Here is a 144,179-nt window from a genome sequence, read left to right on the forward strand (position 1 = left end):
TTGAATATAATGACCCCTATAATAGCGTTATTTGTATATTCAAACAAACTTATTGTACAATAGACAACACACGCGTTGTTGGTTTTACTCGTTTTTAATTTCATTTACTATTTATGTGTATCTAATTTTGTCAATATAATGTCCCATATTGAAGTACGGAGCATAAGTGTAGTTATTAATGTAATACTATTCATGTTTTTATCCTCTATTCAATGATTACACCTTAACCAATCTATATTGTTATGGGACATAGATTTCATATCGCACAACTATGAGATTCTATACCAATGCATTACAGCTTAGTTAATCCAATGACCCCTATATTAGCGCTATTTCTATATTCAAACGAACTTATTATACAATAGACAACACACGCGTTGTTAGTTTTACTCTTTTTTTCATTGCCTTTATATATTTTTATCTAATTTATTCAATATAATGTCACATATTGAAGAAGTATGGAGCATAAGTTTAGTTACTAATCAGGTTAGTCCCGTGTCATGCACGGTTTTTTACTCTTTGTGGGGTAGGTCGTTAATTTAGACAAGATTTTAAATTAAATGAGGTGATAAGTGTCATTTCACAATAATTAATGATTAACCTAATTGAAAAAGCTCCTACAATGAGCTTTTCCAAAAATAGCTTATTTAGTGGAATAGGCTCTTTTAATAAGCTTACTACCAAACACTTGTATTAGCTAGTTTGACTAGTCAATCAGCTAAAGTTAGTCAAAGAAGCTAATATACTCGCAATAAGCTTACTACCAAATAGGGCCTATATCAGTGCATGAAAGATTACTGAATCCAACGACCCCTAGATTATTAGCGCTATTTGTATATACTCAGAGACTTTGGTAAACATTAATAGACAAAACACGGGTCTTTGATTCTACTCCTATTTAATTTCAACTAGTGAGTAGCCCAGGCGTTGCCGCAAGATACTCCTATTGTAGTTGTGCAAGTGTTATTTTTTAAGAGCATTTAATAGTGTATTATTGTGAATGTAATATGTATATTCAGTACTTTTATTGTATAATACTATTTAGTGTGGAACATTAAAGCATAACCAACAATTTGCCTATATGGTTAGAGAATAACATTTCTTCAAAAAGGTTAAGGGTTCTAACCTTTTCATCCATATATGTTTTTTTTTTTAAACAGTTGAGGCAACATGAAATATTGTTGGTAGTGCAGATGATGTGACACATTGAGGAATTGAGTGGATGACGTGGCGTAATAAGGAGTTGAGTGAATGACATGGCGTAGTGAGGGGGTCTACGTGGCGTAGAGACGTTTTTAGGAGCGCCTTATCATATATTAGTACACATGTTAATTACCTTTTACATTTAATTTAATTAATGCCTTAACCTATCTTTTTGACAAATTTATTTCTTAAGCAAATTAGCTTAGGTAAGATATTTTTCTTAACCAAGCTAAGTTAATTTTGTAGATCCAATGTTTAAGCTAATCGCTTGGGAATTTTATATATTGTCCTTAGTTAATTTGAATAATACCTACCTAAATAATAATAACCTACAAATAATAATAATAATAATATATAATATATACAAAATTGTATTATCATTATTATTTGTATTTAAATAATAAAATACTATTATTAAAAAAATAATAATAATAATAAAATACTATGTTAAGCCATATGTTCTTAGCTCCTTGCAATAACTCTAATGGCCTTTCTTTAATGGAGAGGGGGCGTCAAGTATTTTTAAATATTTTACCACTTGTGGTGGAGCTATTGGATTGGTTGCTTACTAATTGTGGTACAGAAAGAATGGAGATCGATGCATACCCAAGAGAAGAAGCAAAGGGCCATCTTAAGTAATAAAAATCATATAAACAAAACATAAATATGTTATCGTTACTTATATTTAATTAACGCATATATAATCGTTAATTATATAAAATAAACACAATTAAAGCTAAATCTTATAAAAAAAAAGGATAATTATGGTACCGTTAATTATTTAAGATAAACACAATGTAAGTAATGATTACAAATTGCTTATACATGGATTTCAAAAAGTAAGCTAAGACCTAAAACTGACACAAAATTTGCTTGATGTGGTTTTGTACTGAAACGAATTTTTGTTGGTGTTGTATGACGTGTCAAATTTAATGGTAGCTAGGTATCACAATTGTTTTTTTGTTTTTTGTTGGTTTTGTTTTGTTGTGTTTTATTATGAAACAATTTTAATTCTTAAATTTTTTTTTTAGGAAAATCCTATATATCAAATTTTATAAAATCAACAAATATTTTAACTAAATCTCAATTTTTTTTATTTTAAAAAATAATTTAATCCTAATTTATAAAGATATTTTTAAGTTCATAAAAATAGATAATTTTTAGTGTTCTTAAATATATAAGAATCTTGGTAGTAGGCCTAACAAAACATTATAATCTTGGTTGTGCGCATATTTTAAATCTTCGTAGGATGTAGTTTAGATAGGATTGAGTAGGCCTAACAAAACATTAGAATCTTGCTTGCAAATTATAAAATTCCCTACCTATTAGCTTAAACATTGGATGTACAAAATTAACTTAGCTTGGTCAAGCAAAATAGCTTACCTAAGCTAAATTGCAAGCAAGTCTCTAACTACAACCATTGAAGTTCCTCAAATATACACCGTTTATCACGTTTATGATGTTTATCGATGTGGAGATGTTAATATTTATTAATCTTATTTAGTCAGCATAATGTCACTACTTAAAGTACGACGCATAATATAAGTGTATACCTTTCGAGTTTGAGCTGTGCCGATTGATTAAACCTTAATGAATGTATATGTGCTAGTATTTATAGATTCCACATTATTATTTTTTAATGTATTAGTTTAAATGTTGTGCAATTTTAAATTTTTTATTTTTTTTTACCCAAAATATTGTGCAATTATACGTAAGAAAGCTTAGCAATGGGCTTTATCTCAATAAGATCAAACACATTATAACAATGGGCTTCAGTGAAAATAGGCATATTGGGCTTCATTGCATACTTAACGTGTGGGCTTCATGTGTAGCACTGATAGTTGCTGCTATTGTTCACGTGTGGGCTTCAGTGATATTTGAACTATTGAACTGACGGGAGAGCAACGTCTGTTTACAGACGAATAGCAACGGCCGTTACTTCGTCATGCCATATCACCAAGTTCAATACATTCACGTGTAAAGCGGAGTCAGCACCGAATTGCCAGGTTGTACACATTTGCCGCCTGTTTGGACGATATTGTCCCCGTTTTTAATGAGGGAATTGTCAGAAACACCCTTAGATTGACAAAGTTTGTCAATCAAAGAGATAAACTGGAAATTGGCGAATATAAAGTGATCATTCTAAATTGTCTAATATTGTATTCAATTTGAATCAATTCTGTTCAAATCAGTCCCATCTAAAGAGGGAGTCAGGTTCAATTTCGACTCTTCCATTGTCGATCTTCTTATAATTAAACATCAGTTCAGTTCATACTAGCCAAAACTTTTTAGCTCGGGTTGGGCAATTCAATTCAATAGTGTTAATAATTCACTCCAATATCATACCAGCACAGCAAATGCAATTTTAATCTCCAGTACCCAAAATATAATCGAACGGAATTACAAAGGTATAAATATGGACCAAATCAGCAAATTCATGGAACAAATAACACAATACAAAAATCTCATGAATTTCTCAGTAGGAAGGACAAATATAAGACTTAAAAAAACACCCATTAGATATTGAATGTTTCCCAATCGGTTGAAGTAGGAAACCAAGCTAATGAACAACCAACAAACTCACATCACAGTAATGAACACACTACCCTACTATGCAACAACCGTTAAATTTGAAAATCAATACAAATTGTCTAAATAGCTAGTATAAAACAAAGGGGTAAAGGAAACCCTTTTTCATTCACTTCGGTCTTCCTAGTGACCGGGAGCGTAATCTAGCTTTATTAAACCCCGAGTGCAACAGAATCAAGTTTAATAAAGCACACTAGGAAAAGATATAGTAGTATCTTCACAAAATCTTATTGTTAGGCATGATATATTTGTTAGCTATATTTTCTAGCTTATCTTAGGAAAGGATAATTAGTTTCCTAATATAATTATATATGCTAAATCTCTTCGCTCAAGGAGAGTAATTGAATAAATATTTGAGATCTTGGAATAATACGATGAAGTGATTGAGTTTCAATCTTATCATGGTATCACAGCTAAGGTTGCTTCAATAAATTTTTATTTATTTCTTTTTTTAAACCTTCTACCGCCATGCCTGGCGATGACAACACACCCCCACCACCCCATCGTGTGAATGGTAGGTGGATCATCGACACCGGTTGCTCCCATCATGTAACCGGCGATATTTCTTGTTTATTGGAGGTCCATGATGTTCCTTCGTGCAATGCAGGACTTCCGGATGGCCAAAGTGTAGTTGCCATGAAAGAAGGGTCGTAAAATTAACGGACAAAATTACTCTTTATAATGTCCTTTTTGTTCCAAAATTAAACTGTAACTTGATTTCGGTTTCACAATTGTGCTCTACTACTAATTATGAAGTCATAACTAACTCTGCAATTTGTACTATATAGGACCAACACACAAGGGAGGTGATTGGAATGGGTGATCTAAAGGATGGACTATATTATCTTCGGGAGGAAGCATCAATAACGGCTATATCCGTTGAATACACTTTGAAGCTATGGCATAAGAGTTTGGGTCATCCTTCCGATAAAGTTGTAAATCTCCTTCCTTTTCTTATTAGTTCTAGTGGACATTTAGATAAAGATTATGAAGTGTGTCATCATTCTAAACACACTAAAGACAAATTTCTTTAAGTGAAAATAAAGCTTCCCATATTTTTGAGGTAGTACATTGTGATTTATGGGGACCATATGCCGAACCCTATTCTTGTGGTGATCATTATTTTTTAACTTTGGTAGATGATTACTCTAGTGCAGTTTGGATTTATTTATTGATTGATAAAATGGTTAAAGTATTCATGTCGTTTATTGCTATGATTGATTGGCAATTCTCATAGAAAATAAAAATTGTACGGAGTGATAATGGTACCGAGTTTTTTTGTTTGAAAAATTATTTCCTTGCCCAGGGTATTTTATTTCAAAACTCTTATGTAAGAACCCCACGAAAAAATGGGAGGGTAGAGAGAAAACATCAACACATTGTTAATGTTGCTCGTGCCCTTCGTTTTCAGGGGGGTTACCAATTTATTTTTGGGGGGAGTGTGCTTTAGCTGCGGCCCATGTTATTAATCGTACCCCTTCGGTCCTTCTAAACAATAAAACACCCTATGAAATGTTGATGGGCTCCCCACCTCTTTTTAGTGAACTACGTGTGTTTGGGTCGTTGTGCTTTGCTCATAATCAATGGGCAAAGGGCGATAAATTTGCAAGTCGTAGTGATGAGTGACATTTATGGCACTCATTTGGTCCCTTTTTGGATAAATTTCATTTCATTTTATTACTCTTTTCTTTAGTTTTCCTTAGTTTTATTCTAGTTTTCTTCATTTTATGCTTTTTGTAATTAGTTTCTCTATTTTATGCACTTTCTAGTTTACTTGCTATTTTTCCCTTTTACTTGCTTTTTATCCTTTGTTTGTAGGTTGTGATTGATTGTCCAAGGATTCCTGAGCTTCCTCTCCATGGTCTTTCATTGATTTTCATGCCTAAAGCTTGTGCAAGAAAAAAAAAGTGAAAAAATGAAAAATTCAAAAAATATTTTGATGTGAGTTTTCTCCCTTTTTGAGCATTGAGGACAATGCTCCATTTAAGCTTGGGGGGAAGCGTTCTCACGCTTTTTGTGTATATGTTTGTGGTTTATAGCTTTGAATAAGCTTGGGGGTGTGAGTATTTTTGTTTGGATTGGTGATTACTTGATTGTGTTTCTAAAGAAAGGCGCCCTCTTTGCTTCACTTTTAGGAAAACCACCAAATTTCAAATTTTTAGCCTACCTTCACCCTTATTGCCTTACGTTACAACCTTGGGGAAAGACCTTTTGACCTAAATGGTTGAGTCATTCTTCGGTGGAGAGGAATGTGAGTTTTTGGAATAGGGAGAGGGGATGCAAAAGTCAAGATGTCAAGTAGCCTAAAAATTCTCTTTTTCCGGTTCCTTCGTGGAATCATTGGGATGCTCACTTGAGGTCGATTTGAAGCTATTAGGAAGAACGCGGTAAGATCGTTTGGGATGAAAGTGGATTGTGAAAGCTAGTTCCTATGCTTAGCATATTTATGTTTCAATCAACCTTGGGTATCTTGGAACGTGCACTCCCTTACTTGTTTAGAAAGATTTGCATCCACTTGTACTTGTACATTTGCAAAAGTCCTTTCATGAACATTTGTTTGCTTTTCTTGTATTTTGTTTTCTTGTTCATGCTTTTCCTTGTTTGTATTATTATGAGAGTTATGGGTCAAACTCTTAGGATACCCTTACGAGACCTCACTCGTCCTCATAGGCGACTTTGGGGTTTAAAGGGCTTGTTGTAGCTAAAAACAACCGTGATTCCTACGACAGTGAGTCTTAGTGTATATTCTTATCTTGAGTCTTTCTTTTTCATTTTCAATAAATCTTTCATCCTTGATCTTTCTTGCTTTGTTTTGCTCGAGGACGAGCAAAAGTTTAGCTTGGGGGAATTTGATGAGTGACATTTATGGCACTCATTTGGTCCCTTTTTGGATGAATTTCATTTCATTTTATTACTCTTTTCTTTAGTTTTCCTTAGTTTTATTCTAGTTTTCTTCATTTTATGCTTTTTGTAATTAGTTTCTCTATTTTATGCATTTTCTAGTTTACTTGCTATTTTTCCCTTTTACTTGCTTTTTATCCTTTGTTTGTAGGTTGTGATTGATTGTCCAAGGATTCCTGAGCTTCCTCTCCATGGTCTTTCATTGATTTTCATGCCTAAAGCTTGTGCAAGAAGTTTCAAGTCAAAGGGGGATCCAAGGAGCATGCTTCAAGGTCTTGTATATGCCTTTCTCATGGCTTATATCCTTCAAGAAATTCAAGAAAGTTACTGCCTACCTTGTCCTCCATCACCATCATCTAAGATGTGTGCACCACATGAGCTAGGACGGAGAAGAAGAAAGGAGGCTGCAGTTTTGTGCGGGCGCACACGGGGAGTGTGCGGCCGCACATATGTCGTGTGTGCGGGCGCACCTTTCTGGGTGTGTCCCGTGCGCACTTCTCTCTCTCCTCCAAGCGCCCGCACCTGCGTGGGTCTCTTCTTGGGCGTCAAAACCGAACTTCTCCTTTGTATATATAGTTATTTCCTTCTATTTTTGTAGGAAGAAGTTTCATAATAGAATTAGATCATATTCTTAGCTTAGTTGAGAGCTTCTCTCTCTAGATTTAGGGGTTAGTTTTAGGAGTAGATTTTAGAGAGAGAAAGTGAAGAATTTCAATGGTGATTGAGAGATTGAAGATCCAATGGTGACAATTGTATTGGAGATCTACTCTATTATCAATGAGCATTTCTAAACTCTATCTCATTTATTGTTTTGTTTAGTATTCATGTTTAGATTGTTTGATTTTGATTAGATTTTGATGATTTGATGATTGATGTTTGATTAGAGTAATTGTTCTTCTTTAATTGTAGATTCTTTGATTGTTGATTGTTGATTTCTTTAGTTGTTGATTGAATTGATAATGTTGCTAGAGTAGTTGTTTGGTTAGGGATTTGGTGAAGCTTATATTATGTAATGGATTGATGTAGATTGGGGATTTTGATGGAGTTGATGATGTGATTAAATTGGTTAATTGATTATGTGCATGTGTGTGTTTGATTTAGGCTTGATCACCCTAGTTATTCACACTAGATTGCATTGTAAGTTCACATTGATACGGACCATTGATTTGTGGCTTGCATTTACACGATTGAGGTGTCTTGTGATGTTTCCTAGCTAGAGTTTATCGTAGTTGACGCTAGTTAGACCTCTAGGAGAATAGCTTGATATGCTCTTTTGGTTGCATAATTGATCTTCCCTCACATTGCTTGACTTAGTCAACTTCCTAAACCAATTTGCATTGTTCATTGCTATTATAAGTGAATCCTAATCCCTAGCACTTTATTTGTTTGGTTTCTTTGTCTTAGTAGTTGTAGGTGTCCTCTTTTACCCTTCGTCTTCGACCTAGCTTAGGCACATAATTGGAAGCACTTAGACATTATCGTTCCTTTGGGTTCGACCCTTGACTTACCTCTATACTTGTATTTAGGTTTGTTGAGTGTTTATAAATTTTGTTTGGCTTAGGAGGATTAGTCCAACGACCTAATTTTCCCACGTCACGTAGTCGTAAATGCATCTTTGTTGGGTACCCCTTTGGGAAGAAGGGATGGTATTTATTTGATCTTGATAAAAAGGAATTTTTTGTGTCTAGAGATGTTCGTTTTTTTGAGGATGTTTACGCTTATTTGGATGCCGAAAGCACAAATATAGATGTTACTACTGATGGTATGAATGCAACTATTAATTTGGGTGATAATCCGGATTATTTTTATCCGATTGATGAGGGTGACGATGGGCAGCCACTGCTGCCGCCACCGCCAAACCCTACTACGGAAGCAGTTAGGGAGGAGGAGCTTGGGGATGCCACGGCACCCGATCTAATGGGGCGTGGGCATCGTATTAAAATTCCTTCGACAAGATTCAAGGGGTTTGTTACTCAAACTAATGTGGCTTGAAATAGTCCATAAAAAGATCCTCCTAATCCAATCGTTCCACCTCCCTCAAGTATGCCGTATCCTATAGCACATTATGTTACTTGTGATAAGTTTTATGCAAAACACCGAAATTTTGTTGCGGCAATAACAGGTGGAAAGGAGCCGCGATCCTTTAAAGAGGCAATGCAAGACAGTGGTTGGAAGCAAGCAATGAAGGAAGAAATGTGTGCCCTTGAAGATAATGGCACATGGACCTTGGAGAAATTACCTCCCGGGAAGAAGGCACTTGAAAGTCAATGGTTGTACAAAATTAAATACAACTCTGATGGGAGCATTGAAAGATTAAAGGCGAGATTAGTTGTCTTTGGTAATCATTAAATCGAAGGCATAGATTATGATGAGACGTTTGCTCCAGTTGTCAAGATGACCACAGTTCGTGCATTCCTTGCCATTGCCGCTGCAAAGAACTGGGAATTACATCAAATGGATGTACATAATGCGTTTCTCCATGGTGACTTGAATGAGGAAGTATACATGAAACTTACCCCGGGCTTTACCACTGATGAACCGGGTCTTGTTTGTCGTCTTCGAAAGTCTTTATATGGTCTCAAACAAGCTCCTCGATGTTGGTTTGCTAAGCTTACTACGGCTTTGAAGAAGTATGGTTTTGTTCAATCTTACCCGGACTACTCACTATTCACTTATTCACAGGGCTCAATTCAACTTAATGTCCTTGTTTATGTGGACGATCTAATTGTTGTAGGGAACAATTCTACAGCTTTAAAATTGTTCAAAAATTATTCGAGTTTGTGTTTTCATATGAAGGACTTGGGTGTTCTCAAGTACTTTCTTGGCATCGAGGTAGCAAGGAGTAGTACCGGTTTGTTCCTATGTCAACGTATATATGCACTTGATATAATTTCAGAGAAGGGGCTTCTAGGATACAAACTGGCTTTAACACCCATGGAGCAAAATCATCGCTTGGGTCGTGATAATAGCCCCCTTCTTGATGACCCAGAACCGTATAGAAGGCTAGTTGGGCGCCTAGTTTACTTGGTCGTTACTCGGCCAGATTTGACATACTCCGTACATATGCTCTCCCAATTCATGAAGGCTCCACAACAAGCTCATTAAGAGGCTGCTATACGAGTGGTGCGTTACTTGAAAAGCACCCCTGGTCAAGACATCTTGCTGGGTACAGATAACGATCTCACCCTTAATGGGTGGTGCGACTCGGACTGGGCAGCATGCCCCCTCACTCGTCGCTCCTTATCAGGATGGCTAGTTTTTTTGGGCCGTTCTCCCATTGCTTGGAAGTCCAAAAAGCAGCCCACCGTTGCTGCTTCCTCCGGTGAAGCTGAATACCGATCCATGTGTGCTATTACCATGGAAATGAAATGGTTAAAAGGCCTACTATTGAGCCTAGGGGTCCAATATCCTCGTGCTATTCCTATATTTTGTGATAGTCGAGCGGCACTTCATATAGATAAAAACCCGGTGTTTCATGAACGAACAAAACACATTGAAGTTGATTGTCATTTTGTTCGAGATGCAATTCAAGAAGGTTTAATTACTCCAATTCATGTTCATACAAATGAGAAACTTGCGGAAATTTTTGCCAAGGCATTGGGTAAACCACAATTTGATTATCTCCTAAGCAAGTTGGGCATCTTTGATTCAAGTGCTCCAACTTGAGGGGGGGTATTAGGAAAAGATATAATAGTATCTTTATAAAATCTTATTGTTAGGCAAGATATATTTGTTAGCTATATTTTCTAGCTTATCTTAGGAAAGGATAATTAGTTTCCTAATATGATTATATTTGCTAAATCTCTTCCTTGTCGCTTAAGGAGAGTAATTGTATAAATATTTGAGGTCTTCGAATAATACGATCAAGTGATTGAGTTTCAATCTTATCACACACAAACAAATTAAAAGATATAATAGTATCTTTATAAAATCAAATTAAAAGGTCTAACATTAAAGGGTTGTGCAATACATTAGCAACCAAATTTGATTCAATTATCAAACAATGCCCCAAAAATCACATAATTTTAGGTTCAAAATTTTCTTTTCTAACAACATAATTTTGAACCAATAATTCAGAATTTCGAACCAATAATTCAGAATTTCGAATCCTACAATTACTGCACTGACGATTAAATTAAATCGTGAAATTCATATGATGATTACTGAAAGAAACAACAACTTACCACAAAAGCTGTTGAGAACAAATATTTCGTAGTTTGCAACGGAGAACAGAGTTGTAGATATGTATTTTATTATTTGATCTTTTTATTTCCGGCTGTAATTTACATTTAACATTATTTTACTTCCTTTGACTTTGTTAGTCCCATATACTATTTTTGAGCATTTGAAAAATAATATATCCATATGGAGAGATATTGTTATATACACCCGAGTGCACAGTGCGCTCAAGAGTATTTATTTGCTCATTTGATGATAAAATGAACAATAATCATCGAAATGAGCAAACATTACCCTTAGATTAATAATTTAGACAATTTGCATAGGATACAGGATTTTTTTTTTTGAAAGAACAATTTGAATAGATTTGTTTAAATATAATGAGAAAATTGTTTAAATTATTCACCCAAGAGTATTTGATTGCTCATATGATTTAAAATATATTGTTAACATTATTATAGGGTGAGTAATTTTCATAACTAGCTTAGGTCCCGTGCAACGCACGGATTTAACAAAATAATTTTACTATATTTAAATTAAAATAAAAATAAAATGAGTCACCAAAGAATATGCAAATGATAATATCATTTTTATTTTTGTGTTCCACCCGATTAACCCTTTGGGCCAATCCTGATCCGAGGAATAGTTCTGTGTGGTTAGGTTCCAAGTCCCCTCTCAATTGTTGTTGCGGGAGATCAAACACGATCCTCCCTACCAAGTGTAGTCTCAATCACCACTACACCAACAGTCAATTGATTGCAAATGATAATATCATAGGCATCTTAGTAATAACATGTTTTAATATGTAATCATTTTTGAAAAATTCAAATTACCTAATATAAATGGTATAATATAGAAAGGGAATAAATTAAACGGAAGATATATGTTAATTAAACATGGAAAAAAAATTTTAGGTGATTGAATATTGTTTAAGAAGATTTGACCAAAAAAAATAAATAAAAAACATTTTGAAGGGAAAAATTTTAACCAGGAAATGACATATGTCATTTATGGTGTCTGTTTTAGTATTATGTTATTGATTAATTTGTGAATAATTAACCTAATTGGGTGTTTAAAGAGTCAAATAATTCTGATTGATTTATATAAGTGGGTGCTTAAATATATAAAAGCTGATGAGAATGGTCCATTGACTAAAATTAAGATTTGTGATGTGAGATGGGCGTTATTAGCAAATGAACCCCATAACCTAATACTTAAGTGCAAATCAACTCCTTTTGAATTAATCGAAGCAAATCAGCCATGCACCTTTAGAGAACGTGTTTCTTCATCTTGAATTTTCAAATTTTCTTCCATAGTTCCATCCTAAGAAATCTTTGTGAACCGTTACTTTGGTGCTTGCGATGAGCCAATGTTTAGGCGCTTTAAGCTAAGTGAGACGATCTTTTGTCAGGTCGACCACTTATTGCGATTGTAATCGAGCCGATTACTTAATCATATCAAATTGCTTATAGGGGCTAACTGGCGTACCAAGGAACCCAAAATTTCTGTAAGAGGTCCGCATTATTTAATATGGGGCCACGCACTTGTCGCTGCACTGGCGTATGCCAGAACCTTCTGTCGCCGCGATATCGTTCTGTCGCTAGGGGACAACCTTGTCGTTTGGCGACAGATTTTATTCCATTTCTGCTGCTGATGCTGTTCATCGCCCGGTTTCACTCTGAACTTTTAACTTGGCCGTTTCCTTTCAACCAAATCCGCTCAAATCTTTTGCAAATTAAAGCTCTTCATCTCTAATTTACTAATCCATGTCATTTTTGCTCAAACTCCTCTCATCTTGGAAGAATCTTATGCGATTTTTCGAAAAAATCAAAAAATCCGGGAATGTTCTTGCTCGATTGCTCTTTGGAATGTACCTTCATGTATATTTTTTACTATAGGACTTTGCTCATCTCTTTAATTATCTTAGCGTTGACTTAAGACATAGTGTTGCTTGACTCATTGGCTTGACATGACTCGACTCAAAGCGTTTGACACATGTGTTAGACTCTTGATTTAATGATGACTCACTATGTGTGACCCATGTGTGCACAGTGCTGACTCATGACTCAATGTGCATATGACTCAAAAACAAAAATTTCTGTCATTTTTTTGGAGGGTACCGACTTTCTCCCGAAAAAGAAAGACGTGAAAAAGAATCAACGTATTTCAGGGTACATGTTGAATGAGCTTAATCAAGTATATGCGTTCGATGGTATCTGTAATACCCGAATATTTTATGATTTTATATATTATATTTTATAAAAAAAAATAGTTTATTTTTATTTATTAAATAACTTTCCTAATCTCATATTTTTATTTTAGAGTTCGGAAAGGTTTAAAACCCTATTTTAATTTTATTAGGACTCTTATTTAATTTATATTAACTATTATAAACCCTAACTATTATACATGTTATGTTTCTTCATTATTTTTTTTCAAAGCTTTTGTCGTTTTGTTCCTCTACATTGGAACAAGCAAACCTTAAGTCTATTATCAAGTAAGTAATATAATTCTCTTAATAAGTCTTTTAAGCCTTTTACTAATATCATGATTCTCCTCTCCATCAAACTTTTATTATGTAAGTCTTCGTATCTATTTTTTTTTATGCCGCCATGATGTTCGGTCAATGATCTGTCAATGATCAAAATCAATTAGCTAGTTTTGTGCGTGAGTTTTAGTCGGGAATTGGTGGAATAATTTTCATTGCCTTGGTCAACGCTGTCTTATTACTTGATCAACGATGCCTTATTACTCTTGAAAGGTAATCACGCTCGGCCCTTTGGAGTTGTTTGATCATATTAATTATTATATGTAATCACACGATCTTTATATTGGAGTTGTTATATTTCGTATAGTTATGTGTGAATTGTATGATTTATTATTTGTAATTGTGCACGTATAAAGATTAATTATTGCACATGATACTATGTGATTTGGTTGGATTTGAGTATCGTATTATTTTTGTTGTATATATAATTGATCGTACAATTATGTTTAGGGTTTTAATGTTGTTTCTATAGGGAGTATTGTTTTATCAAGGTTTAAGGTTATTAATACATAGTACTATTTTTGGGTTGTGAATTAATTAATTTTGGGTGCTAGTATTATTGCACTAAGAGTTGAGATATTTATGAATCGAATTGTTATATTATTTGGGAACATGTGCCATTGTTTAGATATTGTCTATTAGTTTGTGTTATGATTATTGATCGATGTATGAGATCAAAAGGTTGAGAATTATATATTGTTCTTGGTTTGAGCCTCGGCGTTATATACCTTAGTCCTTGGCATGTTGGTTAGAGGATGATAATCATGAGTTAAGAATGAGGTACAATCTTTATTATTTATTTTTCTATGGTCCCCTATAGTGGGAATTGGCTCGTATGTGGTCTGGTTCAAGGTGTTTTCTGGTTATTGGGAGTATTCAAGTTTTCATACTTGTTGGTTTGTTATTCGAATTACCCATGTCCAAGGCTAGGTTTAGAACAGCGAGCATGACACACTTATGGGTTATATGAGTTGATTGAGTAAAGTTCGTATTAATATTCGAGGTTGAGTTGACAAAGGTTATTTTCTATAGTACAGTGTGTAATGTAGTTTTGAACTACATTGTTTAAGTGAGCTAGTAATGTTAATTAATCTATTATTCTCTGTACTCTGATATATGATGATTACTCAGCTTTTTGCTTACGTGTGTGTTGTTTGTTAAGCTACTTGTGTTTGCGGCCATGTCTTTTTCTTATGGTGGCCTTGCGACGATCTATTTTGGAATTTGTCCTTAATGGTGAGCAGTCAAGGTTGTGACAGGTTAAGCAAGTGGTCGTAGCTTAAGGAGCTCAAGTGTTTCAATTAGTTTGTTATCACGAGTTTGTAAGTTGTACAAATAGCTCACCTAGATTATTGGGTTGTAATTATTGGGATTTTGTAAGCCTTAACACTTGACAGGTTGTCAAGTGTGGCGGTAATACCTCTGATTTAGGTGTATGCTTCCGCAATTTTATTTAAAGGCTGTTTATTTTTCCTTTAATTCTTATTTATTATTGGTTAGTAAATCGGGGTGTTACAATATCTCTCAATATGCACGGATCGATTTACCCTAAATTATCTTAGTTGACTCAATGATGAAAGTATTTAGGTAACTTAGACACGGAGGCTAAGTACTTCATACTTCGTGATGTAATGATGATTATGAGTGATGAGTGATGTTGATATGACAAAGCACGCTTCAACGTTATGTTAAAAACTTCATGACAAAGGGTTCCTAAGGGAATTACTATGGTCATGTATCTGTGCTGTGTGTGAAAGTGTCACTAAGGTTAAGCTGCAAAGGCTAAGTGTATGGAAAATATATTTTGAAAAGAGTCAAATAATGATGACTCTTAGGCTAGGTAGGCTAATGATGTAAGGATCAAGCCCCCAAGTCTAGCTCTAAGTAAATAGGGATGAGCATCAGAGATCCCTTGATATGAATGCATTTTTATTACGGCCACACCCCATTGTGAGGTTGCCTACGTATCCGTTAGGAATCAGGCCGAACGTAGCTCTAGCCGAACCTCGCACAAGTGTGTGTATACCTCAAAAAGGTCTTTTTGGGGTTGTAACGTGGTTAAGCTAAAGGTTAGAGAAGAAGGGGATAAAGGCTCAAGACCCTAGATAAGCCCCCAAGGTGTGCAACCTTGCTATTGAATCTTTATATTTTTATGCTTGAGTTTTCTTCACTTTTTTGCTCTCTCTTGTTTTTTTGTTTGTTTGTTTGTTTGTTTGTTTGCTCTCTCTTTTGCTTTTGCATTTATTTTATTTTTATAAGTGTGGGCAATCCCGATCATGCGGTCTATCACTCACTTGGAATTCATGTTTCTCAGGCACGGTGCCGAGCACTCGATAAGAAACGCAATCCGAGACATGTTCATATCAAAGACATTTTCATGTCAAAGACATTGGAACACTTGCCCTTTTGTACACTTTTATTGTTTTTATTTTTATTTTATTCTTTTTTCTTTCATTCACTCAAGCTTTTGTTCTTTGAAAATTGCAAAAGTTGCACACCATCCCATCCCAGGGTTAGGTAGATGTGGGTTAAAGAAAGAAAGGTCTATCGTTAGACGAGGCTCAAAGTGGTTTATCAAGGAAGGAATTATTTATTTGAAGGGTGAGAGGTAAAATGATATGGCTACAAGGAGTGCCTCTAATCATGGGTATACCTTATGCTTAATTCAGCGATTTTTTTTTTTTGATGCAACGCGATGATCATATGCAAGGAAATAAATGCTCATTTTATTAAAGGGAAGAAAAAACCTATGGAATAAATCTAAGGTAGACAAAGGGTGCCTATGCTAGACTTATTGGGAAAAGGTTTGAAAAAAGAAGAAAAAAACATGAAATCTTAGTGAGAAGTTTGCTTTGTGTTTTATCTTATCATTACTTTCTTTCTTGTCAATCATATGGCTCAAACTCGATTCAACATTATGGAATATGAGGGGAATGATATGTATGGAGATATAGGGAAGAAATAGGAATCAAATGACCCCCAACTCAAATGACGGAAAAACGACTCATGCATGAACCTAAAACATGGTCATGGTGACATATACAAAGTATGTGCTAAGACTAGTGAGTGTAGGTGACATGTTAAGAATTGTGTCATGACAATGTGGCTAGACTATGTGACTAGACTCAAGCAAAGACTAAGTTAAGACCTCACGTGTAACACCCCCTTAATTCGAGTCTTTTAAAAACAATTAGAGTAACCTTTAACTTTCAAACCGAACCATCGAACCCTGGGAGTGTTACTGCTACACTTATTTTCCGTAGAAAATCAATGCAAAACAAAATGAAATAATATATAAATAAACTAAGTGGTCTAAGTTGTGGCAAAATAAAATAGTCATTACATCAAAACTGCAATTATTTTGAAACCAATAATTGAGAGGAAATAATTAAATTCGGGAATAAACTAAGTTGTCTTAGCTACGTGATTATTCTAACGTCTCCTCAAACATAACCGAGTACCCCTTTCACCAACCTTCAAAATAAATCAGAAACAAGAAAAGAGAGAAAACTCCCAAAAATCAGAAAAAACTGAGTAATTCCAACTCCATCCCGTAAAATAAATAATGTTAGTTCGAAAACGTTTTATACATAATATAGCCTCATAGACATAATAATACTCAACCAAGTTCAAATTATAACATAGCATATTATTACTTTATTTAAGAAAGGGAAAGAGAACGCCAGTAAGCCGGGACTAGTCCCTGTCACCACTTACTTTACAGAGGGTCGCGCGTAACCCCAAATGGCCATAAAATAAAACAGAATGTCCGTAGTGTGCACACCCCTCACTAATACCCAGTGATTAGGAGGAAGACTAACAGTAACATACAATAATTTAAACCAACTAGTAGCAACCAGAACTACTAGTGGGCAACCTGTTCTTCACCCTTTCGGGTTTCATTTACCTTCTTAAATCAAAATTCACTGTACATTTTATTAGTTTATATTGTCCGATCACATTGCACACAAGCATTGCACAAATCAATTTAATCCCAAGTATCAATATTTAAATTCCAATATTATTAGAACATAGTCATTCCACATGACATACTAATTATAACTCGATTCTCACAAGCCTTAGAGACCGTCAATTATATATAATCAATCATCTAATTTCCAAGATTATATTTATTAAAAAAAAAACTCATACGATAACAAATACTCATATTTTTCGAAAATACATATACTAGTACACAAAATAGAAAACTCATATATAATATATATGATTCCATAATAACATACGATAGCACACTCATCACATATAATTACATAAGCACGTATTTGACACATAATATTTCAAAACAATTTCCTAATGGGATTCTAAAGATGATGGACATTGAAAATTACCTTGATCGTGCGTAAAATCTCAAGGTAATTAACCTCCGAAATGTTCACCTAGTAGCCTCCGTCTACAAATAAATAGATGATAGAACTAAATTAGTATGACTCGTATAGTTAATAATCTAATACGAAGTTAGTATTAGTACGAGGGAAAAAAATAGACAAATTCTTATAAGTATATGTTTGGTGAGAAAATTAGAGTTAAAGAGTAATAAGTAGTAGTGTTCCACTATCACATCTTCCTCCTACTCTGCAAATCCTACGCATGCACCAACTCCAAACTCTCTAAAAAAAATCAATGGTGTCTACTTTTGGTAGAAAGAAAAAATCACCTCTACTCTTTGATGAAATCTTAGTTCGATAATTATAGAAAATTTACAAAAAAAAATTTGAGTGGGTAAGACTTGAAATCATGAAAAAGGCTTAGTGATTAGAGTATCAATTAGGGGATCCATCGGTTACCGACGAGAGATTGATATATATTAAAAGCTTAGGTTGAACTTCTTTAGAATATTCATAAGATTAGACTCAATTAAGATTGAGTTTGTTGCAAATTCCTTAAGATAAACTTCAATCTTAATTATTTTATCAAATTTCAAAATCGGTTTCCGTAAGGATCAAAAATCAGTTTTTTTTTAACCAAAAATAGAAGAAAATTATTAATATATATATATTTGAAAAATAAATTATAAATTTATAATTCATACTTACTAGAAATTTTTGGGGTATTACATCACGTATATGCATTAAACTGGACATGTTGTAGTATTCTAGTCATAACTTTTGATCCGTGACTCTGATTGGGACGAAAACAACGCCTAATGAAATATAAAACTCGGGGCTACAGATCCATAGGTTACGATTCGTAGCTCTTCCTAGAACTCCGGCTATGACCAAAACAAGTTGATGCTTGTGCAGTATAAGGGAATAAAAAATCGGGTTGACTCAAAGGAACTATGACTCGATTTAACGCTTAATTATTAACTCAAATTAATAAATCAATTAATTAAGCAAAGTCCTTTAGTCATTGGTTAATTTATTTAAGCTCAATCACAAGTCAAACAAACGGTTAGTGTAAACACATAGGTTATGCACAAGCAAGGAATGCACAAGTAGTCAAGTAGTCACATTATGATGCAATGAGTTTGCAACCTAACCATGGCTCTAGTTCTCTAAAGTATAAGGATATAGGTTAGTCAAAGAGGGTCCATGGTTATGAGTCCGGATGCATCGCGTGGAAGCCTTACCTTTGGAAGGGTTGGCGCGTATGGATGGGACCCCGCAAGTTAAACTTGTTTCCACGGTTTGGTGGATTCACAAACTCGGATGTACCCGTCGTTGCCAGGAGCGTTCGATTGACTAGATGGAGCGTGAACCTCCAGAGGGTTATGGCCATATGTGGAACACATATGGGTTTCAAAAAAGAGAGAAAAACTCAATCAGGAAGTAGAATCGAGCCAACAGTGCTAGAACCAGTCAAAACAAGAAGGCAGAGTTCTGGCTCGGTATTGGAAAAACTTGGCGCCAGACTATAGGGACTGTCGCCGCAAAAGTACCCATGTCGCCAAACGACAAAACTGTCGTCAAGCGACAGAAGCAGTCTACAGGCGAAAATCCCTGTTTTCTAGACACTAGTTCCTACATGCCTTAGAAGGTATCTACGTTCTTAGAATTTTCCAGATTTCGCAGTATTTTTTCGATTCTAGTTGTGAAAGATATTTCTCAAATTTCCTACCTGTAAAAATCCTATGTTTTTTACTCATTTCGGATGGTCTATCATATCAGGACCTTTCATATGCATACGACAATAATGTTAATCAAAATTACGCACATGAAAACTTAGAACTTTTCGAGTCTCATCCGCTCATTCTAAATCATTGCCAAAATAAATTTCAGGAATTAAAATAGAAATCTTTCCCAGTGGAGTCACCAAAAACTGTAGGGAATATTTCAAGCATCGATCATAACCCCTAGCTTGAACCCCATTGTGATCATACACTTAAGTATGGTGGCGTCCAAAGGGAAAGAAAAGAGAGCAAAAGAGTCGCCAACAAGTTTTAGGAACTTGTAAACCATTCACGAGGTGAAGGTTACACCCCTTAACGATCCATGAGATCGTCAACTCCAAAAGGTCTTGAACCAAATAGGGTTCGGGGATGAGGGTACGAATCCAATCTAAAAGAGAAAGGACCCGCCCTATAAAATAGGCCTCTACTTTATTCTACTCGTATTCATGTGCGCTTTCTGACTAACATGCAATTAATAGGTTAATCCTAAACCTGTTTATCTATGTTGGTTGAATACTAATGCACAAATAAAACTATTATTGGCGATCACTTAAATTAAAATCATATTAACCTAAACTAAATTGTTAATTATCTTATTAAGCGTTATTTCAAATACGAATTCCCTTTAAACATGCATAAAAGGTGTGATCAAGCAATAACAACCATATATATCAAGCAACATAATAACAACGATAATTATAATCATAATAATCACAATAATAATCATGATAATAAGGCATATTAACGCTTAATAATAATATCAAGATCCTAGGCATGATACTAACAAGATTAAAAGGCGTAACATGCTATTAGAAAAAGTAAATGGCACCCTAAACATGAAGCAATAATAACATCCTATCATGGTACTAGGAATTAAACAAATCTAAACATGCTTTCTACATTGAAATAAAAAGGGAGTAAGCTAATTACTTACTTCAAAGCCTCTTACCTCTTTCTAATAACAAAATACACGAGTTAGTAAACTTCAATGAAAATAATAAAATTAAAGAATTAAATTAAATAATTGAAAGAAAAGAGTTAAAAAGTTTAGACTGGATTTGGGACCAAACCCTCAGAAAAGTATAAACCTTTCACGTCTAGGGTGAAGGCAACTTCGAACTTGGCTAGGTGTTTGTAGATCTTGTGAGTGCGGAATTGTGTTTGCAAAAGGTTTGTTTAGAAAGAGAGAGAGAATCAAGGAATCCTTGATGAGAGTTGAAGAATGAAAACGGAGGTCCAGGGACCCTATTTATACGAAAATAGTCCGGAAATAGGTAGAATTTGAAAAGTAATAAAACTCCATGTTGTCGCCAACAAACCGACTATGTCGCGAGCTGTCGCCACGCGACGAGCCTTGTCGCGTGGCGACAAGACTGTCATTTGGCGACAAAGACAGATTTTGCGATTTTGTTTTTATCATATCTTTTGATCCAGAAGTCCAAATAAGTCATATAATATGTCGTTAGAAAGCTCTTGAAGTCTACTTTCAAACCCAATTAGGATAAAATTAAAATCTTTTGTAGATAAAAATATATGGCCAAAATAGTGAAAGGGTGTCAATTTTGGATAGAGTTTCGCATTCCTTTCATATCTTTTTCGTTATAGCTCGGAATTAATATTATAATATATCATTGGAAAGATAATTTCAAGATCTATCCAATCATATAAAATTTGGATAAAAAATATGAGGTACAAAATTAATATCTGACTGTCTTTGAACATCTTTTAATTCGAATAGAATTAGGACGTAAAAAAGGAAAGTTTTTATAAAAAGGAAAGTTTTATTCAAATTCAAACTCTTTGAAACATAATTATCAACCCTATTTCCATTAGGATATAAGAGAACCTTCTAGAGTATTCTAGAAGACTATAATCAATCCTAATAGCTTTAGGAATGATAATTAATAATAGACCGTTCTCTAGATCATTGGGCCGCATGTAAGGATCAAACCGGGCCCAGTTTAGTATTTTGGCCATAACTTCCTCAATATTCATCGGAATTAGGCTTATAATATATCGTTGGAAAGCTCTTTGCGAGCCCCATCCAACTACATTATTATTGGACCATTATCATGGACAAACTAAACTAAATTAGATATTTTCGTAAATAGAGTTGGTTTTTGAAAACAGAAAGAAGGTTTTTAATAAAACTAACCGCAACACTAGACTTTTCATACTTTCAGTTCATTCGATTATGGTTCGACGCGAAAGGTATTCATCACTGGGTTTGATTTTGGGGAGACACAAATGGGTGTCTACATAGTCATAGCAATGATTAGGGGGATCCTGAAGCTCTACAGAAATGTGCTTGGCCTCTATATGATCCTAATACTCCATTTGGGTATGTTCAAATAGAGCTAGGGAAATTATTCCAAAATGTAGACATATTAAAAAAAGCACTCATCCTATATAGTTGCCAAACCCACAGGGCATGGAACTATTACCATAATGAACCGCAAAGACTACTTGTGAAATGCAAGTTTTATGAGAGTGGGTGTCGTTGGAAGCTAAGTGCGAGGTATACAAAAGAGTTAGGGTGTTTACAAATTCCGATTTTTAAAAGATCTTCATAATTGCACACCCACTATGAAGAATAAAAGGGTACATGCTAACTTTTTTTGCCGAGGAATACCAAGAAAAGCTTCTAAAACATCCTACATGGAAGCTAAAATTGTTTGTTCAGGGTGTACAAGATGCATATGGTGTGAAAATTAACAGGTGGCATGCTGCAAGAGCAAAGAAATATGCCTTGTCTGCATGTGCAAAGGATGTTGAAAACCAATATGAATTTCTTAGAAGTTATATGCATTAATTGAAGACTTCTAATGTAGGTACTAGCGTGTTCTTATCTTTAAAACCACACATTTCACGTTCAGAACCTCAATTTCATATGTTCTACATCAATTTTGCTGCTTTGAGACAAGGATTCCTACATGGGTGTAAAAAGGTTCTCGGCCTTGATGGAGTATTTCTTAAAGGATATTGTAAGGGTGAGCTTCTTAGTGCCACAGCAAGGGATGCAAATAATCAAATGTTTCCGGTCGCTTGGGCAATTGTAGATACTGAATCCAAAGAAAGCTGGTCTTGGTTTCTTAAACATCTTATAGACACTAGTACAAAAAAGTGTTATTGCGGCGCATGATATATTGTTTCCGCGGTGCAAAAAAGCGTCGCTACACCCTATACCGACGCTACCAAAAGCGCCGTTTAAGTAGTTGCCGCTAGACCCTATAGTGGCGCTTATGTAATACGTCGGTATAACATTTAAAATGCGTCGGGACCTTGACGCGCTTTTTTATAGCTTATAGATGCACTTTAAAGCGTCGCAATAGTATGGTAAAAATGCCGCAATATGTAAGATGGCATTAAATTAATCTGTAAAGGCACTTCTAAGCGACAGGCCAGGCCACTTGCTTTTCATATCAATTAACAAATACAATATTTTATAAGTATATTTTCAACAAGATAACTAAATGCCAATATCATTATAATAAATCAAATACTTTTAAGTACATAAGTTCATCCCTTAAAAAAAAAAGTACATAAGATCATCCTATAACCTAAATTATATCATCTTACTTTGTACATTAAAAAAAAATGCTATTTCAAAGTAAGAAGTATCTATAACTCCGAGCGAAAAAAACTATACATATATGTAGTATACATTAGAACAATACTATCTTCCAAGACATCAACATGCACTTGATTTGCCCTCTCATTCCAACTTTCTAGTTGCTTCATGATTAACCTGCATAATATTGTTTCAAAAATCAGCAAAAATTACACACATGACACAAGAACATCGACTAAGCAACCATATTATACACACAAAGCTGCCTCAAAAGCACCCATACATAACTGAACAGAGTAACAATTTTCTATATATAATACTACAACTTTTAAGAACAATGTAAATAAAGGTTTAACAACAACCTCCTAGCTGACACTAGAACAAACAGTCACTATACTAGCTGCAACCAAAACAACTTTGGAAAAGATCTAACCAACAGACCAAAATAGCACCGAAATGAGTACTAAAACAGCCATAATTGAGCCCAACTTAGTACCTAAATAGCCCCCAAAATAGGTCTACTTAGACAGTAGCAAATTGACTACAAAGCATACCAAAGAAGCTTGATTATCATAATATCTAACAATATTGCAAAGCATAAAAGTAATATACACATACATATTTAACAAAAAATCAGGAACTAAGCAACTATATACACACAAAACATCTTAAAATAACCTGTTATGATAAAGATAATAGATCAACCACTTTATATACACAATACAACTTTCACAAATAGCACAAACAAAGCAATTGTCTCATACATATTATTGGCCACTAATTCATATTGTACCATTAACCCAACCATCTAATTCAATATTATTTAAACTTGCTGTTAATTAAAATACATCCAAATACTAAACTAAAAGTTAAGAGTAAAAATAATTTCACTCATTCGACCACGCACTCCATTTTTTCTCCTTTTGAATCTATTGGACAAGGCTTTTCTCAATGCAAGGGAAACTCATAAAACATGAAATTCAGTTGCAGGGATGATACTAACAATCATAATATTCGAATGATGATATAAAAAGGTAAGCAAAGTATGTATTCTATAAACAAGGGGCAAAAATTACATCATAAAGCTCGAACTTTGTCTTTAATATGAAAATAGACCCCTCAATTGTAACTAAGAACAAATAAATTGAAAATTCACAAGAAAAATTCGATTGAAATAACGATATCAGCATCTTACCGATTCAGAGTAAACTCAATTAAATCCTGAATTAGTTTACAAAAGGTTTATTTCTGCAAGGGACCAAAATAAAAATAAATAAATAAAACTTGAAGGACAAAAACAAATGAATTACAACATCTTACCTTACAAGGATAATTGAGGAATCTGCAATTATTTGTTGACAAAGATAAAATCTTGCAAAGACAATCGATAATTAGAGAACAACAGAACACGAAAAAATATTAACCAAATCAAGTATAATCGAAATCAAGGATTTACAAAAAAATATAAGAAAATTAAAGTGACTTAAAAAGGAAAATCAACAAAGGAACAAGATTAATTAGAGAAGATCTACCTGAGAAGTGAGAAGTGAGAATGAAGAGTATTACTTGGGATTTGAAAGTAATTGAGAAGTGGAGGTGTAAGAATTTTGAGAGGTTGAGGAGTAAGATAAGGAGGCGGAGATGACGATGTGAGTAAGGGGTTAAGGATTTTTCATTTAGGTGGGAGTTTGAGTTGAAATAATTCATATTAAAATATTTGAACTACCGCCTAATTTTTGGTTCCAGCGGCTTTAATTGAAGGCGCTATCTGAATAGTGCCCCTATATTACACGGATGCTTAATTATCTCGCACTTTTCCGTATTGCGCATCTAGGAAAGCGTCTCAATAGATTGATTTTGTAGTAGTGAGAAGATCTCGAAATGCAAGATGGCAAGGGATGGACTTTGTTATCAGATCAACAAAAGGTATGTTTAAATTTAAGTTTAACTCTTCATAAGTTAATCTAAATTTCCTTGGCAAAATGTTTATTTTTTGGAGCTTCCATAGTTCATGGTTAAGTTCATTTTTGTACATCTAATATTGTCTATCATAGGGATTATTGTCTGTCATACCACAACTTCTCCCTAAAGTTGAGCACAGGTTATGTGTTAGGCACATATTCACAAATTGGACCAAGATTATCAAAGGGGCACCTTTACACAAACTATACTGGAGGGCTGTGAAATCATATACTCAAATTGACTTTGAAAATGCTATGAAGGAACTGCAAAAGCTAAGTTCAAAAGCTTATGAGGAGATGTGTGCAAGAAATGTGAAGAATTTTTGCAGATGCTTTTTTAAGACTTGGGCATGTACTGATGTAACTTGTAACAATATGGCGGAAACATTTAACTCATGGATCCTTGAAGCTAGGGAAAAAACCAATATTAACAATGCTAGAAGAAATAAGAAGACAAGTTATGTCTAGAATGGTGGATAAGAAAGAGCAAGCAGCTAAATGTGTTAGCATTGTTACTCTAGAGTTCGATTGAAGTTAAATGATTTCAGACAAGCTATCAGAAATTGGAGGCCTATCGAGGCCAAAAAAGATGCATACGAGGTGCAACATACTCATAACATCAACATATCATATGCAGTTCAATTAGATAAAAAGAGTTGTGCACGTAGATGTTGGGATTTGAATAGGATCCTATGTGAGCATGCAACAGCTGCATTATGTACTAAAAATGAAACCCCCAAGAATTATGTAGCTTGTTGGTACAATAAGGACACATACGAAACTGCATATTCATTTTCTTTGGAACCCATTAATAGACAAGCACTATGGAAGAAAATTGATGAAGGTCCCATCTTACCAAGTGACCCCCGAGTCAAACATGGGAGACCCGCAAATAAGAGAAAGAAGGCATATGGAAAAGGTAAATGGAAAACACATTTGTGTAGGGTTGTTAAAAGTGGTAAAGAATTGTGCTCTAATTGCAAAGAATAACCTGGCCATAAAATTACAACATGCCCACAAAGAGTTAACGGTGCTACATAAAAGTGACATGTATGCTGATGCCACATCTTAGTTAGTACGAGTATGGGTAATTGGTACGCTTCTATATGAGACACAATTTTTGTCTTAGTTACTCTATTGTGTTAAATTGTAATTTTTTTTATTTAATTTTTTTTTTTTTTTTGTAATAAAGTGTTTTTAGTGTAATTGATTTAATATTTATTGGTTATAGACTAAACTAATTTAATTTAGTGACTATTTTAGAAACTATCTTACAACAAGATGCAAAATAAAATGGGAAGTTTTCTATACGTACCCAAAAAAATTGCTGATAATTATCATCCATATTCTAATCTAATGCTTCAATCAAGTTTTAGACATAAAATTGTATAAATCAATTACCAAATAAACTTACAACATTCATAATAAGATCTATGAACTTGATTAACAACTTTGTAATTGACAAATGAGTATTACCTTTGTAATTGTAGTCCCTAGCTGCGCTATATGTTGGTTGGAGCTCCGATGGACAATGGATATGGCGATACGATAGTGCTAGAAGTTCTACAGAAGTTCTTTGAAAGTTGTAGAAGGTGGTAGTGAATATTGACTAATAATACGATAGCATAAATATACGTGTACTATTTATTTGGGGAAAAAAATACGAAGTAGTTGTTTTCCGGGTTGTTTTCCGGTTTGTATTATGTATTTAGATTAAATGTCGTTGGAAAATATCTAATGGCGTTCAATTGCACGATTTAAAAAGTAGTGGGGTTAATTTGCTGTTATTAGTACTTAGGGGGCTATTTTGCACTTTAGTCTTAGGTTATGGGGATCATTTGCCACATATTCTGAGGTGAGATGGTTGTGTCAAAAAATACCTTTTGTCCCTTGATTTCTAAAGTACTTTAAATTTGTCCTAGATTATGCTGGTTCACAATATGCAGACCCAACCCTTAGGGTGTGTTTGGGGCATTTTTCACCCTTGACAAGTGGACCAATGAGGAGGTGCCACGTGTCAGAGACTGGCAGGTCATCTTTGACCGATCTCCAGTTGACACGTGGCCTCTCCAGATACTCTCACAGAATTGCGGCCTTCAAGGGCCCAATTCCCAAAAATCCGCTATTTGGTGGCGCAGCCCATCAATCCTAGGTTAAAATAACCTAGGAAAGGGCACTTTTCCCAAGGACCCTATAAATAGGGAGATATTCCCCCAAAATGGGGGACATTCAGAAATTCACCCAACATTTATTACACCCTATTTTCTCTCTCATCAGAGAACTCCTGAGCTTGGAATCCAAGCAGATCCCCACCTTAAATTCCGCACTTTTTACTCTCCTTCAAGTTACTAACTTGAGCGTTGGAGGCGGAGCACCACCCAAACGGTGTCTTCGTTGATTTTGCAGGTACAGAAGCCCTCCGGACCAGTCTTCGAGTTGTAACTCTCCCAAGGGACAAAAACACCCAAAACATTTGGCGCCGTCTGTGGGGAGAGTACCTCAAGATGGTTCAAAGTTCTGTACCAATTCTCAATTCTACCTCTCTACCTCCGGGCACTCAGACGGGTACCCCGGACGACATGCAACCGGTTATTCAGCCGGTAGGATTTGAAATCCCCCAGCCTCCACCTCAGCCTCAACCAGAGGTATTCACTGAGGAGGAGGATGAAGAAGAAGACAATGATGTTGAGACTTACATCTCTAGGGATGGTTCTCTCATCTCTAAATCCATCCGTTCCAGAGATCAGCTGGAACGCAATCTGGATCAGGCAGGCCCTAGCAGCCGGCCCACTGGGAGGTTAGATGGGGAAACCCGGAAGACCAGAGGAGAAGCTCCAGTCACCCGGAACGAGCTCATGAAATTCATGAACTCCTTCAAGGGTGAGATCAAGGAAATGATCAACAACAAGGCAGGCTCTTCCAAGAGTCAGCCGGCTAAAAAGACTCCCAATGATGGGAAGAAGAAGAAGCCGGTCAAGGACAGGCAGCCAACTCCTCACCCAAAGGAGAAGGCAGCTGCAAAACTTGACTGGTCTAAGATTCTGATGCCCCGGCGACCCCAGCCGGAGGCCAAAAAAGCCTCTACCTTTGATGCTAGAGAAGTCATCAATCGAAGGAGGCAGCAGCAGTCTGAGTCAGCTTCTACCTCAAGCTTTCCAGACAGCTTCAAGCAAGCTTCTGCAAGGAACTCTATGTCCTTGCATGAGAGTCGGACAGGCGGTAAATCCGTCAACACCGAACCTCAGCTGATGATAGGGTCTATGCCATACGCACCCCAGGCGCAGTATGGGCAATATGGCCTCCAGTTCATGCAGCCACCCCCATTCGGAGGTCAGGCGGCATATACTAATGCCCAGCCACTGGACTGGCAGCTCCGGCTGATGAGGCTAGGCGAACAGCCGTCTGCCTTTGCAGCTAATATAACCGAGGCGGCTCAGCCGGCCAAGGTTAAAAACATTTTGGTTGGTGCTTATGATGGCACCACCAACCCTGAAGATCACCTGATGGCATACACCAACCTAATGTGTTTACAAGGTTGGGATGATGCCACCTGGTGCCGTTGCTTTCCGGCTACATTGAAGGGCATTGCCCAGCAATGGTTTGGCAACTTGCCAGCCGGATCTATTGACTGCTTCAAGAAGCTAGCCTTCTTGTTTGCCACCAACTTCTCAATGAACATCCCTGCTAAGAAGACAAGTTTAGACTTGAGCACCATTAAGCAGGGAGAGAGAGAAGGGCTACGCTCATATGTCAGGCGGTTCAACCTGGTCAGAATTCAAATCCAGGGGCTGTCTGACGAGGTAGCATTTACAGACTTTTTCAAGGGTCTGAGAGACGGGTCGACTTTTAAGTTCGACCTTGTCAGAAAAGGGGCATTTACGTTACAGGCGGCCCTGAGGGAGGCGGAAAGCTATATACAAGCAACCGACCTCTGTACGCCTGGTAACCAGTCAGACTCCAAGAAGTCTGGCAAACAAAAAGAGAGCCGGTCTGCTCAGCCGGCGAAGAAAAAAGAAGAGAGCAAGAAAAGAAAAGAAGTCTGGGCGGTAAATGATTCTGAGCAGCCGTCCCAGAAAAAGAAAAAAGAGTTTAAACCGTACGTTCCCCGGTACGAGTTTAACAAGGATTGTAACTCCATCCTCATGGAGGTAAAGGACCGGCTGTCAATTGAGAAGCCGAATCCAATGAAGAGTTCCGTCCAATCCCGGAACAAGAACAAATATTGTCAATTCCATGAGGAGGTTGGCCATGACACCAACGACTGCTTCAGTTTACAGCGGACGTTGGACCGTCTGGCTGACAAAGGACATTTGAAGTCCTATATTACTAAGTCCCCAGCCGGGGCTAAAAAGAAGAACAAGGGTCAGTCCTCTAAGGCTGCCTCCCAGCCTGCAAGTAGTTCGGAAACCGACAGGGATCCGGTCTACACCATAGCAGGCGGATTTTCTTGTGGTGGCCCTACCATCCGGGGCACCAAAAGCCATCTTCGAAAGATGGATAAAGATGATGAGGAGCAGGCGTCTGCCAGCTCCACTTTTCCGGATGTCCTCATTACTGAGAAGGACAGGGGCAGCGTCCGCCGCCCGCATGACGATCCGGTTGTCATTGAATGCAAGGTCGCCAACCAGTTAGTTGGGCGCATCCTTATTGACACCGGCAGCTCGTCAGACATCATCAATCTCCGGTGCTTGCAGAAGCTGAAATACAACTCCAGCAGCATGCATCCGGTTACCCACCCCTTGGTTGGTTTTGGGGGTGGGATGTTCTATCCAGCCGGAAGAATTGACCTACCCATCCGGCTGGGTGAGAAGGGCCAAGGACGACATATAGTCGTCAGATTCTTGGTTGTTGAGGAATTGACCGCCTACAACATCATTCTTGGCAGGCCAACCCTCAACGAAGCCAAGGCTGTAATCATCCCTTCTCTCATGCTCATTAAGTATGAGAGGGATAATGGTTCTGTTGGTTCCCTGAACGGGGATCAGAAGACGGCCAGGGAGTGTTACCTCTCAGCCGTCAAGGATACTGTGGCCGCAGACGACCAAGGGAAGGAACCAATAGACCTTGACAATGTCAAGGATGCTCCCTCACCTCCACCAGCAGCCGGAAAAAAGAGAAAAGCTGCAGAGCTGGTGGTGGTGAAGAAAGAAAAGAAATAGCAATCACTGACCGGTGAACGGTGACCGGTGAACGGTCAGAGGAGCTCCGTCCCCAACCGGCTGGTGAAAGTATTGATCTTGTTCTGGACGACAGCCGTCCAGAGCGAACTGTTAAGGTTGGGACGGTTGCTAATGCTGTTCTAGGTGCAGACTTGCACCTCCTGCTGAAAGAATTCAAAGATGTGTTTGCCTTTGAAGTGGAAGAGATGCCAGGCATCAGCCCGGATCTTGCTGTCCACAAACTCGCCGTGGATCCAAAAATGAAGCCCATCCGGCAAAAGAAGAGAAACCACGGTGAGGAAAGAAGTCAGGCGGCAGCTGCCGAAGTACAAAAGCTGTTGGATGCCAGGTTCATTCGGCCTTGTAATTTCTCCGACTGGGTGGAAAACGTTGTGCTTGTAAAGAAGCCGAATGGTACCTGGCGGATGTGTGTAGATTACACATATCTCAACAAGGCATGCCCAAAGGATAGTTATCCACTTCCAAAAATTGACAGCTTGGTCGATTCAACAGCCGGTCATGCCTTGATGAGTTTTATGGATGCCTATTCCGGCTTCCATCAGATACCTCTGTGGAAAAAAGATCAAGAAAAGACGGCCTTCGTCACTGATCAGGGGTTATTCTGCTATACTGTGATGCCGTTTGGCTTGAAGAATGCGCCGGCTACGTTCCAACGGATGATTAATACAGTCTTCATTAATCAAATTGGGAGGAATGTAGAGGCGTATATTGATGACATGATAGTCAAATCCAAGCAGCAGGCGGATCATCTTGCTGATCTCCGAGAAACCTTCACCACACTCAGGCGGCATAAGGTTATGTTAAATCCTAAGAAGTGCATCTTTGGTGTTGAGTCTGGGAAGTTTCTCGGATTCCTGATTGATCAAAGGGGGATAGAGGCTAACCCTGAGAAGATACAGGCGGTAATTGACATGAAGTCACCCCGTACTGTCAAAGAAGTTCAGAGACTCACCGGTTGCTTGGCCGCCTTGGGGAGGTTCCTCAGCCGGTCAGGTGACAAATGTCTTTACTTCTTCCAAGTAATCAGGAAGAAGACTAGATTTGAATGGGGGGATGATGCTGAGGCGGCATTTCAGAAGTTGAAAGAACACTTGCACTCTTTGCCAAGGCTTGTTAGTCCTTTGCCAAGAGAAAAGTTGTACATGTACCTAGCCGTCTCAGACCATGCTCTCAGTGCTGTTCTCCTTGCTGAACGAGACGGTACACAGCTCCCAGTATATTTCATTAGCCATGTGTTAAAAAATGCTGAACTCCGGTACCCCATGGTGGAAAAATTTGGTCTTGCTCTATATATGGCCTTCAAAAAGTTGAAGCCATACTTTCTGGCACATCCGGTGGTAATCTAAACCGACCAGCCCCTCAAGCGGCCAATGTCCACTCTGGAGTCATCCGGCAGAATGCTGAAATGGGCTATTGAAATGCAAAGTCTTAAAATCTCCTACGAACCAAGGAAAGCAGTGAAAGGTCAGGCGTTTGCCGACTTCATTGTTGAAATGACTCGTCCGGTTCTCCCGGATAATGTTGATCAGGTTTGGAAGGTGTATGTAGACGGGAGCTCTACAAAGAACGGCTGTGGGGCAGGCATAGTTTGTGAATCTCCAGAAGGAGATAGATATGAGTATGCACTACGGTTCAAGTTTTAGGCCTCGAATAATGAGGCAGAGTATGAAGCCTTGCTAGCCGGAATCCGCATGTGTAAGGCAGCAGGGGCAACAAAGATTGACGCCCACTCTGATTCTCAGTTGGTTGTTAGCCAGTATGAGGGCACTTATGAAGCGACCCATCCGGTAATGATCAAATATCTTCAGGCTGTCAAAGATGAGGCTGGGACACTTGAGGAATTCAGATTGAATCAAGTGCCCCGGTCAGATAACCACCCGGCGGATGCACTATCAAAATTGGCATCATCCGCCTGCCATGATACGCCTCGGTCAGTCTTTTGGGAAGTTCTTGAAAAACGAAGTATTTATGAAGAGCCCATTGGAATTCTGGATCGTAGTTCTACTTGGATGGATCTGGCAGACGGCACGCTCCCTGATTCACCTCAGGAAGCAGCCGTCATGAAAAAGAGAGCAGCAAACTTCGAGTTAAGAAACGGAGAACTCTTCAAGGCTGGTTTTCTTAAGCCCTTGTTGAAATGTGTTACCCCAGAAAAAGGGAAGGAGGTACTCGAAGAGCTGCATGCGGGATTTTGCACCTCCCATATAGGCGGCAAGTCCCTAGCCGTCAGAGCCAGGCGGCATTATTTTTGGCCTACCCTTGAGGCAGATGCCAAGGAGTTTGTGAAGAAATGTGATAAATGCCAGAGGTTTGGCAAGCTAATACATCGCCCGGCTACTGATCTGACGGCAATCCACAGCCCAGTCCCATTTGCTAAATGGGGTATGGACATATTGGGTCCCTATACGCCTGCTCTAGGCGGAAAGCGCTATATTTTGGTGGCTGTGGATTATTTCACCAAATGGGTGGAGGCGGAGGCAGTTAAGAATATCAAGACAAAGGATGTCATCTCTTTCATATGGAAGAATATTATCACCCGGTTTGGGGTACCTATGTCTATGGTGTTTGATAATGGCCCTCAGTTTGAAACGCCTCAGCTCAAGACTTGGTTAAGAGATCAGGGCATCTCAAGTTACTTTGCCTCAGTCGGCCGTCCTCAAGCAAATGGTCAGGTTGAGGCATTCAACAAAATCATCTCAGACGGCATCAAAAAGAAAATTGAAAGAGCCGGTGGCCTATGGGCTGAAGAGTTAATTCATGTGTTATGGGCCATCCGGACAACTGCTAAGGGGTCAACCGGAGAAACCCCGTTTCTCATGGTATACGGGGCTGAAGCTGTTTTACCCATTGAACACTATGAGCCTACGCTCAGAGTGATGCTCTATGATGAAGAGGCAAATTGGGAGGCCATACGGCTGGCATTGGACTCCCTCCCGGAACGCAGGGGCAATGCTGCCCTGCGACATGAGATATACCGTCTGAGAATGACGCGGGCCTACAACAAAAGAGTGCACAAACGCCCTTTGAAAGTGGACGATTTTGTGTTACGGAAAATGGAGGCAACCGGTAGGGCCAATGAGCTTGGGAAGCTAACTCCTAATTGGGAAGGCCCCTACCGGATCTATGAAGAAGTTAGGGATGGCACATACCGCCTGGAAACCCCAGACGGTAGACACCTGCCTAGAACTTGGAATGTAGACAACTTAAAAAAGTACTACTTCTGAGTATTGTAAAGTTTTTTGTAACAAGAAGTATTAATGAGAAATGCTTTTGTTTCCTTTATTGTCTTTTTATTTCCGTCTGGGTTTACCCATACTAATGTTGAAAAGTTCAGTAGTAAATTTGATGTGTGAATAACTTGAGGCCAATGGCCAGATAAAAACTAAGTTTGATACTTAGTATATGAAATTAAAAGTCCATAGTGACAAGAGGCTAATAGCCGGATCCTAAAGCTAAGCACAAAACCGTTTAGCAGCTATCAGCCGGTCTAAACAGCTGGACCTGAGGCCAAGGGCCAGATGGTTGTCCATTTTCTCAGAATTCGTCTATGCCAATGTGGCTATAGGCGTCCGGCGACACCCCTCCGGGTGCAATCGTCGCAGAGAACGGCCACCATGCTTGTTCTATAAGCCCATGCAGGCGGCAACAATTGGGTGGCTAAAGCAGTCAACTCATAGCTGTCTGTTCATATTATTTCTCTTAAGTAATTTTTGGTTGAGAATTTTCCGGCTGTCTACAAGTATCAGCCGGAGTAACATCGAAAGTCTTTTACTTAGAGAAATTTTCCTCAAGTTGCGTACTTTTGGGGCAAACCCCCTTTTTGCGTAATGGCTATAAAGCATACTCAGACGGTTTGATACCAACTGGGGCAGAGGTTGCATGCCTATTATTTGGCCGGCTGTGTACTTGGTTTGGGGCAATCACCATTGTGATTGATTGCCTTACACACATCCCATACTCTTTTAAGTATGAGAAGTTTCCAAGGCAATCAATCTTCTTTTTGTTTGGATTAAACCAACCACACAGCCGTCCAGGGGCAAGGACAGCCGGATATGCGCCTGCCGCATGCTTTTTATAAGTTAGGCAAATTCACAAGTATATATTAAGCATATATGCAGAAGTGAAAATTGAAAAAATTGAAAATTTATGCAAGTATAAGAAAACCGACTGGGTCGGTGTACTTCATAAAATAAACTGGCTCAAGGCCAGGAATAATTGTTAGCCGGATCCACATCCGGAATACAGAGACAAAAGAAAAAGTAAAGTTACATAATTACTCGGCGCGCAGGCCGGAAAAGCAAAGTTGGCATACTGCCGCAGAAAAAGAGAGGAGCTACGCTGCTGGTTGTTCCGGCTGGGCTGGAGTTGTTGAAGGAACATCATCCGGAATCTCAACCTCTTCAGGCTGGGTTTCCTTGTTCACTTCCTTTATAATCTCGTCAAGGTCCGGCTCCTCTGTGTCCGAAACCTCAGCACCATTCTCCAAGGCCCATTCCTTGAAGCGAGCCGGAGCAGGATCCTGGAGCGCCTTGGCATCATACACCTCAGTGGCGTAGTTATACCTCAGCTTGTAGACCTCAAAGTCTACCTCAGGATAGAGAAGCCCCCAAGCGTATCGGAGGCGAATCTCATTGTCCCCCTCATTCTCTTTGATGAGCCGGTCCTGCTCAGCCTTGAGCTCCTCAGCATGCTTGCCCTTCAGAGTGGCAAGATCCGCAATCAGCCGGGACTTGTCTGCTCTGAGGGCAACGTTCTCTTGTTTAGCTCCCTCCAAGGCTTTGAGGTTGGAGCCGGCAGTTTACAGCTGAAGCTCCAGGTCTTTGATTTTGTTGTTGGCCTCATCATTAGCAGCCGTCAAAGTCTTGACCAGCTCCTCCTGTTTCAACTCGAGGGCTTTAATCTCAACATCAAAATTTATATAGGCATATTCAGCAGAGTTGAGATTAGCTTGAGCCCTTCTTTTGGCATCAGTTACCTCTTCTTGCTTCTTCTAGAAAGGCAACCGCAGTCCATCTACCCGGACCATAACCTGAGCAAGGTCATCCGGGAAACTAAACACTTAGCATTTGAAAAACAAATTGAAATGTAAAGAAATGTAAAAGATAAGGGGCAAGTTTCACTTACCTCCGCCAGCTGCCCCAGAATCTATTCGAAGTCGACCTCGTGGCGGTTGGGTATGGAGTTCTTCTCCGTCTGGGTGAGAGTTCTCACCATCCGTTTTCCAAACCCCGCCAGGTCCGGGGCAGAAGTAGCATCTGCAGCATAAGAAGGACTTGGTGAGAGACTAGCAGCATATTTGGCACTCATTCTTTGCCAGCTACTCACAGAACCCCGGAAGGGTCAGTCATAGTCTTGACGCGCATAAAGTCAAGCGGCCAAGGAATTTCAATCTTACCTTTCGAGTCGGCCCTCGCCGGCTCCTCCCCTGCGGCTGCAGCACCACCTGCAGCCTTGGATGGATCGCCATCCTTCGATGCTTCCTGAGCATCCGGCTTTTTCCGTGACTTCTCTGAGTTTTCACTCAGAGTTGCCATGGCTTTGGGGCCCTTACCCCCGGTTGTAGGAAAACCTCTGGCATTAACGCCAGAGGATGTTGAGGTGGCCTTCCTCCCGGTCTTAGCAGCCGGTTTTTGAAGGTTCTCATCCCCAGGTCTTTTCAAGACCTTTGTCATTGAGCGGGGAAGAATGCCGGTTGAAGCCTGCAAAAGTACAAAGAAAACATCAGTCATCCGGAATAAGAACTTGGAAAATTTCAAGTAAAGTTGAATTATCTTACCCCTCCTTTTTTGGCCTCCTTGGCCTCAATATTGGCCTTCTTGGCCAAGATGTTTTCCTTGCGGAGCTGAGCCGCAGATTTTTGAGGGGTCTTAGCCGGATCGACCATTTTCCTTGCTTCCTCTGCAGAAGAACATAAAAGTGTTAGAACAAGATCAAGTTCAAAACAATAAATTTAAAATGCAGACGGAAGACCGCCGGGTGGGTGAGTGTATCTACCCTTTGGAAACATAGGGCTCAACCCGCAGGCGGACAAGAATCTCTCATCCGCAAAGAAATCCGGGTGCGGGATCCAATTCCTTGGAACAACTATGTGAGTCCCATCCCCCAAGGGCTCAGTTGTTGTTTTGAAAAACTCCGGCTCTATTATTTGCTCCCGGGCATTGGCAGTTAGGGCTGGGCGAACGCACTTTTGACCCACCAAAGCCGGCTCCTTGTTGTAGCGCCGGAGAATTCTGTTTATTCTTATTTATGGGGAGGAAACCAAGTACCACTTGTCTTTCCAGCCTCCCCACTTGGACACTTTGTCCAAAGTCATCAAGTACTCCGGGAGCGTGGAGATAGTGTACCACGCTCCATATCCACCTGGGGCACTTTTGAGATAGTGCATGTGGGCGAAGGCAGTGAAGCTGGGCTCAATATCCTGGAGCTCGCAGGCGGCGATGTAGCTCAAGATGTTGACCCAAGAATTAGGCGTAAGTTGCCATACTCCCAGGTCATATCCCTTCAGGATCTTCCGGATGCCTCTGTGAAGGGGAAAGCGGAGGCCGTCTTCTATCACCGCCTCATAGCAGACGAAATAGTTGTCTGCATTTTCAATATCATCCCCCCAGGCAAGAACAGCATTAGCCGGAGGGACGATGATGTCCCAGTCTTCCCCAAAGGGGTGTTGTTGTTTGAAAGCCTCGAAGCCGCTTTCAAGAAGGGCTCTATCCCCAGGTTTCATCCGGGTCTTGGTAGGATCCGGGTTTGCTTCTTGCTTTGCTGTTTGGCGATAAGCCTCAGCAAGGTTCTCTTTCTCATCCCCGGATTCTTCTTGCTCGTTAGCTGCTCCTTCAGCTGAGTTATTTTGGTCTGGGGAGGAGGCGGTCTCCTCACCGTCTCCCCCGGAGTCGCTGTTGCTTGAGGTAGACGGGGTGTCCTCAGCTGAGTTGCTTTGCTCAGCCGCCTCGTAGTCCTCCTCCCTCACTACTTCACTTGCGGGCACTTCCCTAGTGCGCCGCCTTCTGGGCTTGGTAGCCGTTTGTTTAGTTCTAGCCATTGTGTCCTGCACAGACACAGAGAGGGAAGAAGCCGGAGATGAGCAAAGCACTCCAGAAACTCCAGACAAGGCACCCCCGGTTCTAGACTCAGCCGTCCCCGGTGACCGGCTGAGCGTCCTAGGCAGTGCCGTGTGTGCAAATGGAGAGTTCATTTTATTTTTGAAAAAATCAATGTATACAGCCGGAATTCGATGTATACAGGCTCAAGAAAAAGAAAAGAAAAAGAAGAAAACTTAAAGAAGGAAACGGATGGTTACCTTACTTTGAGTTCTGAAAAATCTGAAAACGGCAAAGCAACCGGTGACCGGGTGACTTCGAAAGAGCACGCGGAAATCTTGAACTTGCTTAAACGCAACCGGGATCAGAGCACCTCTCTCTAAAAAGCTCTCTTTCTCTCTCTAGAAAAGTCAAGTGTGTAAAAAGTAAAGAGGAGAGAGGGGGGGTAAATCCCTATTTATAGGGGGTGAAACAGCGTGAAACCCAGTCATCACTGTCAAAATAGCCGTTTTTTACTGTTCACCCTTCATGGGGTGACGCGTGTCACAGGCACCACGTGGCCTGCCACGTGGCACCTGTGAGGGCCAAATGTTTGGGGCATTTTTCACCCTTGACAAGTGGACCAATGAGGAGGTGCCACGTGTCAGAGACTGGCAGGTCATCTTTGACCGATTCTCCAGTTGACACGTGGCCTCTCCAGATACTCTCTCAGAATTGCGGCCTTCAAGGGTCCTTGGGAAAAGTATGGTGATATTTGGTCATGTAGGAACAAGGTTCGAGCCCTGCTTATGTATTTTTTTCAACTTTTATTTATTTATTTTTTCATCTTTTCTTTATTTCAATTTTAATTTTATAATTCAAAGGTTTGGATATTCTTTCGATTTTCAAATACTCCGTCTATGCTTTACTTTTCGTTTTAGCTTTTTAATTTAATTCCATTCCTATATTTTTGAAGATTGTAACAATACTTTTTATACTTTTATTTCCAGTAATGGTCCCATGACTCAATTTCATTTTTAGAAAATATTACCATTCTCTATCCTCTTTATAATAACCCGTAAATACTTTTATAACTTTTTTTTTTTTGCTTTTCAATATATTTCGAACTCTTCAATAATATTACAAAAATTACATTTATTTCTTTATTCTAAACCTTTGCAACAAATCATAGCAGAGCATTTATTATTAAAAAAATGCAATATTATTATACGTTTCTTAAAAAAAAAAAGGGGGGGGGCCCAAATGTATCTCAATTGCACAGGGCCTCCATAATAGTTGGGACGACCCTGACAATATGTCAATACATAACCCAGATATGTGACAATAGTAAATCATCGTGCCTTGATTTTAACCAGTTGTTTTTAGCATAGCTCTAAAGGGAAGTGCAAGTGTTTTGTTTATCTTAGGAATTTGACTTTAAGCTTAGGGTAAGTTTATCCCCAGACCCAGACTAAGACTCCAGACTCTGCCACATCAACTTTCCACTAACTTTTAATTACTTTTTTTATTATTCAGACTTACACAAGACTCTCTCCACTTTCACACATAATCCCAAGACTCACTTCAGACTCACTTACCTTCCCAAATACTAACATTAATTTTATAAATCTATTTCTTTTATAAAATTATTTTTAATACTAATAATATAATGTCTATTTGTATATATTATAATTTGAAAAAAAATACTTCGTGTATTATAATAATTAGGAAAAAATTAAATTAGAATAAAACCTGTAATGGACATTGGTAATTTAATGGCGAGCTGAACTTCAAAATACATAAAATATAAAACAACGATAATTTTGGATATAATACAATAACAATAACTCTAAAGCACGTGAAATTTAAAGGCAAATGAAACTTAAAAATACATGAAACTTTAAACAACCCTATTTAGCTAGCACCTCCTCCAAAACTTGGCCATATATGCTCCATCAAGTCATGTTGCAACTGATGACATTGAGTTCGGTTATGAATTCGAATATGATTTTCAAAGTATCGATCCCGATTTGCATAATAATTTCGAAGAAGACCATGATGAAGTTCGGGTGCTTCTGTTTGATTCACAATTATAGAATATTGGACATCTCGTGGTGGATTCATTTCGTCGTTATCGTCTCCTTCATCTTCAATAATCATATTATGCAATATGATGCATGCTTTCTTGACATCTCCTACTTCAGTTTTTTTTCCACAAACGTGCCGGGTTACATACAATTGCGAATCTCGTTTGGAGCACTTCAAATGCTCGTTTATATCCTTTCTCGCGCCTTCTTTGTATTGAGCAAATCGTTTCCTTTTCTCTGAGAGCACGTTTGCTCGATGAATGGATTTGATAAAACCGGCCACTCAGGATAAATATCATCTGCTAGATAGTATCCTAAATTGTACATTGTTCCATTTATTATGTATTGAATGTCAGGACCTCGGCCTTCAAGAAGCTCATCAAATATTGGAGATCGATCCAATACATTGATATCATTGTTAGAACCTGCAACACCAAAATAGGCATGCCAAATCCATAAATCTTTGGAAGCAACAATTTCCAATATCATGGTAGAGACCCCTTGATCACCTAAAGTGTACATGCCTTGCCATGCAACTGGACAATCGATGCTTCCTAGCATACCAGGAAATCCACGGGCCTCATTCACTCGGAGAAGACGCCGGACATCATTTGCAGTGGGCCTACATAAATATTGAGCTTCATAAATCTCGATTACCCCTCTACAGAAATTCTTCAAACATCGAAGGGCTGTATTTCCAGCAATACGCACGTAGTCATCTACGCCATCACCGGCCACTCCGTAAGCCAGCACTCGAATGGCAACAGTGCATTTTTGTAGGGGTGACAGTGAGTTTCTACCGATGGCATCAATTTTTTGTTGAAAATATGGATATTTATTTTCAAGATCCTTCACAATGCGAATGAATAGCTCCTTTCTCATTCGAAACCTCCGGTGAAATTGGTGTTCATTATACACCGGGTTATTTGAGAAATAATCATTCCATATACGCTCGTGATCGACCTTCCTCACAGTATCTCTTTGTGTATTCTCCCTTCTTTCTCGTTTTTCTAACATTTGAGGAAGAAGTTGCTTCTACGAGATCATTTATGATATTATCTACAGAACTCATGGAAGTGTTTCCTCCATATATGAATTAAACAATTCATTGTAAATTCATCAAATGTGTTTGGGGGGTTGTAATCTGACATAGTGGTAATTGGAGTGTTTGAAGTGGGGAGAAAGAGTTGATTGTTTGGTGGGTGAAGTTGAGTACACAAAAGTAACTACAATTTATAGACTCTACGATACATACAATAATACAATGATACAATGAATGGTTCAAGAAAACTTGAGGTGACAATACACAATTAAAAAGTCAGATACAATATTCTGAAATTTCTTGCAATAATGCAATGAACAACAACACTATCTTTTACTGAAAAGATATCAGTTATTAGACTACACACTGTCACTACAACATACAAAAAATTTTTATATGCTAAAATAACGTTGAATTTGACAACTCAATGAAAATGCAATTATTATTATTATTATTATTATTATTATTATTATTATTATTATTATTATTATTATTATTATTATTATTATTATTATTATTATTACTATTATTATTAGGATAGTGCTATACATAACCCTTAGGGCTCTATATAAACATTAAATTTATTCTTGAAAAATGTATAATGTTAGGAATTCATGACAAAAACACGCGCAAATCGGTGTAATTAGTGTGTTTTTGTCATGATTTTCTAAATTAAAACAATTTTCTAAAGTAAATTAAATGCTTATATGTAGCCCTAAGGGCTATGTATAGCATTTTTCTTAAATAAATAGACATTGTCATAAAAAAAGGAATTAATTAAGGTGTTGTGGAATTCTAGTATCATTCTAAATTAATTAGTTTATGTATGTCCATTAAAGGTGATCATAAATAGCATGCCTCGATAGCACGATCCTAGTATTCTACCCATGTATGAAGCAAAAAAAAATAAAAGTTTGAATAACCTCAAATCATCGTCAATATTTCAACAAAACTCAAAAAGCTCACTATGGACCAAAAAGCATGGTCCAATTTGTTGGTATGTGTATGAATATGTATTTTATGGTAGGTTAAAGAATATTGCCATATTTTGATATATGTTTAAGAAGTGTTGTAGTTGTTTTTCCTTTTGCTTATTGAAAGAATATTTTAGTTAAGATTATATAAAAAGAACTACAAATAAGATTGATTAAAATAAACTGATTACAATTGTTTATTCAAAAAATAAAATAAAATAAAAAGTAAAAAAAATCACTTTGTGAAAGTTAGCTAAGAAAACACATGCACCCACAAAAATGTTACCTAGGAAAATGAATGAAATAAGTAAGATTACCAATATAGTGTTGACCAAATTTATTGAAATTTGGAAAAAAAATGAATAAATTCAAATCTTAAATCATAGGTAAGAATAGGATATAGTGAAAATGTTACATCAGGAATTTACACGTGTTATTTATGATGTCTATTTTAATATTATTTTATTGGTTGAGTACAAGTGTATACTTATTTTGTTTTTTTAGGAAAATTTGTCAAAAAAAACCTTTTAAAAGCATCATTTTGCAAAAAAAAAAAAAATCTTATAAAAGTTTTTTAGTTAAAAAAACCACAGCTTTCATTATTTTTGCGAGATGAGACCCATTTCCTTAATTATCTTCTAATTAACTTAATTAGACTCTATTTTCCTCTAGTTAACCTCTAACACACCTAATTACTTAATAATTAGATTTAATTTATACATTAAAAAAAGAAAAAAAAAACCCACCACCCCAACCACCAAGCGACCCCCTCACCCACCCGACCTACCACCCAAATCCCCGCACCTTCGGCAACCTCCATCCATTGCCGGTTGACCCTCCCTTTCCCCCTAATCCCCGTTGGCGACCACCACCCCCTTTGTATTTTTGGCTCTTATTTACTCCAACATGCTCAAATCAAATCCAAATCAATTGCAATTTGCTTCTAAATCACATTAGCATCACATAAATACATAATCAAAGCCAAAACAAGCATCAATTGCAAGCAAAATACACAAAATTAATAACCCCCAAATCAATTTTCTAGGGTTTTCAAAATTAAGGAGGTGGTTATCGGGAGGTGATTAGGAGAAAAGAAGGGTTGTCTGGCGGTGGAGAAGGTCGCCGAAGGTGGGGGATCTGGACAGCGAGTCCGGTGGGGAAGGGGGTTGATGCCATAAGAGGAGGAAGGAGGAAGAAGGGGAGAAGGGGATGGGGTGGTGGTTTATACACACACACACACACACACACACACACACACACACACACACACACACACACACACACACACACATATATATATATAGACACACACATATATATACACACACACATATATATATATATTGGGTTAGAGGTTAATTAGAAGAAAAAAAAAAGAAATTAGAGTCTAATTAAGTTAATTAGAGGGTAATTAGGGAAACAGGTTTCCTCTCGTAAAAAAAATGAACGTGGTGGTTTTTTTTATCCAAAAAACTTTTTAAAGGTTTTTATTCGCAAAATGGTGTTTTTTTTTTTTTACAATTTTTCCTTTTTTTAAAGCCTAATTTGTAAAAACACGGATTTCTAGGCATTTTTGTAGAGATAGAAAGAAAGAAGAAAAAAAAAGAACTCATGTAAGCATCTAGGTTTTATTACCCAGACACCTAGTGACTTATTTAACGCAGTGGCGGACCTACATTGTAACCTGGGGGAGACATGTGCTACCCCCAGTTTTTTACAAAAAAAAAATAATTTGTTGTGTAAAAAACCTCCAGTTTGATATTGCATATATTTTAACAATTACCTTTCGTATAAGATATATAGTGTCATCCAGCTTCAATGGTAACAAAGGTGTAGAATACTAGACACATTTCTTTTGTGCAGCGAAGTTAGTGGTTCAAATCCCCTCCCGTTTGTTTTTTTTTTTTTTCATTCCTAAGTACTCGGATCGGCAGTGACCTAGTTTGTACCGCATTTTTCTTTTTCTTTTTTTTTGGCTTTTAATCCAAATTATTGTATTGGTTTTTTCTTTCATAGATTCCATTTCTTTAGACTAGGTAAACATAAGTTCCATTAAAAATCGACCGATTAACAATAATAATATGATATCCGTGAAGAAAATTAGTACTATACACTATATAATTTTTATTTGATTGTATTATTTTGATATGTAGTATACATTATGCAGTATATAATTTATACGTGAAATAAATTCATTGCAAAATTTAGGCAAAGTAGATATTTAAATTAAATGGTAACTTTTTTTTTTTAATAAAGGTTACTTTTTATACAATAACACAATGCATTATTTGAAAAATGAATCTGTTTTATCATTTAACTAAATATGTTAAAATTATCATAAATTTTAAATTTAGTTTGAGTTTCAAGTTATTAAGTATGTTGGGTTTTTTTTCTCTCTCTAGTGCTTGGTGTGGTACCCCTAACTTGGATTCTGGATCCACCACTGATTCAACGAACATTTTCGAAGCACCATTATATGTAAATGCTCGACAAAATGAATCAAGTGATCGACAAATTGATTCAATTTGTCCTAAATCATCTACTATAACCCTAGAAAATTTAGGCATTTTTTATAGGAAAATGATAAACATAGCTCTAAGGGTTGTATATAAGAAGAAAAAAAAGGAAATATTAAGAATAAATTAACATTTATTACACTGATCAGCGCGTGATATTGTCATGATATCTCAACTTAATTCCATTTTAGGAAGTATATTAATTGCTTATATAAAATATAGCCCTAAAGGCTACATATATCATTACCTTTATTTACATTACTTTTTACTTAATCTTTTTTCATGAAAATGTTGATAAATCTGAATTGATTTGTAAGGAAAATTTTTATTTTACCACCCATAAATAACCCATTTTTCGAAATTACCACAAAAAAAAAAAATTAAAATACCACCCAAAAAAAGATTTTACTAGAATTACCACCATTAACACTTTCCGTTAATTAAGTCAAATGCTTTTTAAAAAAAAAAAAAAAAATTGTTCAATTAATTTTCTAGCCAAAAACGTGTTCTATAAATATTTTGGGCGTCATTTTTCCCTTTTGATCCGATTTGAAGTCAACATTTATTAAAAAATGATTGTCTCGTTTCGTGCACTAAAAATACCTAGGTTTGTGTGACACACTCAAAATGAGACAGTATTGATAATTATTTGCCAAATTTTGACCTCAAATCTGATTTTTGGGCAAAATGACCTCCAAAACCTTTATGGGGTGTTTGGGTCGCAAACTGGTATAGGGTTGGAATCAGGAATGAAACCATAGTGGTATGAGTTTGGAACTTGATTCTTAAGACCATATGTTTGGTGTGCTTATGGAATGCAATTTTTTTTCTTTTATTTGATACCTAAAACGACTAAAAGTATGGGAATGAGCAAAACCCACCTCTCCCTCAAGGTTTCTAAATCCCATACCTTGGGGGTTTGAGGTATGGGTTTGAAACTCTTAAAATCATAAAACAAACATAAGGTTTGAGTTTAAACCATTCTAAACCCATACTTTATACCTTAATTAAGTGAACCAAACACCCCCTAAAGAGCATATTAAGGCACGAAAATCAAAGAAATTGTTTTAGACGTTAGATTTAGGGCCTGTTCTTATACGATTATTTTCAATTTAGTTCAGTTTAGTTTAGCTCTAACAAGTTCAATTCAGTTCAGCTCCTAATTTCCTTCTCTTATAAAACATTCATTTCAGTTTAGTTCAGTTCTATTCTAATAAGTTCAGTTCAGTTCAGCTCAGCTCATTTCAGTCTGTGAGAACAGGCCCTTAACGGTTTTGGTGGTGAAATTTATTTACTTATTTTTATTAGGTGTTATTTTAAAATAAAATTTTTTTGGGTGGTAATTTCAAAAAGTGGGTTATTTGTAGGTGGTAAATTATAAAATTTCCGATATATCATGCCCAAAAAATAAAATAATTTAAACACCAAAAATAAGTGTATAAGCAATCACAAATGAAATAGTATAGCTGTGAAAAATATAGGATATCATCAATCACATATTACATGAGGTACTAGACGTCTTTTATTTGTTGGTCTTATGTTAGGAGAGATGGGAATTCTGTTGCCATCACCTTGCTAGTTTAGTACCTTATGGTGTAGAACAAGTTTGGGAGAACTTTTGCCCCCTGTTATCTCTTCTTATGTTCTAATGGACAAGTTGTCCATTGATCAATAAAATGAGGTACTAAACGTCTTTCAAAAAAAAAAAATAAAAAAAAAATCACATATTACATATCATCAATCCATATAGTATAAAAATAATTAATACTTGTATAATTTTAAATGCAATGGATGATGTGGATGAAAAGGGATTTGGAAAGCATCCAACACAATAGATCTATTGCCCTTTTTTAACGCTAAAATAAAATTAAGTCGAATTCAAGTTTGATTGGAGGATTAAAACATAGATGTTTGAGTCTTGATATTGCCATTTTTTAACTCTTTTTTTTTAAATAAAAAAAAAATCGTTAGAAATCTTACATATAATTGTCCAAGATTTAGTGCGTGGGAATGATATTTGAGAAAATAAAGGGTATAAGGGAAATTGATACTTTCTCCGCATTTTATTATTTGCTCTATATGTCTATGCGCGGAGTATAGGAAAAATAGTAAAAAGTAATAACATATGAAGAAAGTAGGGTTAGCGGAAGAATAAAGTATGATAATTGGGAGGAGAGAGATTTGGAAATATTAAAGTAAGATAGTTGAAGGTCCAAAGATATTAGTACTCCCTCTATTTCACTTTGTTAACCCCTTTTAGAATTACTTAAAATAAGATTGGAATAATCCTAATAATTTGGAATTTGATTCCAACTTTGTAATTTGAAATTTGATTCCAGCATTGTAATTAAATTGCCTATAATAAATCTTGATTTGAGGAATTTGCCATGTCAGCAATCAGAAGACCATTGTAAAGGTGAGTTTATCGCAAGTAACAACCAGAGTCTCAACAAGAGTCTCTTGAAAGACTTTTGCAATAATGCCATAAAAGACTATGGTGAGTCTTGCAAGGGGTTTGGTAAATTAAAACTCATCTAAAGACTATGCATGTGGGGCAATGAGCTGACAAAATATTTGCATGGCCCAATAATACCATGCCACCTCATCATCATCAATGTTGTTTATGAGTAATATCCAATGGCAACATGCTCCAATTCTCCCAACATTGTTTTGCTACAAATTTTCCAACGGTTATTTAATTAATGCAAATAATTTTACCTATTAAATAATTTGGGATCAATATTCTCCCATAATTTGCTTTCCAAAAAAAAAAAAAGAACAAAAAAAATAATAATTCATGGATCCAAATCAAAATTTTGATTTGAATTCTTTTTTGCATTTGTTGGAGGAAATTCTTGTTCATCAGGCTGATTTACAACTTGTGTAAATCAGGGGTTAATTTTGTCTTTTCATACATAATAGTAAGGGTACTCTAGCAATCTCGTCAATGCACACATAACTTGGAAAACGTTGGGATAACGCTCGTTAACTCATTCCCATCCTTCACGCCAGAAACCAAAACCAGAAAGTAAGAAACCCAAATCTTCCTCCACGCCAGAAACCAAAACCCAAAAACCCACTTCTTCCTCCACGCCACCACCGCCTATGGTAGTTCAAAATGCTGCTGCGAATGAAAGGTTTTCCCTAAGGGATTGATATGGCCCTAATTTACACTCTTTTCTAGTAGGGTGTCTTTTTGATTCGCCGCGAAGCAGCCATTGTTGAGGAAGAAGAGGAGGACGACGGGAAGAAGATGAGGATGTGGAAGGCCTTTGCGGGTTTGATCGGCGGAAAGAGGAGAGATGGTGGTGCGTGATGTGTTTCAGATGGTAGTCGATGTGATGGTGGTGGCTGTGATGGGGTTCCGATGGTAGTCGATGTGATGGTGGTGGACCAGATGGTGGCTATGGTGGTGCTCGCTGTCGGTGGAAGGTTGGAGAAGATGGGTTAAAAAACAAAAAAATAAAATTGTAAAAAAAAAAAATCAGACTTAAATCAAATGCACCGTCTTGAATCTCCGTCAATTTGTCTGGCAAGTGGGGCCCACAAATGCAGCTGATTAACAAGAATTGGTTAATCAGGCTGATCAACCGGGTCGGCCTCCATTTGTTGCAAAATAATCCTCAATTACATTCCCTTATATATCAAACTCAACAAAATCAATTCCAAACTTCCTCAAACTCAAATAATGTGCAAGTGGAAAATTTAACCCAATTTCTCCAATCTCAAAATTATCAATCTACTCCTACTAGTTAAAATATTGAGCAACTTTCCATTTCACCCTTGAGTGGTGAATCAACATCCGACATCCCATTTCCGTCGGATAATAATATTGATGTAACTACTACTACTCGTCGACCCACACGCCGCAATTTAACTCAAAGAGGAGATTAAAAAATGTTTATCTACGTCAACACAAGATGAAACACTTCTTGCCATTGCTTGGTTAAATACTAGCACAGACAAAATAAATGGCAATGCACAAAAATCAGATGTATATTGGGGGGAAATTTGCAGATTTTTACAACGAAAAAAAAGATCAACTTATGAGGGAGACAAATGCTTGCAAACAACATTGGTGGGCAAAAAATACTGCCCTCGGTAAATTTGCAGGTTATTATGCCAAGTTCAAAAATAAAAGTGGGTATAATGAATCATTGAAGCTGTCGGATGTACGAGCACTATACCATAATTTATACACTTCCTAGTTTCAATATGATGATGTGTGGAGTATTGTGGGCAATTCTCCAAAGTTTCAATCTGAAGTAGCAAGTAGCGTAATAAATCTAATGTTAACGAATCTTCAAAGACGAGTAAGTTGTCCGAGGCAGGGGATTACACCTCAAATGGAGGGGACTTTCATTGAGGATGAAGACGGCAGACCAATGGGTCAACAAGCTGCAAAGAGGTTAGATCAGCTGCCCAAAGGAAAGGAAAAATTATTCAAAGTGATCATAATAGTGAAGCCCTTTCGGTAGCTGTTAGTATTGAAGAAACACATGCACAATCAGCTAGCCGGTTGACAGATTTGAAAGAGCAAGAACTTGAAAATCAACTCTTATGTGCCGACGTCACCAAAATGGGTCCTTTGCAAAGAAAGATACATGAGAAATAATTGCAAGCACTGGCCGAAAAATATGGATGTACTTTCGATAATTAGGGAGATTTGAGCTAGTAATGTCGGTTGATTTCAATTACTTTGTAATACTAGTTATAATAATGGTCGAAGAAGTAGTAATAGTAGTACGTAGTACTAGTCGAATTAGTAGTGGTAGTCAAAATAGACTATAACTAGTGTATTAGTAGGTTTAATTAGTAGTAGTAGTAGTAAAACGTAGAAGATGATATGATGTAATAATATGTTTCATTTAAAGTCTTATGAATATATGTTTAATTCAAAGTCATATTAGTAAATATAATTATAACTTTATTTATTAAATAATTTAATGCCACATACATTAGTTAATAATAATAATAATAATAATAATATAGAAATTTAATGTCACGTGTTTTTGTCATGAATTCCTAACTTTATACATTTTTCAAGAATAAATTTAATGTTTATATATAGCCCTAAGGGCTATGTACAACACTACCCTTTATTTAATACTCCCTCCGTCCCTAAATTACATTGTTCTTTGGAAATTTACATGGGAATTAAGGAGGGAAAAATAAGACAAATAACAATAATTAGATAATGCAATGAGAAATACAAAGATAGATTAGTTATTAATCATGACAAGTCATCAATCCTTTGCAAAAAAAATGGGCCAATCACATGCTCCTAATTAAAAACTTTTAACCAATTATATTCATTGTAATTTGACACAAGGATTATGAGTGAGATTAGGTAAGGATGAGTGAAAAAACATTAAATATAAAACAGAAAAAGAGAGTTGATTTACTAAAAAAAACTTACCAAAAATAGAAAGGAGGAATGTAATTTTGGAATACCAAAAATAGAAAGGAGGAATGTAATTTAGGGACGGAGGGAGTAACTTTTTTTTTTTCCATTGTTATTAGGTTGTGTGCCAAATTGTGATTACATAAAGACATGAAGTTGATCATGAGACATGAGCTATATCGCCTGTATGAAAATTTGATTAAGGTATTGATTTCTTTACAAAAAATACTTTATAAAGATTAAAGAGTGGTTAAACCACAAAATCTTTTTAATTCTAAAAAAAGTTAAATATAAACATGTGTTGCACAAAGTGGCGAATCTTGGACCAAAAAGTTAAAGAGATCAAGGTTCTATCCCTCAACCTTTTGCACAAAAATAACAATAGTTAACCACTATGTCACAATATTTTATTTGTAATTATTAGACATTATACTACCTCCATTACATTTTATTTGCAACGATTTGACATAAAGTAGAGAGAGGAAATGTCTAATCGTTGCAAATAATATATAGCGGAGCACTTATAATCAATAACCCAAATATGCTTAAGTGGGTCGAGCCCTTACCCGCCCTAACCAAGATCCGCCCCTAATTGCACACTTGCACAGAACTTAAACTAGCTAAAAAGCTAAATCTAAACACAAAGTCTTATATGTGGCTGGCCACACCGTGTGACCAACCATTATAAGGGTTACTTTGCTAGTGTAATGGGGGTTACTTGGTCAGTTTTAAAGGAGTTACTTCATTAGTGTTACAAGGGTTACTTGGTCAGTGTTATTGGGGTTACTTGGTCGGTATTATAGGGGTTACTAAATCAATGTTATAGGGGTTACTTTAAATGGTCACACGGTGTGGCCGGTCGCACACAAGACGAGCTGTAATCTAAATCATTATATAAATAGTACAGTACTCCGTGAAAAAAATTAAAGTCAAACAAAATATATAATCATTCCGAACGGAAAAAAAAAAAATCAAAGAGAGCCTTAATTTTTTTTATAGAAAACAGAGCCTTAGGGCCTGTTATCATACGTTGAAATTCGGTTCATTTTAGTTCAGTTCAGCTCCTAATTTCCTTCTCTTATAAAATATTCATTTCAATTCACTTCAGCTCAATTTAGTCAATGAGAACAGAGCCTTAATTTAAAGTTCGATTTTGACCCTTTTATGTGTTGTTAGTACGATACAGTATAAGGCTAAAAATGGCGTGTTGTCCAAGTATAAGTCATACATTAGTGTTCCCTCCTAATCCTATCATTCTCAATCCCACTCACTCACTCTCTATTACTGTACACTGTTTTTTGTAGAATTCAACTACCATCCTTTTGATTGTGACTAAACTCTTTTTCCCTTCTTTTAATTTTGGGTCTTCTTTATTAACTCAAAATTACAATAACTCCATTTTCTCAATTTCGATTTTCCAGATTTTCTCTCTCCTCCTTTTCTCTTCCACTCTAATTTTCGTTTCTTATTCTACGAACAAATAACAAGCTAAGCTAATAAAGTCAAGGACCTCTTGTAAGTTTTTCTCTTTTTAATATTATGCACATTTCTAATTTATTTTATTCTATTTTATTTAATGAATTAAGTATAACTTCACTGCTATTGTTTTACTTAAAATACTCCACTTGTGATTCCGTTCGGATTTTTGATATTTCGTAGTACAAATTACAAAGGTGACTATTTTAAAATCAGGCAAAAGAACTACAGAGAAAATTACTTTATTTCTTTACTAGTAGTACAAGTATAAACTTGAGTTTATTAATTTCATATAACCAAAAACTTCACACTCGTGTTATATAGGCTGAGATGTTCTTAACTTTGCAATATCTAATAGTCATGTTGATGGTGTAATTTGCTTGTAGTTGAATATGACATTTTCTTTATTATTACTCCCTCCGTCTTTTAATAAAAAGTCTCTTTGTAGCATTTATTACTCACATATTAAACAGAAAGAGGCTTTTAATTTAGGGACGGAGAGTATTAATTTTAAGGAAAATGCTATATATAGCCCTTAGGGCTACATATAAGCATTAAATTTACGCTAGAAAACCGTAAAAAGTTAGGAAATCATGAAAATATAAACACTAATTACACTGATTTACGCGTGTTTTTGTCATGAATTTCTAATTTTATACAATTTTCTAGAGTGTATTTAATGCTTATATATAGCCCTTAGGGCTACATATAACATTACCCTAATTTTAATTAAGAATAACGACAAAACTATAAGAAAATTAGTGCTACAAATCACCTTATTAATTGTGTTTTGGAAGGAAATGGGGATTTGAGCATGACTAATAGTACTACTATTGAGTTGATAAGAAAAGTAAAATGTACTTTCGAATATGTTTCCTCGAGATCTGTTGTTTAATATCTTGTTCTTTCTCTTACCTACACGTCATTAATTTATCCCTTACTACAGTCAGTATATTTAATGTTTTATTTTAATTTATTGATTTTTTTTGTTTAATTTTTTTTATTGCTTGCTTTGATTTTTCAACGAAAGATTTTGTGGTCTTCTGGTTGGTTCTTACTCTTATCGTACGGTAATATGTTTATATGATATGATGTTGTACAATTTACTGGGAAATGAAAAAAAGTTATGTTAGAGGTAACAAATGTCAAACGTGGGCGAGTAGTATTTTTGAAGATAGAATCAAATAATTACTTGTATTTTGAACACAAAATGTTTGAGCCATAGATATGTAAGTAATGATATATTGACCAGTTAGTCTTTTAAATTACTAGCAATTTTTGTGGTGATGGAAGTCGGAGTTACGAAGAAGACGATGATGAAGCGGTGGAAAACAATTGATGGAAGTGGAGGTTCAACAATTCAGATGGAGTTACGACGGCCATCGTGTTGTACAAGGCCGGCGTGGCTACTGACCACCCTTGCTGGTAAGGCATGGCATGGCACTCTTAAATTATTGTATTTTACATGTGTTAGTATTTGTTACTATATTTGCTAGTGTAGTTGGAAGGTTTTTTAAATTAGACAATGGTCAGTGGGTTAAGACAGTATCATATGGCCCATGTTGATATATTTCCATTGAATTACTATTACTCCATAATTGCTCATCTAACTGTTATCAAATTTGGCTTCAATTTTGTGGATGTACTTGCGTTGTGTTGTACTCTTAAGTTTTCAAATTATATCAAATAAAAGTTGTCTACCTTAATTAGTACTCGTATAGTCCTATTGCATTTCCCTTCAAATTTCAATTTTGGTTTTGACTTGTCATATTCGATACTAGAACTTTAATACGGAGTATAAATCTATTTGCTATGGAGTACTCTCTTTGTACCACTATAATTACCCCATAATTGTTACTCTGTACTTGCCTATTAGAGTTTTGATTGGGTAAATTTGATTAGAAAAAATTTAATGGAACTATAGTAGTGTATGCGAGAGTAAAATAGGTATGTTGTTACGAGTACTTAACGCAATATTAGTGGGACGGAGGGAGTTTCTTCTTTCTTGTACTGTACCTTAGTAATCCCACTTGATTCTGAGCTATGATTAAACCCAATTTTTGTTGTCATTATATTTAGGCAGTTAGCAAATTGTGTATGGAATAAGAGGTTCTATTCTTTCGGCTTCTTGTATTTTTGCCCATTAGAAGGATTCCTTTGTCAGACATACTTTTCTATTTTCTATTTTCAATTTTAATTTTAAACCTGTTTTACTTGCAGTGTGACTTCCAATGGCAGGAAAAGTTACCTGCAAGATCAACCCCCTTTTTTTTTTTGTTTTTTGCTTTTTGTTTTTTTTTTTTTTTTTTTTTTTTTTTTTTTTTGTTTTTTGTTTTTTGTTTTTTGTTTTTTTTTTCCTTTTTGGGAGTTCAAAGAGTTTCAAACAGAAGACATCATTTTCAAACCTCTACTTTATTTATTTAAGATCAATTTTTTGGGTATACTTTCTACATTTATCAGAATTTATTTTTATTGCTTTTACAAAGTAATTTCGTTGTGTTTTGTTTTGTTTCTTCCTTTTGTTTTTAAAGTTTTCTTGTTGGAATTACTCCTTATTAATATACTAAGATAAACATTATCACGAAAAATAAACAAATTAAGGAGTACATTAACTTGAATTTAACAAAACTTTCACTTGATAAAGTTTTATTTAATGTTGTTGGTATGAATGTGTAAGTATGGTCAAAGTTTAGTGGAACTGGGAGTTAAAATTAAATTTGACTCGATTAGATATATTTAGATCAAACTTAAATCAAACCTTCAAAAATTTCATACCAGGAATCCCTAATTCACTTCGTGCTCCTGAAATTTAGAGATATACTCTTTCTCAAGTTTTAATTTGCTTGGTGAGGCCGTGGGCACTATGCAGCCTTACCTACTAATAATGTGCCATGTAAACTATTTTTGCTCTCTCGATCTGAAATTAAAAGTCATGTATGTAGTAAAATTTCTAAGATAAATAGATGAATTCTGAAACGCGTTCTAATAATGTGCTAATTTATGTATATTTCCTGACATTGTTATATTTGATTTAGCAGCTTATATATAACAATAATGTTAAATTTCTAAATATGTTCTTAAAAAATATTTGTACCTGTTGAAATTTGAATGTTACACATATTGCAGTCTGCAGTTTTATACTTCAGTTCTACATACGAAGTAACGTGTTATGGTAGTGAATGCATTTTATAATTATGTTGTTGCATATATTACAGATTTAGACCAGAAGATAAGCATGTTGGTGCATAGCTCTAGTAATGACAATGATGAAGGCCAAGCAGACACCTTCGCGCAAAGAGCAGAGGCTTACTACCAGCAGCGCCCCCAGTTGTTATCTCTCCTCTTAGACCTCTACAACGCCTACCTTTCGTTGGCTGAACGTTACTGTCAATCTCTACACAAGCATCATAATCAAGCTCATCCCTCTACTTATCACCACAGGGCGTTTTCCACCTCCGAGAACGTCTCAGTCGTTTCATCTATCCATGATAACCACAGTGAAGAAGATTGTCAATCAGATGCCGAAAGCTCACTGTCCTACCAATTACCATCTGTAACATCAGTTACAGCAAGTTCACAGTACATAAATTTTAGTGACGAAATCATTGCAGAGTTAGTTATCAAGAATGTGGAATACGATTTTATGGTTGATGAGCTTGTGATAACCCAAAGGCTAGCAAATGATTCATCGAGGAAGGTGGAGCTACAGAGGAGTCTGCTAGAGGTGCTAGAATCCGAGAGGCTAATTCTCCTGAATGAAAATGCAGGACTGAGGTACAAAGTAGGTGCTCTGATCGACGAGAACAAAGGACTAGCATTAGAGTCCATGTTCATGAAGAGGAAGGCAGGGGAATTAGCTAGGTGTGTTTTAAAGATGAGGGAGGATCATCGAGTCTGTATGCTTAGCCGTAAAATTGAGGAGCTTCATGGGAAGATTTATGGTTTAGAGAGGAGAAACCGCGAGTATTATCAGCAGTTGGTGAAGCAAGAGAAGACACAATGCTCGGCGTGCAAAGAAACTGGTAACACAAGTATGGGCGGGGTGCTGAAAACCAAAGACGTAGAGGCTGTCAGCACAGAAGCTTGCTTTCAAGAGGGTAAAGAAAGAAGCATACATAACAAAGGTGTGACAATTTCTAAGCTTTGGGAGAAGATTAAAAATTCTGATTTGTTATTTCTGTGCAAACCACATCCATCTAGATCTATTGGTCGTTGATTAAGGATATATTCATTCTCAAAAACACTAATTAAGCTAGTTAGGCTACTAAAATACCATGAGTTGTAATCTTGTCAATCTGGATTATGATTGTATGCTGGTATGAGATTCTGATGTTACTTCGTATCATTTTGTGAGTAAGAAGATGAAAGTACCTAGTACCAGGTATTTTGTAAAAATAACTGCAATAAGGTTATGTAATTACTACAATTTTTAATTACTTTTTTTTATTTTTTATTTATTTTATTTTTTATTTATTTAATTTTTATTTATTTTTTTAATTGCAACGTTGCTTTTCATGCTTTGCAACGTTAATTTTCATGCTTATTCATGCACATCTTATACTCCAATTATCTTTTAATAAGATTATAGAAATATAATAGTTTGAATATATATCATGACAAATTATCCACATGAATATATTTATCTATCAAAGTACAAAAGACAGCTAAAAGTTAGTGTGTAATTACTAATTAGTGTAAAATATTCCGAACAATTGTAAATTTTGCTCGAAAACCAAAGTGACTCGAATAAAAAGCCAAACCGACCCTAAGTGGAGTTACCCTGCTTCTGAAATCTAACCCGATACTCAAAGTGAACCGACTTGCTTTTACTCGACTAAAAAATTACCCGATAACTGAAGTGATCTGACTTGATTCTAACCCAAGTCAATTGAAAAGTTATTTAAATTGAACTTTACAAAAGTTATCAGATATCCAAAATGACTTGAAACAAAATTAACCGATATCCAAAATAATCTTGAACCAGTTTCAACTTGAAATATTTGGCTCAAAAAGACTCTGGTGGAAAATAACATAAACTAAACCAACTCGTTTTTTTTATATATTGAATTTTTAGGAATTTTCTCGTTGATAGCTCTATACTATTGACTTTTTTCATTGGAGGCCAACTCTTTTTTTGGATTATCATTGATAGCCTCATACTTTTGATTTTTACACAAAATGACATTTATGAAAGATTTTTGTTAAAAAATCTGTTAAATACAACCCATGGTTAGAATTTCTGTTAAATATAAAAGATCTGCAGAGAGAAATTAAGCTTATTAATTAAGCTTGAGAATTATGAATACAGGTATACAGCAAGTATGATCATTATTTAAACACCTAAAATGAAAGAGATAACAAACTCTTAACAGACTTTTCCTGATAAGTATTTGGTAGTTACACAACTTGGTCCTAATCATAAGTCGTAATAACTAACTATAATCAGTTGAGCAGCGTGATGTAATAAAAGCCAATAGGAGCCTAGAGTAAACTAGTAGCTCGGATCGGTTGCATCTGCTAGCTGTGCAGCTTGAGTCCTTGATTGAGCTGCTTGGATTAGCACATGCTACACTATCACATACTTCATTACAGATGACTACCCTGAAAAAGCGAAAATGGACATAAGATGATAAGATGCCAGGATATCTACAGTAGCTTGTTTTTGTGGTAGTTAGATTAAATAAAAAAAAAACATACTAAGACCTAGCAAGTCAATGAGTTCATACCCAGATAATTTATAGGTACTTCAGAAGTTCAGATTCATTTATATGCATACGGAAGCTATACCTCAGTCAACATTTCAACTTTCCAGTGAAAATATGCAAATTCAGATTGTTAATTGACAAAATTATACACTGATTCAAAAGCATGAAATAATGGTATTATCACATAAAGAATTTTCACAAGATTGCACTTAAATAAAAATTTCTTAATGTGCTCAGGGGGAATAATTAAATATAGGTGATCAAACTTGGTGTCAATAATCGCAAAAGGAGAAGTTGGGTCTGTTTGTGTTAAGCACATAAATTGTTCAGAAATGTTGTGCATAATCTTGACTATACATTGCCAAAAGTACAAAAGCAGAGAGAGGGAGAGACAGGTGGTGGCAGCAGCAATACACAGGGTTGCGCATAATTTGATAGAACTTTTGGGTGGAAATCCCAGGAAACGGATATCAACAAAAACCTTATAATCACCATGCCAAAAAAATGGCAGGAAGCAGACAAGTGAGACGACTACAACTAAGGCTTTACAAGTGATATTCACGACAAAACAAATGTCTTGCTAGGATCTAAACAAGAATGTGATGAATGCAGCCAAGCCATGAACACTTAAGAACTATGTTACTTGGACTCGGGTACCCATGTCCGACACGGGTACGTGTCCAAGCGTCCGACTCGGCTATATTGTGAAAAAAATCCATGTTTTTGAACTAAAAGTGAAGTGTCCGGGTGTCATACCCATGTCCGAGTGTTGAGGGTCCGACATGGGTAGGTGAGGTGATATGAAGAGTCCAAATAACATAGCGTAAAAAAATCAAACTACAGATGCATAAAGCATTTAAATGTTAATATCTTGGGAAAATAAGATGATTATAAAAGCACAATTTCAAGTGACACTAAAGAAGATTATCATAGAAATTAGAATAGCCAGCTCCTCATCTAAGTTGTAGGGGGGAAGACATATATGCAGCGAATACTTTACAGCATCAATATCCATTGAGATTATATTAAGAGCCTAACCTGAAAGACAGAAAATATCCATCTTCAGTCACTGCAGCAAAATTCTTGGCTAGTCAAGGCATGGCTACAGAAGTCATTTTCTCTTGAAGCATCTGAACTTGAGCCTGCATCAAATAATTGCAGCTCATGGCACTTTAAAAGCAGTAAATAATATGCATCAGAAAGCTAATCCGTAAAAAACTTTTAGAGGTTCGGGAGGCAAGGTCAATGTTATTAATATCATGGAAGGCTGGAAGAAGGGATGTATTCACACCTTGTTACAACATATAGTAGCATCAACAAATTACCTATCTCCAGCAATCAGCATACATTACATTATGGATTTTTTCTGCATATCTGTTATAGGTCTTCTAAAAGTTGAGTCCTTCCGTTTGCTTAAACATAACAAATCAATGGGTGATGTGAACTTTCCACATCATAAATTCCACAGTAGTGCTAGATCATAGCCTAATTTCCAAATGCAGTACTAGCTGTAAACACATACAAAAACCATGACTATAATACATATTAATTCTAAGAACTTACCTTAAAAGATTTTGAACGACGGAGAGAAGGATCACAGTTCAAAGCTATGGCATACGACTCCTCAACATCTTCTAGTCGATCCATAGCTATGAAAATATCGCCTTGGCAAATATAAGCCTAAGATTTTGAAAACTATCAGACACCTCCAACACAATACTATAACAAATAGATGTATGATTGCACTGACTTTCCATATTATAACCATTGGCATTGGCTTTGTCTTAAGTTTTGAGACTACCCCTTCTAGCACAAGATTAAAAAAACCATGCTTTACAAGTGTATGTCTTCACTGAATAAGACATAGTGCTAACACAACATTAAGAAAATGTTGACTACTTCACCAGGCCAATGGAAGCATGAAGGGAAATTTGTGTATGATGCGGACTTAAGAAACATATAACCATCCTAGGGAAAATAGAACTTAGGATTTAAATCAGCTAGCATATCCAGTATGAAGTATGTTATAAGCCTCATAAACTCATCTCATAGTACCACACAACCCACTATGAAAATAACGATATGCACAGTTAACCATATGATTTACACATTGACAATAAAATGCACCCACTCATGTCGAGTAGCACCCTGCACTAGGACTGGGATGGCCCTTGTGTTTCTTTCTACTCACTTGTTCATCTCTAGAAATTTTAAAATCATAATGCACGGTTGACCATGTGACTTGCACAATGCACAAAAACATGTAAATTACCTTTTACCCGACACAAACATTTCAAAAGTAATAATAATATCAAGCATAAACCATAAGCGATAGTAATTCTCTATATTTTCAACAGAATGTCAGTGGCACATCTTCCATAGAAGCAAGTTACCATCTGAGATTTCGAGAAGGATCCAGATTTCGAGAAGGAAGCAAGCTTCACCAATAAAGATAACTACACTAAACTTTGACATCACCCCGAATTACTTTCAGTCAAAAGTGCGTTAAAAATCACGAATTCCCATGAAGCTCCTTACAGTGAAAACCAGATGTCACCACGCACCTCAGCATACAATGAGGCATATACTAGAGCTTCTCTAACATCTTCAAGAGCCCCACTAAAGTTGCCTGATGCCAACCTTACAGCAGACCTGAATTGGAGATAGGATGCTCACTTATTCAATGAAGACAACTTCTAAATGGAATGGTGAATGCTTCGTTCTATGGTAGAAGTCACATGCAATAAATAGTAAAAAAACATCCTAATGAACAAAAATATTAAACCAACACAGAACAGTGAAGCTGTCAGCTACTGATGGGAAGGAGAACGGTAGGTCGTTAGGCTACCACCCCACCCAATCAAACAAAATTTGTAACTTAACAAACCCCTATTTAGCGTAGTGGTAAGTCAAGGTCGAACCCAAAGGAATGGAGGTCGAATGCACAATGTCTAAGTCAAGCTATTTCGAAATCAAGTAAAAGGGGTTTATGAAGGAAACTAGAGCCAGAGCTAAATGATGCAAGAACTTATATGAAATCAATCTAAAGACACTAGGGCAATGGATCCACATGTAATTGTAATGGAAAATGGTAATTTGGGAGGTCAAACCGACTAAGTCAAGTGATATGAAGGAAGATCATCATGTATCCAAAAGAGCATACTAAGATGGTTCACCTAGAGGTCTAACTAGCGTCAACTACGCTAAACACTACCTAGGAAACGTCACAAAGCACCTCAATCGTGAAATTGCAAGTTACTAATCAATGGTCCGTATCATAGCAAGCTCACAATGCAATCTAGTGCAATAATCAAAGATGGCCAAACCTCAATTAATCACACACATGCACATGAATTATCAACCAAATTTAATCATATCATCAACTCCATCAATTATCCCCAAATTACACTAATCCATTATTCAAACATGCTTCACCATTTCCCTAGCTAGGAAACTACTCACTAGCCATAGGAATCAAGATCAAAACTACAACAATCATCAATTTCATCATCAACATAATTGAAATCAAAGATTAAACCAACAATCAATCAAAATAAATCAAAATTCAATCAATAACCAAATCAATCATCAATAACATGGAAAACAAATGAAATCAACTAAAATCAAACTTGTATTGAAATCAAGAAGAAAATCCTTACAAAACTTTGATCTAAAGATCAAATACAATGAGGAATCCTTGAGCAATCACCAAAAATCATGAGTTTCTCTCTCTAAAGTTCTTGAGTTTCTCTCTCTAAAATTCTCCCAAAACTAACTATCAAATTCAATCTAGAAAAAACTTCTTTCTAAAAATAGGTAGAAATAACTATATATACAAAGAGGAGGTCGGTATTGACACCCAAAAATAGACCCTCGTAGGTACGGGCGCTCGGAGGAGAGAGAAAGGTGAGCACGGGACACACCCAGGTTGGTGCGCCCGCACGCACCTGGTGTGCGGCCGCACCCGAGCAATGTGCGGCCGCACACTCCCTTGGTGCGCCCGCACCTGGCTGGGTCTTTCCCCCTTCTTCTCTTCGTCCTAGCTCAAGCGGTGCACACATCCTAGATGATGATGATGGAGGACAAAGTAGGCAGAAACTTCCTTGAATTTCTTGAAAAGTGTAAGCCATGAGGAAGGCATATACAAAGCTTTGAAGCTTGCCCCTTGGATCCACCTTTGACTTGGAGCTTCTTGCACCTTCTTTAGGCATGAAAACAATGAAGGCTCATAGAGAAGAAGCTCGGGAATTCTTGGACAATCAATTACCACCTACAAACAAATGATAAAAAGCAAGTAAAAGAGAAAAATAACAAGTAAACTAGAAAAGCATGAAATAGAGAAACTAACTACAAAAAGCATAAAATAAAGAAAACAAGAATAAAACTAAGAAAAACTAAAGAAAAGAGAGATAAAATGAAATAGAAATCATCCAAAAAGGAACCAAATGAGTGCCATAAATGTCACTCATCAAATTCCCCCAAGCTAAACTTTTGCTCGTCCTCGAGCAAAACAAAGCAAGAAAGAATGAGGATGAAAATTTTATTGAAAACGAAAAAAAAAAACTCAAGATAAGAATATACACTAAAACTCACTGTCGTAGGAATCACGGTTGTTTTTAGCTCCAACAAGCCCTTTAAACCCCAAAGTCGCCTATGAGGACGAGTGAGGTCTCGTAAGGGTATCCTAAGAGTTTGACCCATAACTCTCCACCAAACATCAATGAGGCAAACCATAAAAAGGAAGGAAAATGAAATAAAAACAAACCTTTGCGAAATGAATCAACATAAAGACTATAATGCAAATGAATGACAATCTTTCTCAAGTAGTTAAGGTATGCAAGTTTCAAGATATCCAAGGTTGATTGAAACATAGGGTATGCTAGGCATTGGAACTAGTTATCACAATTCACTTTCATCCCAAACAATCTTACCGCGTTCTTCCCACTAGTCTCAAATCTTCCCTTAGTGAGTGTCCCAATGGTTCCTCGAAGGAGCCGGAAAAGAATTATTTTAAGGCTACTCGACAATCTTGACTATGCATCCCCTTTCCTTAGGTAATGACCCATGATGCCCTCCCCCGAATAGTGACTCAACTATCTAGGTCGAAAGGTCTTTCCCCAAGGTTGTAACGTAAGGCAATAAGGGTGAAGGTAGGCTAAAATTTAAAATTTGGTGGTTTTCCTAATAGTGAAGCAAAGATTGCGCATATCTTTACACCAAGACTAAGTTGTCACCAAACAAAAACAACACCCCCAAGCTTACTTGAAGCTATACTCACAAAAATATATACAAAAAGTGTATACGCTTCTCCCCCAAGCTAAAATGAAGCATTGTCCTCAATGCTTAGAAGGAGAAAAGAATACAACAAAATATTTTTGAATTTTTGAATTTTTGATTTTTTTTTTTTTTTTTTTTTTTTATGTTTTTATATTGAATTTGCAAAGTCCATGCCTTTTGCTTAATTCGGACGGCTTTTCTTAAATGCAAATTATTAGTCCATGCCTTTTGCTTAATTCGGACGGCTTTTTCACATATATTTGCCATTATTCACAAAGAAAAAGAAATCACAAACTTGTTTACATAAAAACCAAAATTCCAACTTAACCACCACAAACTTCATCTCAAATGATCATATTGCTTCACAAAAACCAAGAAAATATAGAAAATGAAACAAAAGGTCAAATAACTAAAGATGTGGCTTGAAACGAAGGGATAAGGCTCAAATGGTTGCAAGAAGGCAAATGTAAACCCAAAAATAAAGAAAATAACAAAATATAACAAAAATGAAAAATACCACCCCGAAAAATGTGCCTTTGTCCTTCCTAGATAGTTCGGTCTCGTGTTTGAGAATCATACATCAAGCTTTATTAGATTAGGTTTGCATAGTCAAGGATCCACGCCGCTCATACAAGGAATGTTGAAGGCTAGAAAAACAAGTAACCTCACAAGGTTGTGGCAAAAACTCACTAGTGATGTCAAATCAACTATAGGAAGCAACTACCAACGTACCACAAACAAGTAGAATCCGGCTTCATGATCCTCCTAGTTCAAACCAACTACCCTAGCATACACTATCCTAGAGTCAATTGAACATAGTCTCAAACCGTGCATACCTTTACAACCTAGGAAGAATATCATGCAAAAGACAAGTCCAATGTACAAAGTTCATTTCATAAGAATAGAAATGAAAAACAATGCCTCAAAAATCACATCAAAAATGAAAAGAAAAAATAAAGGAAAGTAAGAGAAAAAGTAAAATAAAAGAGAGTAAAAGAAAAGAAACGGAGACATAGAAAAGGAAAACATAGGAGAAATAGCATGCAAAAGACTAGAAAGCAAGTTAAACACATAAAACTCCCAATCGATAAACAAGTGATCGATAGACAACAAAGTCACCGATCCCAAACACATTACGTGTTAACAAGCATCCATCCTCGAACCATTCAACTTCTCCTAAACTAATCCTATTCTATGCAACCAAGGAAAATAAAGAGAAGATAAGAAAGGTCTCATCGGGTTTCCAAACTTAGCAAAAATAAATGAAGCAATTAGAAACCACCTCGTAGCATGCCATATCCATAAGCTCTTCAAGGAACCAAGTGAGAAAAAGAAATAAAAGAAACTATGAACAAAGAAAATGGTTAGTAACTTCAAAACAAAGAAAAGAAAACAACAAATAAAAGGAAACTAAACCAAGCAAAAAGTATATACAACTAAAGGAAATAAAAGCTAAACTAATCAAAGAATAAAAAGAATAAAAGAAAGGAAACTAAGAAAGCAAGAAAGTAACTAAACAAACTAAAGAACTAAACTAAACTACAAGATTTGGATTCAAGGGATTTTGATGGTGAATGGTGAGTGAGGAGTGTGCACAAGTGAGGAGGGTTTGAGAGGGAGAGCGTGAGGTAGGAGATGAGGAATGAGGGAATGAATGAAAGAAGAAGGAAGAAGAAATAAAAGGGCACGGCTACAGGGGGTGTGCGGCCGCACTTGTAGCTTGTGCGCCCGCACACGCAAGGTGTGCGCCCGCACACACCTGATGTGCGGCCGCACCTTGCTGTGCTTCTCCGTTCTTTCTTTTCCTCTTATTTTTTATACTTACTGACCACTTGGGTTCGCACATGAATCATGATGGTGATGAGGAACACCATAGGTAGTAGCTAAAAACATTTTTAAAGAGCTCAAAGTTAAAGATTCATGTGCTCACCACAAAAACTCACTAAGTATCAACTTCCTCCAACCTTTAAAACATGAAATTCCTATCTTACCTCTCTAAAGTTCTTACCCCTTTTACCTCAAATTTCGATTGGAATCGAACAAAATATGATATGTGCCACGAACACCTTCCATTCACCATGCATTCTCGAAGAAAACCAATCCCGCAAAATTCATCCTAAAAATCCAAACAAGTAGAAAAGTGAAAGAAAAGAAAAAGTAATAAAAGAAACAAAAACAAGAAAACTCAAAAATCAAAAAGAAAAGTTAGAATCTCCGGGTTGCCTCCCGGGAAGCGCTTGCTTAAGGTCCTAAGCTCGACCCTTCCTCCAAATCATGGAGGGTCAAAGAACACCACCTTCTTCAAGGTAGTAGAAAGAGCAAATTCCTCTTCAACTTCTAGCATCTTCTCGTTGTTGCTTGATAAGCTTTCATACAAAGACCTTTCAAATGCAAGCTTTTCTTTCCTCAACTTCTTTCTCTTTCTCTTTTTCTTAGAAGCTCGTGCTCTTTTCTTTGCCTTGTTTTTCTTTATAAATGGTCCTTCACCATCTAAACTCATAGAAACATCACCTTCATCTTGAGGATGGAGTTCAAACCAATGAGGAATATCAACTTCCTCCTCGTCCATAAGCTTGGGAATCAACACTTTATCTTCACTAACCTTCTTGCAATCACAACTCAAAAGCACATCATCATAATTCTCAAGAAAATTGTTATATGAAGAATCAATAATGCTTACATCATCAATAGGGCGAGGGGAATTAACACACATAATTCCTTTTACAAGGGACAAAGACTCATGTGTTGGTTTCAAATCAAAACTTTCCTCATTCTTACCAATTATCAAGGTAATACGACCTCTCTTAACATATATCAAGGCTCCCGAGGTGGCTAAGAAAGGCCTTCCTAAGATGATAGGGATATGTTCATCTTCTGCAATCTCAAGCACAATGAAATCAACGGGAATGGTGAACTCTCCTATTTTGAGAGGAACATCCTCAACTCTCCCCTTAGGAAACTTGATAGACCGATCGGCCAATTGAAGGGTCATATTGGATGGAAGGAGTTCACCTAGCTTAAGTTTCTTAAAAACGGAATAAGGCATGATACTAACACTAGCACCAAGATCATAAAGAGCATTTTGGAACAATTTTCCTTTGATTTTGCAAGGTACGGAGAAATTTCCGGGATCCTTCAACTTTTGGGGTAGGTCGTTTTGAAAAAAGGCACTAAAGCACTCCCCTAGGTTCACCGGTTCCACCAAATTGCAATCTCTCTTACCGCTCAAAATTTCCTTAAGAAACTTAGCATAGTTTGGCATTTGTTCTACAACATCGGTAAAAGGAAGAGTAAGATGAAGTTGCTTAAGCATGTCGATGAATTTCCCAAATTGCTCATCCAATTTATGCCTATTGTGCTTTTGGGGGTAAGGAAGTCTAGGTTTGTAAACCTCATCTTGCTTCCGCTCTTTCTCCTTAGGCTTATCATTGGAATCCTCACTCATCTTGCTAGGCTCTTCATTCTTATTCTCTTCACTCGAATCATTCTCCTTTTCACTCTCCTTACTCTTCTTAGGAACACTCTCTTTAAGGACCTTACCACTCCTAGTGGTCATAGCATACATCGGTTCCCTAGAATCAACTTCTTGTGAAGGTAAAGGAGATGGACTAGCACAATCTTTCAAAGGGTTGGCTAGTTGAACAATTTGGTTCTCAAGAATCTTTCCATGAGTAAATAGGACCTCAAACATTTTATTACAAGACAATGTGAATTCATTCAACATCTTAGATTGATCCATCATGAAATTTTCTAGCTTATTCAATTGGGATTGTTGAGTAAAGAAATCATCACCTTGGCTTTGAGTCTTTGGAGTAATTTGGGGTGGGGTATCTCTTTGAACATCATTGTGAAAATTTCCCCTACCTTGATTACTCCAATTACCCTTACCATGATTTTGGCCGGAATTTTGATTATGGTTACCATAACCTTGGTTATGATCCCCATATTTTTGGCCATAGCTTTGATCATTACAACAAAAGTTGTTATGGTTACCACAAAATTCTTGGGTCACACGGTTACCATTACCACTCTTTTGGTTGTAATTATCATAGCTCCCATTATTGTGATAATTCCTATTCCCAACAATCTTTTGAGCATTAAATCTAGGTCCAAAATCAATATTATCATCACAATTCACATGCACATTCTCATATCCATCATATCTATCACAAGGAACATTGGAGCAATTAGAAGCATCATGATCATTCTTTCCACACATATCACAAACCAAGCATTCTCTAATCATGCAACAAGAAGCAAAAGGAGGGTTAGAGTAGGAAGATGTACCTCTCCCCTTAAATTGGGAGGGAAGACTAGAAGCTTGTGAAGGACTCTCGAGCTTGTTCTTGAGAGAATTCACCTCCTTTCCTAACTCCGAGACCATTGTGGACAATTCGTTGATGACATAAGATTGATCGGTTGAGCAACTTATGCTTGCCGATTCCCTCTCTACATCATGCCAATCCATGTAATTCCTTACCACATCATCTATTACATCCACAACCTCTTCTTCCGTCTTGTTCATGATTGGCCCTCCGGCTCCGGCATCTAGGTTCGATCTACCTTGAAAGCTCAAACCACTATAGAAGATTTGGATCACTTGATATGTTGGAATTCCGTGGTGAGGGCATTCCCTTTGGTAGTCCTTGTACCTCTCCCATGCTTCATAGAGATTCTCTCTAGGAAATTGCTTAAACTTTGGATTAAGGCTCTAGCCTCCGCCGTCTTCTTTGGTGGGTAGAAACGAGACAAGAAAGCTTTTGTGACATCATCCCATGTCTTCAAGGAATTGGGCTTCACTTCTTTGTCTAGCCATTCCAAAGATCTTCCTATGAGAGAGAAAGGGAACAACTTAAGGCGGATAAACTCTTGAGAAACTCCATTGACATTGATAGTGTTGCAATATTTTTCAAACTCCTTAAGATGGTTCAATGGGCTCTCATTCTTTGCCCCACTATATTGTCTCCTCTCAATTAGGGTGATCATTGCCGGCCGAATTTCAAAATCGTTTGCCGGTGTTGTAGGTGGAGCTATGCCGCTCTCGAACCTATATGCACCGGGTGCTCCCAATTCTTTCAAGGCAACTCTTGGTTGTTCTCCCATGACTTGCTCTTGTTCAATCTCTTCTTCGCTTGAGGAACTATAATCCAAGGTCTTGTTTGCTACTCTCCTCCTTGAGAGAGTTCTTTCAATCTCCGGATCAAAGGGAACAAATGAGCGATCTCGGGACCTATGCATACAAAACTCAAAGAAAATATAAGTAGCACGGCTACAAGTGTAGCCTAAAGTGTAAAATCTTTTTGTATTTTGCAAATGAAATGAAATAGACTCAACAACAACATGCACTCAAAGCACCATTCCCCGGCAACGACGCCATTTTGATGGGAAGGAGAACGGTAGGTCGTTGGGCTACCACCCCACCCAATCAAACAAAATTTGTAACTTAACAAACCCCTATTTAGCGTAGTGGTAAGTCAAGGTCGAACCCAAAGGAATGGAGGTCGATGCACAATGTCTAAGTCAAGCTATTTCGAAATCAAGTAAAAGGGGTTTATGAAGGAAGCTAGAGCTAGAGCTAAATGATGCAAGAACTTATATGAAATCAATCTAAAGACACTAGGGCAATGGATCCACATGTAATTGTAATTGAAAATGGTAATTTGGGAGGTCAAATCGACTAAGTCAAGTGATATGAAGGAAGATCATCATGTATCCAAAAGAGCATACTAAGATGGTTCACCTAGAGGTCTAACTAGCGTCAACTACGCTAAACACTACCTAGGAAACGTCACAAAGCACCTCAATCGTGAAATTGCAAGTTACTAATCAATGGTCCGTATCATAGCAAGCTCACAATGCAATCTAGTGCAATAATCAAAGATGGCCAAACCTCAATTAATCACACACATGCACATGAATTATCAACCAAATTTAATCATATCATCAACTCCATCAATTATCCCCAAATTACACTAATCCATTATTCAAACATGCTTCACCATTTCCCTAGCTAGGAAACTACTCACTAGCCATAGGAATCAAGATCAAAACTACAACAATCATCAATTTCATCATCAACATAATTGAAATCAAAGATTAAACCAACAATCAATCAAAATCAATCAAAATTCAATCAATAACCAAATCAATCATCAATAACATGGAAAACAAATGAAATCAACTAAAATCAAACTTGTATTGAAATCAAGAAGAAAATCTTTACAAAACTTTGATCTAAAGATCAAATACAATGAGGAATCCTTGAGCAATCACCAAAAATTATGAGTTTCTCTCTCTAAAGTTCTTGAGTTTCTCTCTCTAAAATTCTCCCAAAACTAACTATCAAATTCAATCTAAAAAAAAACTTCTTTCTAAAAATAGGTAGAAATAACTATATATACAAAGAGGAGGTCGGTATTGACGCCCAAAAATAGACCCTCGTAGGTGCGGGCGCTCGGAGGAGAGAGAAAGGTGCGCACGGGACACACCCAGGTTGGTGCGCCCGCACGCACCTGGTGTGCGGCCGCACCCGAGCAATGTGCGGCCGCACACTCCCTTGGTGCGCCCGCACCTGGCTGGGTCTTTCCCCCTTCTTCTCTTCGTCCTAGCTCAAGCGGTGCACACATCCTAGATGATGATGATGGAGGACAAAGTAGGCAGAAACTTCCTTGAATTTCTTGAAAAGTATAAGCCACGAGGAAGGCATATACAAAGCTTTGAAGCTTGCCCCTTGGATCCACCTTTGATTTGGAGCTTCTTGCACCTTCTTTAGGCATGAAAACAATGAAGGCTCATAGAGAGGAAGCTCAGGAATTCTTGGACAATCAATTACCACCTACAAACAAATGATAAAAAGCAAGTAAAAGAGAAAAATAACAAGTAAACTAGAAAAAGCATGAAATAGAGAAACTAACTACAAAAAGCATAAAATAAAGAAAACAAGAATAAAACTAAGGAAAACTAAAGAAAAAAGAGATAAAATGAAATAGAAATCATCCAAAAAGGAACCAAATGAGTGCCATAAATGTCACTCATCAGCTACCTAACTCACAAGTCATGTAAAACATAATTCACTCCGTAAAACTTTTTGTTAGAGGGTTTAATTTCAAGTATTGAAACAAGTGCCAGTATTTTCAGCACATGCAATAAGACATGCAAATTCACAAACCTGCCCTTGTACGTAATATGAATGCCTCCTATTGGTTTAGCTTCTATAGCCTGAAGTAGCAAACAAATTAGTGTTAGTACTTCTACCAATAAGTTCATACTAAGATCTCAAAGAGTAACATTGATTATGCTTGAAGATGGAAAATCGAGTGACACACTATTGCCTGAACTCTCTAGCCTCAGTAGATTTTTTTTTTTTTTTTCATTTAGAGAATGTTTAATTTTTGCAAGCCACTGGAAATAATTGCAGTCCACATAACATATAATGTAAGCTTGAAAAACGCTAAATTTGGGATTCCAATCTTATGCTCACAGCATTACCATAAGAGATAAAGAAATACTGTTGTCTCATAGCAACATTTTTTTAGCTTCTACTCTATTACTATTGAATTTGTTGAATTAATCTTTCAAGTTTAAGTAAATTGTTTACAGTGCTTAGTTACTGCTTACTTAATTAAAATTGCTATATAAGCATTGTAAAAATTCTTCCTCCATTCCAAAATTGTTGACAAGTTTTGACTTTGATACTATTTACAAAATCTATATTGTCTAGATCTTGTGATTATATTAGAAAAAATATAATCATGTGAGACCTTCTTAGATTCCCACAATGTTTAGTTCTAAATAATTCAGCTTTTTATTATGTTCATATTGATAAATAAAGATATACGGTTGAATTCATGCATTGACTAATGTGATGAAAGAATCGTGTCAGCTAATTTGAAATGGAGGAAGCATAAGATAAAAATACAAAAGCATTTTATAAAAATCATATACTCACATGTTCAATATATTTTTAACACATTATTCATGCACAATAGCACAAATGCACAATCCTAATAGTGATATCAAAAGCAACAACAACCAAGAAGGTTCAAGCACGATTCCCGCAATGTTTGATATGTTTCATAAAAAAACAAAATTGAATTTTTTTTCAAAAAAAAAGAAAAAAACAAAAAAGTGGACAAAATGGCATTTTCAAGCACACACTAAAATGATCTCTTACAATTTAATACAATTATATATTAGAGCATTCAAGTGAAAGTTGTTTTTGGTGCCTTGGCATATGAGAATTTATGAAGTAAAGGAGCGATTAATTGGCTAAAAAAGTAGCAATAGCAAAAAATCATCTAACTACCACAAACTCGGTAATTCCACGGTAATTTCTTGAATAATGAATGCTACCTCAAGAAATACAAGCATGCGGTCCTTGAAAAATATAATTAAAAGAATCAAGAAAATGAAGGTTGTCAAATTACATCGATTTATCTTGAGTTTGATGATATGATACTAGAAAAAGACTAAACTGTAAAAGATTACTTCCCAAGGGTAACTAGACCTTTATTGACTCGACTCAACATTTATCGGAATGGTAACAAGATATGCATAGGAGTCATTACAGGTTTCCGCTCGAATACGAAGGTGGTTGGGGTGCTCAGGGTGAACCCAATTATAGATACTACTGACCCACCCTGGACTATAACTTGCCTCCCTAACTTGCCTTCCTGTGTAAACATCCGGTGAACTAGGCTATGTTGATCCTAATTATAATTTCATCAATTCACCCGGTCAAGAAGGGGATTAGCCACCATTTACCTCCCCACCTTCCCTTCATGGACACCAAGCTGGTGTCAATCTCTAGCTTAAGGGGTGTAAAGGATATTATCATTATATACTAATAATAGTTTGTATAATCTCTTGATTTACTCATTTGGTTGATAGTCAAAGTATATTCCTAACTCTTAGGTAATGTACCGAGTCAAATACTCAAATGTATCTAGTCGTATTTTATTGCTTACTCATGTATTAATATACTCAAAGAATCACATTAATATAATTAAGCTTTCTCTTATGCTCTCTAATCTTTCTTATACTCTCTACGCTTTCTCTCATTGTTTTTAAGCTTTCCGACATTATCTTTCTCATAACACTATCAGGGGGCAGGGTTACTTATTCTTTTTTTTTTTAGACAAGCCATAACAAGATTTTATTAATCAAAGGCTAGAGGAATCTATCAAAACAGCAGCAAGAATACATGGAGGAGCATCTTCAATCCAAACACGCATCTCAACAAACTCTCTACTCGCGTGTGCTAATTTGTAAGCGACAACATTACCTCTTCTGCCTACTTGGGAAATTTCAAACGAAAAACAAAGACTAGCAAGATGGAGTATATCACTAACAATCAGACCAAAACCAGAGACTTTCTTCTTCTGTTGCTTCAAGTAATGGAACAATTTACTATTATTAGTTTCAAGAACCATGTTTCGAAGGCCAACATAAATGAGATCGACAAGGAGAGTCTAGCAGCAAAGGCTTCAGCCACACCAATGCCATAACCAACTAGCTTCACGCAGCGCAGCAATTAGCAGTCATAATATCTCCAAATCTTCACATATAACTCCACCAAGGCCAATAGATTGAACTTGAAAACAAGCAGCGTATAAATTAATCTTATAAACACCAGGAATAGGAGGGCGCCAAGTAGAAGCAACACTCTCAGAGGAGAGAGCCTCATTAGCCTTTTCAAATTTCCCAATTATGTTTAGAGCTTCGTTAATCACATCTTCAACAAGCACATTCCGCTTCTCAAATATCCATGCATTTCTTTTCAGCCAAATAACCCACAACAGACACCAAAATATATCCCAGCAGGAGCTATTTTTATAGATTTTCATGAGGTGAAAATACCACATGATTTGCATAAAGTAGTATCCAGCCTAAGGGGAGAAAAATTCCAGATTCGTCTAGCAGCAGCCAGCAGGGAAGATAGAGAGCGCATGAATGCTTGATTCAGGCTCATAACCACACAACAGACATATATCATCTTCACAAATTGCCCTACACTTCAGGTTTCTTCTGACAACAATACTGTTATAGAGTACTCTCCACCCAAAATGCTTGATTTTTGGGGGAAATTTAACACTCCACAGGACATTCCAGACTTCATTGTCCTTTGGGATACATTTCAGACTTCATTGTCCTTAGGCATACATTACAGACTTCGTTCGAAGAGGAAGCACACAAATTCTTCCTAGTATGAAGTTAAACATAATAGGCACTACTAAATGCGAAGATCCCTATTTTTTTAATGTGACCACATCCACTTATCACCAGCAGCAAAGTGGGCAATAGAATACTAGAAATTGACTCAACTTCCCAGGGGTGAAAAGGTGATTGATCAAGTTAGTATCTGTAGGAAATATTTCAAGCATTATGATAACCCCAAACTTGAACCCCACTGTGATCATGCACTAAAGTACGGTGGCGTTCCAAAGGGAAAGAAAAGAGAGCAAAAGAGTCGCCAACAAGTTTTAGGAACTTGTAAACCCAAAAGACAATCCAAAAGGACCATCAACTACCCCATAAGGTCTTGAACCAAACAGGGTCCGGGGATGAGGGTACGAATCCAATCTACAAAAGAAAGGACCCGCCCTATAAAATAGGCCTCTACTTTGTTCTGCTCGTATTCATGTGCGCTTTTCGAATAACATACAGACATTATACTAATCCTACCCTGTTTAATCTATGTTGGTTGAACATTAATGCACAAGCAAGACTATTATTGGCGATCACTTGAGTTAAAATCACAGTAGCCTAAACCAAATTATTAATTATCTTATTAAGCGTGATTTCAAGTACAAATTCCCTTTAAAAATCATAAAAGGTGTGATCAAGCAATAACAATAAAATATATCAAGCAACATAATATAAACCAATAATGATGATAATAGCATGATAAGGCATAATAAAGCTTAAACATAATAGCAAGATCCTAGGCATGATACTAACAAGATTAATAACAAATCCTAGCATGTCACTAAACAATAAAGATCAAAGCTTTAAACCTAACATGGTACTAACATGATATCATGATATAAGAAAATATAAGAGGCACCCTAAACATGATACTAGAAAGCATAAAATAACATCCTAACATGATACTAGAGAGCATTAAAAGCATCCTAACATGATACTAGGAATTATAAACAATAATAAGCATGCAATCTACATCGTGAAAGAAATAGAGAGTAAGCTAATCTACTTACTTTGAAGCCTCGTACCTCTTTCTAATAACAAAATACACAAGTTAGTAAACTTCAATGAAAATAAATAAAGAACAATTAAATAATTAAATTGAAATCAAGTTAAATAAAGTTTTGACTAGTTTTGGACCAAACCCTCAGAAATTATCAACCTTGCACGTCTAGGGCGAAGGCAACTTCGAACTTGGTTAAGAGACTCAAGGTCTTGTGAATGCGGAATATTGTATGTAAAAAGCTAGTTTAGAAAAAGAGGGAGAAAGAAAGCATATATTGCTCAAGAGAGAAAAGAGAGAATTAAGAAAGAGTTGATGAGAATTGATGATTCTGAAAACAAGGACTCGGACCCTATTTATAATGAAAATAGTCCGAAAAATCATAGAATTTGATAAGGAATAAAACTACACGCTGTCGCCAGGAATCAACTCTGTCGCGACGCGACAATGTCTGTTGCGAGGCGACAGGGTCTGTCGCGCGGCGACAGACTTGTCATTTGGTGACAACCTGTATTAGCGCGTTTTCTTCACGCGGAATCCGATCTTTAATCAACTTGATCTATGGAATCCGTACAGAAGATAAAATATGTATTTTTAAGATATTAAAACGATATTTTACTCCAAATAAAAATATTATTGGACCTTTTCGAGCCCCATCCAACTACACTATTATTGGACCTTAATTATGGACCAAGCTAAACTGGTTTGGCTATTTTCAAATAAATAAAGTCATTTTCAAAAACAGAGAGAAGAGAACTTTAATTAAAACTAAACCGCAACACTTGACTTTCAACCACTTTCACCTAATTCGATAATGGTACAACGTGAAAGGCATTCATCACTGGGTTTGGTTTTGGGGAGACACAAATGGGTGTCTATAGAAGCCCCCACTTTGACTAAGTTTGAAGAAACTTATGTTTCGAAAAAAAGAAAGTCAAAGTATCGATAGGGACGGAGAATGATTCAAAACGTTCTGCGATTCCAAATCATTCTTATAACGCTGATACCTGCAAACTAATCATTAGTTAAAACAGATAAAAGAGTTAAGAAACGCGTATCTTGCACCGTCGAGCATACGTCTCTGAAGGTAACCATCTCTGTTGCTTTTTGACGACCTTCTACAAGCTAGAGAACGCCATCTTGCTGTTGTTGATGTTCACTCGTCTTTGAACAATGGAGCTTTCTTAAGTAATGTTTTCTCGTCTCTGAACAATGGAGCTTTCTTGATATGTCCACGCGTCTCTGAACAATAGAGCTTGATAGAATGCCCACGCGTCTCTGAACAAAAGAGCTTTGATGATATGTCCACGCGTCTCTGAACAAAAGAGCTTTGATGATATGTCCACGCGTCTCTGAACAAAAGAGCTTTGATGATATGTCCACGCGTCTCTGAACAAAAGAGCTTGATACTTGAATGTTTGTTGCGATCGTTCGGTTGGCTGCGAACAGGAGCTTTGCTGAATGGTTGTATCCTATAAAAATTAAAAGAATTGCCAAAAGACTTTGCTGGTGTTTTTCTTAGGGTTGACCTAAGGCTTGATGTGTTTCTTAGGGTTGACCTAAGGTGAATGATTGACTTGAGGTTAACTCAATGTGACTGACTGACTTGAGGTTGACCAAGGTGAATTGACACGACATGACTCAATGTACATGACTCGTGTAGTGTGCGACTCGAAAATGCAAAAAAGAAAAAATTTTCCGTCATTTTTGTGGAGGGTACCGACTTTCTCCCGAAAAATAAAGACACGAAAAAGAATCGAAGTGTTTGATGGTGCATGTTGAATGAGCTTAATCAAGTATATGCATTTGATACTATCCCTCAAGGTGCAAGGATTAATTCCTCCTAAACTATCTTAGTTGACTCGATTATGAAAGTATTTAGGTAACTTAGACACGGAGGCTAAGTACTTCATACTTTGATACAATGATGATTATAAGTGATGAGTGATGAGTGATTTTGATAAGGCATGCTTCAACGTTATGTTAAGAATTCATGACAAAGGGTTCCTAATTGGAAGTCTATTTGGTCATGTATCTGTGACGTGTGTGAAAGTGACACTAAAGTTAAGCTGAAAAGGCTAACGGTGTGGAAAAGTATTATTTGATAAGAGTCAAATAATGATGACTCTTAGACTAGGTAGGCTAATGATGTAAGGATCAAGCCCCCAAGTCTAGCTCTAAGTAAATAGGGATGAGCATTGGAAATCCCTTGAGATGATCATGGTGTAAGTGTGTGAATGTGAAAATGAATGCATTTTTATTATGGTCGCACCCCAATGTGAGGTTGCCTACGTATCCGTTAGGAATCAGGCCAAACGTAGCTCTAGCCGAACCTCGCACAAGTGTGTGTATACCTCAAAAAGGTCTTTTTAAGGGTTGTAACGTGTCTAGGCTAAAGGTTAGAGAAGAAGGGGATAAAGGCTCAAGACCCTATATAAGCCCCCAAGGTGTGCAACCTTGCTTTTAATTTGAATCTTTGTATTTTTATGCTTGAGGTTTTTTCTCACTTTTGAGCTTTCTTTTCTTTTTTTTATTTTTTGCTCTTTTCTTTTTTTTTTTGCTTTTGTATTTTTTTCATATTCGCATTTTTTATAAGTGTGGGCAATCTCGATCATGCGGTCTATCACTCACTTGGCATTCATGTTTCTCAGGCACGGTACCGAGCACTCGATAAGAAACGCAATCTGAGACATGTTCTTATCAAAGATATTTTCATATCATAGACATTGGAACACTTGCCCTTTTGTACACTTTTATTATTTTTATATTTTTTATTTTACTCTTTTGAAATCACTCAAGCTTTTGTATTTAGAACTTGCATAAGTTACACGACATCCCATCCCAAGGTTAGTTAGATGTGGGTTGAAAAATGAAAGGTCTGTCGTTAGACAAGGCTCAAAGTGGTTTATCAAGAAAAGGATTATATATTTAAAGGGTGAGAGATATGATATGGCTACAAGAGGTGCCTCCCATCATTGATATACCTTGTGCTTAATTCGGCCCCTTTTTTTTTGTTTTTTTTTTTTTTTTTTGAATTATGCAATGCAATGATCATATGCAAGAAATTAAATGCTCATTTTATTAAAAGGAAAAAGTAAATCAAAGTCCTACAAAGTAAAAACTAGGAGAAAATGAAAGGTGCCTATGCTATATAGACTTTATTGGGGAAAGGAATAAAAAAAAGAAAAAGAAAAAAGAGGTCACGAAATCTTGTCGTTGAAGCTCGCCTCTTGTCTTGTGCTTTATCATCATCCGGTCTTCTTGCCGACTGGAGGTATAGGAAGCTTGTTATTGTCGATCAAATATTGGATGGCCTCCTTTAGCTTCCAACAGCTCTCAGTAGTATGACCCCTACCTTGATGATACTTGCAATGTGCATCTGGATTCCAACTAGGTAATCTCTTTTCAGGTGCGGGATCTTGAATAGGTCCAATGGAAGTAATAAGCCCCTTAGTATGGAGTCGATCGAAGGCAACATCATAGCTCATCCCAATAGGAGTGAATTCTTTCCTTAATTCTTTCTTAGATTCTTGATTATTCATGGCTAAGACTTCATTGAGGTCAAAGGTACTAACATTGTTACTAGAGTAGGTGTTTTCAGAAGAAGAAGGATTGTCGTTCTTCTTTCCTTTCCAGCCACTTTGGTTACTATTGTTAGTAGCTTTTTGTTTTGCAAGGTCATCTTCAATCTCAATGCCTATGTCATAGACTGCCTTGAAAGTGTTCAAGTTGTGTTGGTATCTCAAATGTTTCGAATACTTCTCTTGTAAATTCTTGATAAACAACCTCACAGCCTCCTTCTCAATAGGGACTTCAATCATATTAGCGGAAGTTTCCCTCCACTTGTTGAAAAAGGAAGTGAAACTTTCATTTTCTTTTTGTCTTAGCATCTCAAGCTGTCTATGGTCGGTTTCAATTTGTATATTGCATTTATATCTTTCAATGAAAGCACTTACAATAGATTCCCAACTAGAGGTCTTTTCTTTATCAAGTGAAAAGTACCACTGTTGACATACAGCTTCTAAAGATAATGAAAATACAGAGTGAAATGCTTTTCTATCTATACCTTTAATGTTCATTATAGTTTCAAAAGCTCTTAAATGAAAATAAGGGTTATCCATAGCCTTAAATTTAGGGATGTCATTGGGATTGAACTTCTGTGGGAGAAGGTCCTTATCCACCGAGACCCCATTGGGAGCTAATCTCTTGGAATCTAAAGTCGTTGGACAGCTTGCCCAAGCTTTCCTGGATTAGGTCCATTTGTTTTTGTTTTTCAGGATTACTTATTCGCAGCGATAAGTTTTGTAACATCTCAGCCAAGTTGGCTACCTGTCCCTTGACCTCATTAAGTTCTTCTTGACTAGCCATTGCCTTCTTAGCTTTCCTTTTCCTACCGATTGGTTTGTCAAAAAGCAAGACTTGAACAAAAGTGTTGTCCTTGATTAAACGCCCTTCTCTCCTTGACCAAGTACTGTAGAAAGGGAAATTAGGGATAAGTTTCATACCAATTATTTTGACTCAAGCTTTATTCGACATGCAATATATGGGAAAAGATTATGGAAGAGTGAGAGGTATGATATGCATGGGGAAGAATGTAGTGAGTGGGAAGATGATGGAGATGGAGAAATATTGAAGAATTAGGAATAGAATGAACCCCCCAATTCAAATGACGGAAAAACGACTCATGCATGAACCTAAGACATGGTCATGGTGACATATACAAAGTGTGTGCTAAGACCAATGAGTTTAGGTGACATGTTAAGACTTGCGTCATGACCATGTGGCTAGACTATGTGACTAGACTTAAGCAAGGACTAAGTTAAGACTTCACGTATGTGCATTAAACTGGACAGGCTGTGGTATTTTAGTCATAACTTTTAATCTGTGACTCTGATTGTAACGAAACCAACGCCAAATTAAAGATACAACTCGGGGCTACAGATCCATAGTTTATACGACTCGTGGTTCTTCCTAGAACTCCGGATATGACCAAAACAAGTTGACGCATGTGCAGTATACGGGAATAAAAATCCGGGTTGACTAAAAGGAATTATGACTCGATTTAAGGGAATTTTATTAGTTCAAATTAATTAATTAATTAATTAAACAAAGTCTTTGACTCTTAGTGTATGACCATTGGACTTTAAGTGCCTAAACTCAGTTAAAGACTTAAACATGGTTTGAACCATTAATAAATTGATAAACTGATTAGTAGACTGTTAATTAGACTCGTCGTGATGACTCGAGCAAGAAAACTGGACTGTAGCTAAAACAACAGGACTGTCGCCATTGTTTAGAGCCTGTCGCCAGACGACAAAATTGTAGCCAGGCGACAGACACTAAACTGCAGCGCCACAGTCCAAATTTATGTGCCATTGCTGGAACATTAATCTGGACTGTTTCCAGTAATTTTACTCTAAATGGACATGCCTAAAGTCGTACTAAGCCGAATTGATTAATTTATTAGCCTTTAATTAATTCAAAATTAATTAATTAAACAAAGTCCTTTTAGTCATTAGTTAATTTATTTAGTCTTTAACACAAGTCAAACAAATGGTTAACACACATATAATATATACAAGCAAAGGTACACAAGTAGTTCACATAGTCACAATATGATGAGTTTGCAACCTGACCATGGCTCTAGTTCTCTAAAGTTCGAGGATATGGGTTAAGTCAAAAAGGTCCATGGTTATGAATCCATATGCATTGCACACAAGCCTACCGGGAGGGTTGGAGCGAATGGACAGGATTCCGCGAGTTCGTGATGAAATCGAACTCGACTCCATGGTTTGGTGGATTCACAAACTTTGCACGTACCCAAATCTGAAGTTTGTACATGATAGTGGGATATTCCATTGGGCACGTGAAGCAGGAACCCCCAGAGGGTTATTTCCATATGTAGAACACATATGGGTTCAGAAAAGTGAGAAAAGGACTCAATCAATAAGCAAAATCAAGCCAACAATGCTAGAAATGGTCAAAGCAAGAAGGCAGACCCCTGGCTCGGTATTGGAAGAACATGGCGCCAGACTACAGGGACTGTCGCCGCAAAAAAGCTCCTGTCGCCAGGCGACAGAAACTTTTTACGGGCGACAAGCCCTGTTTTCTAGACACTAGTTCCTACATGCCTTGGCAAGTTTCTGTATTCTTCGAATTTTCCAGATTTCGCATCATCTTTTCGATTTTAGTCATGAACGATATTTCTTAAATTTCCTACGTGTAAAATTCCTATGGATTGACCCATGGGGTGCTCCCATGAGGACCTTTTAATGCATATGACAATAATGTTAATCAAATCACGCACATGAAATACTTAGAATTTTTCGAGTCTCATCCGCTCATTCTAAATAATTGCCAAAATTAAACAAATTTCAGGAATATAAATAAAAATCCTCCCCAGTGGAGTCGCTAAAAACTGTAGGGAATATTTCAAGCATTATGATAACCCCAAACTTGAACCCCACTGTGATCATACACTAAAGTACGGTGGCGTTCCAAAGGGAAAGACAAAGAGCAAAAAGAGTCGCCAACAAGTTATAGGAACTTGTAAACCCAAAAGATAATCCAAAAGGACCATCAACTACTCCATAAGGTCTTGAACCAAACAGGGTCCGGGGATGAGGGTACGAATCCAATCTACAAAAGAAAGGACCCGCCCTATAAAATAGGCCTCTACTTTGTTCTGCTCGTATTCATGTGCGCTTTTCGAATAACATACAGACATTATATTAATCCTACCCTGTTTTATCTATGTTGGTTGAACATTAATGCACAAAAAAGACTATTATTGGCGATCACTTGTATTAAAATCACATTAGCCTAAACCAAATTATTAATTATCTTATTAAGCGTGATTTCAAGTACAAATTCCCTTTAAAAATCACAAAAGGTGTGATCAAGCAATAACAATAAAATATATCAAGCAACATAATAATAAACCAATAATGATGATAATAGCATGATAAGGCATAATAAAGCTTAAACATAATAGCAAGATCCTAGGCATGATACTAACAAGATTAATAACAAATCCTAGCATGTCACTAAACAATAAAGATCAAAGCTTTAAACCTAACATGGTACTAACATGATATCATGATATAAGAAAAGATAAGAGGCACCCTAAACATGATACTAGAAAGCATAAAATAACATCCTAACATGATACTAGAAAGCATTAAAAGCATCCTAACATGATACTAGGAATTATAAACAATAATAAGCATGCAATCTACATCGTGAAAGAAATAGAGAGTAAGCTAATCTACTTACTTTGAAGCCTCGTACCTCTTTCTAATAACAAAATACACAAGTTAGTAAACTTCAATGAAAATAAATAAAGAACAATTAAATAATTAAATTGAAATCAAGTTAAATAAAGTTTTGACTAGTTTTGGACCAAACCCTCAGAAATTATCAAACCTTACACGTCTAGGGCGAAGGCAACTTCGAACTTGGCTAGATGATTCTAAGTCTAATGAATGCGGAATATTGTTTGTAAAAAGCTAGTTTAGAAAAAGAGGGAGAAAGAAAGCATATATTGCTCAAGAGAGAATTAAAGAAGAATTGAATGAGAATTGATGATTCTGAAAACAGGAATTCGGACCCTATTTATAATGAAAATAGTCCGGAAAATCATAGAATTTGATAAGGAATAAAACTCCACGCTGTCGCCAGGAATCAACTCTGTCGCGACGCGACAATGTCTGTCGCGCGGCGACAGGGTCTGTCGCGCGGCGACAGACTTGTCATTTGGAGACAACCTGTATTAGCGCGTTTTCTTCACGCGGAATCCGATCTTTAATCAACTTGATCTATGGAATCCGTACAGAAGATAAAATATGTATTTTTAAGATATTAAAACGATATTTTACTCCAAATAAAAATCTACTTTGAAATAATTAATTATTAAATCTTATAATATTAGAATTGAAAAGAACTTTCTAGAAACATCTAGAAAACTATAATTAATCCTAATAGTTTTAGGAATAATAATTAACATTGGGCCCTCCTCTAGATCATTGGGCCGTATTTAAATAATTAACTGGGCCCAGTTTAGTATTTTGGCCATAACTTCCTCAATATTCATCGGAATTGGGCTTATAATATATCGTTGGAAAGGTCTTTTCGAGCCCCATCCAACTACACTATTATTGGACCTTAATTATGGACCAAGCTAAACTGGTTCGGCTATTTTCAAATAAATAAAGTCATTTTCAAAAACAGAGAGAAGAGAACTTTAATTAAAACTAAACCGCAACACTTGACTTTCAACCACTTTCACCTAATTCGATAATGGTACAACGTGAAAGGCATTCATCACTGGTTTTGGTTTTGGGGAGACACAAACGGGTGTCTACTGAAGCCCCCACTTTGACTGAGTTTGGAGAAACTTATGTTTCGAAAACGAAAGTCAAAGTATCGATAGGGACGGAGAATGATTTAAAACGTTCTGCGATTCCAAATCATTCTTATAACGCTGATACCTGCAAACTAATCATTAGTTAAAACAGATAAAAGAGTTAAGAAACGCGTATCTTGCACCGTCGAGCACACGTCTCTGAACGTAACCGTTTTTGCTGTTGCTTTTGTTGTTTGTGACAACCTCCACAGTGCCTCGTGAACGCCATCGTTGAAGATAACCATATGTTGTCGCCTTCAATATTCTTGGTGACAATCCTCCTCAGTATTTCGGGAACATCATCGAAAATAACTGTATGTCGTCATCTTTTAGGTTGTGGCCGTACATCGCCACGGCAGTGCATCGCCGCTATAGACAATCTCTTCTTTACCTTGAGGGACCGTCGAAGGTGACCTTACTTCGCCATCTCCAAGATTTGTGACAACTCTCTACATCCTAGGGAACGCTGTCTATCACTGCTGCTACATCTCGAGCTTTTCCTTGAATCATGGTGACAACTTTCACAATCTTAGCGAATGTCGTCGAAGACCGCCTCATCACGAACCGCTCTTCTCAAATCTAGGTGAAAACCTCCACAATCTTAGCGAATGTTGTCGAAGACCGCCTCATCACGAACTGCTCTTCTCAAATATAGGTGACAACTTCCACAATCTTAGTGAATGTCGTCGAAGATCGCCCATCTCGTGCTATCTTCTCAAATCTTGATGACAACTTCCACAATCTTAGCGAAGGTCGTTGAAGATCGCCCATCTCGTGCTATCTTCTCAAATCTTGATGACAACTTCCACAATCTTAGCGAAGGTCGTCAAAGATCGCTCATCTCGTGCTATCTTCCTAAATCTTGGTGACAACTTCCACAATCTTAGCGGGCGTTGTCGAAGATTTCTCATCTCGTGCTATCTTCTCAAATCTTGGTGACAACTTCCACAATCTTAGCGGGCGGTGTCGAAGATTGCTCATCTCGTGCTATCTTCTCAAATCAAGTGATAACCTTCACAATCTTAGCGAAAGCTATCAAAGATCGCTTCATCTTGAATCGTTCTTCTCAATAATAACCTCCCCAATCATAGTGAAAGCTATTGAAGGTCGCTTCATCTCAAACCGTCCTTCTTAAATCTAAGTAATAGACTCTTTTAAATCTTAAAGCCCCTGTTGAAGGCTCCGTCATCTCGAATCTTCAAATCTTCTTCCATCCTAGGAATTGAAATCGTTATGAATTGTTATTTTGGTGCTTGCGATGAGCCAATACTTAGGCGCTTTAAGTTAAGTGAGACGATCTTTTGTCAGGTCGATCACTCATTGTGATTGTAATCGAGCCGACTACTAAATCATGTCAAATTGCTTAGAGGGGCTAACTGGCGTACCTAGGAACCCAAACTGCTAAAATAGGTCCATAAAGTCATTATGTGGGGCCCAGCATCTTGTCGCCGCTCTGGCGCTAGCCAGAGACAACTGTCGCCGCGATATCGTTCCGAACTTTCAATTTGGTCGTTTCCTTACAACCAAATCTGCTCAAATCTTTTGCAAATTAAGGCTCTTCACCTATGATTTACTGATCCATATAATTTTTGCTCAAACTCCTCTCATCTTGGAAGAATCTCATATATCTATATTCGCGGTTTTTCGAAAAAATTCGGGAATATTCTTGCTCGCTGGAATGTACCTGCATCTATATTTCAGACTATAGGACTTTGCTCATCTTTTATTATCTTAGGGTTGACCTAAGGCTTAGTGTTGCTTGACTCATTGATTTGACATGACTTAACTCAAATCGTTTGACACATGTGCTAGACTCAACTCGATGTGATATGACAAAACATGACTCAATGTACATGACTCGAAAATGCAAAAAAGCAAAAATTTTCTGTCATTTTTGTGGAGGGTACCGACTTTCTCCCGAAAAAGAAAGACGCGAAAAAGAATCGAAGTGTTTGATGGTGCATGTTGAATGAGCTTAATCAAGTATATGCATTTGATACTACCTCTCAAGGTGCAAGGATTAATTCATCATAAACTATTTTAGTTGACTCGATTATGAAAGCATTTAGGTAACTTAGGCACAGAGGCTAAGCACTTCATACTTTGATACAATGATGATTATAAGTAATGAGTGATGTTGATATGACAAAGCATGCTTCAACGTTATGTTAAGAATTCATGACAAAGGGTTCCTAATTGGAAGTCTATTTGGTCATGTATCTGTGATGTGTGTGAAAGTGACACTAAAGTTAAGCTGCAAAGGCTAAGTGTATGGAAAATATATTATTTGATAAAAGTCAAATAATGATGACTCTTATGCTAGGTAGGCTAATGATGTAAGGATCAAGCCCCCAAGTCTAGCTCTAAGTAAATAGGGATGAGCATTGGAGATCCCTTGACATGATCATGGTGTAAGTGTGTGAATGTGAAAATGAATGTATTTTTATTATGGCCGCACCTCAATGTGAGGTTGCCTACGTATCCGTTAGGAATCATGCCAAACGTAGCTCTAGCCGAACCTCGCACAAGTGTGTGTATACCTCAAAAAGGTCTTTTTTAAGGGTTGTAACGTGGTTAGGCTAAAGGTTTAAGAAGAATGGGATAAAGGCTCAAGACCCTAGATAAGCCCCCAAGGTGTGCAACCTTGCTTTTGAATCTTTATATTTTTATGCTTGAGTTTTCTCAATTTTTGAGCTCTTTTTCTTTTTTTGTTTTTGCTCTTCTTCTTTTTTTTTTGCTTTTGCATTTTTTTTTTATTTTTATAAGTGTGGGCAATCTCGATCATGCGGTCTATCACTCACTTGGCATTCATGTTTCTCAGGCACGGTACCGAGCACTCGATAAGAGACGCAATCTGAGACATGTTCTTATCAAAGATATTTTCATATTATAGACATTGGAACACTTGCCCTTTTGTACACTTTTATTATTTTTATATTTTTTTTATTCTATTCTATTGAGGTCACTCAAGCTTTCATATTTAGAACTTGCATAAGTTACACACCATCCCATCCCAAGGTTAGTAGATGTGGGTTGAAAAATGAAAGGTCTATCGTTAGACGAGGCTCAAAGTGGTTTGTCAAGAAAGGGATTATATGTTTGAAGGGTGAAAGGTAATATGATATGGTTACAAGGGTGCCTCAAATCATTGGTATACCTTGTGCTTAATTCAACCTTGATTTTTTTTTTTTTTTTTTTGAATAATGCGATGCAATGATCATATGCAAGAAATTAAAATGCTCATTATATTAAAGGGGAACAAAATAAAAAACCTATGTAATAAATCTAAGGTAGACAAAAGATGCCTATGCTAGACTTATGGGGGAAAGGTTTGAAAAAAGAAGAAGAAGAAAGCATGAAATCTTAGTGAGAAGCTTGCCTTGTATTTTGTCTCATCATTACTTTTTTTTTTTCTTGTCAATCACATGACTCAAACTCGATTCAACGTGCATAGATGGAGCAAGACCATGGAAGTATGAGGGGAATAATATGTGTGGAGAAAGTATGTGGAGAGTGGGAAGATGATGTAGATGGAGAAATATGGAAGAAAGTATGTGGAGAGTAGGAAGAAGATGTAGATGAAGAAATATGGAAGAATTAGGAATAGAATGGACCCTAACTCAAATGACAGAAAAACGACTCACGCATGAACCTAAGACATGGTTATGGTGACATATACAAAGTGTGTGCTAAGACTAATGAGTGTAGGTGACATGTTAAGACTTGTATCATGACCATGTGGCTAGACTATGTGATTAGACTCAAGCAAGGACTAAGTTAATACTTCACGTATGTGCATTAAACAGGACAGGCTGTGGTATTTTAGTCATAACTTTTCATCTGTGACTCTGATTGGGACTAAATCAACGCCAAATTAAAGATAAAACTCGGGGCTACAGATCCATAGGTTATACGACTCGTGGTTCTTCCTAGAACTCCAGCTATGACCAAAACAAGTTGACGCATGTGCAGTATACGGGAATAAAAATCCGAGTTGACTAAAAGGAATTATGACTCGATTTAAGGGAATTTTATTAGTTCAAATTAATTAATTAATTAATTAAACAAAGTCATTGACTCTTAGTGTATGACCATTGGACTTTAAGTGCCTAAACTCAGTTAAAGACTTAAACATAGTTTGAACCATTAATAAATTGATAAACTGATTAGTAGACTGTTAATTAGACTCGTCGTGATGACTCGAGCAAGAAAACTGGACTGTAGCTAAAACAACAGGACTGTCGCCACTGTTTAGAGCCTGTCGCCAGACGACAAAATTGTCGCCAGGCGACAGACACTAAACTGCAGCGCCACAGTCCAAATTTATGTGCCATTGCTGGAACATTAATCTGGACTGTTTCCAGTAATTTTACTCTAAATGGACATGCCTAAAATCGTACTAAGCCGAATTGATTAATTTATTAGCCTTTAATTAATTCAAAATTAATTAATTCAAAATTAATTAATTAAACAAAGTCCTTTTAGTCATTAGTCAATTTATTTAGTCTTTAACACAAGTCAAACAAACGGTTAACACACATATAATATATACAAGCAAAGGTACACAAGTAGTTCACATAGTCACAATATGATGAGTTTGCAACCTAACCATGGCTCTAGTTCTCTAAAGTTCGAGGATATGGGTTAAGTCAAAAAGGTCCATGGTTATGAATCCATATGCATTGCACACAAGCCTACCGGGAGGGTTGGAGCGAATGGACAGGATTCCGCGAGTTCGTGATGAAATCGAACTCGACTCCATGGTTTGGTGGATTCACAAACTTTGCACCTACCCAAATCTGAACTTTGCACATGATAGTGGGATATTCCATTGGGCAGGTGAAACAGGAACCCCCAAAGGGTTGTTTCCATATGTAGAACACATATGGGTTCAGAAAAGTGAGAAAAGGACTCAATCAATAAGCAAAATCAAGCCAACAATGCTAGAAATGGTCAAAGCAAGAAGGCAGACCCCTGGCTCGGTATTGGAAGAACTTGGCGCCAAACTACAGGGATTGTCGCCGCAAAAAAAGCTCCTGTCGCCAAGCGACAGAACTGTCGCCAGGCGACAGAAACTTTTTACGGGCGACAAGCCCTGTTTTCTAGGCGCTAGTTCCTACATGCCTTGGCAAGTTTCTGTGTTCTTCGAATTTTCCAGATTTCGCATCATCTTTTTTATTTTAGTCATGAAAGATATTTCTTAAATTTCCTACGTGTAAAATTCCTATGGATTGACTCATGGGGTGCTCCCATGAGGACCTTTTAATGCATATGACAATAATGTTAATCAAATCACGCACATGAAATACTTAGAATTTTTCGAGTCTCATCCGCTTATTCTAAATAATTGCCAAAGTTAAATAAATTTCAGGAATATAAATAGAAATCCTCCCCAGTGGAGTCGCCAAAAACTATAGGGAATATTTGAAGCATTATGATAACCCCAAACTTGAACCGCACTGTGATCATACACTAAAGTATGGTGGCGTTCCAAAGGGAAAGAAAAGAGAGCAAAAGAGTCGCCAACAAGTTTTAGGAACTTGTAAACCCAAAAGACAATCCAAAAGGACCATCAACTACTCCATAAGGTCTTGAGCCAAATAGGGTCCGAGGATGAGGGTACGAATCCAATCTACAAAAGAAAGGACCCGCCCTATAAAATAGGCCTCTACTTTGTTCTGCTCGTATTCATGTGCGCTTTTCAAATAACATACAAACATTATGTTAATCCTACCCTGTTTATCTATGTTGGTTGAATATTAATGCACGAATAATACTATTATTGGCGATCACTTGAGTTAAAATCACATTAGCCTAAACCAAATTATTAATTATCTTATTAAGCGTGATTTCAAGTACAAATTCCCTTTAAAAATCATAAAAGGTGTGATCAAGAAATAACAATAAAATATATCAAGCAAACCAATAATGATGATAATAGCATGATATGGCATAATAACGCTTAAACATAATAGCAAGATCCTAAGCATGATACTAACAAGATTAATAACAAATCCTAGCATGTGACTAAACAATAAAGATCAAAGCTTTAAACCTAACATGGTACTAACATGATATCATGATATTAGAAAAGAGTAAAGGTACCCTAAACATGATACTAGAAAGCATAAAATAACATCCTAACATGATACTAGGAATTGAACACATCCTAACATGATACTAGGAATCATAAAACAATAATAAACATGCTTTCTACATTGTGAAAGAAATAGAGAGTAAGCTAATCTACTTACTTTGAAGCCTCGTACATCTTTCTAATAACAAAATACACAAGTTAGTAAACTTCAATGAAAATAAATAAAGAACAATTAAATAATTAAATTGAAATCAAGTTAAATAAAGTTTTGACTAGTTTTAGACCAAACCCTCAGAAATTATCAAACCTTGCACGTCTAGGGCGAAGGCAACTTCGAACTTGGCTAAGAGACTCTAAATCTTGTGAATGCGGAATATTGTATGTGAAAAAGCTTGTTTAGAAAGAGAGAGAGAGAAAGAAAGCATATATTGCTCAAGAGAGAAAAGAGAGAATTAAGAAAGAATAATGAGAATTGATGATTCCGAAAACAAGGACTCGGACCCTATTTATAATGATAATAGTCCGGAAAATCATAGAATTTGATAAGGAATAAAACTACACGCTGTCGCCAGGAATCAACTCTGTCGCGACACGACAATGTCTGTCGCGAGGCGACAGACTTGTCATTTGGCGACAACCTGTATTAGCGCGTTTTCTTCACGCGGAATCCGATCTTTAATCAACTTGATCTATGGAATCCGTACATAAGATAAAATATGTATTTTTAAGATAATAAAACGATATTTTACTCCAAATAAAAATCTACTTTAAAATAATTAATTATTAAATCTAATAATATTAGAATTGAAAAGAACTTTCTAGAAACTTCTAGAAAACTATAATTAATCCTAATAGTTTTAGGAATAATAATTAACATTGGGCCCTCCTCTAGATCATTGGGCCGTATTTAAATAATTAACCGGGCCCAGTTTAGTATTTTGGCCATAACTTCCTCAATATTCATCGGAATTGGGCTTATAATATATCGTTGGAAAGGTCTTTTCGAGCCTCATCCAACTACACTATTATTGGACCTTAATTATGGACTAAGCTAAACTGGTTCGGCTATTTTCAAATAAATAAAGTCATTTTCAAAAACAGAGAGAAGAGAACTTTAATTAAAACTAAACCGCAACACTTGACTTTCAACCACTTTCACCTAATTCGATAATGGTACAACGTGAAAGGCATTCATCACTGGGTTTGGTTTTGGGTAGACACAAATGGGTGTCTACAGTATCCCATTCCCCATTCAGGTCCCCAACACATTTAGGGGGAGTCATCACTCATCAGTCAGGTTGTGTTTAGAGAAAATACGAAAAACAAGAAGATTGAGAACCCAAGGATCGTACCATAAAGTAATCAAGTGACCACTGCAAAGTGCCAACCACCTTAACAGCACCTTTCCTAAGAAGATCACGGACAGAGAGGATGGATCTCCAAGTATAGCTAGCACTAGAGATAATCTTTGCATCCATGAATTCAGAATTAGGAAAGTACTTCTGTTTCAAAGTTTTAACCATCAAAGATTGGGAGTTGCTTGAGATGTGCCAAGCTTGCTTAGCAAGCATATGTTTATTGAAAATTTTAAGTCTCTCATTCCCATACCTCCCTCCTTTTTGGAACAATACAACCAATCCCAGGCAACCCACGCGGTTTTTCTTAATTTAGTCATTTTTCAGGCTGTAGATGTATGCTAAACTATGGGGTATGCGAGTATATTAGCTTGCCAAGAGTCTGTTGCTGGTATTGTTTGTGCATATTTGCTCGATAGCTTGTCTTAAATTCATACTTCTTGGTTTTACTCTTATTTAAAATGAACGCATTACGAGAATTGTTGAGTTTGGCTGTAAAATTATTGATATGAAGGCTTTGATTAGGCTTTTGGGCATTATATTTGGTTTGGACAACATAATTTTTTCTACTGTGACCTTCTCGGTGATTGATCTTTATTGTAATTACATGGCACACTTATGGTTGCAACACTACATTTTGATGTATATAACCTCACTTTTCTCTCGTTTGCTCACCTCATTTTCAAATCTACATCTCGTCATTTTTTTCATACACTATACGATTATATCAAACATCATCTAGCTTAAATCCTAAATTTTGCAAAAACCTAATATTTATAATATTAACATAAAAAATTGGACTATTAAGCTAGGTGCTAGTTATCTGTCAAATCAATCCAAAAAGCCAATTTTTACAATATTAACATACAATTTTTTTGCAAGAAAACCCTGTCAAATCAATCCAAAAACACAATTCTAGTTATTTGTTATTCAATAACACATGAACCACTATATAAATTTAACAATAACCCATTAAGATCACTTTGTAAAAAATTATTGAAAAAAATCACCATCTAAAATATTCCAATCCACCTAACTTCAATAACAACATTCAATGTAACACAAAATGCACAGCACAAATAAAATTTCATTATATAACATGATTATTGTTTATAACTATTAATTAGTAGAATTAATTAGTACCTGAGAGAATAAACTTAAAGCTTCAGAATAGTTTTGCTTCTCAAACTCAACCTCGGCCCTCTTCCTAAAAGCAAGAGCATCCAAGCTCCTCTTAGCAACATCAAATTCATCACCCCCTCGACCACAGACCTCAACCATGAGCTCAGTGGCACGAGCCACCATCCCACAATGGCTAATCATGGCTGCAGGAGGCAATACAACAAGATTAGGACCATTACCACAGCAGCCGAGACAACCACAGGACGTTACAGAAACATGGGCAGGTGAAATTCCCAAAAGGGTTTCAAGAATTTGCAAAGATCCTTGCCTCCTACAAGTCCTATTTGTGCATACCCTTATCTCAACATTGTGTGGTACCTGGTTTTTTTTTAGTGGACGAAGATTAGTCTATAAAGGTTCCACTTAGGTGTCTGATAAGACTTATAAACAAGAATTAGAGTCGCCACCTTATTTTTATCCGAATAAGGACGGATTTTAAAACAGTCAATTTTAAGAAATAAAATTAAATAAATAAATAAAATTAACTGCTAACTCCATAAAAAAAAAGGCATAGGGTTCGGGGTTTAGGTTAAGAGAATCGAACATCTGGAACTCGTCTTCTCTTCCGTTCTAAGGAACGGGCTCTTACTATTGCGTTGTTTAAAAAAAAATCGAGTTTTAAGACATATCAACCATAAAAAATAATTAATACAAGGTAGGTTTGAGCACCAAAGTTGCACTACGTACCGATCATAGTGAGATTTTGAATTCACTCACGGATCAAAACCTTCGTAGTTCGAACAGATGTCATGTTTTAAATAACCAATTCTATTGGGTTTTTAATTTGGGTTGTTGACATAAATGTCATTTTTGTAAGTGGGATTTTAGTGATCTTTGACGGATTCACTTATAAAAGTAAAATGAACCACCTTGGTTGAGGAAAATCACCCCGATTAGTGATCACCAAAAATGTCTTTTGAATAAGACAATTCAACAAAAGCGTCCTAATTGACAACTTTTTAGTGGGTAAAGGTATTTTTTGGAGCAAAACTGTAAGGGTTCACTATATAATCTCACTTTGGGTTTAAATTCACTCAAGGGTAATTTTTGTAAGGTTTTAAGGGTTATATGTTTAGGCTTAATGGAATTGGTCAAGTAAAACACGACACCTGTCAAGGCCTTACTTCCAAATAAAAGGAAACAATAAACTATTTAATCATATCCGATTGTCAATTAATCCATCGGGTAATTATAATGGGATGTAAGCTTATTTTCATGGAGATGGATAATTGTTACAACCTTATATGGCTAAATAATTAATCTTAACCTCATGTTTGGAAATGAGGCCATAACCTCATATTAACTATTATTACTTATTAAAAACAAACAATCAAAGTTATGATTCATTCTTGTTCACAAAAGGGTTTGAAATAAGAAGATTCACAAAATTATAAAAGAAAGATAAAATTTGTTAAAACTTTTATTTATAAAGTCTTAAAAGAAAATTAAAATCCTTAAGACACCATTTATTACAAAAGTCATCTTATAATAAGATTAAAGATTTTAAAACAACAACATTTAGAATTAAAGACTCTTATTTCTGAAGTCATCTTTAAAATAAGATTAAAGTTTCTTAAAATAACATTTAGAATTAAGGCTAGTTAAAACTCTTATTTCTAAAATCATTTTTAAAATAAGATTAAAGACATTTTTATTAAAACTTCATAAGTTAAGAAGTATATATATAATATAGTGTAATATAGGTTTCATACCACCATTAATAAAAATTTTAAAAAGCAATTAAGAGAAAAACGTGCATATTTCATTTTTTTGATAGTTTAAACTAAAAAAATCATTAAAAATCATAGAAAAATCGAAAAAATTATTGTGAGATATGGTTGGAAAGCTCTTGAAAAGTTATATCACTTGAGCTAAAGAAATGGAACTGATTCTGGTTGTAAAGGTTCTTTCATAGGCCATCTTTGGGACGTGGTAAGTAACTCACTATTCTTGAACAACCTCTACATAAACTTTTAACTCATTAGGTCTTTAAACTCACTTTAAAAAATAAATCATCCTTAAAAATATGCTTTAGGCAAACATATGAATGTATTAATCTTTCAAATTTTATAATGCATTAGAAACAGATGCAATGCAAAATGCAATTACCCCCCTCTTTTAACCTATCACCTCACCGATAGGCTTGGCTTTCTAATGTGGAGTAATGAAAGATTTAGGGCTAATTTAGCACCTAATATCACCATTACCCCTATTGGTAACATCACATGGAAGCAAACATGTTAGTTAGCATAGTAATAATAATTAAGGAAATTAAAAAAAAAATGAAGGTAATACCTTGAGCTAGATGTAGCAATTTTTTGGACAACCTCTTTGGTTTATCAAGGATGAAAATATGATCACTCCTTAGTTAAAATTAAATTAAAGAGTCTAAGTAAATTTTTTTGAGTTTTGATATATTAAAGAAACTAAAGCAAAATGAAGCTAATGAACTTTTTTTATTTTTGATTAGAGAAAACAAACTTGAAAAAATAAAGCTAAACTTAAGAAATAAACTTTTTTTTTTATTTTAAGATTATAGAATAGGAAAATTTAAGCAATTAAACTAATATTCTAACAAAGATAATAACAACAACACTTGAAATATTTTTGTGTTTTTTTTTATAGGAATTAAAGATAATAACAATACTTAAATGAAAATAGCAACTTAATTATAAGATGCTTTTTAATAAGCTAATAACTTAATAATAAAGCTAAATTAGAGAGATTTTAACTAAAATTAAGATTAGAGGAGAATTTTTAGAGAGAACTTTTAGAGAGAAGAATTGTAAGAATGTTTTGGTGTGTTAAAACTTGAGAATTAGGGGGGTATTTATAGGTAAATAAAGGGGTTAATTTGTAAATAAAAAAAAAAGTAAATAAGTTAAAATTCAAGGATTACTTTGGTAAATATCAAGATCTTGGTAATAATGAGAATCTTGATATTAAATTCTCTTGTTTTACATGTAACAAACTTGCTAATCTGTTTTGCAACTCTTAAACTGATAAAATAAAGAAAACCGTAATAAAATCAACTCTAATATTCACATAATAAAAAGGTTCTAAAATGCCATGGTATATATATATAAAAAATATGTATGACCAAGTCGTGTCATAACTCAAAAAAAAAATAATACTTACATGGTATATAATAAAAGAGCGTCTAAATTTAATCAGTCACTATTATACTTACCAAGGAAAACAACAATTATAAAAAAAAGTTAGCTATGAGATTCAGCTCTAAAAGATATACAAAGACGTTAGGTTACAATACTAAAAGGGTTGGACAAAATATCTCAGAGTTAGTAAAAAAAGTAAAAGAGAAATAACCCCTACCCTTATTAGATAGTACATACAAATTTACCCAAGAATATCTGAACATACGACAAAACCTTATACATACGAGCATTTCAAATAATAACCCTTACTAAAAAAAGTGGATCATATAAAATCATAAGATTGACAAGGTCAACGTGAAAATACATCATACAATACTAAGTCATACAACGTAAATTTAAGGTGGTCAAGAGTAAAATATATTCCCTTAACCGAATGACCTTAAAAAAAAAAAAAAAAATTGAACTCTTATCTTACTTTACTAAAACGCAAACTTATATTTACCATAGTCGTAAAAAAAACAAAGTCAAAATATACAAAACTAGATCAAAACAACAGGAAAACAAATAAAACTGGAGCCAAATATATGTCGGCAAAATAAAGTTTTCATAACAAAAATTACTATTTGGAATAGTGCCAAATAGTGTTTGCATAGTGTCAAATAGTGCTTGCATAGTAAAATACAATACATGACGCGTATGAAATCCTGCTATCCCAATTAGCGTCGGATAAATATTGATACAATTGATCCAAACTGAAATTTATTGGACACCACATTTACCGCAGGGGATAAAAAAAAAAGGTAACGTTTACTCACCATTGACAATTGCTTATCAAAATTGAAGAAGGAATACACAACCTAGATTGAGTAAACAAATCTGAGAAAGAAAAACAGAAAAAAAATAAAAAGAAAATAATAAACTAAACAACAAAAACAAAAAAACAAAAAAAAGTAAAAGAAAGAAAAACAAAACGTACATCATGTAACAAATTTGTCAGAGAAATGAAAACTCAACAAAAAACATGATCCGTCTTTTTAGGGGATCCTACCATTATTCATACAATAATTATACGTACAACCATACATTTACACTCATACATACCCCTCTTTACTCTCATCCATACAATGCTCAATTATTCTTAGATAAATATCGCCAGGTTAGGTCCGAACTTGTATTTATCGGATCAAGTATTAACTGCGGAACAAGGATATTAGAACAGACGTACATAAAAGGAGGTCCCTTAAGCACTACAACATATAGTACCCATTTAGGTGTGGGAATGTTTGTCATTCCCCTATATTGGTTGGACATGAGTCTTTTAGAGTAATGGACTTTATAGCTTAGGTAAATTGGTCATATGATAGGATAGTGCACGAATCACAAAAGAAAAAATATTAGATAAAATAAAAAGCACCCTAACGGTCTAAGTGAACATATTAATATACTTACTATACTCCAAAGGGTTAAACGATACTTGTTTATAAGGAAAATGACATATTCCCCTAACGAGATAAAAATATTGTACTTTATACTATACGAGTATTATACAAATACGTACAAAAATACGATTGTTATACAAAAATACTTACTTTTTACTATAAAAAGAAATTACCCTTATCCAAAATCTCCACTCACCACTTAATTCTTATCTTCTTCCATCTTCCTCCTTACCCGAAAAAATCAAACAAAAACCACCATAAAACTCAACCACCATGTTTCAAGAAAATCAAGAAGATCAGCCTGTCTTTACATTTGAGGAAGACATGAGGATGATAAGGGTGTATTTCATGTACATTGTGGGGCTAGTGGTCCTCCTAATGGCCATATTAATTTACTTGTTAATCCACAAGTAAAAATCCGAAAATTACTTCGGTGGAGCAGGGTAATAATGCATGTAATGTGAGCTTGTACTTCAATATTTTGTAATTTAGAAGTACAAATTGTAACATGTATTTTGGAAATTATTAATAAAAAATCATTATCATTACTCGTTTCCTTCGTTTTATGTAATAAAACAAACATTATTAAGTTTATAAAATAATTAGCAAAATAATAATTATTATTTGCAAAAAAAACAATAATTATAGTAAAAAAAAATTATTAGTGATAATTAAAAAGGTAGGATCAAAATTTGGTGTCTACACATTGGAGTTTTTTTAAGGTGAGGAAAATGGGTCAGTGGGTTTACAAGAAAGTGTGTGATTGGGAATGGTTTTGATGGGGTTTGATTTTCGAGGGGAATTTAGAGGAGAGAGAGAAGAAATGGATTTGGAGTGCATGTTGGAATATGGAATTATGATCATTCACAAATCACAATCATCCTCCGAACTAATGAATGTTTATCAGTCAATGACAATTGGAGTCCATGATAATTGGAGTCGGTCTCAGCCCAGGGGTATATCGGTAAATTCGCAAGGCCTAATTTTTTTATTTTTAAAAAGAAATACTAATATATAATGTGCTATCCCTGTTTCATTTCAAGTCCCGCTGCTTTTTCGTTTCTCACTTTTCTTTCTTTCTCTCTCTTCTCTACTTTTCTCTTGAACCTCTTCATATTCTCATCTCTTCTCTAAAGCTTGCTTGTTGAACAGTTGAAGTACCCAGGAGAGTTGAACAATCAAGGAGACCAACTATTTCTACCCGTAGATTGTCGGGGAAAGAGATCCTTAATCAAAGATTATATGAGAGAATTTTGTCCGCAATTGACCGACGAAAAATGAAGGGTCGAGGTGAGTGTTTAATGTTGAATCTATTAATTATTGTTAAAATTGCATGTGACTTGGTTATTTACTAGAAAATATCAAACTAATTTACAATTCTTACTTAATTTAAGGTATCTTGTGAAAGATGCATTTTTGAAATTTCGAAGTAATATAGGTTATTGCATGTTTTTAGGTTTTTTTGTTGTTGATAATTTTGCAATTGGAACCTAAGTTTGTACTAAATTTCGGTTTTTACTACAAATTTAGTTGCTTTTTACTTGAAATTTCAATAACTTAGCAAAGTTAGGGTTTCGTGATAATGTATGATTTAATTTTTAAATTATGAGGTACTGTAGGGTTTCTAGTCCAAAATTGTTAAGGTTTTAATTTTGTAATCATGAAGTAATGTAGGTTTTTTAGTCCAAAATTAGTAATAAGTAATATAGGTTTGTTTTAATATGACAATATCAAAATTATAGATGACAAGAATTCTACAAGGAAAATATCTTAATCCTAGCACTTTAAGCTATAATCAAGTTTTTTCTTCTTCATTGTTTAATTGATATTAGCCTGTAATATGCATTGCTATGCTTTCTTTTGATCTTATTTCTTAGATTAAGATATAATGGATATAAGAATGAGTTGTTATAATTAAAGAATAAGCATGTCATTTTTTGTTGTTGTCTTAGTTTGAGCATGAGCACTACAAAAATAATGTTATAACTTTTCCTTTTTTGATTTTTAACTTGAAACATTATATATATTTATTTGGAACATTATATTTGAAATTGGTTAATTGTGAAAATTTGAAATAGTGGTTGGTTACTGCAGGCAAGAGGACAGATAAGAGGGATGTAGGTGGGAGAGGAGGTAAGAGGGTAGTAGATGGGAGAGGTGGGAGAGGGGGAAGAGGTAGTGATGTAGAAACTGATACACTTTTAAATCTTAATTTAGAAGTGGAACCTCTTTTTGAATCGTATAGTGCGGATGATAGTGAAGAAGGTTCAACCAGAACAAATCAGGAAATGGTAAAGTTGTTTCTACTATTTTGGTAGTACAATAACTGTTATATTTTCAATGATTTTATAATATTTGTTTATCAATCTTCAAAATGTATGTAGGTGAAGGCGAAGTTGGTGAAGCCGAAGATCGTGATAAAAAACATTGATCCGATTGTTTATACGGTATTGTTATGAGTTGTATATATGTGATTTTATTTGTTCAGTTTAATTGTTATGAGTTGTATAAAGTATCATGATGATCGTCTCCTATTATTTTCGATGGCAAAAGGATAATTCAAAAAGTGTAGGCGGTAAGATAAAGGAGGCCAGGAAAGTTATCGAAACATTCCAACAATATGAGAAGTCGGTATGTTTGTTGAGACCTTTGCTGTTTTTAAGAGATAAATTTAGACTTTAATCTATTCTAAATTTCTGCCTTTATTTTGCAGTCAATGAATGTGAATTGCCCTTTGGAGACCTTTGGTAGGGTTTTAGGTAAATTTGATGAAACAAAGACTCGAATAGTTAGAGAAATGGGTTTTGGTACATTATTTTATGCTGTTGGGAAAAGGTTACCTCGACTGTTGGCATACTGGTTGTGTACTCGGGTAAATGTGGATAAGAAGTGCCTTCGCACTACAGATGGGATGGTTTTTCCCTTTGATCCTATTCAGGTGCACTGGGTTTTCGGCCTACCTCACGAACGAAGACCGTACCGATGGAAGTCGTTGATAAGGACTTAGAGGACAGGTTGTGGATAAAGTACCGCACCATTTACAATTCTAAGACAGAAGGGATAATAAGGAAGACTTTGATTGAAGCTTTGGAGTCTCCATGTACTAATGAGGACGAGTTTCGGCAGGTTTTTGTCTTGCTGATGTTGAATGTACTTTGTCCAACAACATGTCATCGCTTGAAGAAGAAATATCTGCATGCAGCTGCAGTCGCGAAACATGCTACAAAGTATAATTGGTGCTCTCTCATTCTGGAAGAGTTATTACATGATGTGGGAAGCTTTAGTAAAAGGTTTTACAACAATGGATTTTCTAGTGGAAGTGGTGGGTGTACTTTGTTTTTGTCGGTAAGTTGACTCCTTAAAAGATGTGAATGTAAACCAATGCTCTTAGAAGTGATAAACCTGATGTACTATTTATGTAATTGGCAGCTATTCTATCTAGATAGGCTGAACAGAAATCCACTTGACTGGAATGAGTTTCCGAGGCTAAAAGTATGGACAACAAAGGAGATGAACAAAGCATGTAAAGAAGATCGATTTAGAATGGGTGACTTTGGAAAAAAGGGGGTAATTTTTTATTTTTTTGCTTTATTTGTTAGATAGTTTGTTTAATCGATCAATCTATACCTAGACCTATAACTTTGGCATGGATTCTTACTTGTACTTATGTATATTTTGTGGTTAGTGTCTGGATGTGTCTTATGGTGGGGATATAGGTCACCCGTTGAAAGCAAAGGATTGTTTCCTTGCTAAAAGGAAACGAGAAGAGGATGATGAAGTAATAGATGATATTGATGATGAGGATTTGGCATGGATTACTACAAATGTAAAAGAGAGAAGAACTAATGTTAAAATAGAGTATGCATATCAAAAGAAGAAGAAGAAGAAGTCAGGAGGTAACTACATGATTTTGTCGTGTTATTTGGCTTATTAAATGGTTTATAGTTTTATAATTGTTTACTTTTTTGGTTGTAAAGAAGTAGTGAATGAGCTGAATGTACTTGATGAAGAAGAAGTAAAAAGGAAAAGGAAGAGTAACAAAAAGTCAGAAGGTGAATAAACAATTCTTATATTGTCATTTTATTAATTAAATTTGTCATTTGGTTATTGATAATTGTAAGCATGACTGAAATTATTGTCATTTAGTCCAGTTAACATTTGCTATTTTTGGTTGTTCAAAAGAAAATGAGTTGAGTAAGAAGAAGAAGAGCAAGAATAAGAAGATCGAGAACGAGAAGTCAGAAGGTAATTACCCTATTCTTATTTTCTAAATGTCTTTCCAGTTAGCTTTGTATTTTTTTTTACTCGGCTTGAATTTGGGTGTGAATTTTTGTAATTGTAGAAAAAGAGGAAGCTGTAATTATGGAACTTCTTCATCATCTTGTGAGTCCTGTGACTCATGAGCTTGTTCATGATCAATCAATTGAGCAACCAGCAATTGAGGAACCATCCACGGAGGAAACATCAACTGAGCAACCATCAACTACCCAACCATCAATACATAACCTATCCATACTTCAACCATCTAATCAGGAACTAAGTAATGAAATAAACGTTGAGACCGCAAGTGATGATCATGGGAAATCAACTAAGGGACCATGTGATAATCATGCCAATAATGCCAATGATGTGAAAGCTACTGATAAGCTAATGATCATAAAGCAAGTCTTGATCAGTCAGATGAGGATAAGTCACATGAGGATCAGTCAGACCTAGATCAGTCAGAGGTTAATCCGATTGTTAAAAATTATGGTGTTGGCGTAAAGGATAATGTTTCTAGGCACATTGCGAGTTCGCAGTTTAGTGTCAGCAAGTACATTCTTGAGCATACAAATGGTGCTTGAAACAATGTAGTTGGTGTTGAAGTTCTGGGAATGCTCAAAACAATGCTTAAATGATGCAAAGTCTTTGATTGAAGAAAATGTATCCGACGGCGAGTGCTATAGTTTACGCACATATCGAGCCATTAGGCTACCAAAGGAATGCTAACATCAGGTTTAACCCAGCTTATTACCGATAAGTAATGACAATATTTTTATTTTATATGACAATATTAAAAATTTAAATTACATGATGTAAGGCAGCAGTTAATGGGTTTGGGTTATAGTTTATGTAGGTTTTGCTTAAGTATCATGTTTAGGTAACTTTTTGGAAAAAAACATGTGTATGTGCTTTTGCATAAGTATTGACAGTATTTTAATTATCAGTACATTGTAAGTTTTGGTATAACTATGTCAGGATGCTATAAATTAAAATGGATAATTATGCTATAAATAGTACTATCCTATTTTATCAAGTCTTTTAAGTATTTAGTAATAAAATCTTGTCATTTAATATTATATTTAGTAATATAGTAAAGGTAAATTGAAAATCCAACCTTTGCACTTTCTTCTCCTAAAAATCCAACCTTCATTTTATTCCTCAAAATCCAACCTTTATACCCCACCTTCTCCAATAGATCCATTTGACCTTTAACTTGTGAGGTTAAATTTTTTTTTTTTAATTCTCTCAATTTCCTTTCTCACTCCTCCTCTTTCTCTTTCCTCTCTCCTTAAAAACGAAAACAACCCAACAACCCTCCAATTCCTCCACCACAACAACCAGTACGCCACCAATACACCACAAATACAACCAATTTTTTATTTTTTATTTTTAATATTCACTCTCCTCCTACTTCCCAATCCCCCTTCCATGCCCACCATAACCACCACCCCAAAAACACCTTGCCAGTGGCGGATCCACATTGATGCCCGGGGGGGCACGTGCTACCCCCACCAAAAAAAAAAAAAAAAAAAAAAAACTGAAAAAGCATCATTAATGTTTATATAAACATTATAATATGCATTTATGATTAGAATCTTTAGCGTTGCTTCAGTGGTAAGGGAATTGTTTGGTAAATAGTCTTGGCAGAGAAGTCATGGGTTCGAGGCCCTTTAGCTTCTTTTTTTGCTTTTACCAAATGAATTTCCACTTTCATCAACACAAGGATAATCTATTACTATTGATCTTTCCATGATAATTTTATTATTTTTTTTTCTTCAGTTTTCACACTTTTTATTAATACAGTATGAATTACTCTATCCATTATATTCAATGACATTCTACTCATTTTCATTACATAATATTTAATGCATTTATTTGGTCATTATTATATCTTGTTTATATTAGTATGAAGATTTACACTAAAATGAATATAAAAATATCATACTCCATCTGTGTTTTAGTAAATGAAACGTTTTGACTTTTTGGAAAATCTATCGAATTTAATTTGATTAATGTTTGTGATTTATAAATAAGAATAAATATAGTCATGTGGGTACCTGTTGGAATAATTATCTCAATGAAAAATTTATTAATATTTGATTGTTATAATTTTTATTAAAGATATTTTGAGTCAAAGTTTTACATTAGCATACGTGCATAAGAAAAAAATTTATACCAAATTTAAGTTATCCGTAAAAATTCATATGAAACTTTAATTTGACTAACAAAAATATAATAAATAGGTGGAACCGTGAAAAGATTATATAGTATAATCGATATCGAAAATATAAATTATGTTTAAAAAAAAAAAACCTTTTCAGTATAAATGTTTGAAGTTGATTGTTAATTATTATACGATACACAACATATTATATCCAACGTAGTTTGTTTGGCTGATTATATAATGTTACGTTACAACAACGTTATATTGTTTTTTTCTTAATTATCTAGTGCTACCCCTAGTTAAGATTCCTGGATCCGCCACTGCACCTTGCCACCTAAATTGCACCTCCCTACTTTGCTACCACCCTCCTGCCCCTAGCAACAACCCTTACTACCCTAAAAGCCCTAGCCCTTTCCCCTGCCACCCCAAAACATATAGAAGCACCCTCTTGCCGCCCTGAAATCCCCAACCCACGTTCCTACCGTTCGTCGAAACACTTAGCCCCTGCCCCACACAAAGCCACTACATCACCAACTCCTCCTTCCCTTCATTGCTACTCATACCAAACAACCCAACTTACTATCACTAATTTAGCCCACTTTAACCCACATTAACAAATCACAACTATAGCAATCACCTCGCATCTCCACCACCTCACCATCAACACCAACACCTTTCATCGCCCATAAAACATCAACTTCGCCACCCACCACCAATCCCAGCCACGCGCACAACCACAAACACGACTTTAAATTGTTCGGAATGAATGAAATTGGACGATTTTCATGATAATGATGATGGTTGAGCGGAGAAGATCGCAAAGCAACCAAGAGAAATAGGGGAAATAGCTAATTATTTTGGAGCTGATTATCGTGGTGCTTTCAGGGAGGAGGTCTGTAGAGTTTCCATGGAAGGAAAGAAGGGTTATTCCGATAGGGACGGCGGCAAAGTGGTGTCATTTAGGCCGTAAGGGGCTGGAGGGTTTGGTTTATTTTCTTTATATTATTTTTTTTTTAATTATTTAAAAAATAATAAGCCTATAAAAAGCTAACGCGTGACATATAACTTATAAGAACCGGTCACCAACAGGTCATGGATCTTTAGATGAAGATAGGGTATAAAGGTTGGATTTTTATGGAATAAAGTTGAGGTTGGATTTTTTAGAGAAGAAAGTGCAAAAGTTGGATTTTTAATTTCCATTTTTCCAATAATAAATTGATTATTGGCAAGGGTAAGGGTGAAGCATTTAATAACCATTTACTGACTATATTTAATGCACCAACATACCTATAACATAGTTTTGGATATTTTGTTGAAAATAAAAATTCCCTTACATACTAATAATGAAGTTAAAAAGTGACAATTTGAAATTAACATATGACAATTTGAAATATTACAAATAACAATAAAATTCATACTATGTAAATAACTGATTATAATTAAATGACAATCGATAAAATAAAATAATAACAGTACATAGTTAACTACAACCTTATTTACATAAGTAGATGAAGAAATCATTATTTGAAATATTTACATATATATCAATGATAAAATTGAGAATATAAAATACGTACTTAATATAATTGATCATTCATCTTCAGATGATGCGTCACTGGTTGTTCAATCATCATAACTCGGATTAGGAATCTTTAGTCCCTTTCCAATTATTCTCCCATGGTATTATCGATCTTTAGCGATTGTATGCCTCCAATGAGGTATGATTCTTGCCCATTCACTACATACAGCCATGCGTCGCGCAAGATCTTTTTAACATAATTTTATCCATATATTGTGCGTAATTGATTCTTGTGATAAGATATGGTACATAATTTCACATAATTTATCTTTATATTGTACATATAATTTTCACATAATTTTATCCATATATTGTGCATAATTTTATCCATATATATAAAACCAAGTTATAATGAGAACCAAGGCTAAAATGAGAACTAGGAACTAATCTAGGCCCTTAGATCATGTTAATCGGACGGTCCACATGCTTCCCGTGTCATTAATGACATTTTCATAATAATTAAACTTTACAAAGTGATTTTCAGTTTCATTTCTAAAAAATGATAAGTTAGTAAAAGTAAATGAAATTAGTCATAAAGTAAATGAATTGTCTTAAAAGTTAAAAAACTAGAATAAAGTTTGAAAAGCCGCAAAATTACAAAAATGCCATTAATGAATGCGGGTGAAACGTGAGACATAGATGGAGCGCGATTAAAGGCTGAGATTGGTTCTTAGTTTCTATTAATAGAAATTAGGAGCAGGGTGAATAATAGAAACTAGGAACCAATCTCAGCCTTTAATCATGCTACATCTGATGGCTCACATCTCGTAATTTCAGCCTTTATCCTGTTTGGTAACTTTTAAGGAAATTTCATTTACTTTATGACTTATTTCATTTACTTTTACTAATTTCATTTACTTTTTAGAAATTAAATCGGAAATCACTTTATAAAGTTGAAATATTACGAAAATACCATTAATGATATGGAAAACAGGGTGACGCTTTGCCCAGCAAAGTGTTGGACTAGCACACCAATTTTATCAATATCAAATGCTATTGGTGGGCCCTTTTCTTGTATTGGTGTGTATTTTGTATGTATGAATTTGTATTCCCCATATTTATACATCGTTGGCGCGCTTTCCAAGACTGTTACAACAATTGGTCCATTATTATGAATTAAGGTTGATAACATGACATTTATGATAATATGACAGAGGGTTAACAGAGGGTTTGTTTGATGATGACATGACATCTACGATAACATGACATTTTTCATGTATTGTCATGTTGGCATATACACTGTCATATTGCAATATGTTATATTGTAGACATAGTTATCTAATTTACTTAACATTGTCATATTAACATATATATTGTAATGTTGACATATACACTGTCATAATACAATGGGGTTTGGGGTTTAGAGTTTAGGGTTAACAGAGGGTTAAGGGTTTAGGGTTAATAGAGGGTTAAGGGTTTATGGTTAATAGAGAGTTTGGGGTTTAGAGTGAGTAGACACCCAAATGTATCTCCCCAAAATCAAACCCAGTGATGAATATCTTTCACGTCATTTGATTATCGAACAAAGTGAAAGTATGAAAAGTCTAATGATGCAGTTGTTTTGTCAAATCACTTTCATTTTGTTTTCGAAAATGTGTTCAATTTATGAAAATAGCCTATTAATTATTATTCCTAATATTATTAGGATTGAATTTAGTCTTCTAGAATAATCTAGAAGGTTCTTTTAAATCCTAATGGAATTAGGATTGATGATTATATTTTAAAGAGTTTTATTTGGAATAAAACAAGTATTTTATTTTGAAAAATCTGATCTTAAAACTGACAATCGCGGAGTCTAATTACTTAATTATATTAGGAAATGGATTCTGTACAAAGCGCGTTTTATCTTTTAATTGTCGCCATCCAGACGACAGAGTTTGTCGCCAGACGACATAACCAATTTTATTTTGATTCGAATTCTAACTCTTTATTATCATTTTCGGACAGTTTTTTTCTATAAATAGGGTCCTAGACCTTCGTTTTCAAATCACCCAGAATTCTCTAATTCCCTCTTCTTTCTCTTTAAGCAATAGTTTATTCTTACTCTTTCTAGCTTTCTAAACTAGCTTTTTCACAAACACCATACCACATTCATTAGTTATAAACACACCTAGCTAAGTTCGAAGTTGGCTTTGCCCTAGACGTGAAAGGTTGATACTTTCTGAGGGTTTGGACCACAAATCCAATTTCTAAACTCTTTTCAATTGTTTAATTTAATTGTTTGATTTAATATTTTATTGAAGTTTATTAACGCGTGTAATTTGTTATTAGAAAGAGGTACGAGGCAAGACAATCCAAAAGGGCCATCAACTACTCCATAAGGTCTTGAACCAAACAGGGTCCGGGGATGAGGGTACGAATCCAATCTACAAAAGAAAGGACCCACCCTATAAAATAGGCCTCTACTTTGTTCTGCTCATATTCATGTGCGCTTTTCGAATAACATACAAACATTATGTGAAACCTACCCTGTTTAATCTATGTTGGTTGAAATTAATGCACAAATAAGACTATTATTGGCGATCACATTAGCCTAAACCAAATTAATAATTATCTTATTAAGCGTGATTTCAAGTACAAATTCCCTTTAGCAAGCATAAAAGGTGTGACCAAGCAATAACAAAAAAATATAAATAATATCAAGCAACATAATAAATAAAGCAATAATAATAACAATGATGATAATAACATGATAAGGCATAATAAAGCTTAATAATAATAGCAAGATCCTAGGCATGATACTAAGAAGATTAATAACCAATCCTAGCATATCACTAAGCAAAAAAGATCAAAGCTTTAAACCTAACATGGTACGTACTAACATGATACTAGAGAGAGTAAAGACACCCTAAACATGATACTAGAAAGCATAAAATAACATCCTAACATGATACTAGAAAGCATTAAAAGCATCCTAACATGATACTAGGAATCATAAACAATAATAAACATGCTTTCTACATTGTGAATAAAATAGGGAGTAAGCTAATCTACTTACTTTGAAGCCTCGTACCTCTTTCTAATAACAAAATACACAAGTAAGTAAACTTCAATGAAAATAATAAAGAACAATTAAAGTATCAAATTGAAATCAAATTAAATAAAGTTTTGACTAGATTTGGACCAAATTAAACCCTCAGAAATTATCAAACCTTGCACGTCTAGGGCGAAGGCAACTTCGAACTTGGCTAAGAGACTCTAAGTCTTGTGAATGCGGAATATTGTATTTGAAAGGTTGGTTTAGAAAGAGAGGGAGAAAGAAAGCATATATTGCTCAAGAGAGAATAGAGAGAATTAAGGAAGAGTTGATGAGAATTGATGATTCTGAAAACAAGGATTCGGACCCTATTTATAATGAAAATAGTCCGGAAAAACATAGAATTTGATAAGGAATAAAACTACACGCTGTCGCCAGGAATCGACTCTGTCGCGACGCGACAATGTCTGTCGCGCGGCGACAGACTTGTCGTTTGGCGACAACCTGTATTAGCGCGTTTTCTTCACACGGAATCCGATCTTTAATCAACTTGATCTACGGAATCCGTATAGAAGATAAAATACGTATTTTTAAGATAATAAAACAATATTTTACTCCAAATAAAAGTCTATTTTAAAATAATTAATTATTAAATCTAATAATATTAGAATTAAAAAGAACCTTCTAGAAACTTCTAGAAAACTATAATTAATCCTAATAATTTTAGAAATAATAATTAACATTGGGCCCTCCTCTAGATCATTGGGCCGTATTTAAATAATTAACCGGGCCCAGTTTAGTATTTTGGCCATAACTTCCTCAATATTCATCGGAATTGGGCTTATAATATATTGTTGGAAAGGTCTTTTCGAGCCCCATCCAACTACACTATTATCGTACCTTAATTATGGATCAAACTAAACTGGTTTGGCTATTTTCAAATAAGTAGAGTTATTTTCAAAAACAAAGAGAAAAGAATTTTAATTAAAACTAAACCGCAACACTTGACTTTCAACCACTTTCACCTAATTCGATAATTGTTCGACGTGAAAGGGATTCATCACTGGGTTTGGTTTTGGGGAGACATAAATGGGTGTCTATAGAAGCCCCACTTTGACTGAGTTTGAAGAAATTTCAGTTTCAAAAAACGAGAGTCAAAGTATCGATAGGACAGAGAATGATTCAAAATGTTCTGCAATTCCAAATCATTCTTATAACGCCGAAACCTGCAAACTAATCATTAGTCAAACAGATAAAAGAGTTAAGAAACGCGTATCTTGCACCGTCGAGCACACGTCTCTGAACGTAATCATTTTGCTGTTGCATTTGTTGTTTGTGACAACACCCACAGTGCCTCGTGAACGCCATTGTTGAAGATAACCATATGTCGTCGTCCTCAATATTCTTGGTGACAATTCTCCACAGTATTTCGGGAACATCGTCGAAAATAACTGTATGTCGTCATCTTCTAGGTTGTGGCCGTATGTCGCCACGGCAGTGCATCGCCGCATAGACAATCTCTTCTTTACCTTGAGGGACCGTCGAAGTTGACCTTGCTTCGCCATCTCCAAAATTTGTGACACTACCTCGCCACGGCCGTGCTTCGCCACTAGACAACTCCTCTCTATGTTGGGATATTGCCAAAGAATCATTCTGCTTATTGACCCTTAATATATTGTTATTATTATTATTTTTATGTTTGTGCCAATACTTTGGTGCTTTTGCCTTTGTAAACCATTATTTCGGTGCATCTATTGAACCAATATTTCGGTGCCTTATTATGAGCCAATACTTAGGCGCTTTAAGCTAAGTGAGACGATCTTTCATCAAGTCGATCACTTAATGCATCTGCGATCAAGCTGACTGAATCATGTCAATTTTGCTTAAAGGGGCCAACTGGCGTACCAAGGAACCCAAATTACTAAAATAGGCCCACAAAATCATAAGGAGGGGCCCAGTATTCTGTCGCCGCTCCAGCGCTGGCCAGAAATGCTTGTCGCGAGGTTTCGCACCTGTCGCCGCGCGACAGAGTCTGTCGCCTCGCGACAATTCTGTCGTTTGGCGACAGAATCGGGGTTTTAAACCCGTCTTCTTCTTCTTTCTCATTTCGCTGCTCTGCTTCTCATATTTCACGAAAATCTTCACTTCACTCGTTCTCGCTCATTTCTCAACCAAATTCGCTCAAACTTGTTGCAAATCGAAGCTTTTCTCATCTATTTTCCCGATCTATGTAAGTTTTTCTCAAACTCTACTCGGTTGTTGACGAATTATGCGTTCTTGTTCGCGAACTTTCGAAAAAATTCAAAAATGTTCTTGCTTAATTTGCTTTGTTCGTTGAATTTTATGCCTTGAATTTGTTTAATTATGCTTGTATATTACCTTGGGAGTATTTTGAGACTTGTTTGACTCAATTTGGTGAAGAAACGAACGATTCACCATTGTTGGACCTCTTAAGGTCGTGAAGAACAATGTGGGTCATTCTTTGCATTTTTACTGCTTTTACTTTTACAATTTGTCACAATATTCATCATATGTTTGCAAGAAATTGTTTATTTGCTTAAAAAATGCTTCCATGCTTGATTGAAATTTTTGCTCTGTTTTAGTACTACGTACTCTGTTTTGCGAACATAGAATCATGCGGCCTAGGCGAACCTTAGATACTGTAGAGCCTTAAATTTAATTACTTTTATACTTTAGCATGGCTAGACGACGTGGTTCTGGTTCTCGGTCGAGAGACACGCGTCGAGAGGACGAGCCCACCAGTTAGGGCGAGGACGTGCCTTCTACTTCCAGGCCGGGTCTCATGCCGGATTGGGACGAGCGCACCCTGTTTCACGCGCCGGTTCATCATCTGTCGGAGCGGATCCGACGAGGTCTTGCGAGTGGGAGGACCCGTAGCCACGGCTCGGGTAATTCCACCATCATTTCTCTGTACGATAACTTCATCAGCCGCGATGAGGGGCTTCGTCGTCTTTGGGAGTCTTGTGGATTGACTCCTCTGCTGCAGGCCACCCGGACCATGTTTTCATACGATGGGGGTAACCTCGTCGTTCGAGCTTTGGTGGAGTTCTTTTGGAACACCACCAACACCTTTCACTTTCCCTGGGGTGAGATGACAGTCACTCCAGCTGACTTCAGCCTCATTACGGGGCTAGAGTTCCAGTCTACTCCTCTGCCTTTTGACGCCGGTGTCACCGTCTACTCGCCGGAGGTTCAGGTGTTGTTGGGGCCGATCGTTGTTCGGGCCCAGGCTGAGGCTCAGTCGGGACAGCTCAGTTCCCGATGTATTCGTCGCTGCACGCTGGCTGCAGCTTTTGAGGACAATGCTACCACCCGAGAGCAGCGGGTGCGCATCTTTGTGGTGATTCTGCTATCAGGGACGTTTTCCCCTGATCGAGGTAGTAGAGTACTTATTTACTACCTGTCCGCTGTTCGCGACCTTCACTTGGTCGGGACGTATGACTGGGCCAGCATGGCCTACGCGGACATTCTACAGGGCTTGCGGCGTTCCTGTCGTCACAAGTCCCTGTCTGGAGAGGTAGCCCTTTCCAGCTTTTGGAGGGTCGTAGAGGTACATCTCCTTTCCTTTTTTAGGTTTTAACTCTAGATTTAGAAGCATAATCTTTACTGACTTTCGTCTTTTCATATAGATTTGGTTCTACGAGTATTTTCCCTCTCTTGCGCCTGCGAGGCCTTCTCCCCGCGTGCTCCCCGTTGCTGCCAGTTGGGGAGGCCGTAGAGGTCCGTCGGAGGTGCTGCGCCTTCGAGAGATGATCCTCTCGGTAGGTTTCTACAACTGATACTTCTTCTTTTATCATCTTTTGGTGTTAGTGCCTTATTTAGTGATTTTTGCAGAAGCCTAGCCCGGTCTATCGACCTTGGGCTACTTTTCCTATCTCTGCGCTGGCGGTGCAGTACACAACTAAGCGTCATTACTTTCTGGGGACGTACGAAGCGGTGGTCTACCTAGGGGAGAGGGTAGCCATCCAGCATTCCTCAGATACTCTCATTGTTCCTGCTCCTCCACCTCGGCATATGTTCCACGATGCCTTGCAGCGGGATCGTGCCGGTGGGCCTACCCGGGGTACTCCTTGGAGTTCTTACATTCTCCTCGAGCAGAGCTATGAGGAAGACTTGCTACCGTTGCTAGCGCCGGCTCCTGTCCTTTTAGAGGAGGCAGCGGTATGCTTTCGTTTATTCGGTTTATCTTTCTTTAGGTAGCCCCCAAGTGTTTTTCTAACTTTTTATTCTTAACAGGCTGGCCCTAGGGAGTTCATTCCTCCGAGGATGTCCATACGCTACCAGGGCATGTATGGGCCGATCGAGGAGCTTATTCCGCCAGCTCCAGAGGGGGAGCAGTTTGTGGAGCGGTCTATTCCCCGTCACCAGACTCGAGTAAGTAATTTCTCACATATTATCTTCATGTTTGCTTCGTAATTGTTACTGACTTAGTTACTTTGACAGTTTTCTTGCGAGGTGGTGACGGTTATGGCTAGGTGCATAGACGTTTTTCGCAGCCAGCTTGTGAGGTTGCGGAACCGTGCTACCTTTCGTAGCAACGATGCTGAGGAGGTATTACTTTTTACTTTATCATTTTTGACTTTATTTTTACATTTGCACTTGCTAACTTTGATTTACTTTTGCAGGAGCAGCCTATTCCTTCTCCACGCACTCGGTCGAGACCCGAGCCTAGGAGAGAGACTACTAGGTCAGACTCGAGGCGTCGCCGGACTACTTCCGGTGGTCGGGGTGGTCGTTCTGAGGTCGCCGTTGTAGAGGACTCGGCGTCATCACCTGAGGATGTTCCGACCGGGCCGATCGTTCGAGGTGGGATGGGTGGTGGGACATACGAGTTTGGCTCATCGTCGCAGCAGCCTTTGCAGCCCCAGCCTCTTTCTGTCGGGTTTTAGGGTGAGGTTAGGTGGCCTGGCCCTGAGTTGCAGTTCGCGCCGCCTGGTGGTTTAGGGGACGATGATGGACATACTCCACGGAGTAGGACATTTTTTGATACATTTGGCATCCCTCGCGACTTGCGGCCTCCAGCGCCATAGTTGTACCTGTGTTTATTTATTTTGACTTTTGTAGGACTTTGTCTATTTTATTCATATGACTTATGTACTAAACACTTGTATATATATGCACTTATTATTTATTAACATTTTATTTACATGACTTATTATTTTATAGCAAGTGTATTGTGCGTGTGAGTGTGTGAGAAAGTGTAATTTTTGCGCAAAATTTCCGTCATTTTTAATATTAGTGGAGGGTACCGACTCTCTCCCCCAAAAAAAGAAATGAAAAAAATGAAGGAAAAAAGTATAATTACCAAAAATAAGCCTAAAAGTAATTAAGCTTAATATAATTTAATAATAAAAATAATAATCATAAGGGTGTATGAATAGGAATAGAAAAAATAATAAGTCAAGTCAAAGTCGAATTCAAGCACATAAAAACATGGTTTCCCACGCGTAATAGGTGTCGCTGCGAAGAAATATACTGGCGCCACGCAATTCAACCTGTCGCCACGCGACAGGGTCTGTCGCCACGCGACAGCCTTTGTAGCCACGCGACAGTTTTGTCGCTTGGCGACAGACTCACTTTTCTATTTCCTACAGAAATTGAAATCTGTCGTGAAAAAAGTTTATAAATAGCCCCCGAATCCTCCGTTTACTGCATAATTTAACCAGTTTATTAATTAATTAATTAACTAGGAATCTGTCTTTAGCTAAAAGAACTCTCTGTGGATACATGAATGAGTGGTGTCGTCTTTTAACTGCTAAAGAGAAAAAAGCATTAGATACTTTTCGCATGGGGGGTATGTTTGGAATAAAGGGGGTGAGTCTTGACATAGATTTTATTCATTCTGCCATAGACTATTGGGATATTAATACTCACTGTTTTAGATTTTTCCATGATGAAATATGCCCTTTACCGGAAGAATTTGGAGCCATTATAGGCTATTATTCCACAGATCTTGCGGTAATGCCTAGAGTTAGTGAATATTATTATAAAGATTTTGAATGCTTTTTTGATCTAAGGGGTACGGCCTTAAAAAATATAGTGCATGGCAATATAGTTGATTTGACAGAATTTGCACATTATTTTTATGACAATCCTAATCCTGATTTTCGTATCCATAAGAGAAGAGCTTTCCTCTTTTGCATGTTTAACCAACTACTTTTAGTTAGTGGTAAGGATAATGAAGGCCAATCAATGATTATATCTGTTATAGAACAAGTTGAATCTGGGAGAAATCCAATGCCGCTAATTGTTGGAGAGACTATGCTATGGTTTGATGCATTAAGAAAGAATCCAAGAGCACCTTTTCGAGGTTCTCCAATTTTATTACAGGTATAAAATAATACTATTCTTAATTACAAAGAACTAAAAATATTTTTACACTGTAATACTAATCAAATACATATTTTACAGATATGGCTCATGGAGAGGTTAAAACTTATTAATCCTCCTGACGATATACACACATATGTTCCAAACTACATAGTCCGGCGAAAGAAGCGATTTTTGAAGATAGGTCGCCGTGAATGGAGCAAGGTGTTTGTTGCCGGTGATTTTACCATAAGCTGGATCGTTCCTTGGTGGAAGATTGAGGCGATGGTTGGTTGTAATAACCAAGCATATTGTCGTCTCCCGAGCTTGTCAAGATTAACCTTTTATTTTCCTTGTAGAGTTTTGAGACAATATGGTCTCGCACAAACCATCCCTACAGGAGATCTCCGCCGTCCTTATGAATTTCCTGTGTCACAAGAGGTTGAGCGCTTTGACAAATATTGGAGTGGTAGGCCCTTATGGGAGGTGATTACCCACAAGGATCCACCTTGTTTGTCAAGCAAAGTGAAACAATGGCTTGATGGAAGATTCCAGAAATCTCGAGTCAAGATTGAGAAGACCGATGTGAAGGATCGTCTAGGTGACAAAAAGGTCCCTGCTAAGGAACGCCTAGGGGAAAGGAGCGAATTCAAAACTCCTATTATGACAAGGAAGAAAAGTTCTAAGAAAGATAAAGAGAAAAGAAAGGTTGATTCTACGAAAAAGGAAGTTTGGGTAGAGAAGAAACATGGGGTTTTAGCGGAGGGGGAAACTATCTATACTAAAATAGAGTGTAGGTCTTCTAATGGTTGTCTCCTAGCAAAGGTTATGGATCAAGAGGAAGAGAATGAAGACACAAATTGGAAGAGAATCAAGAAAGAGAAAAAAGAATAGAGCATTGCTTTTCCTTTGATTTATTAGACAAAGTTAATTTGTTTTAGTTAATTTTTCAGCTTTTATTTCATCAATAATGTAATTTCTTTATTAATTAATAAAATTTCAGCTTTTATTTCAATTAACTTTTCTATTAAAGCAATGAAAACAATTACAATATTCATTTTTCGGAGAATTAATTCGAGTACGGAAGTCGAATAAATTTCCAGAATATACGAAACTTGTCCAGACACTGGCAGAAACCTGGCGCTGTCACCCAATTTACTGTCGCTGTCAATTTGGCTCTGTCGCCTGGCGACAAAATTGTCCTCTGGCGACAGAGTCTATCTTCTGGCCCCAGTCTTGAAATTTTGCAGACATGTATTTTTTACTTCGGGGATACAGAATTTTGAAAGATTAAAGTGGTCGCACCCTGTCTGGGTTGCCTACGTATCCTTGTTTAAGGAATCAGGCCAAACGTAGCTCTCTAAAGTATTTTACTCAAGTACTTATGGGTAGTATTTCTTAAGTTGGTCAAGGTTTGTCATGTTAGAAAATTCGTTACCATCCATGTCAGTTAATTTAGCCGTGCCTCCTGACAGGATTGTTTTGACAATATATGGTCCGGACCAATTAGGCCTAAATTTGCCTCTTGAGTCCAAAACATTTTTTCTTAATGCTTTTAATACCAAGTCCCCAACCTTGATATTTCTAGTCTTGACCTTCTTATTGAAATGTCTAGCCATGCGGGTTTGATAACATTGAGTGTGATGTAGAGCCTCTAGTCGTTTTTCATCGAGTAGAATTAGCTCTTCATACCGTGCTCTAGTCCATTCGACTTCATCGAGTTTACTTTCTAACGCGATGCGTAGCGAAGGTATTTCTAACTCTACAGGTTGTACGACATCCATTCCATATACTAAGTTGAATGGCGTATTTCCTGTTGATGTTCGGATTGACGTGCGATAACCCCACAGTGCGAAGTGAAGTTTGTCAGGCCAATCCTTATAATTTTTAGTCATTTTCTCAATGATTGTTTTTAAATTTTTATTAGCGGCCTCAACTGCTCCATTTGCTTGAGGTCTATAAGGGAAAGAATGGTGATGTTGAATACCATACTTTTGTAGCAATTCTTCACATTCGGCTTGAAAGTGAGTTCCATTGTCACTTATCATTTCATGTGGGACTCCGTATCGACAAATTATGTTTCTTTCGATAAAGAGTGCTACATGTTTGGCAGTGAGTTTGGCATATGATTGTGCTTCCACCCACTTTGTGAAGTAATCTATTGCAACTAAGATGTATTCATGACCTCCTGTTCCGGGAGGTGTGATCTTTCCAATTATGTCTATTCCCCATGTAGAGAAAGGCCATGGTGAAGTGTAGGTGTAGAGGAGAGATGGTGGGATATGTTGTAAATTTGCATAAATTTGACATTTGGAGCATCTCTTTACATATTGATGACAATCTTTATTCATGTTAGTCCAATAGTATCCTTCTCGCATTATCTTTTGGACTAGCATTTTGCCATTGACATGTGTTCCACATATTCCTTCGTGAACTACTCTCATAGCTCTTTGAGCATCCCTTTTGCCTACACATAATAGAGCTCGACCTTTAGGTACCCTTTTGTGTAGTTCATTTCCTATGAGTACAAACTGGGAAGCTAAAAGTCTTAGTGCTCTTTTCGCTCTTTTGTCAGCATGAGGAGGATATTCTCCTTTGGTGACATAATTTAATATATCTATGAACCATGGTTCTTCTTCATGTTCTTCTTCTTGAACCACTTTATCATCTTCTATAGCTTGAATATATGCTGGTTTATGCCTTTTTTCTATGGTTAAAGGCATTTGCTCAATTTCCTTAGGAATTTTAACCATTGAGGCTAGTCTTGCCAAGGCATCGGCGAATTGATTTTCCTCTAGCTCTAGGTAGGTAAGTGTATTCCACTTTTTCCAACTGATCAGTGAGTGTTTCCAAATATGTTTGGTAGGGAGCTAAGATTTCACTCCTAACCTTCCATCTCTTTGAGATTTGATTAATGATTAAAGAAGAATCCCCAAATATCCGGAGTTTCTTTACACCTAAGGCTAAAGCAGTTTCGAGGCCTACCACGCATGCTTCATATTCGGCTGCGTTGTTGGTGACGTCGAAATCTAATTTAATGGATGTAGGAACATGTTCTTCTTTAGGTGATACTAGTAAAACTCCTACGCCGCATCCCTTTTGGTTTGAGGCTCCATCGAAATATAGAGTCCATGTATCATCCTCCGTCATCATTAAACTTTCATCTGGGAATTCATTCTCTTCCAAGGGTGTCGAATCTTTTATTGGGAAATCTGCTAGAAAATCCGAGACCACTGATCCTTTAATTGCCTTTTGAGGCATAAACCTTATATCGAATAGGGCCAAATTCACTATCCACCTTGAGATACGCCCGTTAAGTGTAGATCTTTCGAATAGGTATTTAAGGGGGTCCATTCGTGAGACTACGTAAACGGTATGCACGAGCATATAATGTCTTAATTTAGTTGTGGCCCACACCAATGCGAGGCACAACTTTTCCAATGGTGTATAGCGTGTCTCATACTCGAGCATTTTCTTACTTAGGTAGTAAATGGCATTTTCTTTACTTTCTACCTCTTGTGCAAGCATGGCTCCCATTGTTTCCTTTGTGACGATTAAGTATAACCTTAGGGGTATTCCGGGGAGTGCTGGAGCTAATACGGGAGGATTCGAGAGATAGGCTTTGATCTTCTCAAAGGCTTTTTGACACTCATCGTCCCATATAATTGGTATATTCTTCTTAAGCTTCTTGAATATTGGTTCGCATATCGTGGTTAGCTTGGATATGAACCTACTTATGTATTGCAACCGGCCAATGAATCCTCGAATTTGCTTTTCGGTTTTGGGCGGTGGCATGGACATGATTGCTTTGATTTTGATGGGGTCTATCTCTATTCCTCTAGAGCTTATGACATATCCCAAGAGTTTTCCTGAGGTAACTCCGAGAGCACATTTTGAGGGGTTTAATCTCATGTTGTATTTCCTTAGCCTTTCAAAGAACTTTTTTTAAGGCTATTGGGTGTCCTTGGCGGTCTTTTGATTTTACAATCATGTCATCCACATATACCTCCACTTCTTTATGCATCATATCATGGAGTAGGGCAGTTGCTGCTCGTTGGTAAGTAGCACCCGCGTTTTTCAACCCGAATGGCATTACCGTGTAGCAATAAGTACCCCAAGGTGTTATGAATGTTGTCTTTTCCATGTCTTCTTCGGCCGTGAGGATTTGATTGTATCCTGCGTACCCATCCATAAATGAGGGAAGTGCATGATTTGATGTATTATCTACCAAAATGTCGATGTGTGGTAAAGGGAAGTCGTCCTTTGGACTTGCCTTATTTAAATCTCAATAGTCGACACACATTCGAACTCTACCATCTTTTTTCGGAACCGGGACGACATTGGCGACCCATTCGGGGTATTTAGATACCCTGATAAAACCTGCAGTTATTTGTTTTTGTACTTCTTCTTTTATTTTAAGAGCTACGTCGGGTTTCATTAGACGTAACTTTTGTTTTACAGGTTTCATTCCTGGAATTAATGGTATTGTGTGTTGAGCTATCTCTCTGTTAATGCCTGGCATATCTTCGTATGACCAAGCGAATACATCAATAAATTCTTTAAGTAGATTAATTAAATCGGTTCTTTCATCTTTACTTAGTGTTAGCCCGATTTTAACTTCTCTTTTAATGGTTGGATCTTTTGAGATATCAACCGTTTCTGTATCCTCAATTATTGGTGTCTTGTTTTCAAGTGTTTCCATTGCTTTAATTTTTTCTTTATCATTTTCATCATTAGTTAAGCAATGCTCGTCATCTTTAGATAAAGAAAAACAAGAAGAATACGGGGAAGAAGACATATTATTGAATTCAGAAATCATTACATCAAATAAAGAAATGTCCGTTGGGACTTGATTGCTAACTATCCTAGGAGTAGAAATAGAAGGCGAGGATGCTACAACTAAAGGTTTGGAAGACTCGATAGGGGAAGACTCTAACTCAGACTCTGACTCAGACGATTCTTCGAACATTGGTCCTTGTCCTGTAGTTACTGAAATCTTCTTTCCATTTGTAGTGGTTATCTTCACCGTCTTGCGCCATCCACGCTCTTGATCTTCTATTGGAGTGATAAATTCTGAGGGATCAAAGCCTTCACTTTGGAGAACCGTTTGGATGAGTGAAGAATTATCTTCCGCGTATCTTGGCTCATTCTTTTCTCTTCCAAAGAGGAGTCCCATGACATTAAAGTCAAAGTAAGGAGGTTCCTTCTCCTTATAAATTGGAGTTGGGATCTCGTCTAGAAAGTAACAGTCCAAAAAGATCTCGAACCCAGGTTGTCTTATGCCATTTACAACGAAGGGTTCAGGAAATTCATGACAAGGATAATCCTCTCCTTCTCTTATAAATTGTCCATTTAAGGTGAGAAGATATTGATCCATGGGTATCTCCCTTTTTTGTGTGCGGGCATTCCTTCGTGCTCTTGATTTTTCCTGGGCTCACTTAAGGTCTTCGCGAGTTGGTTGAAAACCAAGTCCGAAAGTATCCAACTTAGGGAGGCCAGGTAGTCCCATATGTTTAGCTATTCCTTTCTTCTTTCCTAGAGTCATTCCAGGAAAATGTCCTTGCTTTCTTAGGATAGCATTCATCGTCATGTTTGAGTGGAGGTCGTAATGAAGAGGGGTCCTTTCGTCTTCCTCTATTAAGGAGACCTCTTCGCTAAAGCTCCACAAATCCTCATCATTTTCATCATGTTCCACATTAATTAGTGGATTTTCTACTGTTTTGATCCTCATGGATGAAGCATCAATGGTAATTGGAATTCCTCCAACTATGGCCTTTACTTGTTGATGAAGACATGAAGGGACAGCCTTTAGATCGTGAAGGCAAGGGCGTCCCAATAGCAAGTTAAAGGATGCCTTGATATCCACTACTTGAAATGTGGTGGCATGCTCAATCGCACCCGCCGTTATATTCATGGTAATTGTCCCTAGTGCTTGACGGCGTGAGTTATCATAAGCTCTTATGCCTTGGGTTGATGGGGATAAATCCTCATCTCTTATTCCTAACATTCTTGCGGTTCTAAGTGGGCACACATTAATTGCTAAACCATTGTCCACAAGAGTCATAGGAACGTTCATCCTTTTGCATATGACTGTGAGGTTTAGAGCTTTATTGTGTTTGTCACCTTCCGGTGGTAGATCCTTATCCGAAAAAGTGACTAAATTGATCGGACTTGGAAGATCACTCGTGAGGAAGTTAGCAAGTCCCTCAGGAGTAGTGTCCGAATCTATGCCTACTTTAGCCAAAGCATCCATGACTGCAACTCTATGCTCTCGAGATGTGGCTAAGAGCTTCCATACGTTCATTTCCACTATAGTCTTTTTTAGCTGTTTGACAACATTGTTGTCTTCTATAATAGGCACGGGAATTTGCTGGATAGAAGGTATAGGTTGTGTCGAAATGGGAGGTTGTATTCTCCCGGACCTGGTGAGGACATCTATGGGCGAATCTTCCTCGTCCCAAATGTCACTTACTGGGTATATTGTTGATAGAGGAGTCTCTTCAATATCTTTCAGGTAAACGTCCTCATCATCACTGTCACATACTCCATTAATCGTGGCATCTTGTGGAAGTTGAACCAATTTCTTTTCATCAATCAAACGTTGAACCAAGTCCTTGAACTTGAAGCAGTGTTCTATTGTATGTCCCCCTGATTGATGATATGAACAATAGTATTTGTCCATTCTTTTTAGTGATTCAAATGGTCTCGGTTCGAGAGGTTGAATTTTACCATTCTCGGAGAGCATTTTGAACATGTTAGCATACGACGTCCAAATTGGAGTATACCTTCTATTATTTTTCCTGGGAGTGTCGATCACTTTGAGAGAAAAAGGTTTCTTTTGCTTGGGTGGAGGTCTACTTTTAAGTAACTCATTTTTCTCTCTTATAGCCTCAAAGGTTTGTGATATCAACTTTTCCAATTCTGACAATATTGATGTCAACGCCAAAACTTCTTGCTTAGTTGCAGGTTCCTGGCCATGGAATTCGAGAGCATCTTCGAAGATTTCTTCTTCAATGGTCTCGATAGGCTCTATGAGGCTAGATGGATCCACTTGATTTTCTTCGTCGGAAATAGCCAAGGAATCTGACAGCGGTGCGGTGTTGATACTTGGCTTCTTACTTGCAGGGGGCAATGGGAGCTTATTACTATCGATCAAGTCTTGAATAGCTTCCTTTAGCCTCCAACAATTTTCCGTAGGATGACCCCTACCTTGGTGATATTTGCAATGTGCATTTGAATTCCAGCTAGTCGTTCTCCTTTCGACAGGTGGGTCTCCAAATGGTCCAATGGGAGTTATAAGACCTTTTGTGTGTAAGCGGTCAAATGCGGTGTCATAACTCATACCGATAGGAGTATAATTCTTCCTAAATGGTTTCTTTTGTCCTTGATTGTTGTTCATTGCCAACACTTCATTTAGATTAAAGGTGCTAACATTGTTTGAGTGGGTGGATTTGGATGAAGAAGGATTGTCGTTCTTATTTTTCCAGCCACTACTTGAGTTACTATTAGCAGCTTTTTGTTTAGCGAGGTCATCTTCAATATTAATTCCAATATCACAGACGGCCTTAAAGGTGTTTAGATTGCTTTGGTACCTAAGGTGCTTAGAATATTTTTCTTGGAGGTTCTTGATGAACATCCTGACAGATTCTTTCTCACTAGGTACTTCAACCATTTTTGCAGTAGTTTCCCTCCATTTATTAAAGAAGGAGGTAAAACCTTCATTTTCTTTTTGCTTTAGCATTTCTAGCTCTCTATGATCGGTTTCAACTTGTATATTGCATTTATACCTTTCGATGAAAGCGCTTACAATAGACTCCCAACTAGAGGTCTTTTCTTTATCAAGTGAAAAGTACCACTGTTGACATACAGCTTCTAAAGATAATGAAAACACAGAGTGAAATGCTTTTCTATCTATCCCCTTAATGTTCATTACAGTTTCGAAAGCTCTTAAATGAAAATAAGGGTTATCCATAGCCTTAAATTTAGGGATGTCATTGGGATTGAACTTTTGTGGGAGAAGGTCCTTATCCACCGAGACCCCTTGGGAGCTAATCTCTTGGAATCTAAAATCGTTGGACAGCTTGCCCAAGCTTTCCTGGATTAGGTCCATTTGTTTCTGTTTTTCAGGATTACTTATTTGCAACGATAGGTTTTGTAACATCTCAGCCAAGTTGGCTACCTATCCCTTGACCTCATTAAGTTCTTCTTGACTAGCCATTGCCTTCTTAGCTTTCCTTTTCCTACCGATTGGTTTGTCAAAAAGTAAGACTTGAACAAAAGTGTTGTACTTGATTAAACGCCCTTCCTTTCTTGTCCACGCGCTGCAAGTTAAACCATATTTGTTTTAATACTTGACTCTAATTGACTTGACTTTATGGTTTAAAAATTAAAAAGAATAGGCAAAAATGGGGTATATATTTTAAGGGAAATTTTAATGGAGTTTTAAAATTAGAGGATTAATATCCGACTTACCCCCCTAAAAAAAATGACGGAAAACACGCATTCAAGACTCTCTAGACATGGTCATAATGTGACAAACATGTTATGTGTGTGCTTTATGTGTGTGTGAGTGACATGCTTTGACTCTTAGTGTATGACCATTGGACTTTAAGTGCCTAAACTCAATTAAAGATTTAAACATGGTTTGAACCATTAATAAACTGATTAACCGATTAGTAGACTGTTAATTAGACTCGTCATGATGACTCGATCAAGAAAACTGGACTGTCGCTAAAACAACAGTACTGTCGCCACTGTTTAGAGCCTGTCGCCAGACGACAAAATTGTCGCCAGGCGACAAACACTAAACTGCAGCGCCACAGTCCAAATTTCTGTGCCATTGCTGGAACATTAATCCGGACTGTTTCCAGTAATTTTACTCTAAATGGACATGCCTAAAGTCGTACTAAGTCGAATTGATTAATTTATTAGCCTTTAATTAATTCAAAATTAATTAATTAGACAAAGTCCTTTTAGTCATTAGTCAATTTTATTTAGTCTTTAACACAAGTCAAACAAACGGTTAACACATATATAATATATACAAGCAAGGGCACAAGTAGTTCACATAGTCACAATATTTTGAGTTTGCAACCTAACCATGGCTCTAGTTCTCTAAAGTTCGAGGATATGGGTTAAGTCAAAAAAATCCATGGTTATGAATCCATATGCATAGCACACAAGCCTACCAAGAGGGTTGGAGCGAATCGACAGGATTCCGCGAGTTCGTGATGAAATCGAACTCGACTCCATGGTTTGGTGGATTCACAAACTTTGCACGTGCCCAAATCTGAACTTTGCACATGATAGTGGGATATTCCATTGGGCAGGTGAAGCAGGAACCCCCAGAGGGTTATTTCCATATGTAGAACACTTATGGGTTCAGAAAAGTGAGAAAAGGACTCAATCAATAAGCAAAATCAAGCCAACAATGCTAGAAATGGTCAAAGCAAGAAGGCAGACCCCTGGCTCGGTATTGGAAGAACTTGGCGCCAGACTACAGGGATTGTCGCCGCAAAAAAGTTCCTGTCGCCAAACGACAGAACTGTCGCCAGGCGACAGAAACTTTTTACGGGCGACAAGCCCTGTTTTCTAGACGCTAGTTCCTACATGCCTTGGCAAGTTTCTGTGTTCTTCGAATTTTCCAGATTTCGCATCATCTTTTCGATTCTAGTCATGAAAGATATTTCTCAAATTTCCTACGTGTAAAATTCCTATGGATTGACTCATGGGGTGCTCCCATGAGGACCTTTTAATGCATATGACAATAATGTTAATCAAATCACGCACATGAAATACTTAGAATTTTTCAAGCCTCATCCGCTCATTCTAAATAATTGCCAAAATTAAATAAATTTCAGGAATATAAATAGAAATCCTCCCCAGAGGAGTCGCCAAAAACTGTAGGGAATATTTCAAGCATTATGATAACCCCAAACTTGAACCCCACTGTGATCATACACTAAAGTACGGTGGCGTTCCAAAGGGAAAGACAAAGAGCAAAAAGAGTCGCCAACAAGTTTTAGGAACTAGTAAACCCAAAAGACAATCCAAAAGGACCATCAACTACTCCATAAGGTCTTGAACCAAACAGGGTCCGGGGATGAGGGTACGAATCCAATCTACAAAAGAAAGGACCCACCCTATAAAATAGGCCTCTACTTTGTTCTGCTCGTATTCATGTGCGCTTTTCGAATAACATACAAAAATTATGTTAAACTTACCCTGTTTAATCTATATTGGTTGAAATTAATGCACAAATAAGACTATTATTGGCGATCACATTAGCCTAAACCAAATTAATAATTATCATATTAAGCGTGATTTCAAGTACATATTCCCTTTAGCAAGCATAAAAGGTGTGACCAAGCAATAACAATAAAATATAAATAATATCAAGCAACATAATAAATAAAGCAATAATAATAACAATGATGATAATAAAGCTTAATAATAATAGCAAGATCCTAGGCATGATACTAACAAGATTAATAACCAATCCTAGCATGTCACTAAGCAATAAAGATTAAAGCTTTAAACCTAACATGGTACTAACATGATATTAGAGAGAGTAAAGGCACCCTAAATATGATACTAGAAAGCATAAAATAACATCCTAACATGATACTAGAAAGCATTAAAAGCATCCTAACACGATACTAGGAATCATAAACAATAATAAACATGTTTTCTACATTGTGAATAAAATATGGAGTAAGCTAATCTACTTACTCTGAAGCCTCGTACCTCTTTCTAATAACAAAATACACAAGTTAGTAAACTTCAATGAAAATAATAAAGAACAATTAAAGTATCAAATTGAAATCAAATTAAATAAAGTTTTGACTAGATTTGGACCAAATTAAACCCTCAGAAATTATCAAACCTTGCACGTCTAGGGCGAAGGCAACTTCGGACTTGGCTAAGAGACTCTAAGTCTTGTGAATGCGGAATATTGTATTTGAAAGGTTGGTTTAGAAAGAGAGGGAGAAAGAAAGCATATATTGCTCAAGAGAGAATAGAGAGAATTAAGGAAGAGTTGATGAGAATTGATGATTCTGAAAACAAGGATTCGGACCCTATTTATAATGAAAATAGTCCGGAAAAACATAGAATTTGATAAGGAATAAAACTACACGCTGTCGCCAGGAATCGACTCTGTCGCGAGGCGACAGGGTCTGTCGCGCGGCGACAGGGTCTGTCGCGCGGCGACAGACTTGTCGTTTGGCGACAACCTGTATTAGCGCGTTTTCTTCACGCGGAATCCGATCTTTAATCAACTTGATCTACGGAATCCGTACAGAAGATAAAATACGTATTTTTAAGATAATAAAACAATATTTTACTCCAAATAAAAGTCTATTTTAAAATAATTAATTATTAAATCTAATAATATTAGAATTAAAAAGAACCTTCTAGAAACTTCTAGGAAGTTATAATTAATTCTAATAATTTTAGGAATAATAATTAACATTGGGCCCTCCTCTAGATCATTGGGCCGTATTTAAATAATTAACCGGGTCCAGTTTAGTATTTTGGCCATAACTTCCTCAATATTCATTGGAATTGGGCTTATAATATATCGTTGTAAAGGTCTTTTCGAGTCCCATCCAACTACACTATTATCGGACCTTAATTATGGACCAAACTAAACTGGTTTGGCTATTTTCAAATAAGTAGAGTTATTTTCAAAAACAAAGAGAAAAGAATTTTAATTAAAACTAAACCGCAACACTTGACTTTCAACCACTTTCACCTAATTCGATAATGGTTCGACGTGAAAGGCATTCATTACTGGGTTTGGTTTTGGGGAGACACAAATGGGTGTCTACACATGTTAGGATGTTTTTAATGCTTTCTAGTATCATGTTTAGGATGCTTTTTCTTTCTAATATCATGTTAGAGTTAAAGCTTTGATCTTTATTATTTAGTGATATGCTAGGGTTTGTTATTAATCATGTTAGTATCATGCATAGGATCTTGCAATCATTAAGCTTTATTAATCATGATGATGATTGTGGTTGTTATTATTATGTTGCTTGATATATATTATTGTTATTGCTTAATCACGCCTTTTATGCAGGTTTAAAGGGAATTTGTACTTGAAATCATGCCTAATAAGATAATTAATAATTTGGTTTAAGCTAATATGATTTTAATTCAAGTAATCGCGAATAATAGATTTATTTGTGCATTATAATATTCAACCAACATAGATTAAACGGGTTTAGGGCTAATCTAATGATTGCGTGTTAGTCAGAAAGCGCACATGAATATGAGAATAATAAAGTAGAGGCTTATTTTAGGGCGGGTCCTTTCTCTTTTAGATTGGATTCTTACATTCATCGTCGAATATCCAGTCATGGTTCCAGACCACTATGGAGTTAGCGATCTCTAAGATCGTGAAGGGGAGTAACCTTCACCCTGTGAAAGGTTAACAAGTTCCTAAAACTTGTTGGCGACTCTTTTACTCTAGCTTTCTTCCCTTTAGACGCCACCATGCTTAAGTGTATGATCACAGTTGGGTCCAAGTTTAGGATGCTTGAAGTATTCCCTACAGAGTGTTTTGGGGTATTAGCAACGGGGTAGAACTGTATTGTCATTGAATATGGTGTTAATGTCGTACCAGTATTGTTGGCATTTATTAATCATATTTCCATTAATGAAAGAATAGTTTTTTAGCTATAATTAGGATAAGTTGAGTCTCATTAAAGGTTGTTAAATTCATTTCACCTGATATTAGTATTGGTAATTAAGTTCAATTCCAATAAGGATTGTAATTAGGATTTAACTTTCAATTATATTGTTTGACTACAATAAGAAATGATAATTTTGTTTAAATTGAATTTCAAAGGATTCAATTTCAGTTTCAATTACATTGTTAACAATGTTTAACTTTAATTAGGATTGCTAAGGATTGTTAATCGAAATTTGAATTTCAAAGGATTCAATTTGGATAAAGGGGCCTTCAAAGGATTTAATTAGGATTAAAGGGTTTTTCAAAGGATTCAATTAGGATTAAGGGTCTCTTCTTTTCAGCTTAAGTTCAGTTCAGTTTGGGTCCAATCTGCTTTTAGTTTAGTTCTCGTTTCCTAATTACCTTCTCTCATAAACAACTCGATAAACAACTCACTAGGATTTGATTTGAGTTGAACTCAATTGAACTAAATTGAACTTTTAGGGATTGAGTTGACCTAAACTTATTAGACTTTATTAAATGTAATTGATTCTAATCATTCCATTAGGATAACAAAGTCAAATCTAATTACCAATCCTAGTTGAGTAATAAATCATTTAACAATCCTATTTGAATATTAATTCAAGGAAAAGTCCATGTAACAATTCACTTCAAAAGTTGTTAGCAATTCTAGTGTAATTGTAACATTTATTTTCATAAGTAAATAAATTGTTGTCAATTAAATGTAAATTACTGTCATTGCCAGATTAGTTTACTGTCATTACATTTATTTAGTTGTAAATTACTTTTGTTAGCAAAGCTTTTAAATATTTAATTATGCATTTTCTCAGTAATTAGTTGTATCATAATCCTGCCATGTCTCTTAATTTGCTGAGTTGTCCCACTTCTTAGTATTTTGGGCTCTATCAGCTGAATCCATGTAGCTGATCAAGAATAAAGGTAATTGGTTCTCTATGTCGTGGAATGATTGTGATTGGTCTATTTTGGAAGGTTTGGATTGATGATATGGACGAGTGGTTCCTTTATCATATTTATAGGTTGTTTGTGATTGGGGTATTCTAGGACGTTTGGACTGATGACATGGACTATTGAATCGTTGTCTATTTTGGGAGGTTTGGATTGCTGACACGACTATTGGGTATAAGGATTTGGATATAGGGAAAGGGTAGACATAGTTAAATTTTATTGTCATGTAAATATATATATTGTCGTATTTCATTATGTTATTGTCATATTTAACTTCTATTTGTCTTATGAAAATAGTGATCAGTTATTGTCATTTGTCATTGTAGGTGTCGTTCGAAGCGCGCCTAAGTAAAGCATGTTGTGAATATGCTTGGCACTCATAGGAAGTGAGAATTGACATACGATAAAGGACAACGATTAGGGACAAGGAAAGTAGAGAGCTGCCAACAAGTTTTTAAGGAACTTGTAAACCGTTCACGGATCATAAAAGACAACCACGAAAAAGGACAACGAAAGGCAACACGATTGAACCGTGAAGGTTACACCCCATTCATAATCCATGAGATTACTAACTCCATATGGTTCGGAACCAGGAAAGGAGAATCGGGGATGATGGTACGAAGTGATTCATGGAGTCACATTCGCCCGTATTTGACTCTACTCGATTCATATGATGAAAAGTATTCCCTGCGATCTTAAAGGCATGCAAATAAAATATTCAATTTGCTCTAAACTATTATTAAGCTAAATTGGTTGAATATTAATGCAACATATAATTCTAAAATATTGTGATTACTTGAATTAACAACAAGATTAAAAAGGAACCTAAACTAGTTGTCCAAATTATCTTATTAAGCGTGATAACAATTACATATTTCCTTTAAACTTGTAATATTGGTGATCATAACGACAATAGAATAACATTAACATCGGAAGCAATTCAACAATAATATCGCTAGTTAAATCAAATCATAACCTTAATCATGATAATAGCAACAAGAATAAAAATAAGAGTAATTAAGTGATGAATTACTCACTTTCCGCGTTTCTTTGAATTGCTACATCATGAATAAACTGTTAATAACTTCAATAAATAATATAAATCAAATGAAAAGTAAATTAAATAAATGTAGAGTTGAATTGGTCCAAACCCTCAGTTATTTGTACCTTTCACGCCTTGGTTTAAGGACAGAATATCGGGTGTTGTATGGACTCCTTGGACTACTTAAGGGAAGAATGGTGTAATTAGAAATTTAGGTTTAAGGCTTAGAATATGAGAGAGAGAGAGAAGAGAATAATTTTTGGTGTAAAAGAGAGGAAGAGAGAATGATTTTGTGATCAAAATTGTTGATGATTGAAAAAGGAGTGATATGACCTCTATTTATAGGGAAAAAAGAGGGTCGAAGAATCAAGAAAAGATCGAGTTCGAATCAGAATAAAACTCTTGCGATAGACAACAGATTTTGCGGTTTTTGTTTTTATCATATCTTTTGATCTAGAAATCGAAATAAGATAATAATATATCGTTAGAAAGCGGATAAAGTCTACTTTCTAACCCAATTAGAATCAGATTAAAATATTTTTTAGAATAAAATATATGGCCGGAATAGTGGGACGGTGTCAGTTTTGGATAGAGTTTTGTATTTCTTTTATATCTTTTCGTTATATCTCAAAATTAACATTATAATATATAATTGGAAAGATAATTTCAAGGGCTATCCAACCATGTAATATTTAGATAAAACTATGAGGCACGAAAATAATATCTGAATATCTTTGATCATCTTTCAATTTGAATAAAATTAGGACTTTCAAAAAGAAAAGTTTTATTCAATTTTAAACTCTTAAATCTTATCTTTTCAAAATGGATAAGTAAGATCTCTTAGAAACTTATAGAAGCTTCTAATTAACCCTAATTGGTTTAAGAATGAGATTGCCTTTGGACCCTCTAGAAAGTAGACTTGATAAGCTTTCCAATGATATATTATATGTCTTATTCCGAGTTACGGATCAAAATTTATCGTAATTTTAAAAACGCGTAAACAACTGGAATTACTGCGCGCAGTGTAAAACTGCCGCGTCGCAGGAGATGGTGACGTCGCACGGTGCCTGGTACCGTGACACGGGAATTCTCATGCTTTTTTCCGCGTTCTTTCCGCATGGAAATTCCCCGCGTCACGGGAAACTCTGCCATGACACAGGAATTAATGTCGTGTCACGTTATAATTTCCCATGTCACGGCGCCCATCCCATGAAACGAGGCAGCTCCGTGTCTTCTCCGCATAATTCTTCACACATTTTACCTCCAGTGTCACACAAAATTCTCCCGTGTCACGGGGATTTGTGCCGTGTCGCGACATTATGGGCCGTGTCGTGGTAGTCTTTTTAGGGTTTCTATCCTTTTTAGGGTTCCGTATGTTCCCCCTACTCATTTTCCTATAAATAAGACCCTCATTTCTGCAGTTCGGGGCACCAAATAGTTCTCTCTTCCTCTCTTTTACACTAAAAATCATGTATCTTCTCTTTCTCTCATATTCTAAGCCTTAAACTATTTTCTAATTACATCATTTCTTCCTAAAGCACTCCAAGGAGTCCATACTTAACCCTAAGTTTTGTACTTAAACCAAGGCGTGAAAGGTACAACTAACTGAGGGTTTGGACCAAATTAACTCTACATTTATTTAATTTAATTTCCATTTGATTTATATTTTTTATTGAAGTTACTGACAATTTATTCATGATGTAGCAATTTAAAGGAGCGCGCAGAATGTGAGTAATTAATTTAATTACTTATTTTATTTTAATATTGCTAGTATCATGATTAGAGTTATGATTTGATTTGATTAACGATATTATTGTTGAAGCGCTTCCAATATTAATCTTTATTCTATTATTTTTATGATCACCATATTGCATGTTTAAAGGGAATATTTAATTGAAAATCACGCCTAATAAGATAATTTGGACGACCGGTTTAGGTTCCTTTTTAATCTTGTTATTTAATTGAAGTGATCACTAATAAGTAGAATTATATGTTACATTAATATTCAACCAACTTAGCATAATAATAGTTTGGAGCAAATACAATCTTTGTTTGTATGCCTTTGAGAGCGCAGGAATCACTTTTCACAATAAGAATCGAGTAGAGGTCAATACGGGCGAATATGACTCCATGACTCACTTTGTACCATTATCCCCGATCGTCCTTTTGTGGTTCCGAACCATATGGAGTTAGTAATCTCATGGATTATGATCCGTTAATCGTTGTCCCTTAATTGTGGTTGTCTTTTATGGTCCGTGAACGGTTTACAAGTTCCTTAAAAACTTATTGGTGGTTCCCTACTTTCCTTGTACCTAATCGTTGTCCCTAATCGTAATGTCAATTCCCACTTCCAATGAGTGCCAAGCATATTCACCACATGCTTTAACGTAGGCGCACTTCAAACTACGCCTACAGGTACTGGCACGAATCAACATGCAGGAGGCCAAGAGATGTCACCTACCCATGTCACATGGCATAACCTTGAGCAAATATTACTGTCTAAAGAATCCTGATGAGCAAGAAAGGGTGAATCAGATTCCATATGCTTCGGTAATTGGATCGATCATGTATGCCATGATATGTACTAGGCCAAATGTATCGTATGCCTTGAGTGCCACGATCCGATACCAATCAAACCCAAGAGAGGCGCATTGGACTGCGGCCAAGAATATCCTAAAGTACCTGAAAAGGAACAAGGATAAATTCCTAGTCTATGGCAGCAAAGATGAATTGGTTGTTGAAGGTTACACCGACGTAAGTTTCTAGACAGACATAGGCAACTTCAAGCACTAGTAGAAAAAAGCAAAAAGGCACCGCTCAATGGCCACCGGTTTTAAAAAAACGGTGGCAAAAATAGGGGAAAAAATGGGCGGGATTTTGAGGGATTAGTATTGCCACCGGTTCGGTTCGAACCGGTGGGAAAAATATTAATCCCACCGGTTCAAACCGGTGGCTTTGTTAAAAAAAAAAAAAAACCCGGCCTTTTCTAAAACCCACCCCTTTTGTTCCTTCCTATATATTAACTCTTTTACCAAACCCTAGCCCCCTCACTCCTCACGGCCTTTTCTCCCTCCTCCCTACTTTCTGAACTTATCTCTCCTCACAGCCTCACTCCTCACAGCTCCTCCATTGGCTCCATACCCATTTTTTCACCTTCGTTCTCAGCTCAGATCACCTTCGTTCTCAGTTTTTCCTCTCTTATCTCGCTCGCCTCCTCCCTCCTCTTCACCTCTTTTGAAAACCGCCGCCGCCGCCACTAATTTCGCCGCCTTAGGTTTTCTGGTCAAATTCGACCATGAAAACTCTAGATCTAGAGTTTTCATGGTCGAATTTGACCTTTATAACCCAAATTCTAGATAATTTCAAGGGTTTTTGGTGAAATTCGAGGTAATTTGTCTTTTTTCTTACTTTTATTTTGTTTTTTGTTTTTTTTGGTGGAATTCGTGGGTTGTGGTGGTGGTTGTGGTTACGGTGGTTTATGGTGGGTGGGTTTTGTTATTTATGGTGAAGTTCGAAATTGATTTTCTGGGTCTTAAAATTTAATTTATTTCGAATTTTTTTTGTAGTTAATTGATTTTTTGAAATTTTTCTGAGTTTAAGTGATTTCGAAATTTTTCTGGGTTAAATTGATTTTCTAAATTTTTGGGGTTAATTGATTTTCAAAATATTTGAATTGTTTTTTGTCTAGGTACATGCATGAGTTCGTGAACTATTCTGGGTTTGTGAAAAATTTGGGTTGCGATTTTTTTTTTATTATAATTTATAGTTCGTGAATTTTTTGAGTACTGTTTTTTTTTCGCCTTTTTTTGGTAAGTTTTATTAATTCTGGGTTTAATTTATGCAGGTCTTAATTATTGATGCATTAAGATTCAAGACATGTAACAAGATTCAAGACTTTGATTTTGAAAAATTGTTTTAGATGTATTTTTTTTATTTTTTAGATTTTATTGTACAATAATTTAGCAGTTGAATTTCATTGTTTGATTATAAATCAATGTAATTTTTTAATTTTTTTTAGTATTGTATAATAACAATTTACAATAACAATTCTTTTGCGCTCATGTGATGTTATTTTCCTTACATTGATTGTTTTTATATTATACGAAGTAGTATTTAGTATTATAATGGCAGCAGAAAAGAAAAAGGAAAAAAAAATTTACAACCTGTTATTGCCACCGGTTAACCGGTGGCAAAAATGTTTAATACCAAAAAAAAAAAATCTGCCAATTGTAATTGCCACCGGTTAACCGGTGGCAATACTTGTTTTTGCCACCGGTTTTGAACCGGTGGCTTTTGCATCAGATTATTGCCACCCCCCAAATGACCACCGGTTCAAAACCGGTGGCATAGGGGGGTTTTGAACCGGTGGCTAATTGCTTTTTTCTACTAGTGAAGTCACAGTGTGGGTACATATTCTGTCTTAATGGAGGAGCGTTTAGTTGGAAGAGTGCTGAGCAAAGCACAGCTGCGGATTCTACAATTGAAGTCGAATACTTGGTAGCATTTAAGGCAGCTAAGGAGGCAGTTTGGATTCGCAAGTTCGTTGGTGAACTTGATGTTGTACCCTCTATTAAAGGTCCAATAGATCTCCATTGTGACAATAATGGACTATTGCTCAGGCCAGAGAGCCATGAGAACATTAGAAGGTCAAACATGTCAAGAGGTGATTTCACATGACTAGAGAATGGAAGTTAGAGGGTAAACTTAGAATTTGCAAAGTTGGAACGGATGACAATGTAGCCGATCCACTTACTAAACCTTTGTCTCAAGTGAAGCACAACAAGCACGTTGGGGAAATGGGAATCAGGCACGTAGGAGACTGGCTTTGATTTCCTTATCTAGTGTTTTAATTAATTTTTGGACAATTTTAATGTAAAACACTATGATAAACCATTCAGTTTTGGAGTAATTAAACTGTTCATGCAATTTTATCACTCCGTCGCTATTTAATTGTGGTTTAAAATTAAATATTGTGTCCATTCGATTTTGAGATTATTCAAAATAGGGTATTATAGACACCCAATTGTGTCTCCCCAAAACCAAACCCAATGATGAATACCTTTCATGTCGTATGCTTATCGAATGAAGTGAAAGTGTGAAAAGTCTAGTGTTGCGGTAGTTTTTATTAAAATCTTTCTTTTTGTTTTCGAAAACCTACTGTATTTTATGAAAATAGCCAGTCCAATTTAGTTTGGTCCATAATAAGGGTTCTATAATAGTGTGGTTGGATAGGACTCGAAAAGAGCTTTCCAACGATATATTATAAGCCTAATTCCGATGAATAATGAGGAAGTTATGGCCAAAATACTTAATTGGGCCCGATTTTGTTCTTACATGCGGCCCAATGATCTAGAGGATGGCCTATTATTAATTATCATTCCTAAAGCTAGTAGGATTGATTATAGTCTTCTAGAATTATGTAGAAGGTTCTCTTAAATCCTAATGAAATTGGGATTGACAATTATATTTTAAAGAGTTTTATTTGGAATAAAATAAGTGTTTTATTTTGATAAATCTGACCTAAAAATTGTTTAACGCAGAGTCTAATTACTTAATTATATGGGGAAAAGGATATCGTACAAATCGCGTTTTATCTTTTAATTAGCGCCAAACAACAGAGTGCATCGCCAGTCTGTCGCCTGGCGCTGGGCTTGTCGCCAGGTGACGGTACTAGCGTCTGGTGCTGGTGCCTGTCACCTGGCAACGGATGGCAGTTTTATTCCATATAGAATTTGAAGTATTTTTTATCGTTTTCGGACTACTTTCCTATAAATAGGGTCCTTGGACCTCCGTTTTAAATCATCCAGAACCATCACAATTCTCTCTCTTCTCTCTTGAGCGATATAGCTTTCTCTCTCTCTCTCTCTCTCTCTCTCTCTCTCTCTCTCTCTCTCTCTCTCTCTCTCTCTCTCTCTCTCTCTCTCATTCTAAACCATCCCTTTTTCAAACACAATTCCGCATTCATTAGTTCTAGACACACCTAGCTAAGTTCGAAGTTGCCTTCGCCCTAGACGTCAAAGGTTGATAATTTTTTAGGGTTTGGTCCAAATCCAGTTTAAACTTGTTACTCTTTCTTTCAATTCTTTAATTTAATCCTTTGATTTCATATTTTATTGAAGTTTACTAACACGTGTATTTTGTTATTAGAAAGAGGTACGAGGCATCAAAGTAAGTAATTTAATTACTTATCTATTATTTCGATGTAAAAAGCACGCTTAGATTTGATTAATTCCTAGTACCATGTTAGGATGTTATTATTGCTTTTTAATATCATGTTTAGGGTGCTTCCTATTCTTTCTAATATCATGTTAGTATCATATTAGGGCTAAAGCTTTGATCTTTATTGTTTAGTGACATGCTAGGATTTGTTATTAATCTTTTTAGTATCATGCCTAGGGTCTTGCTATTAATATTATGCTTTATTGTTGACATGATTGTTATGATGATGATTGTTGGGTTTATGATTATTTTTTATGTTGTTAGCAAAGTACCCCTAGCATCAGAATGCCCTAGGGGCATATGGTCTAGCAAGGTCGCTAACATGTGCACCAAGCCGAGCCAAGGCTCGTTGGTGCGTGCTAACGCACCGTAGCTAGCATGACACGCACATAGCAGCAGCAAGCTATGGCGCGCCATTGCTGCTAGCATGCTCGAGCAGCAACATCGAGCTAGCACGCTAGCAGCGTGCTAGCACTACTAGCAGTGCTTGCTAGAATGCGCAACAAGGGGCCAAGCAGCAGCGTCCAGCAGCCCGTATTATTGCGAGGCGTGCTGGCACTCGCTGCTAGCCCAAGCGCCTAACTAGCACGCACAGCCAAGGGGCCAGGCAGCCTTGGCACCCAAGGTCAGCAGCGCCAGGCACGCGAGGATTGTTGTGTGCATGGGTGAGTTGGCCGGTTATGGGGAATGCTTGGGGATCAAGTTTGGTCCCCCCCCCCCTCCTTTCCCTTGTGGTCCTTACCTAACCCATCCTCTAAATGTGACGCTTGTTGATTAATTAGTGGTTGTTTATTTTCTTTTGTTTTTGATTTAAAAATAAAAGGAGAATAGTTATTTTCTCCCACGTTGATGGGAGAGAAAATCTCACTCATAAGTTTCCCTATAAATACCCATCTTGGGGTATGGGAAAGCTCACTTGAGTAAAGGTGTTACAAAAGGCATCTCCATTGAGAAAACCTTTAAACATATATAATTACTCGAGTAGTTTGGTCGGGTTTAGCTAACCTCTAAGCAATAGACCTAGTCGGGGTCGTGTTGCGAGTGGATACCGTAGGAGGTTTTCACCCGTCGCTAAACTCAAGCTTTCCCAAGTAAGAGCTCGGGGTACAAGTGAAGCACGCTACAAGGGTAATTCCGTCTTTCCTTAATCTCTCTTATAATTATGTCAATTATGTCTTTAGATTATATTAATTGTGAGTTTGATCTTGGCTCGGGTTTAATTCCGCGATAAGTCGGACTCATCAAAACCCAACACAGGATACTTGGGGAGGCACGTTTTCCTATCGGTCATCGTCTGGCCATGATTCAAAAGAAACGAGCAACTTCAGTCGGCGACTTTCGCCAGAGGATTCTTTCGGCGACTCGGGCGTGAGTATTTTGACAACTTACGTGTTCATATATACGTATATTTTTTGAATGATTTTCTCATGTAGTTGTGTTTTGTAGATCGATCTCCATCCTTGCAGTTTGATTGTCGGGGTCCCTGAGGCTATCTGGTCAGGCATGTTTCGCTGTCGTTTCCGGGCCCTTTATCAGGGTCTCTCTGTGCTCCAGATGGTACTCCTGCAACATCTCAGACTTTAGTACCTTCGTGCAACTTTTGCCAAACATCATTTCCTTCAAATTGTTTTAACTCCCTTCTGTATTACTATGCATGCAATATTGCATTCTTTTCTGTACTAAAACTATATGTTACGTATGACTTGTACAAGTTTTTTTACAGGGTATCGATCCGAGCTTATCCTAGTAGCAAATATTCTCATTGCTCTCGATTCGACAAAAAAATGAATCTTTACAACCAAAAGCAATGTAGTTTGTTTTAATTAATCTGATAAATGAGATTTCGAAGTTAACTTAGTTGTGTTTTTCTCACAATTAGTGGGTTGTGGGAGTCCAAAACCTTCTAGGCAAAGGCTTGAAACCTTCCCTTTAAAGCCACTTTTAAAAGTACAAAACAAAAAAGAAAGGGAAATTCTACGTGGCGGCCTCTAACTTTTACAAATCCTATATGGTGTCAAAAAAAAACACATAATCTCTAGTGAACCCAAACTTTCATTAAATTCTATTTAGTGGCCAAATCTCACTTAGAATCGGTTAACCACTCACTAATGCTGACTTTATTAACTCTAATTTATGAATTTACTAACATACCCCTATTTCTAATCCTTTCCACTTATTTCATTAATGTTGACTATATTTCACGCACTGTGATCTCTCTGTTCATCTTCTTCCACTGCCCTATTATTTCATATACATGTTCATATTCTTCCCTAAAATTCAAAGTGCAATCTATAACAACACTTCAAACTCGTTGAAATTGAGCAAATTTTAAGAACGTAAATTGATTATTTACAGATTTTGCACAAAGTTATCTCCGTTTTGTGTTGTATTTTTTGGCAATTTTGCGATTGAGTATTCAAATCGACGGCTAGGGTTTGCTGTTGGATTCATTGCAAAATAACGGTTTGCGACTGAACATTAATGTGGTAAACATCTTCCAGGTAATCAGTTGAAGATATTTTCAATAAATTTTGAATTTTGCTCATATATGCATGCTTAATTATCTGGTTACTCCGTTTTTTTTTTTTTTTTTTTTGTGCGATTTGCAGCATTTTTTTGGTTTTTTTTTTGTACGATTTGCAGCTAGCTTAGTTTTGAGAATTTTATTGAGCATTCCCTTAATTTATTTGGAATTTTTGTGTGTTTGGTTTAATGTTGCAGAATGGACTCAATTGTGTTAAAATTTCAAACGGCAGAGAATGTGGTTGATATTAATGTTGATGATGTTGATAAAGTAATGTGGATTGATTTGATTATTGAGTATGAGGAATTGTTTAGATAAAATGCATATATGATGCCTAAATATCCTAGTTTCCATTACTGTTATAATAAGGAAATTTTGACTTTTGCTACCTATCAAACACATCAATTTCATTTTTGCTACCTATAAAAACTTTTATTTTATTTTACTACCTAACATATGCCCTTTTTTTTACTTTTGCTACCCGTTAACGTTTTCCGTCAATATTTCCGTTAGTGAGATCTAGCCACCCTCATCACCACCTACCGGCCACCACTCCCTCCTTAGCCACCCTAAATGCCTCCCCTGCTGCTAGATTTGGGGTGGAATTGGCTGTGAGAATGGGCTATACTCTAGGAGTGTTATGTAGCCTATGCGGGGCTTGAACCCACACCATGTACACTACTGTACATTGCTCTACCCGTTGAGCTAATAGCCTTGAAAATTAATCTAATTTTTAGTTCTTTTTTTTTTTTTTTTTTTTTTTTTTTTTTTTTTTTTTTTTTTTGCAAATGAACCTCACAGGGCATTACATTGTTAAAAACAAAGTAAAGGAGCATAATATATACATTAAAGTACAAAAATATTTACAAAACCAAGTAGTGAAGTATCTGAATACAAACAAGATATCATTGTTCTTTGGTGATCTCTGCACCAAAGCATACAAGAAACATGCCAATTGGAGCTAAAAGCGGTCTGCTATTCATAGATTGTCTAGGAGCATCCTACTCCATCTCAATTTTCTCTGCAGAAAACATATTCAAGGTCCAAAATCTTTGCATACATTTTAACTGAAATTTAGCTGATAAACTTCTATAGCAAATTCTTGTTTGAGTCACTTAATTTATCAGAAGACAAGAGGCCAACAAACAATGACAAAGTGTCTGCATCAGCTTCAAATCTTTTCCCAACCATAAGATCACAATAGTATAATGCATTTGACAAGTCATTATTGAGTATATAACCTCTAATGATCGTATTATAGGTTCGATCATCAGGGGGGGGGGCAACTATCTTAATCTAATTTTTAGTTCTTGACATGAGCATAATTCCTTAACTTCCAACATAATTCCCCTAAACAATAAATTAGTTACAAAAATCCAGCATCTTTAATAAAATTCATGTAATTAATCTACTCAAAAATCAAGCAAAGTAACATGATATGAAAGAGAATTTCACCAGTACATTAAGCTACACCAATCCAAGCAAAAAAAATAAAAATCCCAGAAATCATTACAAAAAAGGGCAATTGAATTTCACAAATTGCAGTTTAATAGAATCAATAGAATTAAACTACACCAAATCAAGCAGAAACCAGAAATTACCCAAAAACACTAGAATTTCAGATATATAGCATAAATAGATCACCTTAGGCGTTCAAGTTTGTCGTCGTTTGAGCATAAGAACAGGGGACTAGTCGGCGATTGAAGGCGATCAGAAATTGAAGCTCTTCGTTTTTGTAATGGTGGATTTGGACCTTGAACCAATTGCTCGAAAACCAATTAAACCAATTGCAAATTTAGGAAGTCAGATTTTTTTTTTAAAGAACCCTAATTTATCGAAGAAAAGGAGCCTGCAATGGTTTTAATATAATCAGTTGAAATAAAAAGGTGGATATGATTTAAATGGGGGTAGGTTACTAATTCACTTGATTAGAGTTAATAATCTAACCCTAACCGAGTGGTTAACCGATTCTAAGTGAGATTTGGCCACTAAATAGAGTTTAATGAAACTTTGGGTTCACTAGAGATTATATGTTTTTTTTTTTTTTGACACCATATAGAATTTGTAAAAGTTGGAGGCCGCCACGTAGAATTTCCCAAAAAGAAAAAATAAGATAGGATGAAAGCTTTAAAATGGGAGAACAAATAGGAGTCTTTTGCTTATGTGATGAATTGATGATCAGATCTTCTCTGACAAAATTGAGTTTTTGTAGTTTTGGATCTCAAGTTAATTATCTGGGGGTACCACTTGCACATGTTATTTTTCCTTCATTAGATTTGATATTGATGCAATAGAAACAATTTTGTCATAATTTTGAAATCTAGTTGTTGAGAAGGATTGGGGAGGTGGTTGTATTTTTGAGGTTTTAACTAGCTGAATAAGTTCTTAAACTATTTGAGCTCACTTCAAATCATTGACAAGCTTAGCTCAACATATTTTTACTTGTCAACCTTGTGAACATGTGAAAATGTGTGTATATGTGTTTTTTCTTAACTATTGTATTTTTTACTCCGTATACTATAACATGCACTAACAAGTAGTAAAAATGCAAACAACTGTCGATGAGAAACTAGTAAAAAAAAACTAGAGCAAACTAGCTTAAATAAATCAGTTGAAAATCTTTAACCCAAAATTAGTTATATGGAAAATTGAACTTGCATCTAAGCTAAAAAGAAGCTCGAGATTCGACTCGAGTTTGAATGCAAGTGTAATAAGCAAGCAACCCAAGAGCTTAGGGCCTGTTCTCTTCAGCTTAATTGAGTTCAGTTCCTAATTTCCTTCTCTCATAAACAATTCGTTTCAGCTCTATTCAGTTCAGCTCTAATCAGCTCATTGAGTTCAATTTAATTCGGTAAATGAGAACATGCCCTTAGTCTCAACTCACTCAATTATAGCCCCAAGTTGTATTCATTTTATTTGGTTAGATTTTTTTTTAGGGCATTTGGTTAGATTCATTATTAGTTTGATCCAGGCTCAAATGATAGAATTGAAACGAAACCAATAGATTTGATAAAAGAGATTTAAATGGAACATTATCTCACGGTCTCACCTTAACATCCTCTTTTTTTTCTCCTGTCTCTTCAAATGTTTGCTGCTGTCAAAACATTATGCAACTATTCATTATTATTGCACAAAAGGGTAATTATGGACATCTGCATTATCAAATCCAGTGTGCAAATCACTATCTCATATTCCCATTTGTTTTGATGAGTTTTGGTAGGTCATGACATACGTTACAAATCACTTTCACAGATAAATTTGTCTAAGATGTACTTGACATAACCTAAAAAATCAAATCATGATGCTATATCAAGATAGCAAAATTAGTCATAGGTTGTGCAAACAGTTATAACATAATGCTAAACATCCCACAGCCTAGGATTGCAGCTTAATCCCCACTAGCACAACCCCTACATCCACAGTGAACGCATTCTACGACTTTCTCCTCCCTCAGATGCTTGGGCACTCGGCAAACACAAGTTGTGCCAAAGTTATGGTCTCGTGGTTGTATGCAACGCAGGCAACACAGACGCTCATATCCTGGCTGCAAATCAGAGGCAAAACAAAAACATCTATCAGCAATATTGAAACAGTGTCTTCCCCTAATATGAACATCACACTATCAGCATTACTTACATCAAAACTAGAAATGATTTTTTTTTTTTTTTTTTTTTTTTTTTTTTTTTGAAAGGTGGATCACAGTAATGATCAAGCAAAGGCTATGTTCACAGTTCACACAGTTCCTAATATTATGTTAGCTTAAGCTCAATAATGGCTTGTTGTTCACTCTGACAAAGAAAATGCTAAACTCAGAAATTATACTTCATCTGTCTGAAAATATAAGCAACAAATACATGTACTATATTAAGATGTCCAGAAGAAACTGTCACACTTCTAAAAATTATAATGTCTTCCAAGAGATTTTGCTGATACACCCTACTTTAAATCGAGTACTTGGGAGGGTATGAACATAGTCCACCTATACAAATGTCAAAAGTATGTCATACAGGTATACGAGTATTTAATAACAATTAACAACAATCTGAATAATATAAACAGGACAAGTGGACAACGGAGTAACACTTTGGTAACAATGAAGTGTTGATTTCATCAAATTCTACAAGTTTTGAGCTAGGATACATACATGTAGACCTTAATAACATTGGTTTAACAACGTCCAAGAAACTTACTAGTAAATTGGAATGGTGGAATTGCACTCATGGAGCAGGTATTCATGAAGCAATATCACAATGTCATGCCTACAAATTAGGCAATAAAATAGGCTAACAACTAGCAAACGTTTGCAAAACCCGCCCATCCATTTACCCTAACGGGCTCGCCGGCAAAAAAGAAGGTTTAGGTTGGCCTTCCGTATGCCGGCGAGCCACCAATTTCACCTTAGTCTCCGGCCTGCAACCCACAAAAGCTACTGTCGAGTTTGGCTTCTCATACAATGCAGATCGACCCAGCCCGTCCATGTTATTTCCTTTAATTACAGGTCCTTCCTAGCTTTCTAATCTTTGTCCCTTTTGTTTCTTTCTATTGTTTCCCTCCTATTTCCCTTGTTCTTAGTATTGGTTTAGTGGTATTTGTGTAGTTTGTAGACTTTGTAGTCTCTTGCTAAGTTAGGCTAGTCTGTGCTTGCCTTGGTAATGTATTCCTTGGAGTCTAGTGAGGAGCTAAAAGGGGATCTTATATCCCTTCTATGAGAGGAAGAACCGAAGGAAAAGGATGGTTTGATGATTGATTTCATCCTAAGTTTGGAAAATTCAGAAGGTATAATCAGTTATGCCAAGAACTTTAAGGAGGAAGGGAATCTGCAGTTCAAAAAAGGAAATTACGAGGGAGCGTTGGTGAAGTATGATTGCGCAGCAAAGTTCCTGATGTTTATTTCTATTAATTCAGTAGAAGATGGACAGTCTTTTGTTGAATTATCATCTACCATTAGTTTAAATTTAGCTGCTTGTCTGTTGAAAACGGGAGATTTTTTCCAAGTTGGCTGATTATGCTCCGTAGTCCTCAACTATAATCCCAATTGCACTAAAGCCTTGTTTAGGAGAGCTTGTGCGGCTATGGAACTAGGGAGAAATGACCTTGCTCACCTACACTTATTGACAGCTTCTAATATAGAACCCTCAAATCAAGTGTCTAAGAAATTAGATATCGTGAGGACTCTCATTTTCGGTCACCAAAAGGTAATTGATCAAAAAGGTGTCCCAGCGGGTCTCGGAACTAGTCTCCCTTCCCAGGAGAGGTTGTCTAAAATGTGTGAGAAGGCAACTGTAAGGCAACACACTGCTGATTTGTATTCCTCCAAGCCTAAAATGGACTTCAACCCTTCTTCAGTGGGTGTTCAGGATATCCCTTCGACAAATCCATGTCATTCATCGAGCAGTCTGGGAAATGGATTCCCAATCAATATGGAGAGTGATTTTAACCTTCCTTTTACAAAGGAAGAAAACAAAAATGTTCATAATGCGGAGCCCAGCTATCAGTTTGAAAACCGAAAGAGGCAGGGTTCCTCTCTTACGATATCTGGAAAAAATTATCTGCTAATGGAGCAAGGACAAACTCTTACTTATTTCAACTCAAAGTCCGGAGTATTTCTCAAAGTCAGGGTGATTCCCTCATTGAAGGAAAGTCCAAGCAACAAAGGTGAGTTCAAAAGCAATGAAGAAGAGCATGTTGAAGAGGCAGCAAAGGTGCTTGAAGAAACAAAGACACAAGAAGAAGGAAAGATTCACAACGTAACTGCGATTCAAGGGACAACACCCACAACAAAGAAGCCAACCTCGTTTTTAATGAACCCAGAGGAAAGGAGTTGAAGGGAATCCTCCATTGTCAAGCCCCGTCATGAATCAAGAAAAATCAGGAATAGGAAGTCAGCACATTTTCAAGGCGACCATTCCACTTCTACTAACTATGAATTAATGTGCAATAGTGAAACGGAAGAGCATTGCCCCTTCCTCAACAGATTCCTCAACCCATCCAAGGAAGAAGCGAAACTCCAAGTGTCCAATATAGCTTTTCGGGTTTTAGTCCTTGTTTCTATGTTTTCTTTTTGACAAGCTTGTTTCTATGTTATCTAAGAAATTTAGCAGTAAATAAAGCAAACGAAACGGGTTGAGATGAAAGTGATACCTTCTTCCACTTAGCAATAAGGTTTCTGTCAGCATAGCCTTGGTCCAAACAAAACTCATAAAGCTCTTTGGAAATCTCACTTCTTCTATAATAAAGATCATAAATGTAACGACTCTTCTGGTGAGCAATTTTGAAAATTGGCCATAATGTTTCACACTTTCTCTTTCCATCATGAGAATCCATTTGAGCTGCCAATTCAACCATAATCAATCAAACATGACGTTTCGAGATTGCGAAAATAAACCCAAGAACAAATTGAAATCAAATTAGGCAAACCTACCTTCTCTCATCTTAGATTCTAGCTCCTGAAGTGTTGGTTCAATTAATTCCCAACCTTCTGGGTATTTCACACGATTTGTCTTCACTTTCGGCATCTTTCAACTGCAAATACATAATTTTAGGGATGTTTGATTCAAATTACGCTCATAATTTTGGTTATGACGTTTCATAATCTAAGAAACTACGAACCCAAAACTTAAAGCACTGATAATTAAATTAATATAAACCCTAGATTGTGAAGTTGATATGATGATGACAACAACAAACAACAAACAACTTACCTTAGAAGCTGCTTCAATGGGGGATACAAGAATTATATTCAAGCTTCAATGGAGAACGTTGAGTGCGCTTCAATGAAATAACTCAGAGGTAGGAAATAGGAATGGAGGCCTTTAAAAGCCATCACCCGCCATAGATATAATATGGGTTAGATGCTTACATCCGTCTCGAAAATAAATGGGGCGGGTCTTTATACGATCGTCTAATTATGAGACAGGTGATTAACGATATTAATTTTAAGTAAACCTATTTTAAATATTTTTAAAATTTTTATATACTCCCTCCATGTTTTTTTAAGTGTTACAGTTTGATCGGCACATAGTTTTACGCAATTTAATTGACTTAAATAAAATAAGAGGTAAGTGGGATAGTTGGATTATTAAAAAATTGTAAAGAAAGATAGTGGGGTTAATAGTTTATTGAAAAGTAATGAATGTGAAAGGAAAGATATAATAAAAAAGTAATATTGGGTTAGGGTGGGGACCATGAGAGGAGAAAGATATAATATTTTAATGTAGCTTTTTGCCAAAAAAGAAAGTGTAATACTTAAAAAAACACGGAGGGAGTACCAAAGCTTGAATCAATTCTTTGTAAATTTTTTAGATTTTTTTTTTGAAAAAAAATAACAAGTGAAATTACATTAATTTACAACAAATGAAAGGATAGTAAAGTAACATAAGTTTGTAACAGATCAAGAATTTGTAACATAAGTTACTATTGGCATAAGAAGTCCTTACACAATACCAATTAAGGTTATTAATGACATTACCTTTAAGCTATTACAACGAGTGAGGACAACGCATATAAGACTTATCAATATACATTTAAACATGCGATGGGGCTATTGATAGAACGAGTGAAGTTGGTGATGATGTTTTGTGTTATGCAAGGTATTTTCTAATAAAGCTAAAAAAAAAAAGGTATTTTCTAATATACAATTATAAGTCTATGAATGTTGCTGAAATGACAGAAACAACCCAGAATCAGTATGCCTTACCCTAAGGGACCCTAATAATTTTAAACTCGAACTGTTTTTTACTCACATGCATGGCCTATTTAAACTAATTGCTTATAACTCATGACTTGTTTAACCAGAACCATTTTTGAATTGTGACCTATTTAAACCTAAATCATTTAAATAATCAGCTTATAACCTATGACCCAACAATTTTATGTAAGTGCTTGTAATTTAAATTAAGGGGCTGAATGATCAAAAGGAGAAAAATCTAAAGAAGAGTTTTTGTTCTAATTTTGTGTAATTACGTTATTTACATAACTAATAAATAGTTTTAGAGCTTATTGTGTACATGTCTGCATGAGGGTTCAAAACTAATTACAAAAATAGATAAAAAAAATTCCACAAAAAAACTACTTAGTAATCATTAAATAGAAATTCGCTATTAGAAAAAAAAAATCAAATAATATAATAGTGATATAACTCGTGTACAAGAATATGCTTATGTAATCGAGAATTTCTATACAAAACCTCATCAAAGTAAATTACAAATAATTGAGAGTACTCTTAACTTCAAAAGCACGTTTGAAAAGTTATAAAGAAGATTGAATTGTAAATTTGTAATTGTATGAAAAAATGGTTGTGAGATACAAATGCATGCATTGCATACAAAATAGGGATGTCCATTCAGTTTTCGGTTAATTAAGCCTAAATTCAATCTGATCCAAAATAATTACAGTCTTACAAAAACTTACTCCCTCCGTGTTTTGTAAACGTTACACTTCCTATTTCCGGCTGTGTTTTTTTAAATGTTACACTTCTTTTTTTGGCAAAAAGCTACATTAAAATATTATATCTCTCTCCTCTCATGGTCCCAACTCAAACTCACTACTATTTTTTTTTTTTTTTTTTTTTTATCTTTCCTCTCACATTCATTACTTTTCAATAAATTATTAACCCCACTATCTTTCTTTGACAATTTTTAAATACTCCAACTATCCCACTTACCTCTTATTTTATTTAAGTCAATTATATTGCCTAAAACTATATGCCGGTTAAACTATAACACTTAAAAAAACACGGAGGGAAAAAAAAAAAAAAAATCCGCCTTAATCAAGTATTTGTGCTAATTGTACATTTGTACTCTCTCCGTAAGGAAGCTTTATTAACTTGTAACTGCAACCATTAGACAGGATGAGGTACTGTGTC

The 144,179-nt window shown here is 36.3% G+C and overlaps 6 protein-coding genes, 1 long non-coding RNA gene and 1 pseudogene across 8 annotated transcripts in view; 4 read left to right on the forward strand and 4 right to left on the reverse strand.

Moving 5' to 3' along the window:
- Positions 1 to 39,548: 39,548 nt before the first annotated feature.
- Positions 39,549 to 40,379, reverse strand: LOC145610569 (uncharacterized). The gene has a single exon (XM_081665882.1). It carries the CDS (start codon positions 40,377 to 40,379, stop codon positions 39,549 to 39,551), a length of 831 nt encoding a protein of 276 aa, XP_081522008.1.
- A 10,269-nt stretch (positions 40,380 to 50,648) lies between these two features.
- LOC145612182 (kinase-interacting family protein-like) lies at positions 50,649 to 55,252 on the forward strand. The gene is made up of 3 exons (XM_081667558.1): positions 50,649 to 50,813; positions 52,047 to 52,199; positions 53,990 to 55,252. Exons 2-3 carry the CDS (start codon positions 52,061 to 52,063, stop codon positions 54,988 to 54,990), a joined length of 1,140 nt encoding a protein of 379 aa, XP_081523684.1. The 5' UTR covers positions 50,649 to 50,813; positions 52,047 to 52,060; the 3' UTR covers positions 54,991 to 55,252.
- An 11,117-nt stretch (positions 55,253 to 66,369) lies between these two features.
- LOC145612851 (small nucleolar RNA R71) lies at positions 66,370 to 66,467 on the forward strand (annotated as a pseudogene).
- Positions 66,468 to 76,865: 10,398 nt separating this feature from the next.
- LOC145610199 (uncharacterized) lies at positions 76,866 to 80,630 on the reverse strand. Its single transcript, XR_014106243.1, has 2 exons — positions 80,238 to 80,630; positions 76,866 to 77,433 (listed from the first exon to the last, which is right to left on the reverse strand). It is a non-coding gene; the product is annotated as an uncharacterized LOC145610199 (long non-coding RNA).
- A 7,026-nt stretch (positions 80,631 to 87,656) lies between these two features.
- Positions 87,657 to 90,323, reverse strand: LOC145610198 (uncharacterized). The gene is made up of 2 exons (XM_081665479.1): positions 89,962 to 90,323; positions 87,657 to 88,965 (listed from the first exon to the last, which is right to left on the reverse strand). The coding sequence occupies exons 1-2, from the start codon at positions 90,139 to 90,141 to the stop codon at positions 88,768 to 88,770; spliced, it is 378 nt and encodes a 125-aa protein (XP_081521605.1). The 5' UTR covers positions 90,142 to 90,323; the 3' UTR covers positions 87,657 to 88,767.
- A 5,286-nt stretch (positions 90,324 to 95,609) lies between these two features.
- Positions 95,610 to 99,790, forward strand: LOC145612120 (uncharacterized). Of its 2 annotated transcripts, XM_081667488.1 has the most exons (10): positions 95,610 to 95,845; positions 96,650 to 96,846; positions 96,940 to 97,002; positions 97,109 to 97,186; positions 97,269 to 97,900; positions 97,985 to 98,122; positions 98,241 to 98,451; positions 98,533 to 98,607; positions 98,702 to 98,800; positions 98,898 to 99,790. In XM_081667488.1, exons 5-10 carry the CDS (start codon positions 97,538 to 97,540, stop codon positions 99,269 to 99,271), a joined length of 1,260 nt encoding a protein of 419 aa, XP_081523614.1. In that variant the 5' UTR covers positions 95,610 to 95,845; positions 96,650 to 96,846; positions 96,940 to 97,002; positions 97,109 to 97,186; positions 97,269 to 97,537; the 3' UTR covers positions 99,272 to 99,790. The 2 variants fall into 2 exon arrangements, with proteins under 2 accessions (XP_081523614.1, XP_081523615.1); XM_081667489.1 differs by having other exon boundaries at positions 96,940 to 97,186; positions 98,738 to 98,800.
- A 38,698-nt stretch (positions 99,791 to 138,488) lies between these two features.
- LOC145611408 (protein BUD31 homolog 2) lies at positions 138,489 to 142,171 on the reverse strand. The gene is made up of 4 exons (XM_081666738.1): positions 142,018 to 142,171; positions 141,738 to 141,838; positions 141,458 to 141,645; positions 138,489 to 138,860 (listed from the first exon to the last, which is right to left on the reverse strand). Exons 2-4 carry the CDS (start codon positions 141,829 to 141,831, stop codon positions 138,705 to 138,707), a joined length of 438 nt encoding a protein of 145 aa, XP_081522864.1. The 5' UTR covers positions 141,832 to 141,838; positions 142,018 to 142,171; the 3' UTR covers positions 138,489 to 138,704.
- A 1,981-nt stretch (positions 142,172 to 144,152) lies between these two features.
- The window catches only part of LOC145611605 (rhodanese-like domain-containing protein 8, chloroplastic), a 10,304-nt gene continuing 10,277 nt past the window's right edge, over positions 144,153 to 144,179 (forward strand). The window contains exon 1 of the mRNA XM_081666946.1: positions 144,153 to 144,179. This exon is cut by the window's right edge and continues 334 nt beyond it. The gene's annotated coding sequence lies outside the window, so the exon portion shown is untranslated.

Source organism: Chenopodium album, chromosome 24 (assembly GCF_948465745.1).
Source record: "Chenopodium album chromosome 24, dcCheAlbu1.1, whole genome shotgun sequence".
NCBI lineage: Eukaryota > Viridiplantae > Streptophyta > Magnoliopsida > Caryophyllales > Amaranthaceae > Chenopodium > Chenopodium album.

What these genes read in the sequence shown, in the direction of transcription:
- LOC145610569 (XM_081665882.1), bottom strand. Translation starts at nt 40,379, where the DNA reads ATGTTAGAAAAACGAGAAAGAAGGGAGAATACACAAAGAGATACTGTG.
- LOC145612120 (XM_081667488.1), top strand. Translation starts at nt 97,538, where the DNA reads ATGGAAGTCGTTGATAAGGACTTAGAGGACAGGTTGTGGATAAAGTAC. An exon ending in GTGACTTTGGAAAAAAGGGG is followed by an intron (nt 98,123 to 98,240) that starts GTAATTTTTTAT and finishes TTTTGTGGTTAG; the next exon opens with TGTCTGGATGTGTCTTATGG. An exon ending in CGAGAACGAGAAGTCAGAAG is followed by an intron (nt 98,801 to 98,897) that starts GTAATTACCCTA and finishes TTGTAATTGTAG; the next exon opens with AAAAAGAGGAAGCTGTAATT.
- LOC145610198 (XM_081665479.1), bottom strand. Translation starts at nt 90,141, where the DNA reads ATGATTAGCCATTGTGGGATGGTGGCTCGTGCCACTGAGCTCATGGTT. An exon ending in CTTTAAGTTTATTCTCTCAG is followed by an intron (nt 88,966 to 89,961) that starts GTACTAATTAAT and finishes ACTTTGAAACAG; the next exon opens with AAGTACTTTCCTAATTCTGA.
- LOC145612182 (XM_081667558.1), top strand. Translation starts at nt 52,061, where the DNA reads ATGGAAGTCGGAGTTACGAAGAAGACGATGATGAAGCGGTGGAAAACA. An exon ending in GCTACTGACCACCCTTGCTG is followed by an intron (nt 52,200 to 53,989) that starts GTAAGGCATGGC and finishes CATATATTACAG; the next exon opens with ATTTAGACCAGAAGATAAGC.
- LOC145611408 (XM_081666738.1), bottom strand. Translation starts at nt 141,831, where the DNA reads ATGCCGAAAGTGAAGACAAATCGTGTGAAATACCCAGAAGGTTGGGAA. An exon ending in AGAATCTAAGATGAGAGAAG is followed by an intron (nt 141,646 to 141,737) that starts GTAGGTTTGCCT and finishes TTGAATTGGCAG; the next exon opens with CTCAAATGGATTCTCATGAT. An exon ending in TTATTGCTAAGTGGAAGAAG is followed by an intron (nt 138,861 to 141,457) that starts GTATCACTTTCA and finishes TCTGATTTGCAG; the next exon opens with CCAGGATATGAGCGTCTGTG.